Below are 143832 nucleotides of genomic sequence, written 5' to 3' on the forward strand. Positions count from 1 at the left end.
AGCCTGGGACTGGGAGTAGCCCGAGGTCGGGTAACTTGGGATCAACTTATTATTTTAACACCCACGTCAGAACATGCCAGTCCCTTGCTCCCAGGGCCCCATGGCTGCCCCAGTCACTCAGGAGACAATCCAAGGTCCTTACCATGTGGCCTGGCCCCTGCACTCTGTCCCCACCTGTCCTTGCTGCTTCTTAAATACACCAAACAGTTTCCCTCCAAAGGTCTCTGCACTTGCTGTTCCTTTTCTGAGGATCCACTCCTTGAGAGACATGCCTGGCCTTTCCCCTCCTTTCTTCATGTCTCTGCTCAAATGTCACCTCTTAGGAAACGCCTCCCATGACCACCTCACCTAAGGCAGGCCCCCATCAGTCACCTCCCACTCACCCGCTGCACTTACCTTCCCCACACCCATCTATCTGACATTACATCTGCTCCCCAGTCACTCACTGCTTCCTCTGGCTTTTGCCTGACTCCCCCTGTATATATGCTCCATGACTGCAGAAACTGTATTGTGTTTACCACCATGTCATCAAAGTCTGGCATGTAATAGGTGGATGTTGAAACAGGAAACAGCTGTTGAGTGGATGACAGAATGAAGTATTCCAACCACCTTATTCACAGTGAGGAACCCAGGGCCCAGAGCAGGAAGAACTTGTCCAAGGTCATATGTGCTGGCTCGTGTGTGGCAGATCCTGAGTCAGCCGTGTCTCCTGGCCCCCAGATGGAGGCCACTGTGATCTGGGGAATGGCCCCCTCACTCACACACACACCCAGAGTGGACTCTGAAAGGGAGACTTAGCCCCAGACAGCCCGGTGCTCAAGGGTGCTTTCTGGCTGCACTTGAGTCTCTTCACATCTCTTACGCCAAGTAGGTTCTGACTCCAAACAAAAAGGTGCTTTAAAAAACCAGGTCGTGGGGCTTCCCTGGTGGGGCAGTGGTTGAGAGTCTGCCTGCCGATGCAACGGACACGGGTTCGTGCCCCGGTCCAGGAGGATCCCACATGCCGCAGAGTGGCTGGGCCCGTGAGCCATGGCCGCTGAGCCTGAGCGTCTGGAGCCTGTGCTCCGCAACAGAAGAGGCCACAGCAGTGAGAGGCCCATGTACCGCAAAAAAAAAAAAAAAAAAAAAAAACAGGTCAAGGGACTTCCCTGGTGGTCCACAAGGTAAGACTACGTGCTCCCAATGCCCAGGTTCGATTCCTGGTCAGGGAACTAGATCCCACATGCATGCCACAACTAAGAAGTCCACATGCTGCAACTAAAAGATCCCACATGCCGCAATGAAGATCCCATGTGTCACAACTAAGAACCGGCGCAGCCAAACTAAATAAATAAATATTATTAAAAAAAAGAAAAGTAAAGAAAAGAAAGATGACCCTACTATGAAAAACAAAACAAAACAAAACCAGGTCCTGATGATTACAGGCTGGGGGTGACCAGTCCTGGATTATGTCCACAGAAGGCAAGACAAGAGTCCACTGGGTTTGGTTAGAGTGTGGTTAGAGGGCAGAAGGAAGCCAGAAGGAGAACAGTTGTAACCAGAATGGGTGTCCAGGACAGGGTGAAACATTGTGAGAACCCTGGAGAGACAGGAGAAAGCCACAGCTATCCATTGATCCATTTATGTGACATTCATGCAATCATTCAGCAGACAGTCACTGAGTGCCCACTGCAGTAACTCAGGATATCTAAGGACTCTGCATGGGTGGGACAACCTGTGAGTCCTCACAAGCCCATGGAACCTGATCCTCTATGAGTTGTCCCCAAAGAGTCTCTTTGTAGAGCAGCTCAGGGAATGAGAAGTCCCCAGCAAAGAACTTGACACCATCTTCCTCCTCTTTGCTCTGGTTCAGTGACTCAGATGACAATGACATCCACAACAGATTCATGGATGCTGGACTATCTGGACCCTCCATGGCTCATTTTGTCCATCGCCCTGCCCCTAAAAATAAACAGTACTTTCTTAGACTCAGGCAAGGATGGATCATTCTTAGAGATTCCCCAGCAGAATTAATCCCACACCTCCTTTGTTCAACATTGTGTAACTACTCTCAGACTTTCCATCATAAAGCTTCTTCTGGAATCTGCCCTCATACCTTTCTGCCAGAGCTTTTTAAGTTCTTGTTTTAAAGTCAGTCTCAGTCATCACAGATGATTCTCCAGACACCAGACTGCTTTTTGCACCATTTACTAAAGAATGCGTTACAAAATTGATCAAACAGCCAACAAATATGCATTGAGTATCAATGATACGCAAAAATCTCTGGTAGGTTTAGGGAAAGGCACAAAAGGAAGGCAGAGGAAAGAGCAGTGGGTCTGGAGACAGAGATTAAGTTGGAATCACAGCTCTGATACTTGTCCCCATGAGGACAAATCCTCTTCCCCCTGTGAGGTTTATCATCTGTGAAATGGGGTGAGCAGTTTCTGCTCTCTCTATAACCCTGGGTTGTTGTGGAACTCAATAAAGATTATCATAGGCAGGGGTTTTATAAACTGTAAAATTCTATAGAAATGTGAGTCAGATGCAATACTGTATAGTGGAAAAACACTGAACTTACAGCCACAGGGCTGTGTGGGCCTGACTCTATCAGGACTGATTCCATCACTTACTTCCCCTGGGATTTTGGGCAGTTCATTTCACCTGATTCCTTCTCTGTAAAACCGGCTTGTTGTGCAAATAGAGACACTGCACATAAAGAACATCCCTCATTGGCTCCTAGTATCTCCCAGATCCTCAGTCTGGATTTGTTCATTCCTTTGCAACTGATGCGGGGAGAGCAGTACAAGCCAGTAACCAAGAAGAGATTGTAGCAGTGAACACTTTGGTCCAACCAGGCCTGAAGGGGCAGCCTGAGGATCGATGAAAAATGAGACCAGAAGGGCTGTGATATAAGGGAGATGGGGAGTCGAAATGCCAGACTAAGGAGTTTAGGCTTGAGAGAACCATTTATGGGCATTAGGGAGCCATGGGTGGTTTTAGAGCAGTAGGATAATAGATGAACACTCTTTCTGCTCTTTTTGGGAAGTGGCTCAGGAATGGGGAATATCCTGGAATTGTTGGGTTCTTCACTCCAGGACTAGGCGCTAACCAGCTGGAATGGAACACAAGCTTCAGAGGGTCAAGGTCTGACCAGCACCTCCTTTGCATAGCTAGAGCTCAGAGCAAAACGTGCCCATCTTTCTAGAACTTGGACCTTGTATTGGTCATCAATACCTGTGTAACAGATTTCTTCAAGAAGTAGTGGCTAAAAAAAAAAGTTTATTTTCTCATAGTTTCTGAGAGTATCCTAGCTGGGAGGTTTGAACTCTGAGTCTCTCATGAAGTTGCAGTCAAGATGTCAGCTGGGGCTGCGGTCATCTGAGGGCCTGATAGGGGCTGGGGGTTCCACTTCCAAGGTGGCTCAAGCATGTGGCAGCCAATTTGGTGCAGGCTGGTGGCAGGGGGCCTCAGTTACTCACCATATGGACCTCTTCACGGGGCTGCTTGAGAGGACTCGTGGCATGATGTCTAGTTCCCCAGCGTGAGTGTCCAAGAGAGAACATGGCTACAATGACTTTGATGCCCTAACCTCAGAAGACACACACTCTCACTTTCATGGTGGTCTCTTTCATCCCGGTACAATGTGGGAGGGGCCTACATAAGGGAACGAGCAAGGACCAATGGGGGCTTTCTTAGGGGCCTGGCTCCCATACCCAGGAGAGTGGGATGTGGAAGAGAATGATCTTGGAACCAAACGGACCTGAGTACAAATCTCAGGTCCTTGATTTACTCTCTGTGTGACCTCGTGCAAGTCACTGAAATCTCAGGCTTTAGTTTCATCACTGTAAAATGAGAATAAAAATAATAGCACCAGCATCAGAAAGGGTTATGAGGGGTTAGCAAGGTGCTCCTCACAGAGCTTTTGGTCCAGCTCCAAGCCCAGAGTCCGTGTTGGGTAAGTGGGAGTTTTGTTTACTGGTATAATGCACAGGCAGGTAGGAGGACTGTTCTAGAAGCACAAACCATCCGTGTGGTAGACTGAATAATGCCCCCCCCAGGGATGTCCATGTCCTTATCCCTGCATCCTGTGAATACATTCCCTTATATGGCAAAGGGGATTTTATAGATGGAAGCCAATAATCTTTAGATACAGAGATTGTCCTGGCTTATCTGAGAGGACCCAAAATGCAATCACAAGGGTCCTGAAAAGAGGCAGACTGCACTAGCCACTCTTGGACCCTGGCCACCCCCCCTCCTCCTCCGCTGCTCCCCCTCAAGACCTTTGCAAAGTCAGCCCCCAAATCACTGTGGAGAGAAACCTGCTTCAACCAAGTTCTTGCCAGCATCTCCAGACCAGCCCTGAGGAAAAGGCTTCTTGGCCAGGACACTAGAAAGTTTCCAACCCTTCACAAACGCCCTCCAGGCAGGGAATTAAAATAAAAAGACAGACAGAGAAGGAGGAGGAACCATCTGAGAATTAAGCTTTCCCCAAACACTTGAGCAAGTCTTAAACAAAGAGAGTGGCGTGGACATATATACACTACCAAACATAAAATAGACAGCTAGTGGGAAGCAGCCACATAGCACAGGGAGATCAGCTTGGTGCTTTATGACCACCTAGAGAGCTGGGATAGGGAGGGTGAGAGGGAGACGCAAGAGGGAAGAGATATGGGAACATATGTATAACTGATTCACTTTGTTATAAAGCAGAAACTAACACATCATTGTAAAGAAATTATACTCCAATAAAGATGTTAAAAAAAAAAAAAGTCCTGAGGACTGGGGCCCAACAAGTTCTAACTCACCGAGAGCTCTTCCCCTCCAGCTGCACCAACTAATTACAAGGGAAAGGTTGAAAGGGAAGTTTTGAGCTTTTTGTGACAGTGCAGTTTTCTCTTTCTACTCTCCTGTCTTTCTCCTCCTTATCTCCCTTCCCCATTCTCTCTCCCTTGCTTCCTCTGTCTCTCTTTCCTGGCAACAGGTTCCTGCAGGTAGGTAAGAGCTGGCTGGGTCCACTGAGCACAGACTCAGGTGTTGGAAGGAACTACCAGAGGTCACAGAATAAGATCCGAGCATCTACACAAAATCACTGCTCCCCCATCAGCATCCTCCAGAAAAAGGTTAGCAAACAGCCTGGACCTCTCCTTCTCAAGACAGCATTTAAAGGTAATAATTTATCCTTGTACAAGTAATGCATACTCACACAAAAGGTACAAAGAAGACACGAGATCATCTATTAGCCCAACAACCAGAGATAACACACTATCAATATTCTGATGTACAGTAAATCCTTGACATTCCCAAGGACTGTATCTTAAGATCTTCGTGAATCTCCAAAGTTAAGAAAGTGGAAATGTTAGGGGCAACCAACCTCTAGGGGCTTTACAAAGAGATTATAACTCCATGGAAGAAACCTAAGTGTCCATCAATAGATGACTGAATAAAGAAGATATGGTATATATATATATATATGTATATATATATATACATATATATATATATATATGAATACTACTCAGCCATAAAAAAGAATGAAATTTTGCCATTTGCAATAAAATGGATGGACTTGGAGGGTATTATGCTTATTGAAATACATCAGAAAAAGACAAATACCATACAATATCATTTATATGTGGAATCTAAAAAACACAACAAACTAGTGAATATAACAAAAGAGAAGCAAACTCACAGAGAGAACAAACTAGTGGTTACCAGTGGAGAGAAGGCAGAGGGGAGGGGCAGAATAGGGGTAGGGAATTAAGAGGTGCAAATTATTATGTATAAAATTAGCTACAAGGATATATTGTACAACACAGGGAATATGGCCAATATTTTCTAAAACTATAAATGGAGTATAAGCTTTAAAAATTGTGAATCACTAGGTTGTACACCTGTAACTTACATAGTATTCTACATTAACTATACTTCAATTTTAAAAAAAAGAAAAGAGAAAAAATGTATTTAAAATAAAGATCTAACAATAGTTCTAAAAAAGAGAGGGACTTCCCTGGTGGTGCAGTGGTTAAGAATCCACCTGCCAATGCAGGGAACATGGGTCCGAGCCCTGGTCCAGGAAGATCCCACATGCTGCAGAGCAACTAAGCCCGTGCGCCACAACTACTGAAGCCCGCGCACCTAGAGCCCGTGCTCCACAACGAGAAGCCACCGCAATGAGAAGCCTACACACCGCAACAAAGAGTAACCCCCGATTGTCGCAACTAGAGAGAGCCTGCACGCAACAACGAAGACCCAACACAGCCAATAAATAAATAAATAAATAAATAAATAAATAAATAACATCCAAAAAAAAAAGAGAGAGGGAGATTCTAACTCCATATCTAATCTATAGCATCATAAGCTTAAGGAAGGAATGTCCTAGTTTGAAGCTGAGGGATGGATGAAGTGCCACCCACTTTACAGATGAGGAAATTGAGGCCAAAGGGATATATCAGTTTGTCTGTGACCCTTAGCTAAATGGGAGTCAAAGATGCGGCACAGAAGGGAAATGCTTTGCCAGTGTCTGCAGAGAACGGGCTGGTGCACACGTTGGCCAAGAACGTGAAGGCGCAGGGAAGCCAGCAGGAATCCTGATTTCCCACTTGCGCTAACAGGTTGAGTCTCCAGCTTCATCAAACCCAAGTTTTCCAGGATCTGCAGCCAGGCGTATTGTCTAGAACTGGAGAATGAGATACCAGCGAGGCTGAACATCCTCCTAATTGGCCGATGGCCGCTCACTGAGACAAGGTGTGTGTGTGCTCCCAGGTATCAGACCTGGGACTAGTTTATCCCCAGAGAAGGTTGCCAAGAAGGAGAGAAGCTCACCTGGATGTCACAGAACACTTGGTTGGAAAGTGTGTGTCCTACCCAGGCAAGCAGGGGGAGCTTTCCAGAGCTGGAAACTTAGGACCAGCCTGCCTCTCACCCCTGCCCTGCACTTAACGCTGCTTAACCCTGGTCAAGTCCTCTGACAACTAACATCAAGTAGTGTCACATCTGCCTTGAACAAAAAGATCCAGACACCCCAGACTGGCAGTTGAGCTTACACCTCCATTCCAGGGCAACCAGAGAACTCTGGGCAAGGCTTTGGAGTTTGTTACAACCTGTAAAGCTGCCTGTCCCTCCCGTCCTCCTCCAGGATTTAGCCTGGGGATAAAAGCCCTCACTTGCCACTCCCTTTTCACCACCGGGAGCCAGCTGTGTAGAGTCCTCCATTGCTAGACCTGCCGGGGACTGATTCATCTGCTGCCAGATTTCCCTGAGTCCCAGCCCAGAACCTGTTCTCCCCGCACCCACAGAGCCCTCTCTGGATGCCCCTCTCTTTTGCACAGGAACCTCTAAGAGTCGATTTATTTTTCCCCAACCACACCTAAACTCCTACAGCTTCTGTCTTCATATTTTATCTCCTCAATGGTCATCAAAGAGAAGAAAGAGGAGTGTAATGAAAAAAATCCTAAATAATGATTTTAAAAACTAATAATAAAAAGAAGGGGGAAAGTTCTACATTATACTCTTAGAATGTTAGCTAGCTCATTCTTCCAAATGACTTAATGGGACTATTTAATTTAGGAAGATCAATCGCTCAGATTTTAGTAGGGCCTTTGGAATTCTCCAAGGATCTCTAAGGTCTTGGGAAATGTTTGGAAATAAAAAATAATTTTGGAATCAATATCTCTGACCCAGATATTGTTTCCTCCTAAGATACAGACACACTTTTACACATACACCGTTCCTATTTGCTTTGGTACCCATGCCTCCTATATGCAAACATATGCACATATTACCTTCTCACAAACTTGGAGTCACTAGGGACTGTGCTCACCCCAGGCAGAGTTGTCAGATAAATATAAAAATATAGGGCACCCAGTTAAATTTGAATTTCAGATAAACAACAGATAAATTTTAAGTATGTCTCAAATATTGCATGGAATATACTTATACTGAATGTATTCACTGTTATTTAAATTCCAATTTAACTGGCCGTTCTATACTCTGTCTGGCATCCCTAACCCTAAGGCATCCACCACTAGATGCCCCACAGAAGTACTCTCACCTAGCCCCACATAGACACTCTACCGTGAACATGAACATTGATCCATTGTGAATTTTCAGACAGTCATCTGAAAATAACCAGGGCTGAGGATCTAGAGAGAAGCAGGCTATTTTCAAGCCCTTCACCCATTTGTCTTACTCCTGATCTCACTCAGGAATCTGGTCAGTAATTAAAGGTGGGGGGGTAGGGGTGCACAAACTCACCAAACGTCAAAGACCTTTGGTATCCCAAGAGGTTATTAGCTCACTCACTCTAATTTTTCCCTCCATGACAGTGCTAGTTTGGACTAAGAAAAGGCTGAAAGTATTAGCTCATATGAAGAGTTTAATTCCCAGGTACTAGAGAAAATCAAAGAAGCAGCTTAGCTGGTTTCTAAGGTAACATCCCAGAGACATCCATGACAGCAATGGTGCTGTCTTAGCAGATCTGGTGTTAAAGGACTAGAGGTGTGCTTTGTGCCTGTTATGCATGTGCCCCAACCCTGTGCTCCATGAGACTACCACGGCCATGGAGACAGAGTCTCGGGACATCTCTAAGTCCCTTCCCTGCTCACTCCGTGGAGAGCTGTGTATCCTCCAAGTTGGTGAGCTCTCTCCAAGTGGATAAAAGCAAAGATCTCCCAAGTCCCTGGTAGGGTTCCTTGAAACATCTTATCTTATCTGTTGGAGATAAGTCTCCTTTATTGGGCACATATAGACAGAATCCCTCATGTTTTTGATTCCCCCTAAAATGAGCTCTACCCAAGGCTCAGTATTGTAGCTGGAAGTTTGGCAGTGAGCCTGAGATAGTGGGGAAGGAGGCATTCTACCCAGGTTTCCAAAGCTGATGTGCTTCAAAGACCCCTACTGTCAACCAGACTTCCTCTGAGCTTCTATGTCCAGGTTGGTAGAATAGGTTCACTTAACCAGCCAAGTATTGTCAGGAGGATCAAAAAAATGCTATCTGTGAATATACGATGAATTTTCAGAGGCACAGCATCAAGATCTGAAATAGCAAGCAGCTTTCAAGGGTAATATATGGTTTAAGACTTTCAAAACAGATTTTGTATCTCCAGGATCTCTCTGCTGAGAAACTCCAACTCTTTTGGATGCAGAAAAGAAGATCTCCAGTGTCCTGGCACCCAAATAATTTGGAGAAAAATAGGTAGCGCTACAAGGATCCCAGAGGGAATAAAAAGAATTATGAAAGAAGAGTTCAAACTTCAGCAAAAGAACCAATGTTTAGCACATCAAGAGTTTCCTAAGAGTGAAAATTTTCTATGTATGAAAATTGACAGGATAATGAACTCATATCACACAAACTCTTGTAGAGTCAACAGTCCATAAAGACACACAATCCCAACAGTCTTCAAGGTTGGAAAAGAAGAGGACTTCCGTGACAGCCTAGCACCACCCCAAATCAGAAAATCCATGAAGATGTTTTAATAAAAGCTCTTTGGGGACATATATACACGACCAAATGTAAAACCAATAGCTAGTGGGAAGCAGCCGCATAGCACAGGGAGATCAGCTCGGTGCTTTGTGACCGCCTGGAGGGGTGGGATAGGGAGGCTGGGAGGGAGACACAAGAGGGAGGGGATATGGGGATATATGTATATGTATGGCTGATTCACTTTGTTATACAGCAGAAACTAACACAACATTGTAAAGCAATTATACTCCAATAAAGATATTAAAAAAATAAAAATTAAAAATAAATAAAATATTTTTTAAAAAGCTCTTTTGGTTGCAAAAAGCCAAAACCCTCTTCAACTAGTCAAGGGAAGAAAGTGGTTGTTGAAAGGGTAGAAGGAATGTCATGGGATTGTGAGGACAATCATAAGACCGTGGAACAAGAAAGCCAAAAGCCTTTGTGAATCAGGGCCATTTGCTGCTGAGTATGTGTTCATTCCTCTTGTTGTCCTATTACCTCAGTCTCCTAAGACTTCTCAGCTCCCATGACCACCACCAACTGGTCCTTCCTTCTGTGCTTTTCATTCACATTTATGAAAGGGAGAATCTAATTGGCCCAGCCTCACCCATGGGTGAGCTGTGACAGGGTCAGGTGTCTTCCCTGGAGCCAATCACTCTGATTGGCAGAGAGGGTTCAAGACACTGAGCTTGGCTATGAGCAGGGGCAGGGCAATCGTCATTAAGCCTAATAAAAAGGGAAAGAGGAATACATTGAGAAGGGAAGGCATCTTTAAAAGATGTATGCACTACTGTGTGTCCACTACCCACAATGAGTATGAAGGTCAAAGCCCATCCATTTAGTGGACACAGTGCTAAGAATTTTACATATGTTTTCCTTTTAGTATTCCCATCCTGCACAGTGGGCTTATTTCCATTTTATAGGTTAGGAAAACTAAAGCAGAGCTACAGAAAAGTCACTCACCAGGGTCACTCAGCTAAATGCTTCAACTCAGGTCTGTATGACTCCTAACCAGTATGTTTTCAGATGCAGCAGCCACCAAACAAGGTTCTCCCTCTCTAAATGGAGTCAAATTAAATGCACACGGTAAAAGGCAATCTACTCCCCAAAGCACCCTAAATGAAGAAGAATGAGAAGGGAGGAAGGAAAAATTGATTTGCTTTTCCTGACTAAATGGGAAGGATGAAATGGTAGAAATGTGGAAGAAGTCTGGCCCATCTGAGGACTCTGGGCAGGGGTAGGGGGCAGAGGAAATGAAATCTAAGGCCATAGAAAAGTGTTCACTTTAAAGGAGTGATTTTTTTGTTTTTGTTTTTCTTTGTCCCTGTACCAGAAGTGCCTATTAAAAAAAAAAAAAAAAATCTCTGCCGTTGCTCCAGCAACAGACAGAACCAGGGCCCTGCAAGGCTTTTGCCGGGTCAAGAGCTTTTTCTACTACCCCGATCCTCAACATTTCCATTGTCAAGATGAGGGGCAGAGGCTTGCCAAGACATGCCACTCAGAAGATGCAGCAGAAACGCAGACCTCACTTGAGCCAGAAAGGAAGCTAAAGAGAGGCGTAGGGGGGTGAGGGGCACTGTGGCTCAGCCCAGTCATACTTGAAGACAGTGACAGAAGTGGAACCCAAAATCACATCCTGAAGCTGGTCCACAGAGAAAGTAAGAGGACAGGGAACAGAGAGAAATGATCACAGCTAAAACACACACACACACACACACACACACACACACATCCCTAAAGACCCAGAAATAGACACAATCACACACTCACACAGAAACAGAGACCAGAGAGGGAGAAACACTGCCTTGTTTATTCTTGTGAAAGGCATCTGGATTTCTCAGTGAAATCCCGACTTGGGTCTTTTCCTCATTTTCCAGCTGGACTGAATGGTGAAATGCCTGGCATGAGAGGTGGTGTGAGCCAGCCGCAGATCCAAGCTCCATCCCCCTGCCCCTTGCTCTGCTCTTTGCCAGACCACACAGCCTCCCGCCCCCTCCTGCCAAGCATGGCTTAGCTCACCGTCCAGGTAACACACTTCAAAGACTCGGGGGTGAGATGGGTCAGACTCAGGAAGGAAGCAGATTCCACTCCCAGCCCAAACACTCCTCGTCAGTTTGCTTGAATGTCTTCCCTTCCTCTCGTATCCCTGACACTTTGAATAACCCCTGGACGTTAGAACTGGAAAACCCAATTTTTCACCAGGGCTGTCATCCTCTTTTGCACTGAGGAGCTGTGCAGCTTTATTATTGTGGGGTTGACCAGATGTCAGCCAATGCTGACGCACAGCCTGGCAATAACAGAGTTTGTATGTTCTTCCCTGGAGTTGGTCATGCTCCCTATGGCAATCAGAAATAAAAGGAGGTACTTAAGTGACCAGAAGCCATAGGACATCTATCAAGGTGTGTGTATTGTAGGGATACCCCTGAGTATGGGTCTTATGGCTCCCAGGCTGGCTGCCTACATCTCATAAGATATTTCCTTTAGGCTACTTTGTATTCAGTAGATGTGTCTGATCTCATAGAAAACTGTAAAGATTTCTGCAATCAAGAAACACACTCAGGGCCTCCCTGGTGGCGCAGTGGTTGAGAGTCCGCCTGCCGATGCAGGGGATACGGGTTCGTGCCCCGGTCTGGGAGGATCCCATATGCCGCGGAGCGGCTGGGCCCGTGAGCCATGGCCGCTGAGCCTGTGCGTCCGGAGCCTGTGCTCCGCAACGGGAGAGGCCACAACAGTGAGAGGCCCGCGTACAGCAAAAAAAAAAAAAAAAAAAAAAAACACACTCATCTTTGTGTCCCTGGTAACACAAAATGAAAGAGAGTGCCTGGTGCTAAAGTACTCTCATTAAATGTCTGTTGACTTGAGTTCATATGCTGGTATCCTCTTCTGACTTTTTTGAAACACTACAGAACTTGAGAAGCTTGAAGACAACTTAATATTTCTTCCTCTCTTAAATCCATTCTCTCTTGACAATTAGATCTATACATGAGATTTAGCACTGCTCCGAGGACTCAGAGTCCTATTATTGTACTGGTGGGGAACCTGAGGACAAAAAATGACATTGACCTGTCAAGCACTGGGGTAGGCAGTATTCAAGAATGACCCCCAGTGACCCACACTCTTCTATAATCCCTTTCCCTTGAATGTTGGTGGGACATGTAACTTGCTTTTAACCACTAGAACATCGTGATAGAATATCAACTCCTGTGATTATGTTACCTTATATGGCAAAGGTGAAGAGACTTTGCAGATTCAATTAATTTGCAGTTGACTTTGAGTCAATCAAAAGGTAGATTTTCCTGGGTGGGCCAGACCTAATGATATGGCTTTTAAAAGAGGCTCTAGATGTTCCCTGAAGTTTGAAACTCAAACCAGCAGAGGTTCCCGATCTCTCTCTCTCTCTCTCTCTCTCTCTCTCTCTCTCTCTCTCTCAATCTCTCTCTCTCTCTCTCTCTCTCTCTCTCTCTCTCTCTCTCTCTCTCTCTTTCTCTCTCTCTCCTGGAACAGATAACTTTTGGTGTGGGTAGAGAGGTTTCCCTTCTGGGTAAGCAGGCAGTCACTTCCTCCTATGAGTTTCCCAGGCGTCCTCTCTCCCACCCACTCCATCCCAGCTGTTTCAAATGCTCATGTCTCTCCACATGTCCCAATCTCCTCCCACCTTCACATGATGACCAGTGCCCTCCTTGGTGATTTCCTTCACCAAGTTCAAGTCAAACAGATGCCCTCCATCACTTCTCCCTCCCAGCACCACCTCTCTGCCTTCCCGGGAAACAGTAATAACTGGGTTCCTGGCAATAACTTGAGTTCTCCTCCTAAGCTCAGAACGAGGTGCTCTTTTCTGCCCAGTGCTTTCCTCTCTGGGCATTCATGTTCATACTGCCACATTTTTGTGGATGACCTCCAGGTCTCTCTCACCAGCTCTGCTCTTTCCAGACCTGCTGTCTTCTCTGTGCTCAGGGCAGCTTCACTGGATGTACCCTCTCCACCTCATTCTCCACCTTTATTCAGTGCTTCCTCTGCCCAGATCATCTGCTTCCCCCACCATCCTCTCAGATGTCCAAACTCTGGAACCTCAAAGTCATTTATCCTCCACTGACCCACTTTCCTCAAACATTATTTTATTGGGCATCGATTTCCTCCTCTATAATATAGAAGGAAATCATTTATCTCCCTACTTATTACTTGGAAATGTTTGGGTGAATTTTCAGGGTGCAAGAAGAAAGAAGCTCCAGGACTTCCCTGGTGGTGCAGTGGTTAAGAATCCTCCTGCCAGTGCAGGGGACATGGGTCCAGGAAGATCCCACGTGCCGCGAAGCAACTAAGCCTGTGCACCACAACTACTGAGCTTGAGCTCTAGAGCTCGCGAACCACAACTACGGAGCCCACGTGCCACAACTACTGAATCCTGCATGCCTAGAGCTCGTGCTCTACAACAAAGAGAAGCCACCACAATGGGAAGCCCACACACCAAAACAAAGAGTAGCCCCCGCTCACCACAACTAGAGAAAGCCTGCGCACATCAACGAAGACCCAATGCAGCCAAAAATAAATAAATAAAAAAATTTATTTATTTAAAAAAAAAAAGAAAGAGGCTCCATAAACATAATTGTGAACATGAAGCTGAAGAGTTATGTTTTCCATATGTTTTAAAATTCAGTCAGTGGAAGTGGACGAAGTGAAGAGAGCTGTGTATAGGGGGCAGGATTGCCATGGAATAATGGTTGTTTCCGGCTGAAGGATGGACTCGTGGGGATTTGTTATACTATTCTCTCTACTTTTATGTATGCTTGAGAGTCTCCACAATAAAAATAAAAAGGGTTTTGTAATAAAGTTAAATATCCAATTAAATCTTTGGGGAGAAAAAAAAAGGTCAGAGTAGGGTGGGGCAATGCTGTTTTCATAGTCCCAAATGGTAACAATAGTCTGAAAGTGAATTGTAACATCCCCTGTTGAACCCATGTTTCTCCCCAGTCCCCACCCAGCCTGCATCCTGTGACTTACCAGGGCTATGTACATTTGTGACATCTGTTCTACAGCTGTGAGAAAATAGCTAAGTAGATGGATAGATACGTATACGCATAGATGGTGCCAGTCAATCAGTAAATTATTAGTGTGTTTTTAGTTTTCAGTCACTTCTTTTTAGCCCATGACAACTCACCTCTGGGTCTCTAGAATAGAGAGCATTGTCTCCCTGTACTTGACACACCAGCTCCTGCCTGAGTTCAAGATTTATAGAACTCCTGGTTTTTAGACCAGGGAACCATCTGACATGGGTGGTCACATCTTTGGGGCCTGAGCTGGTGGTTTGTGGACCAGGGAGTCATTGCACCAGACAAAGGGAGTATGCATCTTTCTGAAGACCAAGTAAAGCCCCTGTACCTTTCTGGCCTGTAGCTCCTGGTGTAGACATTGACTTTCAACCTCTAGAGCCAATATTGACCTCACTGGTTCCTTCCCAGACTCTCAGGGTAGAGTTGGGTCCCCTTCATTCCCAAGTCTTAGACCTGGCCAACGTCAAGTCCCAGGAAATGCTCCGAGTGGACTCTAGCTGGCTCCAACACAGGCGCCTGCACCCCTCCCCCACCAGCACCCCAACTGCCCTTTGCCATCTGGCTGGGTTTCTAACTGGCTGCAGAGAGCAAGTGATTAGGGAGGATTTAATAACTATCAACAAAAAGGAAATTAAAATTTGTTTGGTTTCATTTCTTTTGCCTTTAATACTTTGGCAATCGAGAAAAGATAACTACAGAGAGAGTCTGGGCTAACTGAGAAATCAAAAAAAGAAAAAAATGGGAAAGAAACAGACATTATTTATTTATCCACAAACCTTCACTGAGTGGCTGCTATGCGCCCATCGCTGTTCTAGGCACCCGGCAACACGATGGTGAACACAACAGCCCAATCGCCTGCTCTTGGGGTGCTTTCTAGACATAAACAGGCCAGGAAAGACAATGAGAATAAAAATGAAGATCTGAAAATTCTGACTATAAAACTACACCATGGAAAGGTGACTGAAGAAGGCATTGTGAATAATAATAACTACCACTGGAGTGTTTAGTATGTGTTGTAGATGGAATTATGTCCCCACAAAATTCACATGTTGAAGTCCTCACCCCCAGAATGTGCCCTTATTTGGAAGTAGGGTCTCTGCAGACATAATTAGTTAAGATGAGGTCATACTGCAGTAGAATGGGCCCCTAATCGACTATAACTGTTGTCCTTATAAAAAGGGAAATTTTGAACAAAGACACACACTCAGGGAAATGGCATGTGAAGATCAGAGTTATGCCGCCATAAACCGAGGAACTCCCAGAAGCTAAGAGAGAGACTTGGAACAGATCCTTCCCTGGAGTTTTCCAGATAGCATGGCCCTGCCAACACCTTGATCTCAGACTTCTAGCCTCTCCAAACTTGAGACATGAAATTTCTGTTGTTTAAGCCTCTCGGTTTGTGGTACTTTGTAACAGCAGCCCTAGAAAATTAATACACAATGTAATAGGTGCTGCGCTAAGCGATTTACATAGATTATCTCATGTAACCCTCACAACAACCACTGATAGGTACTATAGCCCATTTCACAAAATAAATGGAACCAGAGTAAGGTTAGGTAACTTGCCCAAGGTTGAGCTGCTTTAATGTAAAAGGACAGAAGTATTCAAAGCTTGGGGCTCAGGGAAACCTGCCCTCCATACCCAACCTACCCTAATTCGGTAAATCCCACCTCTCCACTCAGCCTTTCAATCCTTGCTCCAAACACGTGTTGTCTCTTCGGTTGGCTTATGGTTAAGATGCCTCCACTTCATGTTTGGTGGTCAAATTGGTGCCTTTACCTGTTCTAAGGCTATATAAGCAGAATGACCTAGTGAGTCATGATGTTTACGCTGTATGTAGTGACTCATTTACCAACAAACTGGTAGTCAAACCCCCTGACTTCAGGCCCTCTCTGTGTGCAACCTCCAATATATACCACACACACACACACACACACACACACACACTCAGACCAGCCATAATAGTACAGGTTGTTCATGTTGGGTTTTTTTATTTGTTTTTCTCCAAAGCTCATCACCCAGTTGTGTAAGTTCCTTACCTCAGCCTTGCATCCAGCACCAGAAGACATTTTCGATTTTCAAAGGTATAGGATTCATGTAATTTCATTGTGATTGTCATTTGCTAATGAGCTAAAAAGCAGATGTGGATTTGATCCCGAGACAATGCATAAGAGCTGATTGAAGGCTGGGTGTCCTGATGCTATGTTATAAAAGTGAAGGTTTTGCAGTACTGTTTTGTTTTTCAAGTGACTTAAGGGGTTTTCATGGGTAATTTTGACTATCCTCAGTTTTTGTACATCAAGCTGACTTTAACCACTGTATAGGCCATGACTCCACTATAGCTTAAAAACAAAAGTAGTGGGAGAGTTAAATCATCAAATAGGACTTTGAGCCTGTGTATGCCAAGCTCAAAAACCCTGCACTGTAACAGTTAAACCATAATCATAACGTGAGTAGTGATTTATTTCCAGCAAAACATCAACCAAACATCAAACAACACACTAAATTAATGTTGTCATTTTGGATTTTGTTGGGTTTGTAGTTTTGACTGAGTTTACTTACATATTTGTTGGATTTTACAGTGAGATAAGCGTATGGCGGTTATACCTTTATATGTTTGTACATGTTTAGGTTACACTACAATTAACATATTTTAAGTCTAACAATAGGAGTATACTGGAATTTACTGTAATTTTTAAAGAGTTCATAAATTACTCACATCTGAGACACAAAGGGTTGACCAGACTAGAATATAAAGGTACAAAGTAGAAACACATCAACATGGAGAGTAAAATAATCAGAATGATGAAGAGATAAAACTCATTGTTTAGGAAGATGTTGGAATAATTAGGGAGTGGTAAATGATTTTCATTCAAAAATAATTTATTCAGTGCCCTCTGTGCTAGGAACTGTACTAGGGGCTTATGGCTAAGAGGTAGGAAAGAAGAAGGAAAGGCGGAAATAAGATATCAAGATGAGGGACTTCCCTGGTGGCGCAGTGGTTAAGAATCCACCTGCCAATGCAGGGAACATGGGTTCGATCCCTGGTCCAAGAAAATCCCACATGCTGCAGAGCCACTAAGCCCATGCGCCACAATGACTGAGACCGTGCACCACAACTACTGAAGCCCGCGTGCATAGAGCCCGTGCTCCACAACAAGAAGCCACCACAATGAGAAGCCCGTGCACCACAACAAAAAGTATCCCCCGCTCGCCACAACTAGAGAAAGCCCACATGCAGCAATGAAGACCCTGTGCAGCCAAAAATAAAATAAATAAATTTATTTATACATTTATTCAAAAGATGTCAAGATGAGTAAGACCTCAGGTCCTTCAAGACATTCAGTCTAATGGGAAGATAGGGCTACAACAGGTAATATTAATTAAGCACTAGTGAGGTTCATATAAACTGTCTCATTCAAGGCTCACAACAATCCTAGGGGATAAGCAATATTATTCCTCCATTTTACTGATGAGGACACAGAGGACCTCATGGGATAAATGGTGCTACTCAGATAGATGCCCTTAGGAAATTACACATGGGAGTCAGGGAAACCTTCCAAAAGAGGTGTGATTTCATCCGGGTCTTTAATGATGACTGGGATTTCACCAGTCAGCACAGAGGGGGAAAGCCATTCTTGTCAGAATAGACAGTTTGGAGGGGCTTCTCTGGTGGCGCAGCGGTTGAGAGTCCGCCTGCCGATGCAGGGGACACGGTTCGTGCCCCGGTCTGGGAAGATCCCACATGCCGCGGAGCGGCTGGGCCCGTGAGCCATGGCCGCTGAGCCTGCGCGTCCGGAGCCTGTGCTCTGCAACGGGAGAGGCCACAAGAGTGAGAGGCCCGTGTACCGTAAACAAAAACAAAAACAAACAAACAAACAAAAAAAAGAATAGACAGTTTGGGGACTTCCCTGGTGGCACAGTGGTTAAGAATCTGCCTGCCAATGCAGGGGACATGGGTTCAATCCCTGGTCCGGGAAGATCCCACATGCCGTGAAGCAGCTAAGCCCATGCACCACAACTACTGAGCCCACGTACCACAGCTACTGAGCCCACGTGCCACAACTACTGAAGCCCACGCACATAGAGCCCGTGCTCTGCAACAAGAGAAGCCACTGCAATGAGAAGTCTGTGCACCATGATGAAGAGTAGCCCCTGCTCACCATAACTAGAGAAAACCTGCGTGCAGCAACGAAGACCTAACGCAGCTAAAATTTAATTATTTTTTTTTTAAAAGAACAGACAATTTGTGCAAAGCCATGGGGACATGGAAAAGAATGATTTCTCTAAGTAATGAAACAAAGGTGTAGATTGGCCCAGCTGAGAACACGGCCAGAGTCAGCTGCCCTGAAGGGGTTCACGCCCATCCTTCAACCCTGGTAATGGATCAAGCCATGTCACTGGACCGATCCTTCCCACACTAGTAGAAATGCAGTGCTTCCTGAAGGTTTGGAAACCAGGTTCAACTCTTCCAAACAGGGCCACCGCATACAGCTGTGCATATTGGGCACTGCATGATAAGAGCCCCATCTAAGTGGCACAAGCCACACAGCAGACATCACAGATATATACACTCATTAGGACGGTTTCCTGGAAGGGGTAGTAAAGTGTCTTTTTTCTAATACAATCTGTATGTTATAACAATTTTCTGACAAATAGAAGCAAGGTATCTTAGGGAGGGGCATCTTTTCCTAATTCACATAAATGTGTCCTATGAGCTAACGGTGGTAAGCTAGCTCTTACTGCTTTTCCCTCTTGCACTGTGCTGAAACCTATTCCAACTGCACACCATGATCTTATTTGGCCTTTTCATGACTCAAATGCGTTACATCAAACCTGCTTCAAGCAGGTAACGCTTTCTATTTCCTCCTATCCCATGTGATTCCAGCTTCCCTACCTGGTCCATCGCTATCCCTCCTAGATTTGGATCTATCCACACTGTCTTCTGACCCACAACAGATCACTTTTCCTGGTTAATCTCATTTTTTCCAGAACTCAAACACAGCCCTGGGCCTGCCTGTTGTCAGGACATAAGAGGTCCCGTGACCCAAAAAGACAGGAGGCCTCCAACCAGAAACTGTATTAATGGAGCCCTCCTATTCTGCCATATATTTCTGGAATGGCTCCAGAAGCCTCCCAAACATGAATTCTTAAAACTATCAATGTATATATTGCTCACATAGAAATATAAATCATTCTGAGCTGTAGTTGGCTCCAACTCCTTCAAAAGTCAGCCTTAGTTCTATTTAGACGCTAGTTAACTGGCCACCATAGCAAGCCCTGCTACAAAATGAGCTTTAAAGGGGCACATGGGTTCACCTCAAAATCGTTCTAACTCTGTTCTATAAGAAACTTCCTAAAAAGCCTAGAAAAACATTGTGCAGAAAAGATACAAAGCTATTTCAGGAGGATGGCTACCTCTGAGGAGGGAAGACAGTCATGGGCTGCAGCAGGAGGTGAGCTTCTCTCTGTAACATTGTTATTTCTTTTTAACAAAACCTCAAACAAGATGGTGAAATCTTAGTGTGGTAAATGTGTGAGGTGGGTAGAGGATATCTGTTGCATTATCTTCTGCTTTTAATGTTGGAAATATACCATAATTAACATTTTAAAATGTAAAAACAAAAAGGACATTTTTATGCACTTTGGCTGAAGACCATATTATAATCATTCACCAGAGAAGCTTTAGGGCATCCTTTGATGAACCCCAAGTAATCAAGTTCTGACCTGGCCCTTGCTAGGCTCCGAGGGAAAGGATCGTGCATATAGCCGCAGGGGGGACTTGGGGGGTCTCCCACCTCCAGCTGGATTGGTGCTGCCACAGCAAAGGGCAGTGCCAAGGCCGGGACGGTGCACAGTGCACCCAGTGGGCGTCGAAGTGTCCGTCCGTCCGTGCTTTTGCTTCCCACGTCCCCCCACCCCCATTGTCAGACTTTCACCAGTGTCAGCTTCTTTTCCCTTCTCTAAAGGAGGCGTGTTTTAAATGATGTATCTATTCTGCCACCTAGCCTTCAGCCGCGTCACTACAACAAAGCTGCCTTAAAAGGCTCTTCTGCACAGACCTCAATCTTGCTGGATTTCTCTAATCTTGGCTGGGGGACCTGAGCGATTGGGTACTTTATTTCTTAAGGGTCACCGTACCTTAGATTTGGGCCAGGGTGAAATGGTAGCATTAGAATGCTCAATGTGAAAGGGTATTGGTCAATCTCAAAAGGGCTTTATAATGGAATAATAACTCACTGTGGGGAACAGTTTAGGCAAATCTGTCTAGGACAGTGGGGATAGCCATTCATAGGAGTGAATGAAGGCAAGACCCTTAGCTGACATTCTTCCTCTCCAACCAGAGGAATCCATGATATCTTATGTCTCATTAAAAGCCTCGCTTTCTCACATCAGGCATCATCCTGGCCTCAAAAACCACTTAGAAACTCATGGAAAATGACCAGAGGAAAGGACTCACACTTTATAAAACACAAATGCTATGTACCCTTGGAAAAGTTGTCCATATAAAAGCACAAATCTTTCACTGGGTTGCATTTCTTGAAATATGCAGTTAATCTTTTAAAGGAATGGAAGAGGGTGATCTCTGGGGAACTGGACACAAGTGGATGATATTTAACTTCTTACTTCTCCAAGAAAGATGTGGTTGAAAGGCATCAAAGCTGGAATATGCCAGAGTTAGGAAGCAGAGTTGGGAAACTTGTGGCAGAGAAAGAGGGAAGGGACCCCAGCCTCTGACGTTTGAATCTGGCAGGCATAAATGAGCCACCCCCAGCTCCAAACTAAATTCACTGATGTAAAGTACTTTTTTTCCAGAAGCAATCTTCTAAAGGTGATTGTGAACAGATCTAGGGCTTCAGAACAGAGGGGAGGGGGAAATGGAATAAAGAAATGCTCCTAGGCATCCTCCATAATCCAACATCCCGGAACAGACCTTCCCACTCTGCTGTCAGACGTTAATTATGGGCTCTCAGGGGCAAACCCATCCAGCCAGGAGCCCATCTTTGGACCAAATTACCATAGACAATCCCAGGTTACTGAGCGTTCTTTCTCTCTTAAGCCCTCCCAGGGAGCCTACCTGAGGGTCCCTTGGACAGCAGCTTCTGTCCCATCAGCCAACTCTCAACCCCTCACGACATAAGCCCGTCTCTAAGTGGAAATACAGACGGTCACTTAATGTCTACAGACTTACAGAGTACCCCCTCTCCCTGGCTCCCTGCCGCTAGACTCCATGGACCAGCTCTGGCTTCCTTTCTCTCTACCCTTTTCGTCTTCTCTATGAATCATCCCCCTCTCCCTTTTACCCGTCTTCACACATTTTATTTTCCAGCCACTGGAAGTCGGCTAGACAAAAAGACGTGTCACTGAGGCCGTCTCCCTCAGAATAGAGGGTGGCTGGAACTAGGCAACTCATGTTTCTCTGGAAGGAGCACCACAATCTCCCCATTCATCTGAAATGCTACCACTGTGCCTTAGCCGGCTCTGCTGCGGAGTCGCTGCAGAAATAGGAGCAGGGGCCGGAACACACACACCACACTGTCCGAACTTGACACAAAGGGGAAGGTAATACGTGATTTCCCTCACTCTTCAAATATTCCAACCAGAGTTTTGAATATTAATTTTGCCCCTACCTTACCAAGCCCCCAGACACAGAGGAGAAGCCATGTTAACGAGCCTTGCTTTTTTTTTTTTTTTTTTTTTTTTATCATTACACACAGCTCCTCCTCTCTCAGCCAACACCTAAAGCCCCTCTGGCAATACGAACAAAAGCACAACTTTAAACTTTTGCCTTGACTTTAAAACGTGCCTTTCGGCAAGTAGATAAGTGGGAAGAGAGATCAGGATCTGGGGGTGTTAACAGCACAGAGCGAGATGCTTCTGAACCAAACTGGCAAGAGAAATATTTTCTTCAAAGCAGCCCTACAGAAGGAATTCTTATCATAGATGAGGGTGCAGTCTAGTGGCAAACTTCATGAAATGCAGCCCCTTCTCCAAAGGGAAGTTAGAGCACTTCCAGAGGGACGAAGAGAAATGTAAAGGGGTGACAGTCTCACCGCAAGTTCCCCCAAATGGGGCAGCAAGAGCTGCCCAGCTCTCTCTGATCTGGCTCTGAAGTCTACAACCCACCCATGCCAAGTGCAGGAGAAAACGACAAGCCCCACCTTCATTCTTGGAAGACTTCAGCTGTCTTTCATTTTACTTAGGAAAGAAGGGTCCTTAGGGTCCCCATAGATCACATGAGGTTCCAAAAGGGATAACAGTGTTCCTGGTCAGGGTCAGCAAGTCCTGTGGTGACGTCAGCTCTGATTCCTGGGCTGTGCCTGCTGGCACCAGTGTCCCTCATAACAGGGGGTCCCTCTGGTCTGTCACCCAGTCCCTCCAGGGATGCGGCCCTGCCCAATGGAAATACCTCTTTCAAAGAACCTGGAGGGGAAGGATGACTCCACTCTGCCTATCTTCCCTCTGACAGCCCCACACCAGGACACTTCAGGCCTCCAGGCAAGATTTTCAGACCTAGCGTTCTTCCACAGTGCCAGGCTCTGTAACTCACTGCTGCCTACAATGCTGCTGCTATGAATGTCCCTTCGAGCAAGTACACACACACACACACACACACACACACACAGCTTCCCTGGGCTAACAGTGTAACTGAAGGAAAGTGGCCACTTCTTCACCCTATGACCAAAGACAGTCACTCCACCAGCAACAGAAACACTACATTAAATCCCCTTCCCCAGATTTTTAGGGGGGAAATTCAGTTTTTCTTTTCTTTCTTTTTCTTTTCAGTCACCACCCATCACTGGCCACCCTACACTAACGCCCACCCCAACACATACATGCGCGAGAGAGAGAGAGAGAGACAGAGAGAGAGACAGAGAGACAGAGAGACAGAGAGACAGAGACAGAGAGACAGAGACAGAGACAAAGAGACAGAGGCAGAGACAGACAGACACACACACACACACACACACACACACACACACACACACACACACCTTACTTGGTCACTCAAAAACCAGCAGACGGCCATTTCCCAAAGCTAAGGAAGAATTTCTTGCACACTGTATATATCCAGTTGGCTAATAAGAAAATACTTCTCCCTCCAGCCTGGGCCTTGGCTAGTTAAGGGGTAGGAGGGAGCGGGAGACGAGTTACTCCGTATTGTATCCACCGTGCTGCGAAGAACTCTCCTTCACTCGCCCCCCCCCCCACCCGCCTCCTCCCCGCTCTGGGCAGCCCGAGCCCCGTCCCCCACGGCCCTTTCCCCACTCCGGGAGAGGAGGGCGCTGTTCGGGCGGCGAAGGGGAGCCCCCGTGTGTCTAGAAGGCCTCTCCCCACCCCCACCCCGTGTGAGTTTGTACTCCTTGGCATCCTTGCCTGGGTTGGGTGTTGGGGAGCTCAAATTGCAGCTACAAACTGGCTGGCAGCCAGGGGCCGTCTATTTAAAAGCGCCTGCTCGACCGGAGCCCGTAGTCTCTTTGGAAACTTCTGCCGGGGAAAAAGAGCTAGGAAAGAGCTGCAAAGCGGTGTGGGGTTTTTCCTTTTTTTTTTTTTCTTTTCTTTTTTTCCTCCTTTTCATCACCCCCTCCTCCGTTTGCACCCTGCTTCGGGCTTCACGCAGAACCTGCGAATTTCGAAGAGGTGCTGGCAGAGTGGGAGAAAAGAGGTGTTAGGGGCTTGGATTTGGTCTTTTTTTTTTTTTTTTTTTCTCTATTTCCACATTTTCCCCCCACCCTCGCGGCTGCAGCCGCCGCCTTTTACCTGTTCCGGGGCAGCCCCGCGCCGCTGGCAGCTGAGGGTTAGAAAGGAGCCGGGTGTACTTTGAGATTTTAAACAAAAATTTTGAAGACGAATCTATTTTTCTCCCCCCGCACCCCTTCCTCCACAGCCTCCGATCTCATTATTCCGGTGGTGATTTGGGGGTGAATAATTTTTGGCCCCCGCCCCGCAATTCTGACCAGGTCAGGCTTGGGGAGGGGTTGTTTCTCCCGCCCCCGATCCCTCTGCGTGCACCTGGCGCTGCTCTTTTTTCCCCTACCTGTTGCAAGTCCGTAATCTTTGCAGCCGAGACTTGCTTTCAGGCACCCCAGCCCTCCATCGCTCCCTACATTTTGCTGTTGTCTGGGGGAGGCCACCTGCTCTACCAGCCAGAAATTTTTAAAAGAAAAACCAATTCTCCGCGCGCCCTCTTGGCCCCCTTCTCCCTTCATTCTCGCGCTCCTGCCCCGCCCCAGGTAAAGGGGGAGACTCGGAGAAGATGGTGCTCACCGCGGTCCTCCTGCTTCTGGCCGCCTGTGCGGGACCGGCCCAGGCCCTGGGCTCCTTCGTGCACTGTGAGCCCTGCGACGAGAAAGCCCTCTCCATGTGCCCCCCCAGCCCCCTGGGCTGTGAGCTGGTCAAGGAGCCGGGCTGCGGCTGCTGCATGACCTGCGCCCTGGCCGAGGGGCAGTCGTGCGGCGTCTATACTGAGCGCTGCGCCCAGGGGCTGCGCTGCCTCCCCCGGCAGGACGAGGAGAAGCCGCTGCATGCCCTGCTGCACGGCCGCGGGGTTTGCCTCAACGAAAAGAGCTACCGCGAGCAAGCCAAGATCGGTGAGCACGCTCAGTGTGCCAGGCAGCTACGCTGCGCACGGGCGGGGGACACGGGGGACACGGCACAGGCTGGCCCGGCGCGCTCTGCCCAGCAAGTGGCTTAGAGCCTGGGTGCAGCCCGGGAGGAGGGCGGGGAGGGTCCTTGCCCCTCGGGATTGGAACCCTGGCCGATCCTGCTACCCGGGTTACTGTCTAGCCGAGGCTCTCCCTGTTTTCGCTTCTTTTCCTCGCTCCTGCCCACACCTCCTCCGCCCCGCCCCTCCCCCCTCGACTAAACACTGACTCTAAGATCCTATTCAGTCTCCAGGTCCAAATCCCCAGGTACTCAATCTCCAGTCCGAAAATGTACACCTTACATTATTAACTCCCTCTCCACCACCCCCATCTACCCAATATGTTGTGGGGTGGGTTTGTTGTGGGTTTTTTTCCCTGAACTTGAAAAAAAGTAATGTCTTTTGTTAAAATATTGCTTTAACTGGGGACCTGGAGAGAGAGAGGCGTCACCGGTCTTCTGTGGTAATTCCACCTTTGTCCTTCCCAGCCCCCTACCCCCGCCCCAGGCCCTCCTTGACGTTTCTATTCTCCTACCCCACCAGACACACACGCACACTCACATGCACACATAACACACGCACGCACGCACCCTTGGTAGCTAATGCCTTTTGGGTGGGGACTTCGATGCCCCTCCCACGTGCACACCCATTGCTCTTGACTTGATCGGATTGACTGTGGTCAATTATACAACATACTGAAATGCAAAATACCGGTTTTCCTCCCTGGAAGGGAACGATTACTTTAGCCAAGCTCAGAGGCGGCGGGAAGGTGGGGAGGCGGTAAGTGGGGGAGGGCGGGAGTCATGGAAAGGGATAAGAAGGAAGGGTTTGGTGTTCCAGGGCTGGTGTTTGTCCCCGAATCTAACTCCTTTTCCCGTGCCCCAATTCAGATTTTACCTAGGAAGAAAGGTGGATACAGGGTTGGGAAGCCAGAAGAGACATGAAATTCAGACATCACAGCTCCCCCGCCAGGGCTAATCGCCCGCTCTCCCGCGTTGCCCCTCAAGCTCTCAAACCAGATCACAAGTGGGCGTGGTGTAAATGGAAGAGGGGCCCTGGAAACGCAGAATGCAAAATCAAGGGGGCGGAGACGGAAAAGCCACGCTCCCGGAGCCTCCCCTCCGCCTCCAAGTAGCCCCGCCTCCGGGTTGGCCCGCCCCCAAAGTCTCAGTGCCAGGAGTCCAGGGTTTAAAAGGTTGACAGAGCTAATTGTTCAATCAGAACAGTTCTGCGCCCCTTAGACTGGGTTTCCTTTTGGAAAGTTACTTGATCTTAAATTTTTAGCAAAAGTTTAATGAACTCTACACAAGAGTCTGGGTTCTGAGACGTCGTTAGCGGTCCTCTCCCAAAGGGGTTCAGACTTGGCTAAATAATGTTATTCTGTGTGGTATTTTATTACTGGGACAATGCTCTTCTTACCTCCTATCCCCTTCCATTACGAGCACCCCAACATGAGTTTTCTTAACTGCACACTACAGATACTGCCATGTAGGAAAGGAGTGCTTTGGCGCTTGAGGAGAGGCAGGAGACCTTTCCTGGGTTCGACCTGGATGCCCACAAACCCTGCAGGTTTTGCCTGTCGCAGGAGGCCGTCCCTCCAGCTTTGCAAGAGGTAGTCTTTCTCCAGATTGCAGCCTGCAAAAAGGGAGAGAGAGCAACGTGCAGGCCCCGGAGGCCCCAGAGGCCGGTTTGTGAAGTTATTTTTATTAAGAGCCACTTTTCAAAGGCGGTCCCCCTCGCCTTCATCTTGTGGGATGTGGATTTGGAAAAGCTTAGTACGGGGGGTTGGTGGGGGGGTATGAATCGATTTCCTGGCTTGGAAGCGAGCGCTCTGGGTAACAATCCGGTCACATCGAAAGCATGCAAGCTATCGCTAAGCTGCATTCTGGCCCCATTTTTATTTGCCCAACCGTGTGGTCGGTGTGATGTGGTTGGTGTGGAGGGTGCCCGCGCGCGCAGTTGCTGGGAGAGCAAATGGGCGCATCCAACTTTCCAGTTCAACCCAACACACGCACACACACACATACACACACACACACACACACACACACACTTTTGTCCCAAGCAAGATGCCTTTTAGACTTCTCTGCAGTCCCTTCCTCAGCCCCCACCTTCAAGGTGCCTCTGGATCAACACGGAGCAGCCTTCCTCCCTCTCCCCTCCCCCATCCCCATCCCCATCCCCATCCCCATCCCTCTGGAAGACTCCACCCGCCTAAAGCAGGTGCCTGACCCACTGTAGTCGCTGGATGGCTGCCCTTGACCGGTGGCCGGAGTTGACGCCTTCCTCCCGTACGGATGGGATGGGAATGGGCTCTCCTGGCTAGAGCTTCTCAGCCCGAAAACCACTGGGTGGGTCCCTCAAAAGTTGGAGATGGTGCAGCGACGGTACTTAAAGAGAGCTCAACGAACAGAGAGAGGGAGGAGAGTGTCAGCTCCTTTAGCCAAGATTACTGCCCCCCGACACTCCACCACCACTCCTCCCTACCGAAACCAACAGTGCGAACTTGGATTTGCCCCAGATTTAGATACAGACATAGATGATAATATACATATTCACATATATCAAAAAATATATGGAGCGAGAGAGAGAAAGAGAGATTTAGGGGTTTTTCCAACCAAAAAAAAGTGCATTTCTAGAATCAGAAATGGGGAGCTGAGGAGAGCGAGATGGCAGGCAGCCAAAGCTTCTGGGAGGAAGAGCGGAGGGCGGGAGGGGACTGGTGTTTTGCTAGGCGCGTTGCTGAGCAACGGGAGAGGGTGTCCGCCCGCGAGCCTGGTGCCGGGAGCGCTCCGGGCCCTGCATTTTATTCTGGCCAGTTCAGGGGCAAAGATAGATATAGAAACAGAGGGCAATGTGCGTGAGGGCTAGAGGGAGGCGGGAGACAGGAGTTATTTATTGGACCGAGCTCAATAAATATGGGTGAGCTGGGTCGAGGCAAGGAAGGACGGAGCTTTGCTCTGGGCATTGTTTGGAGAAGAAGCCTTGTGGCTTTACTGGCGCACATACTTGCCCGGGTCTGGAAGATCTCTCTTGTGCCTGTGAGATATTAAGTTTGGGATACAGGGAGAAGTGGCTTCTGGGTTTCAGTTCTGTCATTTAGAAACAAGAGAGGAAGAACAGAAAATATGCTTCTGGGAAAGAAAGAAAAAGTACCTAAATAAAAATGAATTCAGCCTTTGCTTCTTTGAGGGGTTTGGCCCTCCATCACCCTGGCTTCCATTCCCAGCCTGGTCCAAATGCCATGTTGAAATCAAGTTCCAGAGTTAGGTTTATTGGCCAAATTTTTGTCTGAGTTGAACAAGATCATGAAAAACTGAAGGAGATAGATTCCTTTCCCACCCGTATCCCCTCCCTTTGAAACAAGTCTTTAAGAGGCTGGCTGTGCCCTGAGCCAACCAAAATGGGAGCTGGGAAGACAAGAGAGGGTGCTTTTAACTTGACTTTTCTTGCCTTCCCCCTCCCCTCCCTTCCCCCTCTTTCTGCTTTGTCAGCTCAGACTGGAAGAGCAAGCACAGTTGGCCACAGTGAGAGCTCATTTTCTTTCCACTTCTCCCCCTACCCTCCCCACCTCCACCCTGACCCCTTTCTTATCCCTCCCTCCCATCTCACCCCCTTCTCCATCCCCCAACTCCAAGGCCTTCCCCTGAGGGCTTGAGTTTTAACTTGGAGCAGCTGTGCGTTAGTCCTGGGGCTTGGATTGGATTTGAGCAGGCAGGTGGGCTTGCAGCTGCAGCGGGAGGACCAGGCTGACCTAGGAGCCAGAGGTCACCATGAGGGTTACAGCAAAGGGCATGGGAGCAGGAATCCCAGCAGAAACCCTGGTCCCCTTAATGGGGAAAGGGGGGGTGGTGAGGGGGAAGGTGCTAACAGGAAAAGAAGGTGATTTTTGTTATCTAACGTTTTTACTTTGTACCTGAGCCGTGTCTTTGAAACTGAGTTATTTAATGTATGGAAAATAAAATTTTGGAGAAGGGACCACCACACTCCAGGTCTATTGCCTCCAGAAATTGGAAGAACACCGTAAACAGACCAGGTACCAATGAGGTCCCACTGGAAGCAGAAGTGAAGAGGGCAGAGGCTGTTTGGTGAGGTTTTGTTTGAGATTTTGTTTTGCATTTTTACTATGGTAGCTCCAAAATTTGCAATCCCCAGAGACCATCCTTCAAGTGTAATCTGGACATATGTTTTCCAAAACAATAAGATTTATTACATATCTGCAGGAAGAAATAAGCAAATAAAAAAAGCCAGTTCTAAGCTTCTGGTCCCCTCCCCATATCCACAGAATTCCCCTTTCTTGTTTCAAGCTCCAATTCTTGCCATGATATCTGTTATGATGTCTTTTTTTTCTTCTTCTTCTTAAATATAAATCCAGAGAAGTGACTGGAAATCTCTATGAGAGGCAAAGTAACCTTTCCTGCCTGGCCACTCAGCTTAGCTAGGTCCGAGAGTCTCTCCAGGAATTGTCTGGGTGTTGGCCAAAGAATGCTACAGCTGGAAGGAACCCGCAGTGATCATGGCATCATGGCAGTCAAGGCCCTCACTTTACAGATGAGGACGCTGAGGCCCTAAGTGCAAGTCACTAGCCCAGAATTAGGTGCAGGGTTAGAGGCAGAGCCAGGGCTAGAACTCAGCCTTAGAATCCTGTTGAGCCTAGGCCTCCGTCCCGCTCTCCCTGGCTTTCTTCCTTAAGTCACTAGGGCTCTGGCCTGAGTCTGGTCTAACCTGCAATGAGGTCTTTGGCAAATATCACCTGAGGCTGTCATCCCATAGCTTTGCGGGGGGGGGGGGGGGGGGCGGGGCTCGGGGGGCGGGGCGGGTTGTGAAGATGAAATAGGAGCTCAGAACTGGGAGTGCTCCATTTGAGGGGAAGAAGTGAAGTGGCCCCAAAGTGGAGAAGGCAGTACCCCTTTATTTTCAATCCCTCTCCGTTCCGTCCCTTTTTCTGCACGGTCTTGCAAGCAAGGCTGGCTTAAGCCAGTGGTTTCGGATGGGGGCAAGGAGGGTAGTGTGTTCAGCCCAGACTTCAGGTCCATGTGCCAAACCTCATTTCCTGAATGACAGGGAGCTGTCCTGATGCGGGCAGGCAGGCAGGCAGGCCCTCGCTGCTCCTTGGCTATGCAGCGGTCCACAGTCTTTAAGGAGGCCACGGCACAGAAGTGGCCGGCTTCCCATGGCAACCAGCTTCCACCAGCATGGGCTTCCATGGAGCCGGGCAGCAAGATGATGAGATCTGAGCTCGGGTGGGGTGGGATGAGGGTGAGGGAGTGACTGGGGGATTTGCGCATCAGAAGAAAAAGAGAGAAAACCATATGCCACAAAAGTTGATAAGGAAGAGAGAGAGAAGGTCACCGGGTTTTTGAACATAGTCAGGTATGTGGGAGCTCTTTCAGAAAGAGAGGAGAGGAAGCCCTCCAGATTACAACTGGGGGCCTCACGTTGATCTGAGGAATTGCTGAGAGCCATCCTCATACATCCTGGATGCTGGTGCAGCTCCTCCTTTGGGGGTTTCTTAAGAAGGAGGCAGATAAGGCTGTCTTCCCAATAGGTTAGACCAGCTGTCCCCAACAGTTTTGGCACCAGGGACCGGTTTCGTGGAAGACAATTTTTCTACGGGCCGGAAGCAGGGGTGAGGGGGAATGGTCCAGGCGGTAATGCCAGTGATGGGGAGTGGCAGATGAAGCTTTGCTTGCTCACTGCTCACCTCCTGCTGTGTGACCCGGTTCCTAACAGGCCACGGACCAATATCGGTCTGCGGCCTGGGGGCTGGGGACCCCTGGCTTAGACCACCTGGTGAGCCCTGGGGGGTGTTTTAAAGTAAATAGGTTATCTTATTTTTGATCCCTCACCTAAACCATCAGAGATCAGCCCTTCTCTTACCAAATCCTGAAGCAAAACCCAGATTGAATTTGCACTCAGAACCTAGCCTCCTATGACCTCTGCTGGTTTGCAGAGATGTTTTACATGGGCCCCTATTATCCCGAACTGGGTAGATTGTACCATTACAGCTGTACTGGGCATGCTGCTCCCAGTCTCCCTGTCACCTCAGTGAAGATGGCTCTCCTTCCAGACCCTTTAGAACAACACTGTCTGATTGAAATATAAGCCACACACATATGTAATTTCAAACTTTCTAAGAGTCACTTAAAAAAAAAAGGTAAAAAGAAACAGGTGAAATTAATTTTAACTGTATGTTTTAACTCAATGTACCCAAAATATTATAATTTCCACATATACTCAAAATAAGCAATTATAATGAGATATTTTGCGTTCTTTCATATTAAGTCTTTGAAATCTGAAGTGTATTTTACATTTACAGCACATCTCAATTCAAACACCAAATTTTCATTGGAAATACTTGATCTGTATTTTTAGTTTTCATAAGATTTACAGTTGGAAAAGTAGATTCATATACCTGAGTTGCCCTAAATATTCTCAAAAGTTTTCCAATAAGCAAGGATAATTTTTTAATTTAAATTAATTTAAATGAAATAAATCTTAAAATTCAGTCCCACTAGCCACATTTCAAGTGCCAAAAGCCACATATAGCTAGTGGCCACCGAACTGGACAGGGCAGAGACCACCAGCAAGCCCCTCCCATACCTGTCTCTACTCTCCTCCTGCCCCAAAAAAAGTCAAAAAGGAAAAGAGTCTGAGCTTTAATTGCCAAACAGGACAGACTCCCTTGTTTGACCCCTAGCAAGTCTCTCTTCTTAGGGGAACCAGGGTTGGGAGGGAAAAAAAAAAAGAAGTGTTCAAACCATCTGCTCCCTACCGCCCCCTTCTGGTCATACAGGACTTTTCAGGGAATTTGGCTACTTAATTGTGCTATTCTGAATGGGCCGTGATGAGTCACCAGTGGGAGTGTGGCCAGGTCAGAGAAATGGTCCCTCACTTCCTCCCTCTCCTCATCTCCCCTTCCCCCATTCAAAGGCTGCTCCCCACCTCACCCCTCCATTACCTTCTGGTTTGGGGTGTATATAGGGAAGAGATAGAGACGTCTCTACTGAGCATGCTCTACCTTCCCCAAGTCTAGAGAGATACTGGATGGCTGGATATACTCATCTTCGGAGTTGTGCATAAGTGTGTATCTCTTATGTGTAAATTTATCACCAGCTGCCGCCCAGGGATCAAGAAATGTGTGCCAGAGTCACGGCCCTGAATCCTTGTTTGTCCCTAGGGGGAATAAATGAGGAAGATCCTTCCTTTACAGTGGAGGGTGTGTGAGTGGGACCCCAGCCTTTCATTCTGGGGAAGTGCCACCAACTTGACACCTGCCATATCTACACTGTGGAAAGGTGGTGGGTCACCTTTTCTCTCTCCATCTTTAGGGGAAAAGACCTAGTGCCTTAATGCAGCATGAAGGAATGGGATTAGACAAAGGACAGACTCCCAGGCTGAGTTCTCTAAGTGGCAACCAGTTCTCAGAAGTGCTTGGGCACAGCCCCTCTCACCTGAGGTTGGCGATCAGACTCCCCAGAGACGAAGGTAGATCCATCACTTCCCAGCAGACCTTTCTTCAGTCCAAGGCGCCTGAGATCTTGTGATCTACAAGTAGACACCTGTCAGCCACATATCACAGCAACCAGATTTTTAGTTGATGATGGGAACAAGGGAGGTGGGAGGCAACAAATACCTACCAAGGCAGAGACCTACACTGAGAGTTCACTAGCACGTAGCAGCTCACAGAATCCTCACAGCCCTTTGGAGAAGGGGCTGTTGTCATCCTCCCCATATCTCAGATGAGAAAACTAAGGCAAGGAGAGGAGAGGAGGCAACTAAGAGAGGTCAAAGTACACCTGCACCAGGATTTATTGAACCACGGTTAGCAGCCCCATCTTCCTCCCAAGAAGGGTGGCTGAAGGTCAAGTGCTGGTAGTCTGGCTCCTGACTCTGTTTCTTTGCTTTGCTCTATGGTGTCTTTATTTCTGTGCTCAGGATAGAGATGTTACATACCCAAGTTGGTTTTCCTGGCCTGAAATGGCGGGGGGCTGTAAAGGAGCTCAGGGGGCTAAGCCTGTTGCTCTCACTGTCCAGTCACTAACGCTCTGAATCTGCTCCCCGCCTCTGCCATGTACCCCAGGTCAGCAAGACTCCCCTCCAGTGTCTTTTTGCAACTCCTCCCTTCTTGCAACTGGTTCCTTAGGATAACAGTCGTTTGGGTTTCTTTTCCTCTTGGGAAGTCAGTGCTCCTTCCTTTCTCAGCCCATAATTCAGGTGAAGAGGAGTCCAGAACATGCATGTCTGTTACTAACCACAGAGGAAAAGAAAACAGAGTCTTCCAAGAGAGACTGGGGCAAGGCAGGCACTGGTCAGGGATGTTATGGGTAGGAGCCGGGACGGTGCAGCTCCCCTGGAAGGCTCTGCGGCCCTGCCTACTGCCCCGTCCCCTTTTTCTTTATGCAAAGGCACACACAGTGTAATTGAGTCTCTTGGCATCTGCAGCTGGGAAATGGTCAAACTTCAGGAGACTGAGACATGTCTCACATTTTTTTAAACAGCGAGCAAGCTGATCCAGCATTTTCACAGAAGTCTTATGTGTAGCAAAGAGCAGGAGGCTGCAGGTTGGCTAGGAAACAAGGCCAAGTGGAGAGGAGGCACGGAGAGTCCAGCCATACCCAGGCATGGATTAGTGCCCTCGGACCAGCTGTCCAGGGGAATTTTCTGCAGTGACGGAAGTGTCGTCGATCTGCGCTGTCCAACCCAGTAGCCACTGGCCACATGTGACTATTGAGCACCAGAAATGTGGTTGGAGCAACTGAGAAGCTGAGTTTGTAATCTGATTTAATATTTATTCATGTCAACTGTATCGGACGGCACAGTCTTAGATCAAAGAAGCCCAGTAAATCCAGGGGACCCTTCTTCTTCCCGCTCCTGTGAGGCTCACCTCCCTGCCGCCTTGTTCCCTCTGCAGCAGTTCCTGTGTTTAAAGGCAGGTGCATGGGTGACGTGACCCCTCAGGGTATCCACTGAGCTCTAACATGCCGCAGCAGCTGGCATTACAGAACTGCTCCTAGACCTCCTGCACTCTGTCTCGTGAGCAGATTCACGCATCTCTCCATTTAAAGATTATTTACTGAAGACCATATGCTGGAGAGACCAAGATAAATGACAAAGTTCTCCCCTTAAGAAGTTTACTGTTTGAGTTCCACAGAGGGAGCTAGAATGAGAGGCAGTGGAAACCCAGCTCCCCTTTTCGTTCCTTGTAGAGAGATTCTGGGTGAACCCCTCTTGTCTTCTGGCCAGGAAAAGAGACTGGTCCCAGGTCCAAGTGGCCTGGCAAAGCCCCACATCCTTCCTGAGCTGCGAGTTCCAAGTACACCTCAGCTTCTTCAATTTCCGTAGGCAAAGTCACAATATCTGGTCCACCCGCTTTCTCTAAGTTTGATTATGAGGTCAAGATAGTGTGAGAAACAAACACCAGGCTGGGCCCAGGCTGTTAATGGTGCCACGGTAGGACTAAGAGCCCTAGGGTGGAAGGTTCGATTGCAGGAAGCAGAAGGTCCCCAACTGAACCTGCCCTATCGCTGGGCTCGGGGAGCAGGTGGGATGAGAAGGCTTCTTAAGAGCAAGGGCCTGGTCCTGCTGCTAAAGCATCCTGCCCCTGCAGGAGAACTACTGTGAGAGGGCGGGTTGGAGACCGTGGTGGGGCTTGGGGAGGGAGCCTGCATTGGCACTTGTGATGTGAGGAGCAGTGCCCACCCTGGGATGCCTCTGGGTCCACACTGGCTGGGCCTGCACCCAGACACACTCAAGGTTCACTGGGGGAATTCCCTGGCGGTCCAGTGGTTAAGACTCGGCACTTTCACTGCCGGGGCCCTGGTTCAATCCCTGGTTGGGGAACTAAGATCCCACAAGCTTCAGGGCGTGGCCAAAAAAAAAAAGGTTCACTGGGACATGAGGATGGCACAGTCCTCGAGCAGGTTTTCGTGTTGCCCTGGGGAGTGCCTCAGTGGTTGTTGCTGCATCAGTGTGAATGCACAGCGCCTTATGAAGGAAGGAGAAACTGAGCTGCCCACCCTAACACGGCAGGGGCTGGGAGCATCAGAGAGCCCGGGTGGCAGGACTGGGGGCAGAACAGAGCAGAGAATCAGATAGTTATCCAAAGATAAATATCGGGACAATATGAGAACCCTCGCTTCCTTAGTCGTTGGATAGATCATGGAGTTAAAGGGCCTTGCCTCAACAGCTTCCCAGAGGAAGGAACAATAGTGAACATTCCCTTGCCCACTCTCTGCAGAACCCTTTCAAAATAACATCTAGAGATAGGAAGGGAGGTCCTAGATCTGCTTCCCTTCTTTTCCTGACCATGTTTCAGGTGAGATTAAAGAAACAGCAGGGGGTTACACACTGATAGCATTGCCCCCGCCCCGCACCTGCCTTCTCCACCCTGGCCCCCCGTGGGTCCTGCCCAGTCCGTGCATGTCCATCTCCCTGACTCTTTCCATGCATGCTGCAGACACACAAAGAGGGGAGGATTGGGGTGTTTGTCAGAGAAGTAGGAGAGGGAGGCACACAAATTCCAGATTTTAAAATTGTTTACAGTCCCTACAAGGAAGCGCCACGGACGTGTACTGCGGCCATCGGTCTCCTCCGCCACCTACCGGCCATATGGAGGTATTGACATGCTGGTCGACTGGGTTCCAGAACCTTCTGCATTGCTAAGTTCCCTAGATTGCTATTCACGTGCAGGGCAACTTCACCAGGAAGTCCTCCCTTATATCCCACCTAAATCCCTTCTGCAGCCTTGCTCCATTTTCTTTGGATGAAACAGCTCAGGAGCTGCCAGTCTACTTGTGCCTTCTTGTTTTATCTAAAACTTAAACCCTTCCAAAATTGCAAGGCTATTTATGACTCAGCTACAAAGCAGCTGAGTAGGGCTAGTTGGCTCCGGCATCCCAGCTCCAGTCTTACTTTCCAGCCCTTTAATCTTCATGGCTCTGCCCTGGCTCCGCTCCAAGTTTCCGCTGTCTCTCTGGAGCCTACAGGTGACCACAAGACCCTGATTAGTATCTTTGATACTCGACTCTCCCGCTGCCTAAGTAATAGGTCCCATGGGGTTAAGTGGCACCGAAACCCGGGAGGCACATCAAAACTTTAAGTCTGCCCTTCAGAAACAGCCAAAGAGACTGCAAACTGGGGAGGGTATGCCCTCAGGAACCCAGCCTTGGTGAGGCCAGGGGAAGGACAGAGGGTTTGCAAAAGTACTCTGAGTTCCTTAACGAAGGCACAGGAATCTACATTTCGTTCCCCAGTATCATCCTTGCTTAGTCTCAAAGCTAACACTTTTGGACAAAAGACCAAGAGAGGTCAAAGTAAATTGCCCCAGCGTTTCTTGAACCATTGTTAACAGCCCTATCCTCCTCCCAGGAAGGGTGATTCAAGGTTAAGGGCAGCCACAGCACTTCTCAAAGATCCTAAAATATGAAGAGTCTTGAGAAGGGCTGCTGATGTTGGGGGAGGGTGGGCATTAGCCAAGGTACTTCCACGACCACCAAAGCCAGAGGGAGAAGCTCCGTGAGAGAAGGTGAAACGGCATCTGGAGGATCTCACCCTCTGACCAAAAGGACAGGGGGCCCCCAAAACAGGTGACCAGAAGAAGATGGGTGGCACTCCCACCCCAGATATCTTTAAGAGCCAGAAAGAGCACCACTGGGATGGGTGCGTGTACTTGTGGACACAGGGATGGTCTATTAGAGGGATTCGGGGAGCTGGAACAGCCAGCCACTGGGAGTAAGCAGCCCCGGCGACCTCTCCCAGTGAAGGGCCTAGATCCACAGGTGCCCCTGAGGACAGTCTGCTGGCCCTCTGGGCCAGGCCAGAGCAGCCCCCAAAGGAGATGCTCATCCTTCCTGCATGCATCCCACACCCAGCCTTCTCACCCTCCTCCCCTCCCTTCACCTGGTTACAATCTTGATTGGGGAAGGTGTGTGGCCATGCACACCCAGAATGCTCCCAGCCTTTCAATGGCAACCATCTCTTGCCCTCTCCCCTCCCCCACTGCTCAAGTGAGGATCAGAATGCTTGGGGACGCCCAGAGAGTCTGAGTGGAGTGTCAAGTCACTCAGTAAGATGTGACCGGGCAATGGTTCGCTTTTCCTCTCCTCACCCCCCCCTCAAGACCTGGGCCTCAGGTTTGGGCCTGAATTACTAGATAACAGAGCCCTCATCTTTCACTTTGCACAGAGTCCCCCAAATCAGCTTGCTCCACCCTGCATCCCACCCCCATCCTAGCTAATCCCACAACCAGGAAAAGTTGGTTTACGCCAAAAAACATCACTCTGTTAGCTAATCTCCAGAAGGCTTCATTCCACCTGCCAGGTGCATCACCTTGTTGATTTATCATCCCAGTGGGTTTTGATAGAGTCAGAGCCCAGGGCAGGACATGGTGGGAAGAGGGACTGAAAGGCCAGAAGGGGACAGGGATCCTGGTACTGAATTTTGCTCAGGGAGAGCCTGCCCACTGCTTTGTCATTTGCTTTCTCACACCTTCTTCTCCAGAAACTACTTCCCTTCCTCTCCTGTGGGTAAATACCCAAATCAGCCGCCACCCAGAACACTGCAAACCTCTGGAGGCTTCTTTAGGGTGGGGAACTTCCCTGCCAGGGCCTTAAGGACTGGATTACCTATTTGATTAAATCTGACAAATCCCGAGCCAAGAGACAAACAGGTGCCTGGGTGCTTCCTGCCACCTGCCATCCTGACCAGGTTAGGTCAGGCCTCCAAATACCTCTCTTAACACACACCTGGAACTTCCCCTGGGCTGAAATCTCCTGCCCCGGGGACACCAAAGAGTATCTTCTCACAGAACTGCTCCCTCCCTGCGCCTCTCCTTGTCCCCACGTCCTCAGATTCCTCTCCTATTTCCCAACCCATGCCTTGCCATCTCGGCTCCTGGGCAGCCCAGTGAGAGTGGCGAGGGTGGACAATAGGATTTTTCTTCAGTCTATTTGAGTTATTCAGGGTCACCCCAAAGCCCTATTTTCTTTTTCTAGAATTTGAAAAGAAAAGAGGGCAGCGAAGACAGGGTCCCCTGCCGGCACCCACCCTGCCCTACACCTGCTCTCACCCTGGGCATCCTGCCCACGCTCTGCCCACCTGGGAAGAGCAATCGAAGACCTCCTGCCCTGGTCTGCCTAGGCTGGTGGGATCAGGGGGCTGAGAGGAGGGACCCAGAGAAGGGCACCTGTGAGATGAGAATTTCATGGAAATCTGTGAACCAAGAAAAGGCCAGGGGCTGGAATTAACAGATCGACAAATAAATGAACAAAGTCCTAGTTCTTTAAAGGTCATAAGTCAGCTAAATATAGACTGTCACCAAGTCACTGCTATATATAACTGCTCCACCCGCAGCCAGCAGTCTGCCTCTCTTGGCCTGGAGCTGAGTTATGTCCCAGGCTTCCAGGGCACAGAGCACAGAGCCAGCTCTGAGCAGGAAGCAAGGCCCCGGGCTTCCACGTCCCCCACCCCCAGCCGCCGGCACTGATCCCCTCCAGACCCCACATTTCTGGCTCTCCCGGCTCCCCTCTTCCTGTTCCTCCTGGTGGTCCCCACCCCCCTGCCCATCCAGACACCCCAGGACCCTCCTGCCCTTGGTTTCCCAGCTCCAGATATATCTCAACTCCAGCAGCTCTGAAAACACCAAAAGGATGGACTTGACCTCTTGTCCACGTTCTGGCCATCGCCTATTTCCCCCGACAGCCTAGATCTCCAGATTGTGTTCTTACATCGCAGCCCCACCTGCGGCCACCACCCCATCTACTTAGCCAGCCCTCCAACAAGCAAGCCCCTCCCCATAGCCCTCGCCCTCCCCGTCCCCAGAATATCCTCTCCCTCCTGTCCGACGTCCCCTCCTGTATCAGCCTGACTTTGCCAACACTCTCCTACCCCATGAAGTCGCCCAGGATTTCCCACCACTTACACGAGTGTCGACTCGTGCCCTGGTTCTCATTTCCCTGCTTTCCCCAGTTTGGACGATTCCAGGAGGGCAGAGAGCCCGTCTCTTCACCCCAATCCTTCGAGCCTCGGGCTCTATCTACACGGTTGAGCCTCAGCCCTCGGAGGCTGATCCTCCGCCCCCTTCTCCCTGCAGAAAGAGACTCCCGAGAGCACGAGGAACCGACCACCTCCGAGATGGCGGAGGAGACCTACTCGCCCAAGATTTTCCGACCCAAGCACACCCGCATCTCCGAGCTGAAGGCCGAGGCCGTGAAGAAGGACCGCAGAAAGAAGCTGACCCAGTCCAAGTTCGTGGGGGGAGCTGAGAACACCGCCCACCCCCGGGTCATCTCTGCACCTGAGATGAGACAGGAGTCTGAGCAGGTGAGTCTCAAGGATTCTCTTCCCATTCCCCTCTGCATCCACACCCCGCAGCCTCCGCCACCGCCCCAGCTTTCCACCTTAGCCCGCGTGTAAATGAGCGTGCGTGACAGCACTTTATACGCCCAGGGGGCGCGGCAGGTGAGGCGGAGGGAGACCTTGGGTGGCAGCTATTGGGGACAGAAGGTGGTGACTCTCCATACAGACCCTTTACCACGCCCCCATGCCCCAGCCACGCTTTCTGCACGTCCTGGAGGTTCCCGCGGCTCCTGGCACGCCTCTCACGCCTCCTGTCCGCACACAGGGTCCCTGCCGCAGGCACATGGAGGCCTCCCTTCAGGAGCTCAAAGCCAGCCCGCGCATGGTGCCCCGCGCCGTGTACCTGCCCAACTGTGACCGCAAAGGATTCTACAAGAGAAAGCAGGTACGCCCCGTGCCAAGCCCCAAGTTCAGGGTGCTTGCCAGAAACCTCCGCCTCTAAATGCCTGGATTTCTGTCATTACCAACACTTTGTCCCAAACTTCCAAAATCCTTGCACCCGTCACACTCGTGATTGTCCCCATTCCCTCCTACACTATAATCTACTGACATTTTAATGATTCACCTTACGTACATGAATTCATCCAAAAAGGAAACTTTCTATCACTGCGTCACATCACACGTTGGATGTGTTATTTTCTGATAGGCACACATAAATATATACATGACTCTAAAACATGTTTTAACCACATACCACTTGAAATCATTTAGTGTCCCATTCGCAGCCAGGCTACCCTTTGGGCAACCCTACTGCTGGTTAAGCAGTCATCTGAGCCCGTTAAGGAGTGCACATTACCTTAGGGTAGTGATCTCAGACTTCCTAGGGCATCAGTATCACCCCGAGGTCTTGTTAAAACACTGATTGCTGGTCCCACCCCAGAGTTTCTGATGGTAGGTCTCGGGCGGACTCTGAGAATTTGCGTTTCTAACAAATGCCCTCCCAGATGACTCTGATGAGGGCACCCCTCCTCTAGGTTAGGAGTCAAGAACCAGACAGCGTTGGGTGAGTGCTTAGCTCTCCTGTTTACTAGCTGTGTCCTCTTACCCCAGTTAGTCAATGTCTCTGCCTCCAGTTTCTCATGTAAGATGGAGAATAATTGTACCTATTATTCTCACATGATTATGAGGAATAATGGACTCATCTTTATAAAGTACTTAGAACAGTACCTACAATATAGTAAATGTTAAGCGGTGCCTTGTATGTGATACAGCTATACAAGTGATGCCTATTTTTACTATTATTTAAAATTTTAATTTATCATCATTTTCATCATCATGATCATTATCAGGTGATATCATTCTCTGGAAAATACCAAGTTGGAGGACCCTGAATGGGTGACATAAAACAAAGTCGTAGGAGCTAGCCAAGGGCAGACTGCCTATTATTACTATTATTTAACAATTTAATTTATCATCACTTTCATCATCATGATCATTATCAGGTTATATCATTCTCTGGAGGACCCTGAGTGGGTAACATAAAACAAAGTCGTAGGAGCTAGCCAAGGGCAGACTGCCTAAATCAGCACTTTTCCCCCCGTCCGCCCATGCGGTGTGGACACCAGAACCCCCAGGGTTGGGTACAGCTCCCTCAACTCTCCGGGGGTGAGGATCTGTCCTGAGGCAGGGAGGCTGAAGGGCCAGGCAGGAACAGAGCCTCAGGCTACAGCCATCCTCACTGCCTGTCACTCTCCCACCCCAGTGCAAGCCTTCCCGTGGCCGCAAACGTGGCATCTGCTGGTGCGTGGACAAGTACGGGATGAAGCTGCCAGGCATGGAGTATGTGGATGGGGACTTTCAGTGCCACACCTTCGACAGCAGCAATGTTGAGTGACGCGTCCCCTCCCCATCTTCCCCTCACCCCATCCCACCCCCCAGCCCCGACTCCAGCCAGTGCCTCCCTCCACCCCAGGACGCCACTCATTTCATCTCATTTAAGGGAAGAAAATACATATATCTATCTATTTGAAGAAACTGAGGACCTCGGAATCTCTGGCAAGGTCTCAACTTTGAAAACGGCAACAACGGAGATGCACAAAGCTAAGGAGACACCCCCCCCTTTTAAAAAGTTTTTCTTTTTGAGGCAAGTTGAATGAACAGGGAGGGCAAGAGAGGAAGAACAAGAGAAAGAAAAGGGAGGGAAGCAGATGTGTGTGAGAGAAGGGAGGATGAGTAGTCATGAGAAGGAAAAGCAGAGCGTGGGCCGGAAGCAGCCACCTTTATGTCCAGCCCTGGCCCGAGGTGGGGAGCCGTTTGGGCAGGAGCAGGTACAGCCCCAGGTGTGGCCTTTGATGACACACTTGGAATTTGCCCAGTTTGGATGGGTCGCAGGGGGAGAAAGGAAAAGACAACAGGCGTCACTGCCTCTCCTGGATCAATCTCCCCCTGCAGCCAGTAGCTTGCACGGCTCGACACTGTGTTCTCTCTCCCTCAAATTTACAAAACCTAAAATGCATTCCATTCCTCTCAACACAAAGCAAATTCATAACTGAGTGATATTAGATAGGTAGGTGTTCCTAAGTGGATCCATGAATATGAAGTATGTGTGCATATTTCACTCCCCCTGCAGACTTTGAGAAATCAATCCACACCCCGATAGTGGGAAGATGGGTTCTTCCAGGGTGGCTAAAACTCTGCGCTGAATGAAGCCTGTAGTTTCAGCCCTTCATTGCATCCAATTCGCAGCTAGCACAGCCTTTGTGGGGGAGGATAGGCTGGAAAAACAAAAAGTGGGCTTGTATTTATCTACAAGGCTCCGTATAGTATTATATAGGCATATAAATCTATTTTCTTGATTTTTTTCTTTCTTCCTTCCTTTCTGTCAAAGGTTTGCATTAACTTTTCCAAGTAGTTCCTCTGGGGGCATTGAAGAGCGTCCTTATTCTGGGAAAACCAAGGAAACCCATCTTCCTGTAATACTACCCATAATGCCTGCCTCCCATGAGCAGCGGCAAACTCAACCCTTTGTGGGACACAGTGTTGGATTTTTTTCGTGATTTCCCGTGTGTGTGTGTTCATGTACCACCAAGCCAGGTGGATGAGCACACCCAGCGGTGCACCCACCAAGCTCCCCAGGACATCCCATTCACCTTTAGACCCTTGGGAAGTCACTGTCTCTGAACTCCCACACTCAGTCCACAGCAGGTCCAAGTTTGACCCCCTGGTTCTGCCCAGCCTTTTTGTTTCATCTGGACAGAGCCTGCCTTTGGAAAGCCTCTTTCAGCCTTCATACTGGCAGAGCAGGAGAGAGACTGAAACGAGAGACGGCCAAGAGGGAGATGGAGGTGAAAGGTTTAAGTATGGGGAAACAGTAAAAGTGATTGTTCAGGCCAGAGTAGATGAAGTGAGGGGCAGAGAGCTGGAGAGAGAGGGGGCTGACTGTCCCGTTCTAGCTTTGGACCGAAGCAACAGAAAAGGGAACAAAGCCAAGAGACACTTCCCTGGGTCCCCACCTGATAATCCCTCTGGAATTTAAGGGGAAGGAGAGAGGAAGATGGAGGAACAGGTTGTAAGAGAGAAATGTGCTTAATCCAGGCCTTGGAGCCGGGGAAGGTGGGTAACTTTCAATGGGTTCTAGACTGTGGCAGCTGGACAGGAACAAGGATCGGTAGAGACCAGCCGTAGTTTGGAAGGGACAAGCCTATGTGCTCACCTGCCCACCTTCACCCTGCAATAAGGGACTGAGGCCAGAGAGGGTTTCAATCTCTTCATCCACTCTGGCCAGTTCTGGTTTCCATCCTGGGGTGGAGGATGGCAGAAAGGCCCAGGACACGTGGGGAATGTGTGTTTTGGGGGTGCTGTCATTTGTCAGCCAGATTCTGAACCAAGAAAAATCCCATCCTCCACGGACTCCCCCCAACAAATGGGCGGCCCCGGGGCTGCCCTCTGAGGATGGAGATCACCAGCCAGGAGAAGGGTCTTGGACACGGCAAAGGAGACTCTTTCTCGCTGTGAACGCAGCTTTCTCCACTCTTTCCTGATGACATGACGCCGTGGAGACCACACCAGCATCTAACTTGGGGACGGTGAAGAGGGACAGCTAAGGAGCAAAAACATTTCAGCTAGTGGAAAGCCTGCAGCTCTGGAACTTGGGGGGATGTCTCCTGCTCCCCCGGCCAGGACGGTTGGCTGGGATGGAAGAGGCAGTCGATCTTCGCAGGACAAACGGCCTGATGGGGATGGCAGCCGTGAGGACTTCCTTGACCTGCTGTGTCACCGTGCCCCATCTCTCTGCGCAACTGTCCCCAAACCCCCGACTCACATTTCAATGTCTTAGGCCAGTATCATTAGCCTTTCCCACTTCACTGTTCTTTCTGCCCATTCTTTCTTTGGATCAGTCATCTACCTGGGATCTGCCGAGTGGATACTGGGGGGTCATTCCCCCTAAGAAAAGACTGAACCAGGGATTTGCAGACCTCTCCCCACCCCCCAAGGCCTGGACCTGATTCCTGGTTACTGAGAGGGGCTGTCTTTTCCTCCCGCCGTTTACTGGACTTTGAAGGGGCCTGTGCTCCTTCCATGGGCTCTTTGCCGTCAGCCGTAAGGTGGGGCATTGGGACCTGCTTTAATGCCACCCGTCTCTTCAGGCCTCCAAAGCTCACGCTGACTAACCCAAACCTGTGAGTCTCTCTCTAGTGCTTGCAGGGAGGACGGGGCAGGGGGAGCATTCTGGTCAGCTGGCCACTCCCTAGAGGATGCTGGACCTTCAGATAGAGGGAGGTCTGGCCTGAGCCCAGGGTGGGAGCCCATGGGGAGGGAGATATGGAGGAAGGTGAGCCCTCCCCTGGGCGAGGTGGTGGGAAAGCAGGTGTGGTGAGCTGCCAGCTGTGAAGTCCCGGAGCAGGGACCTTCTTGACCCCAGGCTGCCTGTTGGCCACTGTCTGCTCACCCAGAGGCCTTAGGCTCTGGGTTTTCTATGGCCTCAAGTCCAAGTGTTGGCCCACTGCGCCAACAGGAGGTCTCTCCCCATCCCCCTTTGACTCATGCCTCGCTCTGGCAGTGAAGACCTGTGTCCCCCTCTGCTGCCAGGTCACTTAGGGAGGCCTAGCCAGGACTGATTCCCCCTGCCCCTAGAGCTGCCCCACGCACCCGGGCAAAGCAGGGCATCTGGGACAGAAGAGACTCGAAAGTTTCTCAGACAGCCAGGCCTGGACAGAGAGGCCTGGAGACATTTAGTCCCCACACGGGGGGAGGATGGGAGGCCCTGTGTGGTCCCACTCCTTGTCCCCTCGCCCATTTTCCCATCACCACCTCTGTGGTCTCCATGGTAACCCAGCAGGGCCAACGTCCTCTGGGGAGGCAGGCCTGGACCACCACTCTCTCACTGCCCAGCTCGTCAGCAGCCACAGGGCTACCAAGCAACTGCTAAGCCCCCCTCCAACTGGGGCAGTGCCCCCCCTCCATCCGCTCAGCCCCCAAGAGGGCTCCAGCTCAGATGGGAATTGCAGAGAGGAGTGGGCCAAGGAGAAGCAACCCTCTCCTCTCGGAGAGGACAGATTTGGCTTCCAAGAGAAAGGAGGCTCTATTTTGAGAGGTAGTGGGCCAAGGGAATGGAGGTTACCAGCCAGCAACCTGGGCGTTGTACTGTCTTTATTTTTAAAACCACTAAAGTGCAAGACTTATTTTGCACTATTCTCTACTTTTTTTTCTCTCATAGGCTTTTGGTGTCTTTTTATAAACATACTTTCTTAGTTTTCTAATGGAGTATATAGTTTAGCCATTTCCACAGACTCTGGCCTCCTCTCTTTAACTTTTTTTGGATGGGAGAAAGGGGAGGTGAGGGGTGTCAGCCACCCTGCACCCATTCACCCCACCTCTCTGGTCCTCGGCCACCAGCCTGAGTCCCGGACCGTCCACCACCGGCATCACACAGTAGCCCACATGGATAGACAGTTGTCAGACAAGATTCCTTCAGATTCCGAGGTGCCTACCGGTTTGTTTGTTTTTTAGACAGCAATAACCACAACACGTATTACTGTAGTTCTTTATAATTTGACATACATACATACCATAGCGCTATTCTCTCCTCTTTTTCTGTTTTCAACTTTTTTTTAAATAAATGCTCATAATCTTTACTGGTGAAAAGGATGAAAAAGAAAAAAACCAACAAACAAAACCTGTTTGTGGAAAAAAAAAAAAAGAAAAAGAAAAAGCGGGGGGAAAAAATCACCTGAATGTGGAAGAGCTCGCCTCCTGTTTAGTGTTTTGTACGTAAGGAAATAAAAAACGAGAAAAACAAAAAAAACAAAACAAAATACCTGAGGATCTCACGTTTTATTAAAAAAGTGAAGATTGCTGTATACTATTTATTCAACTTATAATTTATGTTACTCCTTGATCTTTGTCTTTTGTCGTGACAAAGCATTTATTTAATAAAGTTATGCATTCAGTTAGCCTGCGTCACCTTCCTCCGAGGGTCCAGGGAAGGTAGGCGAAGGGAGAGAGAGGACAGAGGGAAGGACAGAGGACCAGGTGGAGGCAAAACCAGGGCCTGCTCCCTCCAGAGGGGCCCCCAGACCCAAACCCAGGTGCCCCCTTCTCCATCCCTCCAAAACCCTTTCAGTGAGTTCACTACACAAGGCGCGTAGGAGGGGGGGGGGGTCCTGCAGCTTCAGCAGCTGTTATCACTAGGACTGTTATCATTTTTACCATCTCATCTCAGCTCCTGCTGCTAAAAAAAAGTGATCTTAATCATCTCCTAAGCAAACGATGGGTCTCTGCTCCTCAGAGAGGACTTTAAGGAAGGCATTGCTAGAATGTTCCTCTCAACTCCGGGGAACCTCTGGCAGAGGTGAATCCTACCTCCTGCTCTTGCCCAGCACCCCGTTGCCATTTCCACGCGCTGAAGAGGAAAGTTATGAAATGGCTGGTAACTCTGATCTCAACCCCCCAGCGGCATAAGCACTACCCTTCCTACGCTGTTCTACCACCCACCCTCCCTTGCTCCGGCCCCTTCTCCTCATCTCCATGTCCCCTCTTTATCTGCGAGCCCACAGCAGGGCACTGCCTCTCATGTATCCCCCTGACCACCCCCAACAAGGGCCTCCGTCCATGGGCACAGCAGGTGGACGGAGTTGGGGGCATCTCCACTCTGCCCGACCCAAACCCCCCCGGTGCCCTGTCACATGGCAAGCAGAGACATTGGGAGTGTCCCTGCCTGGCAAGGGGCTGGCCTGTCATTGGGCATGTGTCCTTCGGAAGCATCACTGAAGCTCTCTTCCCCGAGACCACGGGCCCGGACACAGCTTTGCAGATGTGCAGCTGTTCAGCCAGCGCCCGGCAGTGACGGCAGAGATGGAGGGTGTGACAGCTGTGCTGGGAGGCCAGAGAGGGACCGGCCTTCCTCACTTTCCTGGGCAGGGGTGCTGATGAGTTGTGCTGGGCGGGGACAGGAAGAGTGGCTCGCAGGAAGGCCGTGTGGTCCAGGTCAGGCCATGTGGCATCACCTGCCCCGGGAGGCACTGTCTCCTAGCCTCTCCATTGGCAGCTGCTCATCCACGTACTGCCTGGGGTGGGTGGGGGGCGGGAATGGGCCAGGATTCTTCTCAGACTTGCTCCCACTTCAGGGCCTATGCCACCCCCGGGCCCACTCCACCATGCCCCCTACTCCTACAACCCTCACCTCCGGACATCCCGCTCAGCTACCCACGTCATTTGGGACCTGGTTCCGGGCTGCTGTGCACCTGGTCCCACCCCCTCCCTGTACAGTTCAACATTGGGACCCATAGCACGTTGCTGACCACATGTTCACCTGGGGGGCCTTGTGAGCTGGCAGAACTGGGCTGGGGCCTGGGGTCTGCTGTGTCCTACCCTTACCCCCAGGTTTGGCAGCTGGTCCAAGGCCACACTCTTAGAAATACTCTCAACTCCACGGTCTCACCTCCATCCACTGAAGCCCCTCTCTCAGCCTGGGTACCCTCAAGGGTTCCTCATGGAAAATCTGAAGATCTTCCTCTCCCATTCCAAGCACGGTCAGCTATTCCAGTGAGAGAAATGGAGTGAGGGCGCTGCCATGTCAGCGTGTTACTCAGTGGAGAACGAGAGCTTTTGGTCTCCCCTATTCTGCTGTTTCATTCATCAACCCTCCCCGGCTCTTCCCCAGGGATCCTGGAGCCCATGGTTCCAATGTTAGCATCTACTTGTCTGGGTGCCACCTGCCCTACAGCCCCTCGGCCCTGGATAAACCTCCCCTTGTCACTCCTGCACAGCCCCACTGAGCCCTGCTGGTGGAGGAAGTCCCAGCATCGTGTGGGCTGACACCACCACAGAATCCCCCACCTCCAAATCCTGCCTGGGGAACCTCCCACATTCCCCAACACACTCATGTTCCTCCTCATACTGCCTTCTCGCTATCAGAGAAAACCAAGACCCGCCTCTGAGAACGTCCTATCTTCTCATCCCAACCCCTATGGAGTCAACCTCTGTCATGTTCTCTCCCACCTCCCCCATCAGTCCTCCTCTGTTTCCAAGCGACAGTCCCCTTCCTTCTCTCTCCCTGCCCACTGCTTCCCCATCTCCTCCATCAACCATCCCCTCTCCTGCTGTTTAGGCAACAGAGGAGAGGGAGAGAAGGGAATGGGTAGGAAAAGTATCTTTTTTTTTTTTTTTTACACACACACACACTGTATTTTACTTTTACAAGAGATAAATAGACTGACACCAAGCATTGTAAATGGATGACCACAGCAAAAGCAACAATGACTGCAATTACCAAACACGAAACACACTCACACTGTGTCATAATATTGACATTCAGTCCAGTAATCCTCCACTGTAACAGCTCCTTTACTTTGCAGTGAAAATTGATTTGTATATTTTTTGCCTCTGAGTCCTTGTGGGATTTTTTTTTATTCAAACAGAAAGTCACAAAAATTATCATCATCCTCATCAGTTCACTCAGTCCCATGTAATTAATTTCTTTTCACCTTGATCTTTTGTTAGCACTTTTATGAATTCATCAGTTTTCCATTAGAGTTCTGAAAATGCTTATTCATTCTGTTCAGCAGTATAGTCAGTTACCAGAAACCTGTACTTGTCAGAGTCTGGAAGAGTATCTTGTGTTTAGAGCTGATGGGACTTGTTCATGAACTGGATGTTGGGATGAGGGGAAAGTCGAGGATATCTTCTCCACTCAAAGTCCCCCAGACAACTCAAGTTCAACGTGTCCAAAACTGAACTTGTACTGTGAGCTCAGGTACTTCACCTGTCTTATTTCACTTTATACCTTAAAAGCACCAGTTCAAAACCACGAACAAAATTTGAACTCATCTTCCCTCTTAAACTCTCCCCTCTTCATCTCCCCTCTCCATCTCTCTCCTCCCTTTGCTCTCTCAGAGAATGGCATCTACCCAATTGCCAAACCCAGCCCTCCTTTACCCCCAACGTCTAATAAGTCCCCAAATCTCAGGAATAAGCTACCTCGTTGACAGCTCTCCGATCTGACCGTTCTCAACACCTGCCCTGCCCGGTTCAGACCACGCTCACTTCTCACCTGGATCACTACAGTTTCTTCCTGCCGGGACCTTCCATCCCCACCTGTGTCCTCCATGCTAGACATTGCAGTCAGAGTTCACTTTCTAAAACACAGATCCAGTCACGTCATCCTCTGCCTAAATTCCTTCCTTGACTCTTGAGAGCATTCGGTCTTAAAATCCTTCATCAAGACACCCAATGTCGGGCTTCCCTGGTGGCTCAGTGGTTGAGAGTCCGCCTGCTGATTCAGAGGATGTGGGTTCGTGCCCCGGTCCGGGAAGATCCCACATGCCGCAGAGCGGCTGGGCCCGTGAGCCATGGCCACTGAGCCTGCGCGTCCGGAGCCTGTACTCCGCAACGGGAGAGGCCACAACAGTGAGAGGCCCGCGTACCACAAAAAAAAAAGACACCCAAAGTACTTCCTGGTGGGCCCTCCTCGCCCTGCACCTCCCATACCATAGGCAGCCTCAACCATCGGCAGGTCTCCACGTTCATTGTGAGCTCATGCTGGTCCCTCTGTCTGAACCCCACCACACATGCGTGCACGCACACGCACACACACACACACACACACACCACGCCTTTCCCCAAATTCCTATTTCCTCCTTACAGCTCTGTCCTTACACGCCTCCTGAGACAACAACTCTTCCTCCTAATTGCACCAGGCATACCTCCGTTATATGGCTCCCTTTACTAGAATGTCAGCCCCTTCAGGACAGGGACCATAATCTTTTTCACCTTCATATCCTAAAACCCTAACACTGAGCCCAGGATACAGTACTAACTGCCCGTAGGCAGCACTTATTATACGACAGAAATGAGTTTATATTCTCAAAGCAATTCTTTGAGAGAGAAATTATCTCAACATTTAAGGATGAAAACAAATGAGGTTCAGAGGTGAGAAATGTGTCCAGAGTCACATGTCATAAGTAGCAGCCTCCAAATTCTGTTCCAAGACTGCCTCACCTCCAAGCCCATGCTCTCAATTATCCCATCACATGTAGCTAGTATTCCAGACACACCTGACAAATGCAGGCGCTACAGCGGTGATTCTCCACATTTCGAGGGCGTAAGAACAGGCAACCTAGGATAGGTCCCGTGGTTCGCAAGTTCAACAAGCGTCCCCAGTTGACTCATTCTGGACTCCTGGGACCACCTCTGAAGCAAATGACGCTTTGAGACAGTGTAAACTCAGTTTCCCATGCTGCCACACGGTGGCAGTATAGCCGCAGTGTTTGTCAACGGCCCGTCCTAAACTAAAATTTAAACAGTTCCAGAAGGTGAGCAATCAGCTTGACATCTTCAAGATCCCTGCCCAGCCAACCATCATCCCACATGGATGCAATTAAGCTTTGCCTCAGAAGAGGTTTCTAGGTCACAGTATACATCAGTCAGTGCGGTTCCTGTAGCTAGAGCCACAGCAGAAGTGCTGCTCACATACCCATAAAATCCACCTCTTCAGAGGGTTTAGAGTACAAGGAGGCTGCAGGCAAGTGACATGGAAATGGGCAGGGAGACTGTGGCATCCTCAGGAGTACGCTGCAAAAATATTACAGAAAGGACCCAAGTGAGTTAGCAACCTTGGGGCATGGGGGCTGGCATGAGAGCTAACCCCAGCAGTGGCCCCATAATAACCCCTTTCATTTGGTACACTCCTGTAGTTCTCAAAGCACATTCACATCTATTGTCTCACATTAATAACCACCCTGTTATCAATTGGGTGATATTAGATACCAACCCTGTTGAGGCTGAAATCATCCCCATTAAACAGATGAGGAAAACTGAGGCTCAGAGAAGGGAAGTAACGTACTTCCAGGGCAATGGAATAGTAAGGGACAGAATTCAAACCCAGGTGTTCCGACTTCAGTATTCATTGCCTTACTCCTTGGCTTTGCACTAGAACATTAATTAATCAATTAATGTTAAAAAAAAAGAAAGAAAGAAAGAAAGAAAATACGCCTGCAGTCCACTCCAGACCAATCAGATAAGAATTCCTGATAGTAGGGCATCAGCGTCAGCATGAAAATTTTTTTTAGCGCCCCAGTCAATTCAAATGTTAGCCAAGTTGAAAATCACTGCCCTGGCTGGGAAAGCCAGCACGGCTGCCCCACCCAGGACAGCAGCCACCGGCTGCCGACTACAGCTGAGGGGATGGGAGAGGGGTGGTGGGATCAGCCATCAGTAGACGAAAGAAAATTCGTGTAGGGACTGGTGACCCACAGGCTGCAGATCCAACCAGCGCCCAAAGCCCTCCAGGCTCTCCCCGAGCATCCGCCCTGCTTCTGCCCACAGTGGGCAGTGTAACTCAGGGCTGAGCAGCATCCCCTCTCTGGAGTTAGGGGCCCCAGCCTTGGGTGGTGGAGGTGGGGCACTTCCAGGGACCATTTCCTCATCTGTGAAGTGGAGCTAGTAATGGCACCTCATTTGTGGATTCATGATGATTAACTGAATTAATGCACTGCCGGAGCAGCCAGCCACTAGCTACTGGCCCAGCCTAGATACTCTGAATGGGGATGTCTGCTTTGGGGGACCTGCTTTTCTTCTTCAAGGAGTGAAACTCATCTCACCCCTGATCCGGGCCCCAGGTATCCCTCTGCCTCTCCTGAGATGCTAAATGGACGGTCAGGAGGGAGGTGGATCAGGCAAAGCTGCCTCCGGTCCCCTCCTCCATGGCAGGAAGGGGTCAGATGTCACAGAAGACGGGTGGCACCGTGAAACATGGGGCCAATGCAGCCGTGTGTGGACAGTGGGTCTGAAAGCACTGTGCACTCCTTCCCCCATGCCCCCCCCCCGCAAAGTGAGGAGCCCCCTGGAATTGGCCAGGGCTGAAGGGGCCAACAGAACCAAGCGGGCAGAGCTCTCACACAGAACTGTGCTTCAGAAATAGGGCCCACATCTGTGCCTGGTTCCCTAGTGCCTCCACATTGGTCAACACGTGCTATTCTGGGGCCAGACAGCTCCTCAGGCCCATCGGCGAGCAGGCCTGGATTCTCAGAGGTCACAACAGCCCCACTCCTTTTCCTTGGGGGCTGAGTAGATGTCTGCCCCTGGGCAAGGGAGCTCTCCTTGACTTCAGGGGCCAGAGGACCCCAGTTCCACCGTTTCCCTGCTCCCTTTCTTCCTCTGCAGTGTCATCTGAATGTGAGAGAGGAAGAGACACGGGCTCCACCCCTCCTCCCCCAGGGCCCACCCAAGGGCGGGAAGGTGGCCAGAGCCTCAGCTGGGAGTCCAGACTCCTAGGGCTGCAGTGGAGGCTTCCACCTGGATGCAGGACTTTGAGTCTCCACAGCCCCTCTTCCTACCCCATCCATCTCATTGCTGTGTTATGAATGGAAAACCGAGACCATGCCTGTCCCACTTCCCCGCGAGTCCAGCCAAGGCTGGAGGGAAGGAGGCTGGTGAGCCTCGAGATCTCTTTCCCACGGGGGCCCCAAAGACTCAGGCAAAAGACACGTGCTTTATTTTTCCTTCCTTTAATCTTAAGCAAAAGAGACACAGGGGTTCAAAAATAAAAATTTCTTTTTTCCCTCTCCCAAACCTTTACCCCAGCTCCGCACTGCAACCACCCGCTTCCTGCCCAGCAGGGACTCGAGGAGGGAGGGTGCAGGCATCTCCAGCTGGGGAGGGGGAAGGCAGGGAGTGGGGGGGGCGGGGGGGGTGTGCTGAGCTCGGTGCTGGTCTCTTTCCAAATATAAATACACGTGTCAGAACTCCTGGAAAATCCTCCCTCCACCCACCACGCAAGCGCTCTCCTTGCTCTGCCAGCTTTGGAGAGGGGTGGGGGGCGGTGCCAGGCACCGGCTGGCTGTAGGTTTACTGCATCCGCTGGGTGTGTAGCCCGCGAGCCCCCTGCTGCTCGTTGTAGAAGAGATGACACTCAGGGTCCCCCCGGATGGTTGGGGCCCCCTGGATCAGCTTCCCGGTGTTGGGGTTCACACACCAGCACTCCCCACGCTGCCCGTTCAGAGACATCTTGCACTGAGGAGACAGAAGAGGAGGACATGGAGGTCTCACCAAAATGCAGGCTCCGTTCACGAGGTCTGGGTGTGCCTGCAATTCTGCACGGCTAATAAACTCCAACGTGACTCACGCTGGTGCTGCTTGCTGGCCCAGGGACCGTGCTCTGGTTATCAGCAAGGCTGCTGGGGATGCCTCGTGATGGAAAAACTCAGCCCCCATCCACAGGGAGGTCCCGTCCAGCCGGGGACCCAGTGTACTGGAGTTCACTCGTAGTGTGAGGCGGAAAACGCACATGAAAGTCAGCGTTAGCTCGGGTCCTACTATGTGCTGGGCATGGCGTAAGCAGTCATATACGCCGCTCATTTACAGTTCATATCTAACATACACTCATTTAATCCTCTCAACCACCTTGTGAAGTAGGTACCATTACTTTACCACTTTAAGGACGATCAGAAGGAAGCCCAGATGGGTTCAGTAACTTGCCCAATGTCACAGAGCTAGTAAGAGCCACAGCTGAATGCCAACACAGGCATTCCCCTCCCAGGATCCCTGACCTTACCCATAAGCCAATTCCTCTTGCAAATCCCCATTTACACATAAGGTTCAGAAGAAAAGAAGATCACTATTTCTTCTTTTGAGCTCCAAACGAAGTAGCTGGCTTACATATAGAGGGCAGGTGTACGAACAAATAGCTTTTAACGCTAGACTGCTATTTCAAAGGGCAAGATGCCTGGGCTGTGAAGGAGATGGGGAAGTGAGACCCCCACCCCCACCCCGGGGGATCAGCAGAGCCCCGTACCCCATCTTCTGGCTCTGCACACCCACCCTTTAAAAGTCAGTTCTGACTTCCCACTAGGACCACCAGGGGAGCCTTTGAAAAATCTGGTGCCCAGAAAGCACCCCAGACTCACAAAATCTGGATCTCTAGGGGTGAGGCCCGGGCATCCGTATTCTTTAAAGCTCCCTAGAGAAGCCCAGTGTGCAGCTGGGCTCAGAACCTCTGCTGGAAAACAGAACAGCCGGTGGAGTCCACACCATCTCCATCCTTCTCTCTGCCTTACGTGAAAATGCACACAGACTTTTTCTCCCTATACAAGGGATGAGCTGGGGGAAGTGAGCAGTGCACTAGGTGAAAGGACAACGGACCATGTTAAACAGCCACTAACAATCATCACTACAAACTCTATGTGGTTAGGTAAACAATATTAATAATGATAAGGGGAAATATGCATACATAGATCATTAGAAGGCATATGAACAGAACGGAAAGGGGAGGAAAAAGGGCTCTGTTTCTAGAAATATTTCAAGTGGCGTTTCTCCACCCCTGATTCTCCATTCCCTGAGATACTTGAAAACCAGAGAGGCTACTTGGTCAATGGTTTAAGTCAGTGATTCTGGAAATGCCGTCCATGGATCATCAGCATCCTCTGAGGGTTGGTTAGAAACGCAAACTCTCAGACCTCGCTCGACCGTCTGAAGGACAGTCTCTGGGGACGAGGCCCCAGAATCACCTGCAGGTGATTCTAATGCTCAATAAAATCAAGAAGCACTGGTGTGAGGCGTTATTTCTCCTCCACGAGGTTCCCTCCTATCCTGGACACCAAGCGCTGCTGGCAGGTAAGCTGGGTACATGGAGTCAGGCTCTGACAAGCCTGAAGCCAAGAAGAGAAGCCCCGCCCCCACCATCCCTGGCCTGGCAGCTGGCATCCCCTCTCCCCTTGGCTGGCATCCCCACCCGCCTCCTCACAGAACACCAGGTCTCCCGCTCAGAGGCTTACAGGTGATGGGGCAAGAAGAAGGCACACCCAGGGTCCGGGGCCAAGGAGATCCTGGCTCACCTGTTTGAGGTTGTACAGGCCATGCTTGTCACAGTTGGGGATGTGCAAGGAATAGAGGTGCTCCAGGGGCCCCCGCTCGTCGGGAAGGCGCATGGTGGAGATCCGCTCCAGCACCTGGTCCAGTTCCTGCTGGCAGGGGGTCTGTGGGCACAGGCACGCGGAGAGGATGCTTAGAGTGGGAACAGGCCCGTGCTTCTTCTGAAGGGACTTTCCCAGGGCCACACAGCTGGCTGGTGGAGCTGGGAACTTCTGACACCCAGCCCAGCAATCTACCTACCACATGATTTTGCTCCACCGCACCCCTCAAGAAAGTCACCTGCATGTGAGTATTCCCTCCTCTCCTCCATCCGTGTCCACGGCTTTCAGGGGTCAAAATGGGAGCTACTTGCAAATACTGAATTCAAGTGGCTGCCTCTAGAGTATCTCTACACCCACCCAGTGGCCCAACCTCCATTCCCTTCCATAAACCCAACCAGGGCCAGGAGAGCAAAGCCGAGCTGGAAAGAAGAAGAGGGGGAGCTGAGCGAGGGCAGCGTATTGCGACAAGAGTGGGCAAGCTCAGGTGGATCCATCTATATCTCTAGCATCCATTGTTTTGCCTGTGTCCTGAAGCCAAGCAGAAACGTGGAGATTTTAGAAGGAAGGGATTTCAAGAACCCATATGCAGAGCCCATTTCACAGCCAAAGATACTGAGGCCCCCCAAAGAGAAACTGATCAGCCTGAAGGTCACTGAATATGTCAGTGGCAGAATCAGAAAGGAAAGTGCTTTGCCCGCAGGCACACAGGACATGGATCTCATCGGGGGGGCCCACATCCCCGCTTGCTGGGACACTCCCTTTGCACATCCTCCCACCCCTCCAACCAGACCCGACCCGCTCTGACCCTGGCAGGTGGCGGCCGCAGCTTCTTGGGCTCCTCCAGGCCGAGGTGATGTTTGCCACCCTTGCCCATCTGCCGGTGCTGCTCCGTGACCTTCTCCCGGAACACGGCCAGCTCCTTCATGCCCGACTTGAGGGGCTTCCGGCCAGCACCACCTCCACCTCCCAACAAGTTCATGTTCCCGTCCACGTGGTTCTCGACCAGGCCTCCCTCAGAGTGGTCCTCGCCATTGTCTGCAGAGAGAGGGAGGGAGGAAGAGCTGCAGGTCCAGTTTCCAGAGAGGTGGGCCCTCCAGGGACGATCGGGACCCCTGATAATGACAAGGAAGGCGATGACTAACATCTAAGCAGTGGTGCTAAGTGATTTATGTGGATGATCAATGTCGGTTTCACAGCAACGATGAGCACAATTAGCAACGTCCCCCAACTTCTATAGACGGAGAAGCTGAGGCTCACGGAGGTCAATTTCTTGACCAAGATCACAATGCAGGATCCGAACACAGGCTCTCTGACTCCAGAAAAATGCCTGTGTCACCTACTCGGCTCTGCCTCCACCCCAGGAGGTCAAGGGGGAGGATGCGGGTGGGGGAGCAGACGGGCACAAACGCAGGATGGCCACGTGGGCAAGGCTCTCACCAGGGCACGGGTAATGTCCACCACTCTTCCTGAAAGACCTCTCAGATTCACCCGCCACCAACTCCCCCTGTTTAAAGTCTTCATGAGGTCTGGTCGGAAAAGGCATGGATAGGATGAGCTTTTAAAACTCATGCCACAGAGATCACTGGGCTGGGCTGTGTCTGGCGGGGAAGTGAGGTGGAGAGCCACGCTGCCGCCAGAAGAACACAGCGTCCAGCACCCCTCCGCCATCACTCTTCATCTGCCCGTCTGCTTCCTCCTCTTGTTGCCCTGACGCTCCACACCTATGGCTGCTACAGCACGATCCCGGGACCCTGATTTGTCTCCTGTCTGTCTATGCATGCTGCCCCACCCCCCATTACATCGAGAGCCCCCAGAACGGGAACGACGACCACGCTGCAGTTTCATCTTATCACAGGGCACGTAGCCTCATCCAGATGTCTGTCCAAGGACCATCCACTAAGGCTTTCGACGTTCTTAAACCTGCAGCCAGCGGGCAATAGGGAACGGCTCCTACGGTGCACACAGCTCAGGTGGAGGGGCCCTGAGAGCAGCCCTCCCCTCCCACGTTCTCATGCAGGCTTAGGCACGTCCAGCCAGGGAACAGACTGAATGGTATGGAAGGATCCTAACGAGGGAGACAATTTCTGGCAAGCTCTAGGTGGGCCGGGGCGCAAAGAGCCCCCCACAGACACAGCAGGGCCAACGGGGTCTCAGACCACGCTGCCTGGAGCGGCCCCCTGCAGGGCTCAGGGAGCAGGCAGGGGGAGTTTCCAAACAAATCTTGCACATTTTCTCTTCCCCTCTAATGCACCTCCGAAAACTTGCAGCCTGGATAACACACCCGAATGGCTTTTACAATATTTCTACACAAGGGTTTCAGGCGAGGCACCTAGTACTTGGCAGTCCTTTCAGAATTCAGGCACAGTGTGGTGGGCTCAGGGGGTCGTTGTCCTGAGCGTGCTATATGGTGGAAAGAGCTGGCCTTTACCTGTAAAAGGGGGGGCCATGATACCCCCTCTGGATTGTGAGCTTCGGTGTTCACTCCCTCACCAGCTAAGGTGTGGGACCCTCTTCCGTGCCTTGGGGAGCCAGCGCCTGCATCCTCGGAGCATGCTCCAGCAGACTCTGGGGGACCAGGCACCAACAGCGTCCCTGGAAACGGAGGAGTTCAACAGAGGTTTACTCCCATCCCTTCCCTTTGCACTAGGCCTGATGCCTGGTCAGTTCTCATTAGCTGGAGCATCCTTTAGAACCAGGCACGTTATCTCCAGACTGGCAAGCGCTGGACAGGAGGGAGGACTCGAGTTGAATTCCAGCTCTGCCACTTTTTATACCAGCTGTATTTCTCCTGCATATATATGCGCACTGTGCCTCTGTTTTTCTTAACCGTAAACTACTGGACAATAATAGTTCCTACTTTACAGAACTGCTGAGAGTATGTTATAGGTAAAGCCGTTAAGATACAGTGTGGAACGCAGAGACTCTATGCCCTGTTGGTGGTGATTACTTTGATGATGATGCTGATGATGCCGATGATGACAGCTGCCTCAGTGATCTGCTACCCCTGCCGTGTGGAACCCAATCAAGAAGCAGGAAGCAGAGGAAGATAAGCTTCTGAGCATCAGAACAGCCGTCATCACACATCCACGCATTGTAAAGCCGTGATGCTTTCCTCACAAGTCAAGGAAAGTCAGTGCATGAAGAACCTTGACGGTTCACAGTAGCACTGGTCAGATAAGCCTGGTTTCTGCATGTCTGGTTTCCAAGGCCACCGCAGAATAAAATCAACAAAATTAAAAGGAGAAAAAGGAAGGCACGTGGTCAGTGGCAAGAAGTATCAAATGGCAGAGAGGAAAGAGGACAGTAAAAAAAAACCAAACATAAGAACTCCCGGGGACATTTAGTGCACAGCAAACAACTCCACAGCCATTGATGACCCCTGAAAACTTCCATGTTGTGTGGCCTGAAACAAGACTAGTGTTGATATTACGACTTCGGGGCATCCAAAAAGGAAAGGGGTAAACACGACAAGTATTCAGTATTAAGAAAGATATCTATCCAAAATTGTTAAGCTTTAGAAAAATAAAAATTGAAACATTTAAATGAGTAAGCCCTTTGAAACCCGGAAAATTTGTCTCTAGAATGGCTATTTCTCCAGGGGCTCCGGGTAGCCCAGATTTTATCATAAATAAACCAAGCGAAGATTAGAGATCCTGTTCCAGAAGCCCCAGCGCCACCTGCAGGGGAAGGCTGATTTGAAGCATCTGCCACCAAGTTGGGTGGGAGTCCTGATGTACCGCGTTCTACAGTCACCCGCCCCAAACTTTCCTCACCTACCCTGCCCTCCCCTTTCTGTCCCTGAAGCTGAAACCCAGAGGCCCCAAGAGAAGCAGTCCTGGTTCCCTGGCTCAGCTACCGGCCCGGTTCCCCTGAATGGGGACTGGCTGCAGCTTTCCCCTGGGACTGGTCAGGCAGCTGAGGCCAACCACGAAGAGGATCCCACCTTCCCTGTTCAGATACCAGAGGCAGAGGGCAGAAGGCTGAAGGAGAGGCTTGAGAGAGTCTGAGACAGACCTGGCAGATAAATAGGATGGGCTGATTCAGGTAACCCTCCATTCTGCTTAACATTAACCTTGAAGCATAATGCAGATGTCGGCACAAATGGGGACGGGGGGACTCATCTCCATCCTCACCATCAGGTCTGCCATTTCCATTTCTACAGGCTTCTCTGTTTCCCTGCACCTGGACCTGGTGACACAATTGCAGGCTCCCTGTCCTCATCCCTGCAGGTGCTGGCCCGGGGAACACAGGAGGAAGAGGGCAAGACGCCTAGAAAAGTCCTGCTTCCCCGGCTGCATTGGGAACCATGCAGAATCAAAGGGGGAAAAAGATGGGGACCTCTGGGTGGCCCTCACCCAGCCCCTCGGACCTGAGTTCACCCTGGGCACAACAAACCCATCCTCATCGTGCCCTGCCCAGCCTGCTTCCTGCCCACAGTGACAGAGAGAATCTATGGAGACCTCAACACCACTTCTACACTCGACGCCCTGAGTTCTGCTCACAAAGTAATTAGACAAGGGCTCTGGGAATTTCCCACCATTTCTGGAACCATCCGCTCTGCTGTCACGAAGCCTGTGACTCTCAGAAGTTCACCGGGTTCCTCTCTTTTGGGGGCAGGTTTGCCCGCCTGCCCCAAGGTTTAAATTAAGACAGCCCGTCTCCACTGTGGCTGCAATTACACGTTCTCAGGTTGAAACAGAGCAGGATGGCCCACATTTAGACCTCTTCAGGAACGTCTGGGAAGGCTCCACTCACCAGAACCCAATGCCTGGAACATTCTCGGGATCAGGGTCTCCCAACCCCAACACTATTGTCTTTGGGGCCAGAAGATTCTTTGTTAGAAGCTGTCCTGTGTAAGACGCCCAGCACCATCCTGGGCCTCTACCCACCAGATGCCAGCGGCACCCTCCCCGAGTTGCAACGATCAGACACGTCTTTGAACATTGCCAAATGGTCCCCAGTTGAAAACCACTGTTCGGAGTTAGGATTGATCCAGAGGCCTGAAGTTCCCGGTCCAGTGCTGAAGACTCCCAGCCTCACATAAAGCAGATCTGAGCTTTACTGTATCCCCTTCCTCGGCTAAGACCCCTCCACCACTGTTCCATCACAAGGAACACTTCTGGCCTATGAGCCTTCCTTCTTGGTGGTGGTGGTGAGGACCCCAGAGGACTCTTAGCCTGCTGACCCCTCTTCCCTAACTCTCCCGGGCACTTGTACCACTGACAGGGGCCAAAGAAGCATCCTTTGGCTGAGCCCTAGAGGTCAACCCGCAGTTAACGCTCAGAACCAGGCCCTCTGCAAGCTCTGGAAACACTGGATGGAAGAGAGGGGAACGCAGATTAATGCACATTCAGGACTGCAGGCTCCAGGCAGGGCTGGTCTGTTCATCAGGAACAGAGGGCACAGTGCCCAGGGCCCTAGGAAATGTTTTCATTTCTTTTAAAATCAGAAGAAAAAAATAAACTTTTAGGTCAAAGCAAACGTCTTCATATAACACTGATACGTTTGCAGTTATAAAATACGATTTTATAATTCTTCTGTGTTTGCCCACAAAGGCAAACATATCTGGTGCCCCCAAAAGTCATAATGCAGCCCCACTCCAGGTCCCAGAAGACAGGGCTCAAGTGGGTAGTCCTATCCCAGAAGGAGAGAGGTGGCTTCCTGCCCTGATGGCTCTGAGCGGAAGGTCAGTTCGTCCACCCTCACGGAGGACACCTGGGTTCAAGGGTATGTTTCATTCCATTCCTTTATTGATCTCATCATTGCCAATGAAAGTGCCAATAAGATGAGGAAATCCATGGGCCTGGCCTGCTGACGCAGGTGCTGACACCCCACATCTTGAAGTGGAAGCCCAGGACAGGGAAATGCAATTGTTGACTGGGTGGAGATCAGAAAGGACTGTAGGGCTTCCCTGGTGGCACGGTGGTTGAGAGTCCGCCTGCCAATGGAGCGGACGTGGGTTCGTGCCCCGGTCCGGGAAGATCCCACGTGCCGTGGAGCAGCTGGGCCCATGAGCCATGGCCGCTGAGCCTGCGCGTCCGGAGCCTGTGCTCCGCCACGGGAGAGGCCACAACAGTGAGATGCCCGCGTACCGCAAAACAAAAAAAAAGAAAAAGAAAGGACTGTAGGCTGAGAAGAGCCTTGATTCCTTGACTGATCCTATTCCAGCCAAAGAGGTTTAGGGATTCAGCCCCCAAAGTCTGATTGCCTGGCTGAATCCTAGCTTTACCACTGAGCTGTGCAGCCCTGGACAAGTTACTTAAGCTCTCTGTGCCTTCACTGCTCATCCGTAAAACACGCACACACAGGATCCACCTCCAATGGGTGGCAGGGAGGATGCCGAGGGCTGCCGCATGCATACACAGGGCCGGCACAAGGGGCTAGCCCTCAGCTGCTGCTTCCTTTGCGTCCCACACTCAGGGAAGCACCCACACGGCACCACACCCTCACGCTCTGCTGGACAAGGACATTATCACACGTTACCAAGCTCTGCCCATACGTTCCCTTATAGGTGACAGAGTAGTCCGCAGGAGAACATTCCACACGGAGAACTCCAGCTAGAGACGGAATTTGCCCTCAGAACAAAAATACCAAGTTGCATTTTTTTTTTCTGCCTAGGAGAGTTCGGTTCAGAATAATATTTATTAAGCAACCACTTATGTATGCAGCTCCATGGGCTACAGTGCAAAGGTCACTCTAAGAGATGGTTCTTAGCAACCCAAATCACATAACTGGAAAAGCCTGCGGGCCTACAGATGACTGACAGGGACCTCCAAGATTCCTGAAGAGATGTCCCTGTAAGGATTAGTAAGCAGTAGCTGCTCTCTGCCTAGTGACCCAGGAAATGGGTCAACGCTGAAGAAGGGAGTTTCCCAATTATGTACAGAAGGTCAAGCTTTTCCAAAGACAAGTCGGGGAGATGATAGAGGGAGAGTGGAGTCTCCCTTGTGGGAGGCTTGAAGGGCGGGGAGAAGGCCCGTCCTGCCGTAGGGGCACTGCCACACCTTCCCACCTTACACACCTGGAGGAGAGCTGAATGCGAGACAGATGGACCGAGAGGACATGGACGAGGTGTCCTATTTTACAGACAGCAAACCCAAGGCCCAGAAGGACCAGCACCTGGGTCCAAGAGGAGCACGCACGACGTCTCTGCTGTCATCAGAGGTGCTCCACGACTGGCCTGGGGTCCCCGCACTGCCCTGTGACCCGGCCTTACTAAGCTAGCCAAGCAGGGCAGCCGGAGGGGGACACTCCAGGAGCAGAAAGATGCCTACTTCTGTGCACTGACACTCTGGCTTTAAATCTTAATTTTGGCACAGTCCTTTCCCCCGCAGTGCCATCTGGCTTGATTGTAGCACTGACAACCTTACTCAACGGATGAAGACCCTTTCTCTCATGAAACTTCACTTTCTCCTATTGTGATGCTCCGACCTCTGCTCTATTTGACGTTGGCAACTCCTGATCTACGGGAGACCTTAGAGCACTCTGAGGAAAACAAGCCTTAAGAATCTAACAGCAACCCCCTACCCCCTCCTGCTTACGGTGTGAGGCATTTGTCCTCATGCAGGCCTGGTGAGAAGAGGAGACCTCTTCCCAACAGCATCACACATCTTCATAAGAGGTGAATACATCTCCTTTCTTTCTTCTTTTCTTTATTCCGAAGAAACCCTAGCCATTTTCCAACCTTCTCCTCCGTCTATCTCATGATTATTTGGAAATCTAAGAGCTGAGGGCACCACAGAGATGATCTAACCCAACCCTAAATCCAACACTCCCTCCAGGGAACTCACCTCCTTCAACAGGTAATAGCATTCCAGGCCCTTTGAGAATGGATTCCAAGTAACAGGCCAGGGGAATGCTGGCTGCTTTCCTGGTTCCACCCTGGCTGGGCACAGAACTCACATGGCTCCTTCTTTGTTGATTTCTCCCAAAATGCACTTAACCTTGACATATGTTGGGCAAAAGAATAAACACTAACTACCATCTTCCTCCTCCCTCCAGGACAACTTCTCCACTAATATCCATGGCAGTGGACAATTCATTCACAAACTCGAATGGGCAAAGAACCCCAGGAGTCAAGAGCCCTGAATTCCAATCCTGGCTTTGCCACTGACAATTCACCCGTGATTTTGGCCAAACCCTTTAACCTTTCTGAGCTCTGATGTCTTACGTCCGAAAAATGAGAATACTCACCCTACTAAAGTGAAGGCTGCTACTTAAATAGGCTACAGCATTAGTACCACTCAAACTCCCAATGTGGGCAGAATCAGGCTTTGGAAGCAACGTGCAGATGATCTAGTTCTTGAAAGAGTAAATGAAAGGTGCGTTTGTTTGGTAGAGGGGAACGGTGGGTGATACCTGGTCTGCAGAACGGCCAATGCATGGGGGGGAAAATGAGTTAGAAGAGAGTTCTGCATCTACATCTTTCTACATCTTTCTTCTAAAGCTTGATTCTGTTGATTGTATAAATTCCATATGTGGCTAATCAAAGCTCTCTGCCATCTGATGAAGTCCTTGGGCAAGGGTGGATTTGCCAAAATTACTTTAACTTTGCTTATAGAATTTAGGCAGAGGAAAGATGGGAGGAAGGAAGGCAAGAAAGGGGGAGAGGAGAGGAGGAGGAGAGAGGGAGGAAAGATAGGTAGAGTCTCATAACCGCCGCGCATGCATAGGTGAGGCAGGTAAACGCACCAACACACAGGAGAAGCAGATTTTGTTGGAGAGGCTCTGAAGCCAGTCCCTTTGTATGGCTGACTGTGCTCACCTAACTTCACCTAGCATATGGCCACTGTGTTCAACAGCACAACCCACGCAGAAGCCGGGGTGGGTGATTCAGGCCTTGCTGGGAGGGGGGGGAGTGGGGGGGACGTCGTTGGGGGCAGAAGTTAGAAACAGGTGGGGTAGGAAGGGGGCCTATTGGTTAATTTTCAGCTAAGGTTAAACCTGAAGCCCTTAGTCTCTCTGGGTGAGAGACATCATGTGCCTTCCTCCACCTTTTTTTAGCCTGTCACAGGCGGGCAGGCAGCAGCGGCCTCTTACACTGGAATCCTGAGTAGTACGTGCGTGGATGTCTCACGTGGTGGCATTCCAGCCCATCTAAAGGCGTTCCTGGACGGGCCATCTACGCCCTGCTGACACCCAGCTTCACTCCAAACTCCCTTCCCATTCTCTGAGCCCCTGCTCCCTGCTAGGGAGCCAGCTAAGCAAACCTGATGTCTCTCAGATGCCACCTCGTTCTGGGAAAAATCCCTTCGGCAACAGACCAGTAGCTCCTCAGTATGGTTTTTGAACAAAAGGTCTGCTCTCTGATGACACCCGCCGCCCACCCGAACATAAGGGAATGGCTACAAACAAGCAGCCTCCTCTGATGCTCTAGACCCACAGGTCCCACAGGAGATCACATCACACAAGGGCAAGAACTGGCCTTTCTCACCTTGAGACCATCTCCCTGCACCGACAGCTACCACGAGCCCATCACCTAGCTAAGGGCTGCAGAGCTGGGTAAAGTCTGTGGACTGGGATGGCCAGTAGGCACCCAGCCCCATCCTCATACGGGGAAGGAACCGCTACTGAAGATAACGGCGATGGTGGACAACAGGAGGGCAGAGAGGGCCGACTCCCTGCCACGCCACTCTGAGCCCTTTTTGGATTTCCTCTGGAACACAGGCTCTGGAGCTCGAAGCCTTGGCCATCCGGTTCTAGTGCAGCACTGGCCGGAAAGCCAGAGGCCCAAGGTTCTGATCCTGATGTTACCGCCAGGCCTGGGATTCTGAATGATGCCAGGCTGGGTGTTTCAGATGTGCAGGCCCCGGTGTGCTCAGCTGTAAATTCAGAGAGTTAGACCAGACAAACAGTTCCCAATTGTAGCTGTTCATCAGAAATCGTCCGAAGAGCCTGCGAAAAATAAAGTCCTACCCTCCAGTCCCAGAGCTTTGGAGACAGCAAGCCTTGGGGGGGGTGGGGGGGGGTGGGCAGGAGGGGTCAAGGACTCTGTACTTTTAACAACCACCTTCCAGCTCAGGGCCCCATTCCTCTGTGATTCCTGCCTCGGTTTCCTGAAGAATTTCTTGGTGATGGGAGAAAAGGCTTCTATTCAAGAGATACGGCTTCACATGTACACTTTGCAAAGACGAAGCCTCGTAAGCTCTTTGCACCCACTGACATGCGGGTTCAGAAACAGACACATGTATATGCTTAGATGCACATACAGGGGCCCTCCTCGGCCAAGCATCATGGAGGTTTTCTAGAGCATCTCTCATCGCGAGCTCCCCCTCGAGTGACCAGAAAGTGCAGGGCCTCCCTGCCTCTGCGCTCTCCAAAGGACTGCTTCATAAAACACCAGGGTCATTCCTGGAATCGCCAAGACCTGGGGAGGGTCAGGGCTGAGGCAGACAGTTTGAGAAAACAAAAACATGCTCAAATCCAGCCACGGTCCTCTGGGGTTCTGCGAGCCAGTCTGTCCTTGAAGAGCCAGAGAAATTGATATCAAGATGGTCAACGGCACGATCAGCTTTCCCTCCTTTCCATGAATCCCCAGCATGTCTCGTCTGGTTCAGCTAAAGCCATCTGAGAACCCGGCAAGGGGACCTACCTGCTGAAGGCCCAAGTGAGCGGAGAGTGTGCTTTGCTGCAAACGTGGACCAAAGGCTTATGGGAAGAGTGTGCCTGACCCAGTAATTCTACTTCTCTCTGACATGTGCACAAAAACGCTCATTGCAGCATCACTGTACTTGCCAAAAGCTATTAGCAACGGGATCCGAAAGCCTTTCAATAGGTGAATGGATAGATAAAATCAGTAGGGTAATACAATGGAATAATATACAGCAGTTAAAAAGTATAGCTCTGGGGCTTCCCTGGTGGTGCAGTGGTTGAGAGTCCACCTGCCAATGCGGGGGACACAGGTTCGTGCCCCGGTCCGGGAAGATCCCACATGCCGCGGAGCGGCTGGGCCCGTGAGCCATGGCCACTGAGCCTGCGCGTCCGGAGCCTATGCTCCGCAATGGGAGAGGCCACAACAGTGAGAGGCCCGCGTACCGCAAAAAAAAAAAAAAAAAAAAAAAAGTATAGCTCTGACCTGTGTCTATCAACGTGCATAGATCTCAAAACCTAAAGTGGACGGAGGAAAAAGTTGCAGAATGAAACCTTTTATGTACATTTTCCATTATCTCAGAGAATGACTCTGAAATGTTGGCCATTCATTAGCAAATCTGTTTAGCTAAGAAAGAGAAACACTAAATAATACTAGTGGTTGTCTCTGGGGAGGAGGGCCAGGGAACAGGTGGCTGGTGGGGAGGGCCATCAGCGGAAGCTTAAAAAAAAAGACTTGAAGTAAATATGACAACGAAATATCAACGTTCCCAGCTGTGGGTGGTAGACTGGCATTATTATGTCATTCTTAGTATTTCTCTGCATTTTTAAAGCTTTCTTTTAAAAGGAACTCACTCCATCCACCTCTCACCCTCCTTGTCAAGCAGGGGTATCAGTAAATACGGGTGCCCCTTGAACCCCGCTGGCTGGAGGAGGACCAAATCACAGTGACATGGCCAACTTCAGTGCCACTCTCAGAGGCCAGTGTCACAAGAGCCACCTGCCTGCCAGTCGGAGACTGACCACGGGCTCCCGGCCAGGTCTGTGCAGCATGAAGAACTGGGAAATGAGTCAGAGCAAAGACTCGAAGAGAGTGGAAGCGGGTCACAGGGTCAAGGAGGGGAAGATGCAGGAATCAACACTCAAGGGTCACTCATGCCCAATGGAAGGGAAACAGCTGTTCTGGCTTCCTAAGGAGCAGGGAGGTGGCAGCCTTAAACCGAAAGGGGAGAGATCTATGTTAGAAGCCACCCGAGTTTCATAGGAAGAACTAAAATGAGTAACAAATTGCAGGTGGAAAAAAATTACACATCTTCCTCTGGTATCGTTCAAGAGGAAGGAGGATGGACAATATGGCCTCCAAGTGTCCAAAGGCCACTTGATTGAGTGGACGACGGGCATCCCTGGGCCAAGCACTCTTGTAATTGGATTCGGCTTCCTTCACAGCCCTGTAGCCTGAGTGCACTGGCACAAAGCCATGGGTCCATGCTTTTCCTTCCTCCTCCAAAGGAGGGAGCTTCTTGAAGACACAAACTTGTACTTAGCTTCCATAGAGTGTAAAACAAAGTACACATCATGAAAGGAGGGCAGGAAGGGAGACATTTTGTGTGCTCAATTTGCCTTTTTGGAAGAAAGAGATTGAGCTTTCGTCTTCCAAGACTGGAGATTCTTTTCCTTCTGTAACTTTATCCACCAGAGAGGGGTCCCATTATTTCACATCAAGATTTCCCAAGAGCCTTGGTCAAAAGGCTAAAACAGCACCCGTTTACTTACATGAAATGTATATACATCTCTACTGACTTGGTTTCTTCTTAGATAATATCCAACTTTTTCAAATGCTTTTCTTGCTCCCCTCCAGGATCAAACAGCATGTGCTGTGGGAGAGGGATAGCTTGGGAGTTTGGGACTGACATGTACACACTGCTCTATTTAAAACAGATAACCAGGACTTCCCCGGTGACTCAGTGGTTAAGAATCCACCTGCCTATGCAGGGGACACTGGTTCAGTCCCTGGTCGGGGAAGATCCCACTTGCCACGGAGCAACTAAGCCCGTGCGCCACAACTGCTGAGCCTGTGCGCTAGAGCCCGCAAGCCACAGCTACTGAGCCCACATGCCACAACTACTGAAGCTTGCGTGCCTAGAGCCCGTGCTCCACAACAAGAGAAGCCACCGCAATGAGAAGCCCGCGCACCACAACAGAGTAGCCCCCACTCGCCGCAACTAGAGAAAGCCCGCTCGCAGCAACGAAGACCCAACACAGCCAATAATTAATTAATTAATTTTTGAAAAGGCTATCTGTATTAAAAAAAAAAAAATAGATAACCAGATTTCCCTGGCGATCCAGTGGTTAAGACTCCATGTTTCCAATGCAGGGGGTGCGGGTTAGATCCCTGGTCAGGGAACTAAGCTCCCACATGCTGCATGGCACAGCCAAAAAATAGAATAAAATAAAATAGATAACCAACAAGGACCTACTGTATATGTATAGCACAGGGAACTCTGCTCAATACTCTGTAATAACCTAAATGGGAAAAACATTTGGAAAAGAATAGATACATGTATATGTATAACTGAATCACTTTGCTGTATACCTGAAACTAATACCATATTGTTAATCGACTATACTCCAATATAAAATAAAAATTTTTAAAAAAAGCACGTGCTACAGATGGTATGATAACTGTATCTGTATAGAGTCAGTCTCATAGCTTGTACCTGTGCTCAATCAGTGTTTAAACATTAGGAAAACTGACTATCCAAAGAGCATTCCACCGCTCTCTGGCCTAGAGTATCCTGTTATATTACTTCTTTTTTTCATGTTTCTGATCTCTCCCTCACCATCTAAGCCCCAGAGCAGCATGAGTGGTTAGGAGAGAAGAAAGGCACCGAGCGAACAGAAGCATGAATTGGAAGAGGAAGGCTACTTCCCTCTACCAGGACCCACATTCAAACAACTGTCCCTGCACTCAGCTCTGATGTCACCACACAGACCAGCTCCCATGGACCATAAACACTGGGTCCCACTCACCTCTCTCCTTCCACCCTCTCCTTCTGCCAATTCTTCTCCATCCCCAGACGTCTCCCAGCTATCCCAGGCCTGACAAATTGAACCCAGAGGATGCAAAAAGAAACTGAAAACCTGCAAAGATGTCCAGGATTGCCGGCCACACTCTCAAACCAGCACAAGAAGTGTCTTGAATATAAATAAGTGTCTTTAAATAGGTCACCATGCTTTCTTTTCCTTCAACTAAAAGTTCACTAATTTTGTCTGATATAAACCTGCAGCACATCAATTGTCTTCCTTGGTTATGCTCTCTTGGTTTTGAGGCAGCAAAGGAACCAGAGATAACTAGCAGGGCCTCAAGTAAGAATCCTCCCCTCAAGGGGCATGAATGGACCCTGGTCCGCGGTCAGCCATGGCAGAACCACAATGAGTAACAACGGCACCAAAGGTCATGACCGCCCCCTGGAAAACCCTCCACCACTGACTCCATTCTGGACTTTCCAAAGCAAAGGGCAGCTGTCCAGGTAAGCCACACCCTGTGGAAGCAACCACACTTCCTTGCAGGATTCTTAAGTGCCCCTTCTTAATAAACCTGGCCAATCAGCAAACAGCTAAAAAACAAGCGCCTTCTTCTGTTCTGTGTGTTGACATCAGAGGGAGAAGAGAGGGGAGAGGGGTCAGCATCAGTACGACTCACCTGATTCTCTGAGTTTCTAACCCTGTGCTAAGTAGTTTGTGTACAGAACAACATGAGGTTGATAATTTCTTATCTCCTCTCACACTTGACTAAGAAGCCACAGGGTATGAAGTCAGTGGCACAAAATCAAGCAGCAACAGCAGAGCCAAAACCAAATCCCAGGTGGTTTAACTCCATAGCTCTTAACCAACCAGAATGGCATTTGGTCATTGGTATCATGGTAAGCTCCTGACCAAGACCTTGTAACCCCAGGGCTTCCTTTCTACTGTTCCCCATCACCTTGTCTCTTCCCATCTCTACAGGACCCTCCCTCATCTTCCCAGGGAAGGAAGCCATCAGTCATAAGCCAGCGGCCCCCACCCAACCCCAAAAGCCCTTAGGATCCAGTAAACCCATTCCTCCCCACCCGCCTTTATCTCGCCTGACACACCTCCTGCCAGTGTCTCTATAGAAACCACCCAGCTTTATCAGGCAATTGCAAGGGCAGGGCCCAGGGAAACTGTCATTTTCATTTTATCTTAGCCTCAGGCACTTTAGAAAGTAAGTTCCCCATCCACAGGCAACTTGGCACCTCCATCCAGAAGTCAAGACAATAGACCTAAAAGAAACTTCCTGGGGAGTTGCATAAAGGAACATTTTTGAGAAGTTATGCCTTAATTACTACCTCCCAGGGAAAAGGAGCTTTTCCAAGCAGCAGTATATAATTCACTGCTCCTCTGCGTGTTTGAGTCTGATGGAATGGAGCTCTGGAACGAGAATCTGGAGACCCAGACTCCGTTCTGGTCCGTCCATTCTGGTCTGTACTTGCCTTGGCATTTGAACCTGAATGCGGCCTTGATTTCTTCACCTGTCAAGTGGGGAGAATCTTGAGGCTAAAACAGCTAGAAAAAGCAAAAAACCTACAGTCAGACTTCCCTGGCGGTCCAGTGGTGAAGACTCCGTGCTTCCAATGCAGGGGGGCGCAGGTTAGATCCCTGCTCAGGGAACTAAGATCCCACATGCCGCTCGGTGTGGCCAAAATATTTTAAAAAAAAAATAAAAAACAAAAAACAAAGAACTACAGGCATTTGGGTAGAAGTAAACAATATCTAGAAAAAAGCAATTTTAATTATGCTTATGTATTTTGTCATTTACCCTGTGAGGCAGACCCTTTGCTCACGGCACCCCTACAATCCAACTCAGATCACTCCAGCTAGAAGGCCCCCATCTCCTCGACCCCTATCAGGAAGGAACCCCTGAGCCTCCCCCCTCCTCCCCAACTTACCAAGGCCTCCCCGGGCCAGTGCCCCTCCCCACAGGGCTTCCTCACCCGCAGAGCTCAGTTCCTTGAATGAACACAGGCTGACACACCTACACCCGTCCACTAATTAGAAACCTCCCCAGGCTCTGCTCGGGGCCAACTTAACCAGGGCCTGTGGGCCAATTCCCCAGCCCGGCAGCTGGAGGTCTGCCAGGCCCTGCTCCCTTCTCCCCAATCTTCACTCCTGCCTTGCCTCCCAAGAGCCAGGAAGAGATGTGGGGCTGGCGGCCAGAAGGGGCCCCAAGGGCTGCCAAATGCCCCCCTCCCCCCCTACCAAAAAAAAGGGGAAAGGAAACAATTCCTCACTACAGTCGACTCTGTATTTCTTTCCGGGGGAGCCGGCTTTCTGAGCAAGGTCTCCCTCTGCGTCCTGACTGACACCCAGGAGCTGAGCCAGCCCAGATCTTCCTTGGCTTTGTTAAGGAACAGGAGTGGCCCAGGAGGGGGAGGGGAGGGTCGAGGATCAGAAGCCAAGTAGGGGGAGGGACAGAGGGAGATGGTCCATTTTGCAGTAGGAAAAAAAAATCTCCTAGAGCCCATCCACTCTATTCAGAGTCGGGGAGAGGGTAAGGGAGGGGGCAGTTACTCTGGACCCTGAAAGCCAACACATTTCTCTGGACCCACCACCCCCTCTGTAAGGAGAGCTTTGCCTCTCCTCCCCCCTCCTCCCCCCCACCACCAAGGTCCTCGGAGTTTAACAAGACCGTCCACCCCAGATGCCCAGTGGAAAACACTGTGCTTTGTCCCTATTGTCCCTGGTTTCACCACAAGCATCTGCTGACCCCTGAAGACTCAAGCATCCAGCTTCTCTGCTTCCTGGGGCCTCAACTTCATCAGATGCTTGACAACAGACACTGTGTCATGTCATCGTGGCCAGACGGGCCATTCAGAGGGCTTTCCGGGACCACAGGTGGAATCAGACATCAGGAAGAACCCCAGGGCCCAGAAAACACTCCCCCATGCCTGCTGAGAACCCCTCAGGCCCCACTCCACCGGGGAGTGAGGTCAACGCTGGAGACGGCGTAGTAAGAACACATCGCTTTTTTGGATAGAACATCCAGTTTCTTTGCCAGGATCATGTTCAACTTTCTGGCACCCTAGGCCCAGACAGGATGGACCTGAAAGCCCACTTTCCTGGGGCAGGAAACGGGCACCATGGGGTCTTCACTGGCTGCATTGACAATACGACACAGCTCACCCGGCACACGCCGTGTACCAAACGTGTTAGTACACACTGGTTCTGACACTCTTCTGCTAAAGCCTGGGTCCTAGCAGGTGACCTGTGGAGGCCATCCGTGGAGGAAGGTGCTGCCCACCCCTGAGATGTGGCCTCAGGGATTCCCCAGTCCTCTGAACTCCAGCAACTGGAGAGCTGGGTCCTAGAGGTTGGCTGGCAGCTAAAGGCAGGACTCAGCTTCTGGGTGCTGGTGTTCTTCCTAATGTCCAATTCAACCTGTCCCATTTCTGAGTAGCAAGGCCAGCAAGAGTACCCAGGGTCAAACTCTGGGGCCCGCTCTGCCCCCTACAGTCCCTCCACCCCCATTCGGGCACTACAGTGAAGCTGCCAGAAGAATGGTCAGCTCCAGATCCTAGCGCATGAGCCCTAAAGAGCACCACCTAACTTATCCATAAAACGTGCAAGCCTTGGACCTCAGGCCATCTGTTTATTGTCAACTGGGTTTATTCTGCATTGGAAATAGTTTCATTACCTTTTCCACAAACAGCTCCACTACAGTCTGTCTGTGAAAATGGGTCAGAGGTATGGATGCTTCCATTTTATAAGTGGAGAGATGGAAATCAAGTGGCTCATTACAGAAAAAAACCGAAAAACATCCAAGTGCGTAGACTTATGTATTATCTATCTGTACACACACACACACACACACACACACACACACAGATGTGACCCTATGACGTTGGTGCTATCAATTCCTCATTTACAGATAAGGAAACTGAGGCTCAGAGAGAATATATCTCTTGCCTTGGGTGGCAAGTACAGTGGTAGGAAACTGCGTTTTGAACCAAAGCCACGTCACACCAGGATGAGGCCCCTTAGCGTCTGGTACAACCTTCAGAGACAGGTGGCCTGCCTGACACAGCCAGTTCGGCCTTTGTTTTAAAGGCCGCCTAAGTGTCAGAGAGGAGACGTCGCTTGCCAAGACTAAGGCAGCTAAGAGAACCTACTACGTGCCAGGCATTTTGCATTATCATAGCTGACCTCACATGTACCCCATCTGAGAAATACAATCATCCCCATTTCACCAAAAGATAAGACCCTGGCCCGTCATCACGCAGGTTCTCAGAGACGGGCCTGCACTGGAACCCAGGTCAATCTTCCAGCAAAGGCCAGGCTGCTTCCACATCCACCCACTGCCCACCAGCTCTTCTCTCTAGAGGCCCGTCCTGGGACCCTTCTGCCTCTCCTGACTACTGCACGTGGGCCACTTCCATTTGTGAATTCCCCACGTTCTAGGACTTGGGCCTCTCCAAAGAGTCAAGGGAATGCAAATATCTGAACGGTGGCCCAAGCATCACCTGCACGTGGCAGGTGTCCAGGAACAAACCTTCTGGCTGACGGGGGTCAAAGTTTTTTTCTGCCAACAGCCCGCACTCACTTGCTTGGTCACAGAGGCAGAGGGGTACAGAGGAAAGGCGGCCAGGTTAGCCTCTCACCTCACTACTTAGCTGCTCAGGTGGCCCCTCCATTGAGCCCCCGAGTCCACACCTGCGGAATGGAGGTAAAAAGCCTCCCTTGCAGGGATGCTGTAAGACAGGAGACAAAGCAGGCAAAGAAGTAATTCATACCAGGATGAGGACAGACGGGAGGCTGCCTGCCATCTCAGCCAAATGCTGGCCAGAGACAGCAAGGAGAAGCAGAGAGGCTCCAAACATCTGCCAACCAGATCGCCAGCACCCTGGCGCATTAGAAGTATAACCTCGCTCCTCTCTGTGCCTTGGTTTTGGCAGAAGCAGCCCTAGCAGGCACCCCCGCCCACGAAGCCCAGCCCCGGCACTGCCAGCCAACCGCCCTCCTCATTTAAGGGTCAGATTTGGTTCAAACACGCCAATCCCCAATCATCTACGTGGTCTCCATCTACTTGGATCCCTGAGGAAGGCCGGGCCAATCTATTTCCCATGTCATTTTCTCGAGCCCTGTCCACCTGCTTAGCATCCAGCCAGGTGTGCTAGAATTATAGTGGGAGAAGCATGGGAGAGAGAGGAGAACGGTCCAGAGTGGGTTGTGAAGACAGGACGGAGAAAGCAGAGGAGGAAAAGGGGAGCTGGGAACACAGAGAAGAGAGAGACTAAAACTAAATGCGGTCCCTGGATAGGCAGTCTCTTTAAAAAATAATGATAATGATAACAAAGCCTTGTTTTGTTTTGTTTTGTTTTGTTTTTGGCACGGTTTTGTAGTATGTGAGGAGGACCAATAACAAAACCAAACATGGGCACAGCCTGTTCATTTTCTACTTCTCCCTCATTCCCTTTAGCAGCCCCTGCCCTGCCCACCCCTCCCCGCCTCGGGTACTCCTGTCCTGCATTTCGTTAGAACCAAGAATTTTTGGAACCTGTTCATATCAGAACTTAGCAATTGTGTGTCCCATTTTCTACAGCAGAGAATAGCTAATCTGAGAACCGAGGAGAAGCTAACCTGATAAATGGGCTAGAGAACAGTGATGCTCTCAAAGTCACCCTCAGTGTCTGACAGCTGGCGACTGAACACATCCCGACTCTCAGGCACCTTGCAGTCATTTCTGTAGGAATTCTTTCCCCCAAAGGAATGATGTGCCTGAAAAGTTTATTTTAAAGCTCACTGCTAAGGTAAGCTAATAGTGAGAACCATCTAACCCTCCCTTTTCCCTTTGCCTGCCAGGAAACTCAAGGCTCCAATTAGGCCAAGAACCACTGCATAGATAGACCCTCATGTCCACAACAGATGGGTTTTTCTTTCCCCCTCTCCTCCACCACCTATCCTAACTCAGAGACTCCTTACCTCTGGTTTTGTTTTTGTAAGATCTTTTGACACTGTTAATAGGATTTTTTTTTTTCTCAAAGCTTCCTCAAATATCTCATCAAAGGAACAGACAGGGTCATTATCACTACACATGGGGAATGATCTCCGTGAACACTCTGGATGGGAGTGGAAGGTGAGCAGGGAGACTGCGGGCAAAGACTCCAACACTGCCTGCCTCTGCCTAGTTGGTTCGGGACCTGTGGAGTCACACCCTCCAGACCAGCCCCGCTTCCAAGGCCACAGCGCACAGAGCCACACCCTGCTTAATCCCTGTAGTCAAGGAACTACAGATCTCCGGTCTCCCCAGAGGGACCCAGAAGCAGCAGCCCTCCAGTCCCCCATCTCCCCTTCCAACACACTCAGGCAGAGCAGCTTAGCAGAGCTCGTTCTGGGTATTCTGTCTAGGGTGGGGGGTGGGGAAAGGTAGTGACGCTAGCAATCAGTGACAGTAGGTCCCACTCGTTCCCCAAGACTATTTTACGACTTTGAACTCAGTATGCAAATTTATGCAAGACAAGATGCAAAGCAGCGCTCTGAGCCAGAAGTCCCGTTGCTTTTTCTCCCCCTTCTTTGAAGCTGCACTGAACCACTGTAAATCAGCCCTCGCCTCTGCCCCCCTTTATGCTCCCCCAGCAACTGCAGATGCAAAGCCTCCCCAGGCCCGCCCGCCCGCCCGCCCGCCGGCCGGCCCTGGGACTTTGAATGACTGCACATTTCTATAGCACCTTTATAAGTGCAGCGGGCCAGACGGCCACTTGGGCAGCTCCGCCCCTCGGCATAATCCCCGGCATTGTACACGGAAGGGAAGGAGGCAGGGGAGATGCTTGAGGCAGCCAGTCCGGCCCGGCCGAGGCCCTGAATTCTGAAAGGGCCCGGACTGGCCCAGGCCTGCTTCCTTTCCTTTCCCTAACGTTTCTAGGCACTTCTGCTCACGCCACCACCAAACACACCCACGCATTTCTCAGGTCCAGACTTCACGCAGATCTCAGGGTCCCCCTCCTGTTTTTCTTCCAGGCCCACCCACTCTAAGCCCCCCACCCCGCAATCTGCGCCTCCGTCCGACTTCTGGGTTTCTTTGAACCACCAAGTCCCAGCCCATCACCCCCATGGGATGCAGGCTCAGCACCCGCTGATGTGCCCACCCCCACCCCCTGCATCCCAGCCATCCCCAGGAAGCCAGCAACACAGCCCCTGAGTCCAGGGAACAAAGACAAAAGAGCTAACAGCAAAGCCGGAACTGCTGGGGTTTGCTGCCTCGAAATAAGAGGGTATGTTTAAAATTCTCAAAAGCAACCTGCTCAAAGAGGAATGCAGGCTGGGATGGGGCGGGGGGGGGGTCATTCTTCAGAGGGGGGAGGAGAAATGGGAGACTGAGAGGAGGCGGCAGCATTCAGTGCTAAGGTTTCATCGGGGCCACGTTCTTGTCGGCACACCCCACCCAACTCGGACCCCCGCAGTCCCCACGCAGCACCCCGATCCCCGCCCTGGCTCAAGACCCTCTCCTGCACAGGAGCCTCAAAACCCGCCCCTCTCTCTCTTCCCTGCACCCCAGCCAGCCCAGGTTTCTCTCCTCTTCACAGTGCCCCCTTCCCCTCAGCCCTCTTCACGCCTCAGGCACCCCGCTCTTAGCACTTCTTTCCAGGGCACCCGCTCAGCTTCCGCCCACCCCCAACCTTGGTGTCCCCTCTTCCCAGTCTGGAGCACAGGAGAAAAATGCGGAAGGCGGCTGTCTGGCCGCTGGGAGCAGGCTGTGGAGGCAGCTGGGGCTGGCTGGCGGAAAGGAGTCCCATAACCAGGCAGAAAATCCACAGTGACATTCTTCCCATGAACTCACCCCATTGTCCCCGAGCTCCCCTGGCGACTCCAGGGAGGAGTGAATGGGAGAATTCCCAGCATCTGTTCCCTTCTGAAGACCCTAACCTGCCTCTGGGGGTTGGGAGGCAGGACAGTTGGTGTTCAGGCAGAGAGTGAGAGGACTGAAGAATGACAAAATGCCCCCAAACAAGTTTTTTGAGGGACACAGCCAGGCTAGGAAGGTTAGGAAGGACATGTGCTACGCACTTGGTTAAAACAGTCAGAATCCAAACGATTCTATGAACGTGGAGGCCTTTTGAACAAAAGTTCACCCTGCTGAGGGAGATGTTTAGTTTGTCAGAGTTCAGTTCAGAAACCACAGTACCTCCCCGGTGGACCACGGGGTGCTGGGGGGCGAAGGAGGAGGAACGCGGGACTGGGGGGATGGGCACCCACAGTGAAAGGACCTTTGCTGAGTCTTTTCCCTTTTACTATTACTTTCTAAGAGAAGCTGGAGGAAAGGGTTAACTTCGAGGCAGACTAGGGAGGGAAGCAAGCCGGAGTGAGAAGAAAGGGACTTGAGGGGTTCCGCTCAGAGGAAGCCCTAACTTGCTGTGCACTCAAGGTCAAAATGCGACAAAGAAAAGATTTCAACTCTGACCCCTAATTGTATTCCCAAGGAGAACAGGGAAAAAAACAATAGCAGGCTGAAGGAAGGGGGCCGGGGGTGTCCGGGGCGGGAGGGGGCCAAGGACCGCAGAAGCTGACAAGCAAGCAAGAATTTTTCACTTTTTCTTTTCTTTCTTTCCTTCTTTTTTTTTTTTTTTCCTCTAAGTTTGAGAAACTTGCTTTTTAAACAACAGCAGCAGGCAGTGGACACATTTCACCACTGTCTCCAAGAGAAAAGAAAATAATTACAGCTTCCTCCAGACCACTGGGGCAGGAGGCTTTTGTAATTTAAAAAACAAAACCGACAACAAAAATAACAAACAACAACAAAAAAAAAACCAACACGTGAGAGGTCTTTATAGGCTGGTTGTGTCCCCCAAAAAACTTGTTTGGGGGTATGCGAGCTCCGTACAAAGAACCTCAGGGCCCCCATTCTATGGGACAGGAAGAGCTCCCTCAATTAGGATGGGGGGGCGGGGGGAGGGCAACACCTCGCTCCGGTAAGAGTAGCTGCGCCCCGGCCCAGGCATCCTCCTGCCGGACGCCCGGGGGCCCAGATGCTAAACTGAGCGGCCTGGCTGCCCCCGCCCCGGACCGCAGCCGGCGACCCGGCTTAAGTTACAGTGACTCAACGAATGGGGTCTCTTCCTCGCCTCCCAAACGTCCCTCTCTTATCGTTCCACACGACATAAAAGCAAGAGCCTTCTTCGTCCTCTCTGTAAAATAGCAGCGTTCCTTTTTAATTTTCCCCCTAGGGAGCCCAACCTACGAAGTACCAACAAGTCCTTTCTTCTCACCTCACAATCCCAGAAGGAAGGGACCTCAAGGCGCCGCTGCCTTCTCCTAGCGCCCCCTTCTCACTAGAGGTCCCTGGTGTCACCGGTACCCGCCAGCCTCAGCCCCCGGCGGCGTCCTCCACCAGGACCTCTCCAGGAACCTTCGGTCGGCGGTCACCAGCTCAAGCGGCGCCCCAAATAAGCCTCAAGCTCCTACTCACCCCGATCTGACCGACACCCTCCTCCCCAGGAAATCCCCCCTCCAAAAAAATAAGTCAGGGTACATTCCACCGGGGAAGCCTATGGTAACAGGGATGCCTTCTCTCTCCCCATTTTTCCCCACCAAATGAGTAGCCGGGGATCTTCCGCACGCTTGAACTCCAGTTCCCCTCCCCGGGCCTGACTTTCTGGTCCCCCCTCCCAACAATCGCTCAGAGCCGGTCCAGGACTCCGCTCTTCCTCCGCTAAAACGGTCTCAGAGGTTCCGCCACACATTCCTTCCCTCCAGAAGGGCCGCCAGCCAGGCTCCCCCGCTGCCCCTCCAAGTTTCTCCGAACTAGTTGTCCCAACCAGCATTACCTGCAACCTGCTCGGGGCTGGCGCTGTACTCGGCATCCCCGTGCTTTTCGCAAGTGCCCTCGCCGTGAACCAGCGCCCGCAGGGGCAGCTCGGAGCCCGGGTGGGGATAGCAGCGCAGCCCCTGGCCGCAGCGCGGGGTGTACACGCCGCACCGCTCGCCCTCCAGCCGGGCGCACACGGAGCAGCAGCCACAGCCCGGCTCCCGGACCAGCTCGCAGGGCACGCGGGCGTCGCCGGCCGGCCCGGCCTCGGCGGCGGGCTGCGCGGCGGGCGGGGGCTTGCAGGCGGCCAGGCTCTCAGACGTGCAGGGCGGGCAGCGGAACAGCACCTCGGCGCGCGCCCCGCGGCCGCCGCCGCCCGCGCCCAGCAGCAGCAGCAGCAGCGGCGGCAGCAACGGCAGCGCGGGGCCGCCCAGTCTCGGCAGCATGTTGGCGGCGGTGAGCGCGACGGCGGCGAGCGAGCGGGCAGGTGGCACGGCCCTGCGAGCGCGGGAGCCGCCTCCTCCGCTTCTTTCTCCTCCCCCGCCGCCGCAGCCGGGTCCTAAAGGGCCCTGCTTCTCCCCGCCCCCTGCCTTCTCCCCTCCCCCTTTTGGAGACCACCCCCTTCCCCCGACACTCCCGCGCGCGGGCCTCTGCGTGCGCGCACGCCCACTCGCCCATCTCCACTTCCTTGCATGCTGCCTGGGTCCCCTACACCCCCTGGCCTCTCTCCCTCCACACCCTTCTACCCCGGGCTCCCTGACTCCTGGAGGATGAGAATAACTTGGGGGTTTGGGTAAGATTGGCGCGGGAGTGGACAAGAGTGGGTGCTTTTGTCTCCTGTTTTCTGTTCAATTCGGAAGGGCTTCGTCTGCGCGCCTCCCATGTGGCCGGCGCTGGGCTCACTGCTGGAGGGAAATGCAAAGGACTTCAGACATGACCTTCAAGTAGATGTCAGTCCCCTCCCAGCAATTCCCTCCATCCTCCGGTCCCACTGCTGACGTGTTGCTTGGGACAGTGACTTAGGAGTCAGGAGGCTGTTCACTTCCTCTAGATCAGCCTACCCTGAACAGCCCCTCTTAGAGACCATTTCAGTTTCTCAACCCTGCAAGCATTTGGTAACATATAAGTACCTGAAATGCAATTTCTGGACACTAAGAAACCTCCCTTCCTCTCCGCCTACTCTGCTGTACCTCCCCCCACAAATAATCCCTTGGAGATCTGGGCCTCCACCCACAGATCTCGAGGCATTTGCTGCAGGACAGAACACCCTGCTTCAGGGGTCAGGTCAGATCAGCCTTCCAGGTGTGGGAGAATGTCCTGGGGTAAGGTCATTTAGAGCTCTCTCCAATAAATGCAGATGGACAAGAATGGCCTCCCTTCATTGTTCAGATTGATTCTTTGATCCAAGCTGTCCCCAACTCCAGGAAATTCCAGGCTGGACCCCACTTTAATTATCACCCCCCTCCTATGACCCTAACAAAGCTCCTTGTCAAAGAGATTCTCTTGGTGGGGGTTGGACCATTAAGCTACCTCCAGCCCAAGTATAATTTCTCAACACCTCCATGCCACCCTTCCCCCACCAGGGCCCTCCACTCCAGCTCTTTCTAACTTTAAAACTGAGAGCCATTTGATTCTACTGAACAGCAACTTACCAAGTGGCCACCTGGCCCTGAAGGTGAGCTAGATGCCCCAGGAAGGCAAGTTCCTGATCTTAAGGAACTAACAATGTTATGGGTGAGAGTTTGGTGAAATGAACAAATAACTGGTTGTCAGAGGCTTTGAGGAGGAGAAATATTTAGATGGTAAGGTGATGGGGATTGCAGGGGTAGATCAGAATTGAAATTGAAGCTTGGAATTCTACCAGGGGAAATGCAGGCATAGCAAGGGCATCCTGAGCAGAGGGACCAGCTAAATCAAGGACCTGGAAGTGGGAAAGCGAGGTTGGAGAGAGGAAGTCCACTTTGGCCAGCGGAGGCTTGGGGGCAGGGGGAGGACCGGCAGGAAATCCAGTTGACTTGTGTGGAGATTTGGCTTCATTTAATTGAGCAGGGGGGTGCAGCATCCATATTTGGGCAGAGGAGTGAAAGACAGAGCTGGACTTCTGGAAATCACTAGAGCTGTGTCTAGTGCAGATCTGACAGAACTGAGAGACAGGCATGAGGAGGCTGCCAGTCACACCTCCTCTGTGTGCCCTGGCATACTGTGCCAGCCCAGTAACATTTGTTTCTGTTGGTCTCACCCACTAGAGTCTGAGCATCTGCAGACTAGAGATACTCTAGCATGATGCTGTCCAATAAAAATCTATTGCAAACCACAAACGTGAGCCACATGGGAAATTTTCAATTTTCTAGTAGTCACTTTAAAATATAGTAAAAAGAAATAGATGAAACCCATTTTAATATATACTTTATTTAACTTAATTTGTTCATATATACTTTATTTAACTTAATTTGTTCAAAGTATCATTTCAAGGTGTAGTCAACATTAAAAATTATTAGTGAGAGATTTAACACTCCTTTTTTTCACACTAAATCCTCAAGCTCTGAGGTGTATTTTATGCTTACAGCACATTTCAGTTTGAACTAGCCAAAATTAAAATACTCAGTAGCCGTATGTGGCAAGTAGCTGCCAGATTGGACAGGAAACAGGTCTAAAATATAGTGCCTGGCACCTAGTAGGCACTCAATAAATGTGTTGAATGAAATAATTAATGAATGAATGAAAAGTACTATCTCTAGAAATACCCCTCACAGGGCCCCGATCTCAGTCACCATTGCAATGCCCAGCAGCTAGGGATGAAAGTTAGGGATGAATCATGAATCTACTGAGAGGATAGGAGAGGCATTCATTCATTCACTCATTCATTCATTCATTCACTCGTTCATTCATTCGTTCAGCTCCTCACTTACCTTTTGAGATGCATTCTCCTTCCGTCTCCTCTAAGGTTCTTGATCCTAAGGTTCTTCTTCTAAGCCAAGAACCCAGGAGATGAGCAGGCAAAGTAAGGCTAACTTGACAAATGCCAAGTGCTCAATGAGATTTGTCTTTCTAATGAGTCTGAAGATCCTACACCGATTCCTTTCTCTTCATTCCCTGGTTAAGAATGACCCTCCTCCCTGTGTACACACATCCACTCACCACCAACAACCCCATCTTTTTCAAGTCCTTTCCTAACCACTCTGAGGTTCATAGTTCTACTCCAGAAAGGCCAGCAGCTGCTGAGGCTTCAATCACAGAACATCCTCAATGGATTGAAGTCTCGGGAAGAGGAGGGGCTTGACCAAGACCACAGGCGGGTTACTGGCTGGCCTGAGACTCCACCGTTTTGTTCATCACTGTAGACCCAGGGCCTAGAACAGTGCCTGGTACACAGAGGTTGGATAAATCTTGAATGAACCCAGGTTCTCAGCTTTTAACCCCTGCTTTGCCCACCATTCCTGGAGCTTACTTTCCTTTACGTTTCTCATGAATTCTTCTGTGATGTCCTTCAGCCTGAGAGCCCTGTCTGTGCCGGGCACTAAGCAGTAAGGACTCGTTGAGAGATGGGGACAGGTTGAAACTGGTTTTCTCCCCTCCCCCTAATCCCTGCCTTTTTCCATTTGGAAAGTGTTTCACAGACTCCACCCTCACATGGTTTACCATAACTAAGTACCACCTGTACTATCATTTACATAATATTTTTTTAATGTAAGTCAATTTGCTTTTTTTTCCTTTTTACTTAAAGCTATTTTTTAAATTTATATCACTACCATAAATGGAAAGGCAGTATTGATGGCCATGTATAGATAGCAACCATAAAAATAAACAAAATGAAAACAAAACGTTATTGGGCTTCCCTGGTGGCGCAGTGGTTAAAAATCCACCTGCTGAGCTTCCCTCGTGGCTCAGTGGTTGAGAGTCCGCCTGCCGATGCAGGGGACACGGGATCGTGACTGGTCCGGGAGGATCCCACATGCCGTGGAGCGGCTGGGCCCGTAAGCCATGGCCGCTGAGCCTGCGCGTCCGGAGCCTGTGCTCCGCAACGGGAGAGGCCACAACAGTGAGAGGCCCGCGTACCGCAAAAAAAAAAAAAAAAAAAATCCACCTGCCAATGCAGGGGACACGGGTTCGAGCCCTGGTCTGGGAAGATCCCACATGCCGCAGAGTAACTAAGCCCATGCACCAAAACTACTGAGCCCACGTGCCACAACCACTGAAGCCCGTGCTCCTAGAGCCCGTGCTTCACAAGAGAAGCCACTGCAGTGAGAAGCCTGCACACGGCAATTAAGACCCAACACAGCCAAAAATAAATAAATTAATTTTAAAAAAACCACCAACAACGTTATTCAGTTCAAGTTGGATACTGTTGCTCATTGCAGCCTCTGAAGCTGATATACTCTTCTGGTTAACAAAAGATGAGCCAGAGAGTTTTGTTTTGTTTTTTTAATTTTTGGCTGCATTGGGTCTTCACTGCTGTGCGTGGGCTTTCTCTAGTCACAGCGAGCACAGGCTTCTCATTGCGGTGGCCTCTCTTTGCTGCGGAGCACGGGCTCTAGGCACGTGGGCTTCAGTAGTTGTGGCATGTAGGCTCAGTAGTTGTGGCGCACGGGCTTAGTTCTCTGCGGCACGTGGGATCTTCCCAGACCAGGGCTCAAACCTGTGTCCCCTGCATTGGCAGGAGGATTCTTAACCACTGTGCCACCAGGGAAGGCCCGAGCCAGAGAAGTATTAAATGCAAGCCAGACCCAAGCTGAAATTTTTCTCCATTAAGTCATCAGGAGATGGAGAAGAATATTTTTAAAACATTTTACTGAAATGTAACATACATGCAAAAAAGTACACATATCATAAATTTGAGGAATGTTCAGATTGGCCATCCCCTGTAACCAGATGAAGAAAGAGAGCATTAACAAAACTCAGAAGACTTCCTTCTGATTATCTCCCCACCAAGGGTCACCATTATCCTTACTTCTACGAGCATGGATGAATTTTGCCCGTTTTTGCATTTCACATGAATGAAAACATACAATACGTAGTCTTTTTGTCTCTGGCTTCTTTTGCTCAACATTAGGCTCGTGAAATTTGTCCATGATCTTGCATGTAGTTGTTCATTCCTTCTCCTTGTTGAGGGGTGTGCCACAGTATGACTAAACCACAGTTTATTTCTCCATTCTACTGGTGATGGCCATTTGGCTAGTTTCCACTTTTTGACTCCTATGAACACAGCTGCTTCTAGTCTCCCAGAACATGTCATTTACTGAGTGTGGGCACACAGTTCTGTGGCATCCCTACCTAGACGTGGAATTTCTGGATCATGAAGTATCCCAGTGCTTAGCTTTAGTAGATCTAGCCAGAAAGTTGTGCCAAATAAATGTATGAACCTATACTCCTATCAACAGTTTATGAGGGGACTTCCTTGTGTGCTCTAGAGCCCACGAGCCACAACTACTGAAGCCCGTGAGCCACAACTACTGAAGCCCACATGGCACAACAACTGAAGCCCGTGAGCCACAACTTCTGAAGCCTGCATGCCACAAGTACTGAAGCCCGCGAGCCACAACTACTGAAGCCCGTGAGCCACAACTACTGAAGCCTGCATGCCACAAGTACTGAAGCCCGCGAGCCACAACTGCTGGAGCCCGCATGCCACAACTACTGAAGCCCGTGCGCCTAGAGCCTGTGCTCCGCAACAAGAGAAGCCACCGCAATGAGAAGCCCATGCACCACAATGAAGAGTAGCCCCCACTCGCCGCAACTAGAGAAAGCCCACGCACAGCAACGAGGACCCAATGCAACCAAAAAATAAATAAATAAATAAATAATTTTTTTTATTAAAAAAAATAAAAAACAGTTTATGAGGGCTCCACTTGCTCCCCATCCTCCCCAACACTTGGCATTTTCTGTCGTATCTCAATGTACCCGTTCTGGTGGTACATAGTTGTATCTGATTGTGGTTTTATTTTGGAGTCCCCTGATGACTGAAGAAGCTGAGCATCTTTTTAATGATAGAATAGGGGGAATTTTCAAAAGGAATTGTGTCATATAATGTGATGTAATGTCATGCCCATGTATCATGATTAAACATCTTGAGTAGCACCTAAAATCATCTTGCATGCATGGGTTGCCACTTTTTTTTATTAGGGAGGTTTTAGTTTTAGTTGCTGTTTCAGCAGGAAGGGAAGAGAGAAAAGGTAGGAGTACTCCTTGAGCAGAGGAAGTGTCCTCTACCCTCTATCCATACCCCTGGGGGTTGCCTCAGAGCAGCGTCAGCCACCTCCTCTTCGGTATGGCCTGAAACAAAATAAACAGGCAAGAGGACCTCTGGCTTTTTTGATCCAATGGCTGGAAACTCCACCAAGCAATATGAAAACTGAAGAATGTGCTCTAAGAGGCAAAGGCTGCATGCTTTATGATGATTTCCCAAATGAGCCTCAGGTACCAGGGCAACAACTTGATCAGATCACCATCATCATCTTTGTCTTCAGAACATCTTTACCAAATCCCTCTCCCCAGAGGCTGGCTTAGGCTTTTGTGTAGCCCTGTCCTTTAGAAGTTACTGTATCAGGTTGGATGACTCTAAAGTGACCAAATGGAGAGGACACAAAGGAAAAGAATCAGATGAGAATATGAGCACTGGAGGCTGGTGGAGGAATTCAGGGAAAGGGCTCTGCAGCCAGGCTGTCTGCATTCGTGTCCAATTCCTCCCCTCCCTGGCTCCGTCATTTGGGGCAAGTTACTTCCCCTCTCTGAGCCTCAGTTTCCTCATCTCTAATAAGGAGGTGATCATAATTGTACCTGTTTCAGAGAGCTGCTGTAAGGAGTGAATGAAATAATCAAGGTGAAGTCCTTAGCACTCTGCCTGGCATGCCGCCCTCGACAACAGATAGTCGTGCTTCTATTATTACCTGCCGCTTGTGAGGCTGAGAGTTCCCCAGTATGAGGTCAGGAAAGTGCCAAGTCCCATCCACTCACACAGCTGGGAAGATGGCTGCAGGGGGAGGAATTCACCACCGGGCTTAATGGGAAGGGGTGGGGGGTGGTTCCCCGGTGTATAGTGAGGTGGGAGGGGTTAACTGGAGACACAGAGCTTCCAGGAAGTGCACTGGAGAAAAACAAGGAAGAAAGAGAAGACATCAGAGCATAGATGCCTTAGAGACCTGGAAGAAGAAGGCATAGATCCAGAACCTTCTCCCTCTTGTAAGAAGGAGGTCCAGCAGATCTGCATGGCCAAAGCAACAGGCGATGACGTGCAATGACAAGAAGAAGAAAAGAACAAAACGAAGAGCAGTAAATCTGTGCAAATACCTTCCCAGGTGTTACTTCATTTCATTCTCATAAATGTCATAGGAAGCCCAGAGAGGTTACGTGACCTCTGTATGTTCACCCAAATAGTATATAATAGAGCCAGATGTCAAACCCTTACCTCCCCACAACCCCAGGGGAGTCAAGAAACCAGAACTCAATTCAAAAGCAGCTTCTGACTTCAAGGTGTGTGGCCCCAGTTGCTCCCTCTGCCCCTCATGGCCCATGCTGCCTTTGTCCTGGACTGGTTACCTCTCACTGTGGAACGAACCATCCCAAAGCTTAAGTCTTAAAACAACTATGTGAGGGGCTTCCCTGGTGGCACAGTGGTTGAGAGTCCACCTGCCGATGCAGGGGACACGGTTCGTGACCTGGTCCGGGAAGATCCCACATGCCGTGGAGTGGCTGGGCCCGTGAGCCATGGCCACTGATCCTGCGCGTCCAGAGCCTGTGCTCCGCAACGGGAGAGGCCACAACAGTGAGAGGCCCACGTACCGCAAAAAAAAAAAAAAAAATTCTATGTGTATGATCAGTCATGGTTCTGTGAAATGGCTGGGCTCAGCTGGGTCATTGTCACATGGGCTCTTCCATGTGGATGTAGTAGACAGAGTCTGGGACTTGGGTCTGCCTGACTGAGCTGGGCATCCAAGAGCTCTACTCACTGTCCTGGACAGTAGTTGAGCCGGGTGGTCAACACCCTTCCTATGTCTTCTCCACATGGTCTGGGCTTCTCAGAGCAAACTCAGAGTGGCTCAGTTTCAAGGGGGAGGGTCCCAAGAGCACGTGTTTCAAGAGGCCAGATGGAAGTTGTGAGGCATCATAGCATCCAGCAGTCCCACAGTATTACTTCCCCTGCCTTCTACTGGTCAGACAGTCACGGGGCCAGCCCTTCGTCAAGACGGGTGAGAAACGGCATGTGGGACAGAAGATATTGTTCCGGCCCCTCTGGAAAGCATGAGGGACAGCCTCCGCCCTTCTCACTGATGAGAACATCTGTACGTAAGCCAGGCTGTTACTCCAGTATCCTCTGCTTCTCAAACTCTCGGTCATTCCCTGGGGAGTGAGGGACACTTCTGCTCTCCAGAGACGGGCTGATAGGCATAAAATGAATCGATGCCTTTCCTTCTACTGTGTTACCCACTCTATCCCAGCCTCCCAGGCTCACAGTTTTACAAAGAGCACAGCAGAGCTCCAAGCCTCAGGTAGAGGTGCTACCCATTAAACAATTCACAATTTTTTCCTCCTTTTTTGGGAGGTCGTTGAGGTCAAGGCGTTGTGGAAATCCCTGATGGGTTCGGGACCTTGAGCCCCATTGCGTATGAAGGAAGGGTGTTGAGCAGAGCCTCCCTCAGCCTTCAAATCAGTGTTCAGAAAACTTTTTTAGTAAGAAAAAAAAACGAACAACAACAACAAAAAAACCCTTCGGTAAATATTTTAGGCGTTGCGGGCTTCATATGGTCTCTGTCACAATTATTCAACTCTGCCATCCCATCCGCAAAGCAGCCAAGGATGACATTCAAACAAACAAGTACGGCTATGCTATGTTCCAATTACATTTTATTTACAAGAGCAGATGGAGGCCAGAATGGGCCTGAGGTCTGCAAGATGCTGACCCGTGCACTAGGGCCTCCTTGATTCTACAGAACAGGCTTTCAAAGGCTGTCAGGACCAGGAGATAATACAGACCCTGGAGTATTACTTCCCAGTCTGCATCCAACTGACCGCCCATTGGAACGTGCCTACGTGGGAGCAACAGGATGCCTGTTGGAAAGTCCCCTCTCCAGTGGTCCCCACTCCTTCCCAGAATCCCACAGTGAGGTGTCCAAGTCCCCAGCATCACCAGGAGACAATCTCAGTCTGGCACCTGGTCAGGCCCCGGCAGACCTGCCCTCCCCCATCACACACACACACACACACACACACGGTCATCTAGGACAAGACTCAGAGCCGGGCAGGGTGCTCCCCGAGACTTCTTGGAGGAGGAAGACGGGACAGGCGCCACCAGGAAGCAAGGCAGATGCCACGGACCCGACCGAGAGAGAACTGGCTTCCCTGAAAAGGTTTCAAGCAGGGTGCAGCATCTGTGAAAAATTTGAGCGGGGCCGCTGCCTCTATTAGATGGGCCTGCCCCCCTCCTATGGGCTGCAGCTTTTCTTTCGAGGAACAAGACTACATCTGTTTGGCGATACTCTATCTGGAATCGTTAAATAAACCTTTCAGGCCCTGGCAAACAACAGCCCATCTTATTCCGATGGGGGAGCTCCTGAAACACAGCAGACTTCTTAATCCTAAATCTGTCTGCAGGCCTCCCCTCCCCTCCCAGCAAATCCCTGCCGCCCCTACTCTCTGGCCCTCCACTGGGAGAAAGATTGCTCACCCTTGCCTCCTTTGGCCCCTCTCAATGCGAACAGATTCTTGGCTTTGAGTCTTCACGTTTACTTTTAGTATTGTTGGACTTGCTTTTCCTCTCCCTCCCCGACTCTTCCCAGGGGGTCTCTCTCCCTCGCTCGCTCAGTGGATCATAGTCACACAATCGTGTCTGAGCAAACTTGCTCAGGGCCTCACAATTATCTCATCTTCCCATTACCCCCACCCTCAGCCCCTTGGGGCCACTGAGAACCAGGCAGGGCTAAACAAATAAAGGACGGGAGGGACCCAGCCAGCCTTTCCAAGGCCCTGGCCATGGGAATTGCAGGCTCACAGGCTCAGGCTCAGCTTGCCTTCTGCTCCCCAAGGGCACCAGCCATCCCCATCATCACACACACACAAACTGAGCCCCTCCTACAGCTGAAACCCAAGTCCACCGCAAAGGCGTGTTGCAATGCGGGCTAAGGGATCTGTGTGTCCAGCTGAGCACACAGAGCTCACCCCGCCCCCCAGTCCTCTCCAGCTTCTCACCCTGTCGCACACACTTCGTTGCCCTAACTCCCCTTTCCAGGAAATCTGTTGCCTCCGCAGGGAGTGAGGGAAAGCATGAAGCTGCTGTGGGCACGTTTGGGCTCTTACAAAATTGCTGCTGGGTGGTGGTGACACATGGGTTCGAACGTGCCCTCCTGCCCGCCCTCCACCTTCCCGCCTGGGAGAGGACTGTACGGACCTGGTTTCTCCTTTGCTCTGTAATTAAAGCACAGCCTCTCCCCTCCAATCAGAAGCTGGCTGGTGAGAGGGCCACTGCTCAGCTGAGGTTGAGGGGGAAGGGAGGGAGATTTGAGTAGGGGAGGAAATGATGAAATCAGGCAGTCGGGAAACTAAGCCAGTGAGGGGGTTGGAGGTAGCAAAGAATCATTCTCTGGGGGAAGAGGAGGACCCACAATTCAGAGACTCTATACAGGCCAGCGTGAGGATGCGGGAAGTTTCCTGGGGGACGAAGCCTCTCTTCTAATATGATTCCTGCGAATATGATTCTCGCTTCACTCCTGGTAGAGCGCCTTCCTGAAGGCAAGGCCAATCCCACCTGACTTCATCCATGGCTCCGAACACCTCCATTCAGGAGTGGAGCTCTGTCCCAGCTATCCTAAGATCTGAGTTCACATTACTTTGTGTTTTTGTGTCTTGTATCCGTCTCCTCCATCTCCCCGTGACACTGAGAGCTCTGTGAGGGCAGAGGCTGGCCTTCTCTGATTCCTGGGCAGCCCTCTCCTCCCACTACATGCCCCTTCTATCCGGCTTTGCCCACAGTAGACGGAGATCATCCCACCCTCTCTACATGCCGACATGTGGGCAGCCTCAGCGAGTCCTCTTTGCATGAATGGAAGAACTGCAGCCTGAAGAAACGAAGCTTCTCCTCATTCAGGGTCATCGGACCAATCTGTGGTTTCACTCCCCACGCACTGGTCCCTTCACTTGGCACTCCTATCTCCTCGTCCTGGCTGTGGGCAGGCAGTAAAACCCCACTGACAGGACCACTGCGGACAAAACTGAGACTAAGCAGTGTTTCCTAAACATCAGTCCTTTGGGAACCTGCTTCTCATTTTTGCCCCATCTTTGAACAACCCCGATTATTATTTCTTTAATATTTATCTTTAAATCAACTCACTTATTTTTATGTAAATAAAATACTGCAAGTAATAATATTTCTGAAAACACAGGTTTCATATGCTACTTTTCCTTTACACATGAAAACAAAACACAGAACTTAAAATATGTTCCTCAAAATACACCTAGAACTAGCTTGTGTACCATACATTGGTACAAAATGTAGAAGGTATTTTAACCTTTGGGCCAGGTTAAGTATTTTAGGCAAGTCTCTGAGGTTCAGTTCCCTCCTCTATAAAATGGGAATGAAAATGCCTTACTCTGCCTTCACGAGGGCGTCAATACCTCACAAAGACAGTGGGCAGTATAAAAAGCTATCAGGTAGGAAGGGAATTTTCAATAGAAGCCATAGGCAAGAGAATGTCCCAAAATTTAATAAACATGGAAAATTTTTAAAGTTTAAGTTGCTAAAAGAAGATAGAGAGTGCTGTACAAACTCAAAAGAACAGGAGCCCTGCACCAGATCCTGTGAGGATATACAACAGAAATAGTAGAGAAATGTACAGGCTATTAAAAGAAATAATACACTCCCACACGAAAAACACAAATAAAAGAGCCTATCGAGAATTATAACCCTGATTAGAATCTGTTGAGCCACGAACGTGAAGCAAGGGGACGATGAGCCTCTGGATGGCTCATGGTGAGCCCCACAGCCTAAACAGTGGGCTGGGAGGGCTTCCTGGAGGTGGTGTTAGAAATCAGAGCTCTGGCTCCTTGGTTGTGAGGGTGGAAGCCTTTTTCCCTCCCCCCACGTCTCAACTCCACATCCCCCTTGGCTTTCTGCTATGGACAGCAGGTGCGTGTTGGAAACTACTTTTCTGGGGGCTGGTGGTTGTTGGCAGGACATCAGGGCCATCAGAGGCAGCAATGCTGTCTCCCAATGCTCAGCACCCTCTGTGGCTGAGTCCCCTCCACAACCCCCTACGCACTCCCTCACCCACCACCTCCCGAGTGCACCTGAGAGGAAATCTTTCTGGCAGCTGCCTCCAAGGAAACTTGTCTTCCTCACTTTCTGTAGTGTTTCTCTCTCCTTTATGCAACTGTCAGAGCACAACTATTTCTATCTCCTCTGCTGTTGTTCCTCTCTGCTACCCTGTAGCTTATCTTGGCGTTGGTCTCTTTCTGCATTCCCTGCCTCTTTTCCCCATCCTTGTTATCTTCATTAATATCATTTTCAGCCCCACGTCCACCCCCATCAGGAGGTCTCTTTCTATGACCCAGCCCTTTCCTTCTATAGAAAAGAGGCCCCGGTACTTCCCTGGTGGCGCAGTGGTTAAGAATCCGCCTGCCAATGCAGGGGACACGGGTTCGAACCCTGGGCCGGGAAGATCCCACATGCCACGGAGCAACTAAGCCCGTGCGCCACAACTACTGAGCCTGCACTCTGGAGCCCACGTGCCACAACTACTGAAGTCCGTGTGCCTAGAGCCCGTGCTCTGCAACAAGAGAAGCCACTGCAATGAGAAGCCCGTGCACCGCAAGGAAGAGTAGCCCCCCCTTCGCCGCATGTAGAGAAAGCCCACATGCAGCAACGAAGACCCAATGCAGCCAAGAATAAATAAATAAATAAATAAAATTTAAAAACAGAAAAGAAAAGAGGCCCCGGGGACTTTGCCCTATTGTAATGATTATCAGTGGCCGTGGGACTCTAAGGTATGGTAGTCTGGGATTTGGGCAGAAAGGAAGTTTTGGGGCTTCCCTGGTGGCACAGTGGTTAAGAATCCGCCTGCCAATGCAGGGGACACGGGTTCCAGCTCTGGTCCGGGAAGATCCCACATGCCGCGGAGCAACTAAGCCTGTGCGCCACAACTACTGAGCCCGTGAACCACAACTACTGAGCCTGCGCTCTAGAGCCCGCAAGCCACAACTACTGAGCCCACGTGCCACAACTACTGAAGCCTGTGTGCCTAGAGTCCGTGCTCCACAACAAGAGAAGCCACCGCAATGAGAAGCGCGTGCACCGCAACGAAGAGTAGCCCCTGCTTGCCACAACTACAGCAAGCCCGCGCACTGCAACAAAGACCCAACACAGCCAAAAATAAATAAATAAAATAAATTTATTAAAAAAAAAAGAAAGGAAGTTTTGGAGTCACAGTTAATCCCCTACCACCATTACACACACACACACACACACACACACACACACACAACGGAGCTGCAGTGTGGCATTGGGCATTTTGCCAATACTATCCAAATTGTGGCTCCTGCCCAAGAGCCAGAATGAAAAATCAATAGTTATTTCCATCCACATCTTTACAAAATAGTAAACAACCCGGAGGCTCAGCCAAATGACCTCAATTCCTGCTTTTGGTCCAGAATTCTGGTCTCTGGACCCTCAGTGTATAAAGGGGCATTTGAGTTGTAACACCAAGGACTTCATAGCTTGAAACAACCAGGACAAGCACACCTACTTTAGAGGCAGTTCTTTGGGGTCCCAGTGCCAGTTCTTCCCTGTAACACACCTGATGACTACAAGTCACCAAACTGCTTGGAGCCTCAGTTTCCTCATCTGCAAAATGGAGTAAGCACACCTAGCTCATGGGGCTTCTGTAAGGATTGAGTGGAATCACTCATGACAGCCTCTGGCAGGATGTCTAGTCCAAATAACAGGTCCAACCGAATGTCTGCTAAAGTGGGGTCTTAACTGTGGGTGTCTTGCTTCTTGGGACAATCCCCTGACCGTGAAAACTTTGATCCAGAACACGGGATGCCTGGTAACCTTCAAGGCCACCTGTGGGCACCTGAGCCCCCTCCCTCCTTCCCTGCTGGCTGTAACGATTCTGAAGGCTCCACCCTCCAGAGCAGCCCCCTCTGGAGACCTTCACCTTGCAGGTGTGCCATCTGCTGCTGCCTGTCCACCCTGCCCGGTCCTAGCCATTTGGAACAGAACCTTCTCTCTGGCGGAAAATATTATTGTTTTTTTGGCCACTTGTTTGATCCTCCAGAGTCAATATTTGCAGAGATAAGCACAGTGTCCTGTAGCAGTGCAGTTGTTTATGACTCTGTCCCCATCCCATTAGATTCCAGTCCCTTCTGGGCCACACTGGGAGGCGAGGGTACATTTCAACAGCAGTGGGTCCCAAACTGCCTTGGCCAGGACATGGAAGAGGGGCTGGGGTCAGGCTGACCCCGACCTTCTCCACTAGATTATGAGGTCCCGGACTGGTCTTTTCTATCCAAATGAGATTTTCTGTTTCACTTCACATAAAGATGCCTGGTGAGATTTTCTACCCAGACTGGAGAGCTTATTTCAAAGGATTTGACTTAAAATACAGGTTGTGAGGGGTATGCAAAATTCCCTTTGAAGTGTCCTGGAAGGAAGAGCACCCCCGAGGGCTGGGTGGGCAGCCGTTGTCTTGCGCGGCTACACATGAGATGCCACGGAAGGCCGGGATGACTTCTGATTAGGACAGACACGCTACACATATTAAGCCATTGGGGACACAGAAGGCAAGCATGGTTTCAAACAAAGCCCCAGAGCAAAAGGCATGAGGCCGTCAAAGTTGCAATTGAACTGTTCCTCAGGTGGGCAACTCTATATCATTATAAGAGAGTCGAAGCAGGGATTATTAATTAACCATGGTTCATGGTTTTCTGGAGAGACATGAGGGAGGCTGGCTAGCTAGTAATAGTAATAACAAAAGAAATAGGAAGGAGAAAGGAGGGGGGAGGGGGAGGGGAGGCGTAGCTGGGTGGTCTGCTCTATACCAGTCTCTTAGCAAAGCGACTTACAAAAATAGTCTCATTTAATTATCTTATTTAATTCTCACAACAACCCCACAAAGCTGTTCTTATCATCCCCATTTTTCACATAAGTAAAGTGAGACTCTGAGAGGTTAAAGTGGTCTGTTCGAGGTCATACAGCTTGCAGAAAGCAGGTACCAAATGAGATTTTGTTGACCTTGATCAAGGAACCTCCCAAAGATCCATTTTTGATAAACTCATCATTCTGTACTGAAGACAGCTGGCCCTTATTATCCTGCCTTAGCCATTTCCTTGATCATTCTTCTTTCTTCCCTTTGAGACAATGGGATCCTTTGAATCCTTGGCCTGAACCCATGCTAGGATCCAGGACAAGTTGGTCAAATGAGTCAAGATGTTTTTCTTAGCCACCCAGGGATCTGAGATTGATTTAAACCTGCCCTCAAGCACTTGCAAAGTTTGGAGACATTCAGGAATTTGGGGGCACCCGCTATGTACCAGGCATGGTTTTCGTCGTTTGGGATAAATCAGTGAACAAAGCAGACCACTCTTCCTGCCCTGGCAGAGCTTACCTGGGGAGGGAGCACAGGAGTTACCGGCAGACACAGTAGGGGATTTCTCCTTATGGCCTTCCTTTTTAAGAAAGCTTGGGCTTCCCTGGTGGCTCCGTGGTTGAGAGTCTGCCTGCCGATGCAGGGGACATGGGTTCGTGCCCCGGTCCAGGAAGATCCCACATGCCACGGAGCGGCTGGGCCCGTGAGCCATGGCCACTGAGCCTGCGCGTCCAGAGCCTGTGCTCCGCAACAGGAGAGGCCACAACAGTGAGAGGCCCGCGTACCGCAAAAAACAAAACAAAACAAAGCAAAAAAAAAAAAAGGAAGCTTGACTCAGCTTCAGTCTGCTCTCCACACTGCAGCCAGAGAGGATTCTGTTCCAAACACAACATGAGCAACTCAAATCCCTGCTCAAAAAGTGGTCTCCCTTCACTCTTAGGAGAAAGACCCAAAAAGCCTTAGACCGGCCGTCAAGGCCCTACATGGGGTCTCCACCCATCTCCTGCCTCACTGCCCCCTGAGGACCCTCCCTCTCTAACCGGTGCTTCCAGGCACTTCCCTTTTTACCAGCCAACAACTCCTTCAACTGTCTCCTCAGTCACCTCAGCCTCATGGAAGGCCTGCTCCCCACTGGTCAACCCCCTCCTTACAGACTCCCTGAGTACCCTGGACCTCTCTGTGGTGCTTCCCAGCGTTACAGCTTCACACTGAGTCCGACAAGTATCTGATGACTGTCTGTCCCCACACTGGACTGTAAGCTCCTTGCACACAGGACTGACCGTTGCACTCACCACTTTGTGCCTGGAACCTAGCCAGGGCCTGGTCCAACACAGTCTGCTGAATGAACGAGCATTCCCTGCACCCTACCCTCCTAATCATCTTCTCATCTGATCGGTGCAAACCTCCCTTTCCTAAAAAGTGAACAGGCGGGGGGTCAAGAGCTGAGGGCAGGTCGCCCATGACACTTCAACCTCTAATTGGGATCTGAGGTCTCAGAGTATAGGTGCATATATTAGGACAAAGACAGCATGTTTGACCTCAGACATTCCAGGTCATATGGTCACAGCACCTGTGATGGAAAACAGATGCCACTGTAATGTGAAATCCTGGAGAAACAACAGGGTGAAATGAGTCACTAGCCAAGCCTTATCTCTAGAAAAATGCTGAGCAGGAACCCTCCAGCCTCACGAAGCTTGGAGTTACACACCCGAGAGTTCTGTTCCGTATCACCGACTCACCTTTCATTGGAAAAGGGTAGGCCTGGATTGCAATAGTTGCCTTCTAACTGGAGAAATAAGAGGCATCCCTTCACTTATTCATTCAGTTATCATGCATTGATTAAGCCCCTACTGTGCTTTAGGGATATAAAAATAGACTAGACCCATGCAGCTCTTGTCCTCAAAGTCCTGCCACATGAACAGAGCAGGCAAGCAGGCTTTGTGGGACGAGGGGTGAGGGCAATGGGGCAAGCACCCACCTCAACATGGGAAGGGCTTCATGGAGGTGATGAGGCTCAGGAACTGAGTCTAGAGACAGATAAGAATTGGGTTGGGGGCTTCCCTGGTGGCGCAGTGGTTTGGAGTCCTCCTGCCGATGCAGGGGACACGGGTTCATGCCCCAGTCCGGGAAGATCCCACATGCCACGGAGCGGCTGGGCCTGCGAGCCATGGCCGCTGAGCCTGCGCATCTGGAGCCTGTGCTCCACAATGGGAGAGGCCGCAACAGTGAGAGGCCCGTGTACCTCAAAAAAAAAAAAAAAAAAAAAAAAAGAATTGGGTTGGATTGCAAAGGGCTTTCCAAGCCACTGGAATGGCACAGACAAAGGCAGGGAGGTGGAGACAAAGGCTTGGGGTGTGGTGGGAACTCTTAGCGGTTTGGTATTGCTGGGAAGTCAAGGGTAAGACTGGAAATGGTGGGAACGGAACTGGAGCAGGAAGGACGGGCTGGGTCTTGGAGCAACTTTTAAGTCCTATGAAGAATCTTGAAACCTTTCGTGTCCAAATAAAGAAGCATCATTGAGGGCTTTAAGCAGGAGAGTAAGACAGACAAAACTGCATTTTAGGTAGATCCCAATGTGGGGAGAAAGGGTTTGAAGGGGACCACAGAGAGGGAGAGAAGCCAGTTAGAAAACTGTGGCTGTGTCCGCAGAGACAAGAACATAGTCTCTTTTAAATTTTACTTACTTATTTATTTATTTAGGCTGTGCCGGTTCTTAGTTGTGGCACTCGGGATCTTTTAGTTGTGGCACATGGACTTCTTAGTTGTGGCATGTGGACTCTTAGTTGCAGCATGCATGTGGGATCTAGTTCCCTGACCAGGGATCGAACGCTGGCCCCCTGCATTGGGACTGTGAACTCTTACCCACTGGACCACCAGGGAAGTCCCAAGAGCGTAGCCTTGAGTCGTAGGGGAGGCATGGGGGGAGAGGTTCAAGAAAGGTTTAGGAATCTATCCTCAGAAGAACTAGGGTATAATAAAAACAATAACCACACTTCCCGGTTCCTGAGTTCTTTCTACATGTTGGCCACTCTGGAGAGCTTTTTGTACATTTTGTAAGTTTTAATACTTATCCCATTAGGTAGAGGACTCGGGATGAGTAAAGGCTTGGAGGCTCCTGGACCTGTGCAGACACAAATGCCAACTGAGCTGAGATTAGAGGAGAGGAATGAAGTAGGAGCTGGAGTATAGAGTAGGAATGAAAAAGAGCGGGTCCCAATGATTAGTTAAGAGAAGAATTTTATTGGGGACTTTGGGAGAGAATAAGTTTGGACAAAAGTTTGCAAAGTCAAATGTTTCTGTGTACCAGAAAGCTAATGTAAGTAAGTTAAATAGGCAAAAGGCCAGACAGTCTGGAGTGGTGAGGACTGCAGCAAAGGGAGAGCCCAGGTACTCTCGAAAGAGGTCAACTGCTGCACAGCTCCAAATGATGGTGGCCTTGCAGGAAGGAGGGTTCAAGGTAGCCAAACTGGCTGATTATCAAAGTGAAACCAGTTCTCCAGACTTTTGTGTGAATTCTCCCAATCTGAAAATATTGGTAATTCATTTAAAATTTGGAAAGGATAAGAAAAACATTGTACAAAGCACCCCACCCTGCCTATAAGCTGGACATGAGTCTGGGGTGGGCGATGTGAGCACGCTGGTGTTGACCATTTCATCTGGCAGTTGAGTATCCAAAGCAAAGGGGGAATCGGGGTGGTGCACAGACGGGCAACCAGGACAACAGGTGCTGCTCAGGGTCCCAGAGACTTGCCAGCTTCCTGACAAAAGACCAAATGCCATTTGGAGAAGGAGAGATCAGATGTGGTAAGGTCTCCTCCTCACCAAGTGACGGGATCTGCACAGACATCCCTTCCTGGGGTGAGTAAGATCTGTCGTGCTGTGAACAGGGATTGTCAGACATCAAGAACATCTTCAAGCTTCCGGAAGCTCAAGCAGCAAAGGTACATGCTCAGCACTTGTCAGGTAGATGTGAGTGGGCTGGACTGCCTGTTGGAAATATGCCACTGTCTCCCATTCATGTTTCCTGGGTCCATCCTCTGCTGTCCTTGCAGAGTCTCCATTTCAGTTCCTATTCTGTGGTTCAGGCCTTATGACCCTTCCCACTCCCCTCTTGATCCCTTCTCTTGGGACCCCAGTAGCTGTCCCTGGCTTCCTGCTCCACCCTGCCCTCCCCAACCATCCTCAGTTGTGAACCCACTGCTCTGGTCTGACCCGACAACCCAGGGGTCATTGTGTTGTCCTGTGATTTAAGACTGCGGGTCGGGCTGGAAACGTTTCCACGTCTAGGGAGAGAACTTGAATCAGTAATCACTGTAACGGCAAACAAAGAGTGGGAATAGAGCTACATCCTCAGAGAGCTCCATAAAGAGGGTCGGTGGAGAGTGATCTTGGTGGTTTAATCAACTCTAGTCAAGAAGCCTCCAAGAATTAGGAACGGCTAGCACATGTGCCCCTCACTCTGTGCCAGGCAGTCTTGGGTGCTCCTATGCTGAACTTGGGGAATTTGAATTCTCCCAACTATCCCACGAGGTAGGAGCCATTTTTATCCCCACTTCACAGAGGAGAAACTGAGATCCTGGGGGAGAGGTTAAGTCACGTGCCTTAGGACGCGTCGCCTCTTTCCCATCCCAGACTCAGCGCCAGAGTCTGTGCTCTGAAACAGCGCTTCTCAAATTACCTCTAAGGGAAGACCAGTTTCCCCCCCAATTCATCACAGATCTACTCCTGTAAAATACAATAATAAATGAATTACTAGAAAAACGATCATGCGCTTGGACGGAGTGGCAAGGCAAATTGCTCTAAAAGTTTCTGGTTGCTTCAGTTTCTACACCTATCACGTCGGGATGCAGCCACATGGGCTGAGGAACGCTAATCCACTTCCTATACCCTCGCTCATCCGCTGAGGATGCGAAGGAATGAGTGGGGCGCAAAAAAAAAAAGAAAAAAAAGAAAAAAAAATCACTTGTCTGGATTCCAAAGGCTGAGCTGTTAACCTCAGCGCTCACTCCAGTACTAGGGATGCACGAGAGCCTCTCACCCCGTGTTCCTGGTTTGGGTGACTTAGGGCGGTGTGCCCCGTAATTGTCCAGGGGTGAGGTTAGTTAGCTCCAAAGGGCCCTTCCAAAACCACAACGCTGGGATGCCGTCTCCTTCTGCAACAGGCCAGCTCAGCAGAAATGTTTGCAGGGCCAGCTGTTTTTGCTCCCGCATTCATTAATAAAAGTAGTGAATGCAGCCAGGGCCACCCTTTTCTTTCCTTTGTCATGTCCTGAAAGGGGGCAGGGAGGGAACAGGAGAGGCTGCAGACGCAGGGGACGTGCCAGACGTGCAACAGGAAGGGCTCGGAGATGAGGACTGAGAGGAAGGAAGGCAGGTGGGCGGATGGGGGACGGGCGGCGGGGCGGGGGGAGGGGTCGTGTGACAAAGGCGGAGAGACACGTGGAACCAGTTCCCCCAGGCAATGGGGTAGGGGTGCACCTGAGGACTGAAGAACACCTGGCAGTTTCTGGAACAGAGGAGGATTAAGAGCTGCTGAGAAAAATGGGGCTGATGATAGAGCAGGGCTGGGTGGGATGGGGGGCCCTCCGAGGAGCGCTCATCTTACTGGGGACCTTCTTTTGATCCCTTTAGTACTGGGGAGTGGATATTTCTCACAGTCCATCGGTAGGCGGGGAGCGGGGGCGGGGCACACTCTAGGTACTTTATTCAGACTTTAAAGCAGGAAATTGGTTACAGAGGTGGTAGAAAGCTCCCCTGGGCTAGCGGGAGCATCAGTTGAAGGAGCAAGGATTCTCCAGCAAGAGTTCCCACACGGAATACAAGACGCTGCTGAAGCTGAATTTCAGAGAAATAAATAACTTTTGGTATAAGAAGTTTAGTATATAATGTGTTAAATGCCACAGAATTGTACACGTTAAAATGATTAAAATGGCAAATTCTATGTTATGTGTATTTTACCATAATAAAAATTGAACATAAAATGTTATTCCATTTATCTGAAACTCAGATTTAACCAGTGTCCTGCAGCTCATTAAATCTGGCCACCCTACTCCCAGCAGGAGCTAAGACAATGCCAGGGGGCTTCCCACATGGAGCTGGGGCCACAGAAGAGAAACAGCTGCTACTGCTGGTGGAAGAGAGAGACAGGAAGTAGAGGGAAAGGAGGAAAAATGATCCGACCAGTGACCCCCAGTTCCTCCCTCCCAGCAGCCAAAGCGCCTTAGCAACCCAAGGGCAAAGGAGTCTCAGAAATGCAAGAGCAGGGAAAGATCCAAGAGCAAACTTGCAATTGTTTTAAATGACCCAGGAAGGCCACCCGGTGACCACAGTTTTATTTTCTCTGTGTCAATCAAAATAATAACAATGACAATGACGATGATGCAAGAGGCTGCAAATAAGAAAAGAACTTATTTGTGGTTTTAAAAATTGCAATTTGGAAGACACAGATCTGGGTAATTGCAAAAGAGTTCAGGGAAGAGAAAGAGTCAGGGGCTTATAAAGACAAAAAGCCGCAAGGTCCTTAAGAGTTGCCTGGCGAGAACTGTGATCGACTCTGACTCGAGCCAGAAAATATTTGTCCTTAAGGACTCATGAGTTGTTTTAGGGTGAGGGTCCAATAACTAGACAGGCTGTAGTGAGTTTCTGGCGGATGTTTTGGATGACTTAACATCAGATCAAAAGGTCAGATTCCATCCAGGCTGAGACACGCATAAGTCACACTTCCTTAATGGCCTCCCAGATCCATTTTAGAGAGCTCTCTTAGCAATACTAACTCCATTTTGATTTTCCTTTCACATTTCTCCCTTTTGGTTGAGATCTTTCTCTAGAAAGCATCAATGATCAACCACTTGGGTTTTGGGCATCAGTATGAACTCTGTCAGCACTGGGAAGGCTCGTTCCCAGAGAGCTGTGTCCCAAGGAGTGGGGAGAGAGGGGGTTTGTGGGAGAGGTCTGCTTATAGAGAGTTTACAACCATATTTGAGCAACAAGGAGCTATCCACGAAGAGAGTCTTAGGCAGTGTTCAAAATAGGCATGGATCTTCATCAGGAGGAATCTTATAGGAGGGAACAGTCACCTCCAGATGTCAAGCTATCATTATTTCTCTGGAGGGTGTCATAGCACAGCAGTGAAACACACAAAGCCTAAACAGTTTAAAAACAACAAAGAGAGAACGATTAGAACAATGATTAGTACAACTAATTGCAATTTGGATGGCACTAAGCCAACAGACCAGAGGGGAGCCAGCTGAAGGAGATTTCTAGATGTCAAGGTTGAAGCATCTTTTGGAATTTGAGACGTCTCTGATGACGTCATCGGGTGTTTAGTTTTAGGTCTTAGTGACTCCAAGTTAACATGACGGGAGAAAAACTGGAAAGGTTAGTTTGGAGAGTCATAGATACTGGAAGAAATGAGAATTTAGGATCTAATCCAGTTTACAGGTAAATACCAAACCCCCAAAGAAAATTAAAAGCACTAGACCCTAATGTCCATGAAGGCATGACATTGAAACAATTTTTCTCTCTAAAAATCACCCTTATTTACATCAAATATAGTCAAATTAAGACTAATTTGTTTGCAAAATAAGTATGGTTTCAATATGTGGCCTGATTATTTACATAAATGAAACAAGAATAGCAATTGATCTTATAGGCTCTTTTAAATTTACTTTGCTGGAGTTTTTCATAAAAATATCAGACTGAACTTTTAAAGGCCTCTTGGGGCCAGGAAAGCCAAATCAAAGGACTTACCATCAGATTTCATCTGCAATACCTATGGATTTGTGTGAATTCCTCACTTCTTGAGGTCCCCAAAATATCTTGAGGTCCCCAAAATATCTTGAGTTTCCTGCACTGGGCAGGAAGTGCCCTTCCTTACTCCCTGGTAAGGCTGCTGGGAACCTTGTAAGTAAGGTACCGGGCTGTTTTTCCATGGGTCTTCATTGGCTCCATAAAATCCATCTTAGCTCTTTAAAGCTTCTGGTAATATCTGAGCCTATGCATGTTTCTCTCAGATATGACATTCCAGTCAAAATCTTGGTAACATAACCAAAGTTTCCAATTGTGTCTTGTTATAAGGAAAACAGATTCTAACTGAATTTACACAAATTACTATATTGCCATCAAAATAAGAATACTTTGGAATAAGAGTTTCCAAATTCTGGAGGACTCAGGTAGAGAGAAAAAGATAAATGTTTCATCTTTGTTTACAAAGGTACGGGGCTTCCCTAGTGGCGCAGTGGTTGGGAGTCTGCCTGCCGATGCACGGGACACGGGTTCGTGCCTGGTCCGGGAGGATACCACATGCCGCGGAGCGGCTGGGTCCGTGAGCCATGGCCGTCCTGAGCCTGCGTGTCCGGAGCCTGTGCTCCACGGCAGGAAGAGGCCGCGAAGATGAGAGGCCCGTGTACCGCAAAAAAAAAAACAAAAAAAAACTCATTTACTTAATTAAATTCATTCCAATCTTAGCCAGTCCTGACCACAAATAAAATTCCTTTCCAAAGATTCCTTTTTTTTTCCCCATAAACCTTCTACAACTTTCTATATCCATTTTAGTTTGCCCCTTGTTCTCTTCCCATTTAGAAATAAACAGATTTAGGACAAAATCACTTTCTATTCCCTTAACAAAATGCATTTTCATTTCTTATACCTTTTCTTAAAAATTTCCACATATACAAAGGTGTTTTCCTTATTAATTTTAATTACATATATTAATTAGAATTTTAACACTTAGAAACCTTAATTTTGATTGAAAAGAAGTAATCAATTACTAACTTTTATATTAGCGTTCAATAGATTGGCAAACATAAATACATTTTATAGTCTCTAAAAACATGTGCTTTTTTATAGAAAATTTCTCAGCATGGCAACAAGCGTATCTACTAATAATCACAAATATCTTTAGCTTCCCTGTAAAAGGAAGTCTATGTTTAGTCAATGTTTCTGTATCTTATTTTATTTGGGGACGATCTAAGTATTTAATAAATTTCCATCATTTAACTTAATCTAGCAAAACTCTAAAGTTTCAAGTTACCAAAAAGGTTTGAGGAAACTTTTTTTTTTTTTTTTTTTTTTGCCCGTGCCGTGTGGCGTGTGAGATCTTAGTTCCCCAACCAGGGATTGAACTCGTGCCCCCTGCAGTGGACGCATGGAGTCCTAACCACTGGACCGCCAGGGAATTCCTGAGGAAACTATTTTTAGATAGACACATCGTAAAACATAATTATTCATAACGAGTTCACCTAAAAACTATCTCATTTACGTTTACTTACTCTACTTATGAAAATATCATACCAGGTTATTTTTCTTGATGACAAATCTGTAACAGAAATAATATGAACTTATTTGATTTTTAGTAAACCTAGGTACAATAAAAGTATTATACTTAATGTTGATAACTCTAAATACATGTCTGTATTAAGACAAAAAGCTTAAACTAGCTTTAATAGTGAATATTAGTTTAATACTAAATATTTCCCAGATTATGTGAACCTGAAATTCATTTGGATTAGTTTCTATTATATTTCTGAGAATTTGTATAAGTGCTCATTTTCTTTAAGCCAATTAAATAGAGCTTTACAAATTAATTTTGGCAATACTATCTAGAGGTAGAAACATGCTAAATATACAATGTACATACATAGACATGAATACCTACAGATAGACACAGGCAGAGGTCTTATAGTTTTCATTTTAAAACTTTAGTCATGAATTAGGTACGATACAAAACTTACTAGTTTATTTATTTGGAATAAATTAAGTCTACTCATTCAAATGGCCTAAGCCTTTCATTTTTTTTGTGGAGAAAAATTTTAAAATCTGTATTTGCCCTTGACAAGCAATTTTAAGGAGATTGGGCAAGAGAGTCCTTTTTGCAGTTTGAGTTTAAAAAAGGCCTCTTTTCCTTTTTTTTTTTTTGCTCAGTCATAAAAATTGGAGATGATATAGAAGACCAGGTAGAACACTTACATCTCAAAGGCATGGGGAGAGAAATGCAAGCTCCTCTTAGAAGGACTTTTGTTCCTTTAAGGTCAAAACTTTGAAAAACAATCTTTTTTCAAAATGGCCATAATAATCATAGACACTTTTATCAGACTATTGGTTGATTGTTGCCTTCTGTAGGAGATCACTCTTCACTGTCATAAAAAGGAAGTTCAGAGAGATGGGTAATAAATTCACTCCCAACAGTCAACCTTCAGGTCATTGCTTTTCTTTTTTTCTTTTTAAAATTAATTATTTATTTATTTTGGCTGCATGGGTCTTCGTTGCTATGTGTGGGCTTTCTCTAGTTGCAAAGATTGGGGGCTACTCTTCGTTGTGGTGCGCGGGGCTTCTCATTGCGGTGGTTTCTCTTGTAGCGGAGCACGGGCTCTAGGCGCACGGGCTTCAGTAGTTGTGGCACGCAGGCTCAGTAGCTGTGGCTCATGGGCTTAGTTGCTCTGTGGCATGTGGGATCTTCCCGGACGAGGGATCGAGCCCGTGTCCCCTGCATTGGCAGGTGGAATCTTAACCATTACGCCACCAGGGAAGTCCCCAGGTCATTTCTTTTCAATCTACGGGTTATGAACCACTAGTGGGCTGTTAAATCACTTTAATAGGTATAATATACACATTTAACATAAATATTTATTATAATTACACAACAAAAGACAGGTATGTAGGAAAAAAGGAGGAAAATAATAGAAAATATTAGTGTATCACATGTAATAGTAAGGGTAAGTATTGTTCTGTGAAACTAGGGTTTCAGTTGTGTGTGTATGTGCACATGTGTACACTGCTGCAATGTAAAATGTATCTCTTAGGCTTCCCTGGTGGCTCAGTGGTTGACAGTCCACCTGCCGATGCAGGAGACACGGGTTCATGCCCCGGTCCGGGAAGATCCCACATGCCGCCGAGCGGCTGGGCCCGTGAGCCATGGCCGCTGAGCCTGCGCGTCCGGAGACTGTGCTCTGCAACAGGAGAGGCCACAGCTGTGAGAGGCCCGCGTACCGCAAAAAAAAATGTATCTCTTATTGTGGGTCACAGTCAAAAACTTTGAAACCACTGTTTTAGGTTAAATCACCATTCCTCATAATTCTACCCTTCCTAATTGTCAACACCCTTGCTCCTTCAGACCTCCAAACAAACACCACTTACTGTCTTCCTCACACACTCACCACTTCCTTTCCCTTCCCTTCCTCCTCTGGATCCCAGAGACACGGCCTTTCTCTGTCCCTGATCCCCAAGAGGTCCCGTTCCTCCCCTCCCAGCTCTGTTCCACTGTAGGACACCAGAAAAGTGTTTTGGGTACCAAACAAGTGGAAGACAGCAGAGTTGTCCCCGAATATCAGCAGTCCCGGGACCAGGAGAAGAGGAGGGTTAGTGAGGGGAGCTTTGGCTTTGTATAATCAGAGCCCCGAGAAGAAACAGCAGGAAGCAGGCTTTGGGTTCAGGAAAGAATCTGGAAAGAATACCTGGAAGGGGAGTCACTGAGACAGTGAGGAGTCAAAGAGGTGCTGGAGAAGGGAAGTCATATACTGAGCAGGTAGAGGAAAGACCATGTCTCACGGGGAGCAGGGCTCAGCCCGCAAGGCCTGCCAGGGTCTGCAGGAAGGGGTTTCCCTGGAGGCCTGGAGACCACCTCTGGCCTTGCAGGGTCCTCCTTCTCCTCTTCCTCCCCTCCCTCCTCCTCCATCTCCCTTTCCCCTTCCCCCTCTGCTAAGTGAAATAAATAACCCAGGTTGCTCAGGATTAAGCAGACTTCGCTTCAGCCATCATTACTTTAGCCACTGGCCCCTGTGGCTTTGTTCATTCCAGCTTCCTGTCTGATAGCACTGAGGGATGCCCACTTTGCATGATAAAGCCTGATGTCCAGGCTGGGCCCCTGCAGATGACCAGGACCCTCTTTAGCACAGCCCCCTCCCCCATCCCTCTTTTCCACCTAGTGTATTTGTCAGGTTGAGAGCAGAGAAAGTTAACAGACCCTCTCCACCAGCTTGCCCAAACTCCAAGGCAAAGGGAAATGGTCTGTATCATCTAAAGTCTCATCCTTGAAAGCATCTCAGTGGCTTAACTTTGGAGTCCCGGGCTGGGCTGGCAGGATGAGGGGCTCTAGGAGGTGCTAATTCAATCAGCTGATCCCTTTGCCTCAGTTCCCCCAAGAGAAAAGGTCTGAGAGTCCTATCACCTTGTACTCGGTTTGAACTTGGCCCTACGGCCACCCATGTCACCTCCCCTCCATGAGTTCTATTTCCTCATCTGTTCAGGGTGGGGCTCCTATTGAATGGTGTCTAACACCCTTTATGGAGAAACACTTCTGTTACAGGTGTTTTACAGGGTCGAGACAGGTAAAGGGAATGAGCAAAGCTTGCTACCCTGCCACAGGGCGTAGGATTGGATGAGGCAAATGGGAGAACCCTTGCTCTGTTTCAAGGGGCAGCTACTACTCCACTCTACGATTCTACTGCCAACAGAGAAGCTGAGAAGCTGAGATTTTATGTGAAATCTCCAAAATTTTAAACATTGACACCTAGTTTCAAAATTGTTCCCCATCATTGCAGGCCAAGCATAAACATCTGTGAGCCTGACTCAGCCTGTCTGTACCAGTTATCTGCCACGTCCAAATGGTTCTCGAACTTAAGCATGCATCATAATCACCCCAAGGGCTTGTTAAAACATGGATTGTCGGGCCCCACCCAGAGTTTCCAATTCCATGAGTCTGGACTGGGGCCTGAGGAACTACATTTCTAACAAGCTCCCAGGTGACGTTGCTGCAGCTGATCCAGGGAACATACTTTGAGAACCACAGCTCTACTCTGTAGGAATAGTAACAGTATCCCATGTAATGCTTTACGTGATGCCAAAGCAGCTCTCGTGGGGCTCTGTCAATATTTGAGGTCCCTAATTTGACAAGTAGAGTAAGGATGATCATGATGATGATGAAGATAGCAGCTAACTTCTTAAAATTCATCCTACAAGTGGTAAGTATTTTACATGCATTATGGCCATTAGTCTTCACAAAGGCCTCAGAGATCGGCATTATAAATAGCCCCTAATTACAGGTGAAAATAGCTAATATGTGATGGATTTGAAGCCAGACTGTGAAACATCAGAGACCACCTTCCCTCAGTGAGGATTCACAGCCTTCTTACACACTCCATTACATATTCAGATCCTCTAGATCATACTTTTTATAGGTAGATCTCCATAAGTCAAAGCAAACTGTGTGTCACTTAATCATTCATTCACTCAATGAATGTTTCAGCTTAACGTATACCTGCAAGTCACGCTATACAAAGTGAACGTAACAAGCAAGGGAAAAGGATAGGGAGTGATGGGGGGAGGCGGGCAGGGCTATTTTAAGGTAAGCATTCAGGGAAGGCCTCTCCAAGTAGGTGACATTTGAACAGAGACTAAGTGAAAGGAGGAAAAGGGAGCAGCAAGTACAAAGGCCCTGGGGTGGAAACAAGTGTGGCACATTCTAGGACCAGTAAGAAGACCAGTGAGGCTGAGGAGAGTGAGCAGAGAAGAGGTTAGAGGACTGAGCAGGTATCCTAAAGGCCACATCAGGAGTCTGCCTGTTATTCCAAGTATGATGGGGGAGCCGTGGGAGGGTTTTGAGTCAGAGACTGACCAGCTCTGATTAGGTTTGGACCAGGATCCCTCTGTTCACAGGGTGAAGACCAGACTGTGGGCAAGCAGGGGTGGAAAAAACGGAGCTGGTGTCTAAAGGACAAGATGCTCAGATGCCTGAGCCATGAGCTGCTGCAACTTTTCTCAGCCTTGGTAGGTTGGGGAGAGAAATGGTGAGGGAAGGAAGGAAATGGATGCCAGATGCAAAATTAAAACTGATAGGGGAGTTCCCTGGTGGTCCAGTGGTTAGGACTTGGTGCTTTCACTGCCATGGCCTGGGTTGAATCCCTGGTCAGGGAACAAAGATCCCACAAGCCGTGTGGCCAGGCCAAAAAGAAAACTATCTGATAAATCATGGCATGGGAAGTTCTGCCTCCCTGATGGGGACCCAGGCAGAAAGGTGATGGGGCCACTTCTAAGGACACCAGCAACTCAGGTTTCCTGACTCCTGATCTCAGTACCTACAGTGTGACCTTGTTGGGGAGAAGAAGTGTCTGTGTGGGGTTTGGATCTATAGAAAGATGATTCCGGTCCTCAGACCCATCTCCTCTTAAGCCTGTCTAAAATGATCAAAATTTCCCTTTATGGGAGATGGAAATATTTGAAAACTGGATTGTGGTGATGGTTGCACAACTGTATAAATTTACTAAAAGTCATGGAACTTACTAGGGGGTGAACATAGTGGCATATAAATCCTACTTCAATAAGGTTGTTTTAAAAAGAAAAAACATTGGCCTACGAGGGAATCATCCTTTGAACCTTGAACTTTTGAGAGTTTGTCTATCACTAAGTAGCCCACAGCACTTTAAAAATATACATGGTAACATCCACCTAATGGAATAACAACCATGGTGATTCATACTTTTGAAGAACATTTGAAAATATAGATATAAAACTGTGCATGCTGTGCATGTAATTTCAATTTTATTATATGTGTTTGTGTGTGTGTGTGTGAGACAGAGAGAGAGAGAGAGAGAGAATCCAGACCTTAATTCTAGGCTCTGGGATTGTTTTATTTCTGTTTTTTGTTCCCAGCTTTTGATTTTCCAAATTTTCTACAATGAATATTAATAGTAAAGATGTCCTATTAAACAGGTGAATGAAAATAAAACCCATATAAAATTGAGTTAGAAAAGAAGGCCAGGGAATTCCCTGGTGGTCTAGTGGTTAGGACTCGGTCCTTTCACTGCCATGGCCTGGGTTCAATCCCTCCCTGGGAACTAAGATCCCCCAAGCCCCACGGCTCCGCCAAAAAAAAAAAAGGAAAAGAAGCCAGAAAATAGGTCATATGCAGTTATCATTGCCACACACTGTCTGAATGTAAGGTCAGCAGGGGCAGAGACAAAGCAGGAAGGAGAAGGGGAAGGAAATAAGTTAAAATGTTAATCATGGAATCATAGGCGATTTCAACATTTTTCTTTGCCTGTCTCTGTTGTCTCATTTTTCCACCACGAACATGTATTATTTGCCTAATGAAAAGGAGACATAAAATCTTCTAAATCATTGGCTCTATGATCTTACAGATTACTTTCTGCTTTTTCATGGACTATTTCATTCTTCTTTATCCACTGTGAGGATTTAATTTAGTTCAAAAATTTCACAACTATTTATGGAATGCTTATTCTGTGCCAAGCACTGTCCTAGGCACGGCAGGAAATGGAAAGATTATTAAGGAATGATCAGGTCTCTTTTCCCAAGTAGGTCATCAGACCAGTCAGGAAGACAGATACGGATGCAAAGAACTATACCGCTGCTCAGCATGGTCATGGGCGCAGAGATGGAAATATAAGGTGCAAGGAGAGATCAGCTAATTAGTCAGCAAAACTGCTTTTTTTAAAAAATTCTATTATTATTGTAAACACTTCTGTCAAAAGTGATCTCTCTTGCCTTCCTAGCTTGCCAAGTACAGATCTCTGATGGCCTGAGCTATGTGAGTAGGTGGGACTTTTGTTAGGAGCTAATGGTGATTGGCTGTGTGCAGGGCTGTTCTTCATCCTCACGACTGCCTGAGCACAACGTGGGGGCACAGAAAGAATAGTACAGTTGCTAGAAGACCAGGCTCTATAGTCAAGCTCCCTGGATTCTAATTCTGCTTCTTCTGCTCCATAGTTACAGAACCTCCAGCAAGTACCTCAGTCTTTTCTTCTGTAAAATGGACATAATAACAGTACACACCTCACCGGGTCTGTGGCAAGCACTGAAAAACTCATTACGTACTCAGAACAGAACCTGACATACAGAACACACTCTAGGATTTTATTTTATTTTATGCCATGCCATGCCATGCCACGCCACGCACGGCATGTGGGATCCTAGTTCCCCATGCAGGGATCGAACCCGTGTCCCCTGCATTGGAAGCACGGAGTCTCAGCCACTGGACCACCAGGGAAGTCCCTAGTATTTTATGATGTTATATTTATGCTCCACCAAGTAAATATTCATACTATTTGGTATTACCTTCTTCATGCACTGCTTCAAATGTACCTAAAGACCCAATTTATGACAATGATTCAGCACTTTTGATCACCTACTGTGTACCCAATACTGTTCCCCCATGCGGGGAAAGCAAAGAGGAACAGACAGGACCCCACTCTGGGGCTGCTCACAGATCAGTGCGGGAGAGAGACCCAAATACAAATAACAGAACAGGGCTGGTAATTAGGACAGTAGTTACCTAAAACGTCCTAAAGTCCCAGAAAACATTTTTGTCTCTCTGTCCCTAATAGTTAAAATGTGGTTCCCATTACCATGTTTATAGCATTTGCTTGAGAAGGGAAGAAGGAAACGAACGTTCCTTGAATGTCTAGTGAGCGCCAGACGCATTGGGACTGTCTATAACAGTGGGAGGCTCACCGTGTACCAGACACCGTGCTGAGGGCCACATAGGCTTATTCCCCTTTAATCCTATGAAGCAAGTATGATGATTATCCTCCTTTACACATAGGGAAATCAAGGTCTTTATCTCTGAGGTCAAGTAACTACCCTAGGTTATATTGCCAAGAAATGGCAGAGTCAGGATTCAAAATCAAGCCTGCACCCTTAACGACATGCTGTATCTCCTCCCAATGTGTTATTCTACACGGCATCTAATCTAATTCTCGTAGTAACCCTTTGAGGCAGATGCTATTATACCTATTTTTATACATGAGGAAACTGATGTTCCAAAAAATTAAATGCTTTGCCCAAGGTCAAAGAGTTAGTAAGTGACAGACCCAGGTGCCTCCAAAGCTGTGGTCTTTTCAAAGTTACTGTGCAGCCTCTCATTTCCCCCCATGTGGATTAAAGTTGAATTTTCACCCAGGCCCGCAGGAGCACATCCTGGATTGGGAGGTAGGAAACATGACTTCTCATCTTGACTCTGCCTATTACCAGCACTGTAGCCTGGGACAAGTTGCCTTCCCTCTTGAGGCCTTCATGCCCTCATCTATTAAAAGATAATATAGGGTTCATACTTCCCAGGAGTTCCCAGAGGAATGTTATAGAAAGTAAGCTAATACGAGGCTCGGCTGGTATAAACCTAGGGTAGGAGGCTGGGGTGATGCCCAAGGAGTGAAGAGGGGAGAGTCCCTGAAGATAAACACTTCCACACTGTGTGCAGGAAAGGGGTCTCCATCCTGCCATCTGCCAGAGAGGGAAGTGCAGCCTGGCAAGTATATGACTTCATCAGGACTAACAGATGTTCTAGTTCATCTTTGTCAACATCAGCAAACACACATGAATGCCATACATCAGAGTCTAGGGTTATACAGAGTCCCTGCCTCAATGGAGAGGCAAGGCATAAGAAAGAAAGAAAAGAAAAGAAAGAAAGAAAGAAAGAAAGAAGGAAAGAAAGAAAGGAAGGAAGGAAGGAAGACCAATGTCCATGGGAGTTTAGAGGAGGCAACAGGGATGGAAGAAAATTGGAAAGACTTTATAATGAGGATGGAATGGACCTGGATGAGGACTCAAGGAATGGCTCACATGAAAAAGAACAGGAAATGAGGGCATCTTGGACTGAGGGAATTCTGGAAGGCAAGGATGGATAAAAATGGACATATTTTGAAGCTAATTAGTAGACCAGTTGCCTGTAGTGGTTAATTTGCAAGATAAGATGGAAAGCTAGAGGCCAGTTGTGGAGGACTTGAAATGCAAGGATTAGAAAACTTTTTATCCATTATCCTCAAAGAATGTTTAGCCGGAGAGTAATGTGATCACAATAGGGCTTTACAATATTATGTAAATTTGTACGACACACAGTACGACAAACAGGTTGAAGTCCAGAAAAGATGAGCAGTTGAGGAAAATATAAGGACAAGCAAAGATCAATGGATTTGGAAAATAAGGCACAATTGATGACCCTGACATGGTGCTCCCAGAGTGACCTAGGTGAAAGCCAGGTCACAAAGGAGGGAGGACGGGGTAGCTAGCGCCAGAATGAAGATGAAGAGTATTACAATTCTATTGAGAAGCTTCCGAGTAAAGGGAAGGTCAGTAGCTTATGGGACAGGTTTGAGGAAAGTTGGGGTTTTTTTCCCCAACAGGTTAAAGACAGAAAGGAAGAAGTTAGCAGAGAGAAGGAAGAAAGGTGCTAGAAGAAGGAACAGAGTGGGGGAAAGGACCACAAGGTGGAAAGGACTCCCAAGAAAAGGTAGACAGGAGTTACCAGCTTTTCCCTCACCCTTCCCTCTCGAAGTTAAGATATATGGATATATTTGGAAGTTTTAAGGATACAGAGGTGAGTGGATGAGGTTATAGAGCTCTTCACATAAACTCAGCTGTCCTCAGTGTTCTGCACACAATAGGAGATGTTATCGGCTGTGAGGGAGAGAGATGAAGAGAGATGGTGTTTTGGTTTGGGTATCCCCAGAAGCAAACTCTGAGACAAGGATTTGAGGCAAGTAGTTTACTTGGGAGTTGATTCCGTGAAGCAGCCGGAAGGGAGCAGATAGTGAGACAGGGAAGGGAAAGTAGCCAGTAATGGATGTGCACGCTCAGGCTGGTGACGGCTGTGGGCGCTTCATCCAGTGGAGAAGTCTGGGAATCAGCAGAGAACAGTTATCCTTCAGGAGAGGTGAGGGAGCCAGGGAATTTATCTCCCAGCTCCCATCTGTCAGTGGCTTAGGGCTGCTTCCAAGGGCTACATCCTGCAGACACATTAGTGGACAGTAGCATGCACACTGGCAGAGAGGGCACCGCAGGCTCTGGCAGCCAGGTGCAGGCAATTGGAAGCATGCCTGAAAAGGATACTAGCTGAGAAGATGTGGACCCAACACCAAGAAAGTCTGCTAGATGTAAACTATTGTATATCGAATGGATAAACAACAAGGTCCTACTGGATAGCACAGGGAACTATATTCAATATCCTGTGATAAACCATAACGGAAAAGAATATGAAAAAAAAGCATGTCTATATGTGTATAAGTGAGTCACTTTGCTGTACAGCAGAGACTGGCACAGCATTGTAAATCAACTATACTTCAATTAAAAAAAAAGAACATCTGCTAAAAACGGGGGTAAGGAAAAATGTTCAAAATCGACAAAGTGAGGTGTGTAATAATGATTCTTCAGAGGTACATAAAGGGAGTTCTCAGCAACAGTAAGAGTCAGTTCCGATTAAAGGGTGTGAATCTGGTAATGATCTAACAAAGCACAACTTGGGACCCAATCAGATTCCAGAAACACTTCACCATCTGAGGGATGATGACAGGGAATGCAGATGGTCAAGATGAGCTACGGCCAAGCATAGGCAGCAAAGGGCACAAAGTCAGGGGACAAAACCATTCCTAGTGCTGAAGACCCAGAAATGGGCTGGTTGTTGCAGCATCTAGACATGGTTTAGGGATGCAAAAGTAAATGCCACCGAGGAGTTGAAGAACTGGAAATGGGAAATTATTGGTTGTGCTGCCCTCATTCAGCTGATGGAGGAGCTGAGAGGAACAGAGAGGGGAAGTGACTTGGACAATGGGGCACAGCTGGTGACTTTCAGTGCCAGAATCACAGCCCACATGCTCCACCATTGCCTTCCCTTGGGACAGATCCTAGTGATTATGAAAAGTTGAATCAGCAGATGGAGGGAAGCAATAGGGTAAAGAGAGTGTAATCAGAGCATGGCTGGAGCTGGAGCAGCTGCCTGGTCGATGACAGTGGAGCAAAGTTATGGCCTTAAGGAGAAGGAGATGGTGTGGCTTTGCAATCAGGGCAGCCCTGGCTCCAGAGCTCTCATACAGGAGGGTGGGGGCAGTCTGATGGGAAGGAGATTTTGTGGATATGTCTTGCAGCTGTGTTTGCAAAGAAAACAATGTTTTTCTTAGACTTTGGGGAGGTATTGGTGAAGATTACAGAGAATGAGCTAAAGCCCACTCCCTGCTTTCAACAAACCACCCCTGGGTGCTGTCATAGATCAAAATAATAGATCGATCATCGACACGGATGTCACAGAGATGTTGTGTGGAGGAAATGTTTGCTTTTGGCAATTTAGCTCTAGGGAATGAGCAATTCATTTGGCTAGACACAGTGAAGATAAAGGTCATACTTTTGAGAATAAGCCTAAAGCCCATAAGTCTTAAAAGCTGACCTGCTCAGTTTCACAGGACCCCAGAAGCCCACGTGTCTTTTCTACAACTTCCTGCACTGTTAAGACATGACAAGAAGACGCAAGTCTTACTCTCTAATAGGTTTGCCTCTTGCTCAGGACTTGGGGGAGGGTTCAGGGATGGGGCAGAGTGAGAAATTACCCAGGTGGGATCATGTGACAGTCATGCTTAGAAACAGTACATCCACCCAGGCTGCGGGCTGGGGGCTGAGAGCCCTGGTCCCACTCTGTTGGTCTCCTCCCTATGGCCTTTGTGACATTTAGGGGTGAGAGCAAGCTGCTAACCCAAGCTGAAAGGCTGCTGAAACCTTGTCTGGGATCTTCAGGGCCCACATTTCATACTGGAAGACACCGCTGGAGGTGATTGGGAGTTGTCTGCATCAGGAATGGCCTCTGAAGTGAACAGCTGCCAAACAGGAAGAGTCTCCTAACAGAAGAGGGACCCTGAGGTGCTGCACTGAATTGATGCTAGTGATGTGACAAGGGTTCCAAGGTGGGAAAAGTGGATGAGACAAGACTTCAAGGGAAGAGGTATTTAATATGGACAATTGGTTTTCAACAAGGGTTCTAAGACCATTCAATGTGGAAAGGACAGTCTTTTCAACAAATGGTGCTGAGGAAACTGGACATCCACATGTAAAAGAATGAAGTTGGACCCTGACTTTACACCATATACAAAAATTAACTCAAAATGAATCAAAGACCTAAGAGTAAGAGTTAAACCTGTAAATCTCTTAGAAGAAAATATAGGAGAACATCTACATAACACTGGATTTGGTGATGATTTCTTGAATATGACACTAAAAGCACAGGAAACAAAAGAACTAGATAGGGAATTCCCTGGCAATCCAGTGGTTAGGACTCCATGCTTCCACTGCTGGGGGCACGGGTTAGACCTCTGGTTGGGGAACAGTGCGGCCAAAAAAAAAAAAAAACTAGATAAATTGGATTTCATCAAAATTAAAAACTGTTCATCCAGAGAGTGAAAGGGTAACACACAGAATGGGAGAAAATATTCACAAATCATATATCTGATAAGGGATTACTCTCCAGTTTAAATAAAGAACTCCTACAACTCAGCAAAAACAACTCAATTAAAAATAGACAGAGATCTTACAAGCTCTCATCACAGGAAAAAACAATTTTTATAACTATTATGGTGACAGATGTTAACCAGACTTACTGTTGTGAGCATTTCTTAGTCTATACAAATATCGAATCATTATGATATACACCTGAAACAAATGTAATGTTATTCCTCCATTAAAAAAGGAAAGAATTAGGCAAAGCGGTAAATTTTATGTTATGTGTATTTTACCACAATAAACAACAACAAAGAAAAGGCGTTTAGTTGGTGGCAGCGGAATGATAATACAGAACTGAGAACACAGAGGAGCCATAAGTGGGCTGTCCTCCCATCTCAGGAGAGAGAGGAAGGTGTAGTCTTCAGGAGAAGAGCATCTGAGACAAGTTTGTTTGGCGTAAGCTGTAGTGTATATGGGCCTGAGCATGCTTGGAAAAGGTACCAGATGCAGGAGAGTTTTTACTTAGAAAAAAAGAAAAATCAAAACCTCAAGGTCCCATTCTTGTCTTCTGAGCTGGCCCATACTCTGTCTGTGGAGTGTGTTTCTCTCTAAATAAATCCACTTCTGGGCTTCCCTGGTGGCGCAGTGGTTGAGAGTCCGCCTGCCGATGCAGGGGACACGGGTTCGTGCCCTGGTCCGGGAAGATCCCACATGCTGCGGAGAGGCTAGGCCTGTGAGCCATGGCCGCTGAGCCTGCGCGTCCGGAGCCTGTGCTCCGCAATGGGAGAGGCCACAACAGTAAGAGGCCCGTGTACCGCAAACAAACAAACAAACAAACAAACAAAAGTGGGTGGTGGCCCAATTCCTGGAAATCCCCGCCCCTCCTTGAAATAGCTGGAATACTCCTCCCACTCATTAGCCTATGAAATTACCCACCCCTATAAAACTGATAACCCCATACCCTGGGGCCACTCTTGCCTTCTGAGATGGCCCACACTCTGTCTATGAAGTGTGTTTCTCTCTAAATAAATCCATTTCTTACCTAAAAAAAAAAAAAAAAAACTCAAGGTGGCACAGAATTGGAGAATGAACTTATGATTACCAGGGATGAAGGGTGGGGGAAAGGGATAGTTAGGGAGTTTGGGATTGACATGTACACACGGCTATATTTAAAATAGATAACCAACAAGGACCTACTGTATAGCACAGGGAACTCTGCTCAATATTATGTAACAACCTAAATGGGACAGGGTATAAATGAATCACTTTGCTGTACACCTGAAACTATCACTACATTGTTAATCAACTATACTCCAATATATTTAAAAAAAAATTACTTCAAGGTGGTGTAATGGAAGGAATTAGAGAGGGGGGAAGGACCATGCCAGGGAGCAGTGGGGGGCTGAATGGGTTGAGGTTGGCACCGGGCAGGAGCTGGCTGGGGGATATTACCAATAGATTTTTCTTTTTAAGCAAATAGTCCCCAGGCTGGAAGGGGGCATCAGGACCACAGTTAAATGTTGTCTCCACTGTGCTCCCCAGAGTGTGGCTGGAAGAAGCCTGTGGCGCCTCCCATGGGATGGTACCCATGTCTCACAGGGACAGATGCTCTCCTTCTACTTCTTTGCGGGACTTCCTGTGGCCCCGGGTTAACCTCCCCATCCTTCCCCATCCTTCCCCATCTGCCTGTGATCAACCTCCAAAGGACACGACCGCGGTTCTAACTTGGCTTTTCATGTTCTCAGCTCTGGCTTTGGAAGTCGCCCAGAGGAAGGAGCGGGATTAAGGAGAAATGTTTATATGTACTGTGTTCCCCCAGAGCCATAATCAACTCCCGTGGCCAACACTTCAACATATTTTGAGCTGTGGGATTTAGAGTAGAAGTTAATTTGGGAGATAGGAGCTTTTGTCCTTAAGGACTTTGCAGCTCAAGGAGAGAGTGTCGTATTATGCTGCCGTGACAAACTGGAACAACAACAAAAAAGTGGTCTTCCCCAAGATGGGGTTAATTTACACACCAAGCAAAAAATTGAGATGAGTGTCAGGAAAATGAAAAAAAATGAGGAAAGCCAGCCGGGGCCCAGGCAGAAGTCAAGGTAATCTCTAGAACCTGCTTTGGCTTGTCAAAAATTCTACTTCGATGTGCTCCATGTCAATTGAGGTAAAAGGAGGTGGGGAACATTCTTTCTCCTGCCATTGTGGGGACATAAAAGCCCTGCTAACCAATGAGCTTCCCCCAGACAGAAAACGTCGTGTTCCACCCTCTGGGGACCCCCAAGATGTCTGGCCTTCAGCAGGGTATCACCCACTATGAGTAGAATGAATGATGGAGCCAATAAAAGAATAAGCTGAAAGAATGACTGGAGAAGCCACATTCCAGCCCACGCTTCACTGATAACGGTCATAAAATGAGGGACAAAGTGGCCTGGATTGTTATAGCATTTTGACTTTGTTTAACTTTGTGCAAACACTTTCTGTTTAGCTGGGATAATGGGAGTACTTGGACTGGTAATAAACAAAGAAATGAGCAAAGAAATGATGTCTTACATTTGAAGTGATTTACAGTGTACAAGGCTATTCACGCACACATTTTTTCCATAGAGCCTGTTAACCACCTTGGGCACAAGCATGACAAAGAATACTTTCTCCTTTGACAAAACTGCAATTTAAGCAACTTCAGTAACTGCAGTCACAGAGCTGAGAGTCAGAGGACAGATGTAAACCCAGAGCTCTGACTCTCAATGCTCCTTCTGACCTGCGGTCCTCGCTCTCAGGGGACCTACACTCTGGAAAAATCATTCCACCATGTGTTCAGCCTGGTCACCTCCTCAGGGAGCCTTCTTTTGCGATCCAGGTGTCCACGGGTAACATTTGGTTTTGTTTTGTGCAGGTTGTTAATTTCTTAGAAATTGTGCAACTAAGTGATGAAATGTGTAACTCAAGCATTCAGGTCTTCTCCCACACACAAATCCATCTATTTATCACATCTCTCCTGATCATCAGACATTCCCACTTTCATGTTTGCCCTTCCCGTGGTTGCCCTCTTCCCCACTGCATGCGTCACTTCTCTGCGCGTTTCCCCTGACGCTGGTCTTCCTTTCTGAATTGAAGCATTTTGGCTTGCCCTTTGCTGCCTCGCTCACTTCAGATGTCTGCCCCCCTCCTCCCTCTTTACTATTCCCCAAGGCCCTGGAGTGGCCTACCCATTCTTCCTTTCCACAGCTTTGGCCAGCTGGCCCCAGAAATCAATCAGTGGCCCATCAGAGACCAGGCTAGCAGCTGTCACTCCCACCACGGAATTTAGGTAAGTTCCCCAGAGGCCGGTTAGTGCAAACGTCATGAGTCACCTCTGCTTCACGGAATGCTCCCGTTTCCTACAGTCTCCTGAAGCCTGGTCCATGTCTTTATCTGCTAAGCCATCTATTTCTACTCCATGAGTATGAATGTTCTTAGTTTTCTTTCCTTTTTTTTTTTTGTCATTTAAAAAACTCACTGCGTGGTTTCCCAGGAAGCTTTTATAGCCTCCACACACCCTGCCATCTTCTTCACCCTGCCCTTTCACAGATGTCTTTTGACCATTTTTAATGTTTTTCTTCTCACTGTCATTTGAAGCTTTAACATTTCAGCCAGCTGCCCACGCCCTTAGCCTTCTTAGGTGATGTGCCCCTTACTGCCTAGTTTGGAGGCTGAAAGGAACTTCAGAGAACTTTCAGTCCAGAAATTCCTAACCCAGTGTCCTCGTGGGCCATCCATGGGGTCCTTGGGAAGCTGTGATGCTCTGAAGTTTCATGCAAAATGTCGAGGGTCTGGGCACTTTTCTGGGGAGAGAGTCCATAGATTCCCATGCTATCCTCAGAGATGGGATCATGGCTCAGGCCCCACCCCTGGTCCAGCCTCCTCATTTTACAGATGCATAAACAGATGCCCATTGTGAGTTCATGGCTGTGAGACAGGAGTTAGGTTTTGGGCCTCTCTCATCTGTGCTCTGCCATATCTGTGTGGACTTTCCTGCCCCTTGAGGCTTTCCTAAACACTGTTCCTCCCTCCTAGATTTTTCTCCTTGGGTTTTTGCTTTTCTTCATGGGCACACACATTGAGTACTCCCTTGTACTTATTCAGTACTCAAGGCTGGCTATTTAATTTGTGGGACCCAGAGCAAAATGAAGAATGGGGCCTGGCAGGGAGTAGGGAAGCCGATACCCCCTTCTTTTGGGCCAGCTGTCCCAGGGATTTTGACCTTGGTGCCAGGGTACCCTGTGTCCTGGAGGCAGGGTGGGCAAGATGCCCATGCTCAGGCATACACGAACAAGTCCAGGCATTGCAAGCCAGGGAGGGCAGCCACACCTCCCCCCGTACGAGACACCACGGAGCCCAGGCCTGCCAGACTCCGACTGTCCCTGTACCCACACCCAGGCCAGGGCGGATCAACAGTGGAGCTTGGCCGTCCAACATGCTCGGCAGAAGGTGGCAGTCGTACGGGGTGAGGGTGGGGAGGGGAGGCTAGACAGGGCCCAGGGGCCAGGACTCAGCCTCCTGTGTATGCTCCACTGTCCCACTGGCCTTCACTTCAAAGATGAAAGTGTTAAGAATCTCAAGATGGTAGCAGCAGAGCATTAAACCAAGCGTGGGTCCCTCTGCACCAGCCACAGCCCATGAAGCACCTGGACAGCATTTCACAGGTTGCCAAGCACATTCACATCCTTGCCTTTATTCTGACCTCTCAGTAGCCCTTTGAATTAATCAGATCAGGGGTCTTTCAGCCTCATTTTATAGGCAAAGACAAGACTCTAAGGTAATAGACAGAGCTTACACACATGAATGCTGGTGTCAGTTCAGCTTCATCCCTCTGGGCCTTAGTTTCCTAATATGCAAAGGGAGCTCATCACCCCTTTTTCAGGGTTGTTGTAGGATTACAACAAATATTGTATAAAATGCATTCCATAGTACCAGATGCAGTCAGTGCTCAATAAGTGGAAATATCCGTGTGCCCATGGTCCTATCTGGCTTTTCCCAAAATCTTGTTCATGAACACTTTTCACTAATTTTCAATATGCACAAGCTATCTGTACCATTATTGGCATAATATTTTTATTTAAATCTACCTATGATTTGATACTTTATTTTACTAGTTAGTTTTATTCTAGTGTCATAAGTGAAAGACCGATAACACTCACCTTAAATAGAAGGTAGTCATAAAAATAAATGTATGGAAAATGATAATGGTATGAGACTCTCACTTGATACCTTTGCTTGCTGAAAACTTAGAGCCCATATTCTCTCTTTGTTAAAAAGGGAAATTAGCAAGTATTAAAGATTTAGCCCCACCCTGAGACTTCTCTTTCACCTAATCTGCAGGGAATAATTTTGTCACTATTCCATTCAATGCTATTACGTGCCCTGCACATGGTAGAAAGAGGTGGAGCCAAGGGTCACCAGACATGTAGCACGATTGCAAAGATGAAAATCCCACACAAACCAATTCCAAATGTTTTTTATGGACACATGGATTGAAAGAATTCACATCAGTTCCTTAATAGTGGTTGCCTCTGAGGAGGGAGAGGAGAGGAAAAGGTTGTGGTCAAAGGGACTTTAACCATATTTATGATGTTTTAATTATTTTATCAAAAATGCTTGAAACAAATAGGAAGATGTTTTTACAGTTGCCAATTCTGCATAATGAGAGCATGAATATTTAGTATTCTTCAGACTTTTATTTATTTTTTAAATTTCCCTAAAATTTAAAAGAAAAAAAAAAGAGAAAATGAAGAAAAAAATGTTTGATCAGGCAAAATGCTCCCAGATAAGGTTGCTAGAAAGGATTGAAAATTCTTTAGTAAGTAAGGGACTGTATTAATTTGCTAGGCTGCCGTAATCAAATACCACACACTGGGTGTCTTACACAACAGAAATTCATTTTCTTACAGTTCTGGAGGCTGGAGGTTCAAGATCAAAGTGCCAGCAGGTTCGGTTTCCTCTGAGGGCTCTCTCCTTGGCATGGAGATGGCTGCCTTCTCACTGTGTCTTCACATGGACTTCCCTCCATGCATGTCTGAGTCCTAATCTCTTCTTCTTATAATGACAGAGGCAGATTGGATTAGGGCTCACTCTAATGACCTCATTTTAACTTAATTACCTCTTTAAAGACTCTTTCAAAATACAGTCACATTCTGAGGTACTGTGGGTTAGGACTTCAACATATGAATTTAGAGGATACAGTTCAACCCATATCAGGGACCCTTAACTGATGACCCCTGCCAACCTACCTTATCATCCAGGAGTCTCTTAACACCTCCCTTCACTGACTCTGCTGCCTTCCCCTCCTCTTTCCAATGTCCTGGACATCCACCCAGGGTTTCCTGACTGCCCCACTGCCTGTACCTTATTTTTTTTTTAATTGAGGTATAGTTGATGTACAATATTATGTAAGTTTCAAGTGTACAACAAAGTGATTCACAGTTTTTAGGGTTATATTCCATTTATAGTTGTTATAAAATATTGGCTATACCTGCACTTTCTTGAGCCTTCCTGTCGTTGACTCCTCTTCCACCAGGCAGCCTACTGAGGACCACCTGTCCTCCTCACCCTAGCTCAGCCCCTTTGAGTCCACACCCATCTTTGGATTCTCCACTCAAGAGCCCAGTGGTATGGCATCCCAGACTGAAACTCTGCAGCTTCATCCAGCTCAAACTAACTACTCATGGACAATGCATGCAAGACATTTTCCCCACCTCAGCTCTAGCCACTGAATGCCCACACCCCTCGTCCTGTCTGCCTTCTTGAGGTGTGTCTGCAGTGAGTATGTCTGTGGCATTCCCTTGCCCATTCCTGTCTCTGTTGTTCTTATCATTTTTATTTATTTATTTATTTTTGGATGCATTGGGTCTTCATTGCTACGCACAAGCGGGGGCTACTCTTCATTGCTGTGCACGGGCTTCTCGTTGCAGTGGCTTCTCTTATGGTGAAGCACAGGCTCTAGGTGTGCGGGCTTCAGTGGTTGTGTCACGTGGGCTCAGTAGTTGTGGTGCACGTGCTTAGTTGCTCCATGGCATGTGGGATCTTCCCGGACCAGGGCTCAAACCCGTGTCCCCTGCATTGGCAGGCGGATTCTTAACCACTGCGAGACCATGGAAGCCCTCTTATCATTTTCAAGTCACAGATTATATCAATAAGCATCCAATCAAGAGAACAGAAACCTCCCTAGACACTTAGCCAGAGGGAATTTAATATAGGGAATTGTCTACACAGGGGTTGGGAGAGCTGAGTATCTGGATGGGGCATGGGTGAGGGACATGAACGTGGCGGCCCTTGTGAGTAAGGGTGACACCCTAGTGATAGTGGAGCAGAAAGATAGAAAGCACTTGGGTCCAATGCTCCATGGAGCCACCACACTAGCTCTGAACTATGTGAGCCCAGGCTGTTAAGTGGAAGAAAAACAACCTTCTATTATGTTGAAGCCACTGTTGCTTGGAATCTCTGTTAGGGTAGCCAAGCTCATATCCAGCAAATGCATCTCTTTTTATGTTGCCTCTTTGGGGGCAGTTTGCAGAGCCCTTTTCCTTCCCTGAGGAGACAGAGCTGTAGCCTTGGCCTTGCCACCTGAAATACATTTAGACACACTCTTTTTTTTTTTTTTTTTTTTTAATGCGGGCCTCTCACTGTTGTGGCCTCTCCCGTTGCAGAGCACAGGCTCAGCAGCCATGGCTCACGGGCCCAGCCATTCTGCGGCACGTGGGATCCTCCTGGACCGGGGCACGAACCCATGTCCCCCACATTGGCAGGTGGACTCTCAACCACTGCGCCACCAGTGAAGCCCCTAGACACACTCTTTATACTCAAATGACTGCTGGAACTTGGGTGACCAGCTGTCTATGGTTGCCCAGGAATAAGGAATTTTGTAGAGATGGAACTTTCAAGTGGGGAGAGTCCCAGGCAAACCGGGGTGAGTGGGTCACCCTACCTTCTCCTTGTACTTGTAGCACCTGCCAGAGTCCCAACTGCATCCTCCTCTCCCAGGTCCAAACCACAGTGCAGGCTGCCACCCTCACTGGGTCTGGTTGCCTCCCAGTGTCTCTTTGAACAAGACCCAGCAAGTATTTCTGTGTCCACTGCTTCATTCCCGAAGAGAATAAACACCTCTCCAACCTCAGCCTGCCGAGCAGAATCACCGGAGTTCTTCCAACAGCCTTGGCCCTTTGCACCTGAGGCTTTTTTCCAAAATAAATTCAGTTTCTCTGGATCCGAGGCTCATGTTGCATTCCTTGCTTCTAGGAATTTCCCTGACCATAAGTCAAGTCTCTGGTCTCACCTCAAGTCATTGAGAGTGAGGTTCTCCCACCACACAGTCCTTGCTGAGCTCTTCTGCACAACCTCTCTGAAGGGGGACCTCCCGGTGAGGGCATCCTCCTCAGCAGGGCCCTTCTCTCATCCTGCTTTCATCTGGGGCACAGCTGACTGGACTGGAAAGAGCAGTAGACTGAGTTCAGATCCCTGTGTTTGGAAGCCTGCCTCTGTCTCTGTTCTCTCTATAATATTGGGTAGGTTGCCTCGCCTTGAAGGGCCTCACTTTCCCATCTGTATAATAAGGTGCGATCACAGGCTGAAAAATTACCCCCCAAAAGATATCCACATCCTAATCCCTGGAACCTGTAAATGTTACTGTATTTGGAAAAAGGATTTCTGCAGATGTGATTAAGGATTTTAAAATGAGGAAATTATCCTGGATTATCCAAGTGGGCCATAAATGCCATTACAAAGGTCCATAGGAGAGGGAGGTAGAGGGAAATTTCACAGACAGAAGAAGCAGCGGCATTGTGACCACGGAGGCAAAGATTAGAGTGATGCAGCCACAGGTCCAAGAATGCTGGAAGCCACTGGAGTCTGAAAAAGTCAAGAAACAGATTCTCCCCTAGGGCTCCTGAGGGAGCACACCCTGCTGTTATGGGCTGAACTGTGTCCCCTCAAAATTCATGTGTTCAAGTCTCAACCCCAGTACCTCAGAATATAACCATATTTGGAAATAAGGTTTTTAAAGAGGTGGCTGAGTTAAAATGAGGCTGTTAGGATGGGGCCCTGATCCAATACAACTGGTGTCCTTATTAGAAGAGAAAAGGACACCAGGGACTCACACACGCACAGAGGGAGGACCATGCGAGGATCCAGCAAGAGGGCCACCATCTCCAAGTCAAAGAGAGAGGCCTCAGCAGAAGCTAACCTTTCTAGCATCTTGAGCTGGACTTCCAGTCTCCAGATTGTAAAAAAGTAAATTTCTGTCATCTTAAGCTACTGGCTTTGTGGTACTTTATCATGGCAGCCCCAGGAAGTTAACCCAGTTAGGTGGTGACACCTAACTCATAGGCTTGTTCTAAGATCAAGGAGATCACGAGGTGTGCCTGCTGAGTTGTAGGTGAGTACTCACTCCGTCTTAGTGACGTCCGAGTTCTCCTCTCATGGAGACTTGTCTTCATGTTCACTCCTCTGCCCAAGCAGAAGTCAGAGGGGGAAAAAAAAATAACAGCCATAGTGGCTGTTTTTTTTTCTTCTTTCTTTTTGTGGGTGCCTGTTTCCCGCCTTACCATTCCATCTTCCTTCAGTGAACCCCATCACCCACCAGGACTCCACAAACAGCTGATAATTGCCTGTATACATATCTGTCTTGCCACCACTTAATAGCAATGAAAATAGCTAACATTTATGGGCTTCTGTATATAGTCAGGCACTGTGCTAAGTGCTTTTACTAAATTACATCATTTAAGGCTTTCAGTGTCCCTTTAATATGGGACACTACTATTGTTCCAACTTGACAGATAGGGAAACCAAGACACAGAATAGTTAAAGAGTTTGCCCAAGGATGTGGCAGAGCTGGGAGGCAAGCCCAGGTGGTCAGTGCTCAAGCCTACACCCTCACCCCTGTTAAACCACAGGAGGGCAGGGATCCACCCTATCTTAGTTAACGTTAACTCTCCACCCTGCACTTGACACAGAATTCGGACTCAGAGAAGGCTGCCTGGCTAGCTGGCTGAATGAATGAATGAATGAATGAATGAATGAATTACACTTGCCATATGCCAAGAAGATGCTCTCCAGGGCTCTGCTCTGTCCAGTTTCTCTTTAGCTTGACTCTGTCGCTATTGCTGCTGCAGCCCCGACCATCAACTGTCCTGTGTGGCCCATGCCCACATCACCCTCTCTCTGCACTCAGCCTCTTTCACCCCGAAGCTTAGAGAACCTGAGCTGAAGCATCAGCCCCTGCTGCCCCTCCCTCCCCATCACTCAGTAGTGTCCTTGTCTCCTCCTCCCAGTGACCTCTACTCACCTATGTGGACAGAGAGACTGGAATTCCCAAAAGCCTAGTGAGAGAGGTCTGAATTCAAAAGGATTACAGAAATTGCAGGGGCCCATTATACTCGCCCAAAGCCACAGAAAACTGGGTGTTATTTTTGACTTCAAATCTGGTTTTCCTTCCAACATACCAAGTCAGTAAGAAAAAAGAGACAAGATGGGGTGTCAGAGCCTGGTTTCAATTCTTGCCAGCTGTGTATTGTTAGGTAAGTTATATAAATTCCCTAAACTTGAGTTCCTTGGCCTATAAACTGGGAGATAAGACTGTTTACTCTCTGCCTTACAGTTTGTGCCCATTACAGGACTCACCTAGCCAGGCTCTCCTGGGCCTATGTCACTGAGACAATCCTGGGAGAGAGGACGCAATTCCAGAACCGCATATTTCAGTAATTAACCAGTCTAGACTTTGATCAGTCTCACTCCAACTGCTGATCCAGGCCCTTTGGGGGAACAGGCTAGTTTCCTATGAATAATGGGGAGGGGCCTCAAAAACCTTGATTCTACATCAGTGGTTGCTGCATCTGCCCCTGGATGAGAATCAGAAAAATGCAGGGAATGTAGCAGTTCACCTGAATAATTCCATCCCTGAGTAAAACTCCAGAACTCTGGAGTTCTCCAGAACTTTCCTGACCTTGGAGTCAGGAAAATATTTACCTGGCAATTGTATTCTAACTCATTCAGTTGTCTCTGATGTGTACCTAATCACTATGGAAAATAATCTCTTCTCTAAACTATGTATTTCATAATTTAACCCATACCAGAAATGTGCTCCCGTGTCTCATCTTTTCTAAATATTTTAAAACACATTTGAATGAAAGAAAACAATGCTTTCAACAGAGATCTGCAATAATGTTTTCATTGAACGCAAGACAAGCCAGCCCTGATGTCATCATTGTAAACCCCTAGAGCAGAGTTTCTCAACAGCAGCACTATTGACATTTTGGTCCAGATAATTCTTTGTTTGGGGGGCTGTCCTGTGTATCATAGAATATTTGGCAGCATCCCTGGCCTCTACCCACTAGACGCTAGTAGCACCTCTCTTCCATAATGACCATAAAAAAGGCTGCAGATGTTGACAAATGTGCTCTCAGGGACAAAATTATCCCCAGTTGAGAACCGCTGTCCTAGAGAAAGAGACCAGGCCTGGGGACTCTCTTTGCCCTACCCTACCTGAAATTAAGTACTTTATAAGAATGCTTTTTGAAAACACTGATAAATTAAATGTAGGAATAAGAGTTGGGTGAGCAGTGCAGAAGACCTAAATAGACATTTCTCCAAAGAAGACATACAGATGGCCAACAGACACCTGAAAAAATGCCCAATATAGCCAATTATTAGAGAAGGCAAATCAAAACTCCAGTGAGGTATCACCTCACACTGGTCAGAATGGCCATTATCAAAAAGTCTACAAATAATAAGTGCTAGAGAGAGTGTGGAGGAAAAGTAACCCTCCTACACTGTTGGTGGGAATGTAAAATGGTACAGCCACTGTGGAGAACAGTATGGAGTTTCCTTAAAAACTAAAAATAGAGTTACCTATGATCCTGCAGTCCCACTCCTGGGTATATATCCAGAGAAAACTATAATTCAAAAAGACACATGCGCCCCAATGTTCAGTGAAGCACTATTTACAATAACCAAGACATGCAAGCAACCTAAATGTCCACTGACAGATGAATGGATAAAGCAGATGTGGTATATATATATATAATGGATTATTACTTAATCATAAAAAAGAATGAAATAATGCCATTTGCAGCAACATGGATGGACCTAGAGATTATCTTACTAAGTGAAGTAAGACAGAAAGAGAAAGACAAATATCATATGATATCGCTTATATATGGAATCTAAAAAATAGCACAAGTAAACTTATATATAAAACAGAAATAGACCCAGACATAGAAAACAAACTTATGGTTACCAAAGGGGATGGCAGAGTGGGGGGAAAGATAAATTAGGAGGTTGGGATTAACAGATACACACTACTATATATAAAATGGATAACCAGCAAGAACCTACTGTATTGCATGGGGAACTATACTTACTATTTTGTGATAACTTATAAGGGAAAAGAATCTGAAAAAGAATATATATATATATGTATATAACTGGATCACTGTGCTGTACACCTGAAACTAATACGTCATTGTAAATCAACTATACTTCATTTAAAAAATGGAAAAAGATTTTAAAATTTTAAAAAAGATTTGGGTGAGCAGGGAAGGAAATATATATTATACTCTTCGAATATACAAAATGTGCACATCTTAAAAGACCATTTACAAAGTTGGTTTCTGGAACATGATGCATAGTAGATTATTCCTGGGATTCCAATATTTAGTTAGACACGTATGGCAATACTGAAAAGTGGATGGTTTGTGAGTTCATGTACTTCTTTAAAAATGGCAGCATTCCCAGATGTGTCCTCCCCCAATAAGTGTTTGTTCTTACTCAGTTTCTCTGCAAAAAAAGAAAAGTTTCCACTGTAGAAAGTCCTCCGCAACTTGTTAAAATTTATAGAGAATATGCTGAAGCTACAATGTGTATAAAAATGGTGTGCAAAGCTTGGGGAAGGGCGGGAGGACCTCCACGCTTGATATGCTGGCACTAGGAGCCACATTTGGCACCATGATATGCTTGAATCTCCTGGCAGTTGAAAGTGATTCCTTGGAATAACTGATTCAGTGGGAAGAAGTTTGGACTCCCTGTTTTGGTCCCTCTTGGCTCCAATATCCTAGGATCTGACAATTGCCTTATGTGGTCGATTGTTACCATATGGCTCCTAAGGAGTCATGCCTCCCTGGGGCCCACTTCTCTTTTGCTGGGTCACTTTACAGGGTCTTCTATCGGGAAGTAGAGTCTATTTTCCCACTCCTTGAACTGGGATTGGCCTCATAACTTGCATTGACCAATAGAATACAGGGGAAGTAATATTATGAGACCTTCTGGGTTAGTCCTTAAGAGACCTTGCAGGTTTTGCTTTCACTCTCTTGGGTCACTGCCATGGGCATGTAAGAACACAGACTAGTCTCTTTGAGAATTAAAGACCATATGGAGAGAGAGGCCCAGCCTTTTCTGTTACTGCAGCCAAGCCCAGGGGTTTGCAAACATGCTATCCCTGGGAGCTCCCTGTGAAGACCCACCCAGTAAACCCACAGAACTGTGAGAACTAGTAAATGGTACTAGTTTTAAGCCACTGAATTTTAGAGCAGTTTGTCCACAGCAGTAGATAACTGAACATCTTCTCAAAACATTGTTTTTAAGAAGCAACTTGTGAACTATCTCCTACGTGTACATCATTATCAGCAAGACACTCCTAATGTTGGAGCTTTTCTCTCAAACTAGAACAGACTTTTAGGCTTTTTTCCTTTTTCTCTGTTTCAGGAGCCATGCCTTCACGTCTGTATTCATTCACTCTCTTCTGTCGTTAGCCTGGGTCCTGAAGGGATACAAGGAAGACATGAGACAAAGTTCCCTTTAACCTCTAGTCTGGGAGGAGCAACTCTCATGTGAAAAAGCAGGGCTTTCATCTCTGGAGAAACTAAAGCTTGCTTAGGCTGCTAAGGCAAAACAAGTAGTATTCCATTGTATATAGGTACCACTTCTTCTTTATCCATTCATCTGTCGATGGACACTTAGGTTGTTTCCACATCTTGGCTATTATGAATATGAATAATGCTGCTATGGACATAGGGGTCCATGTATCTTTTTGGATTAGAGTTTTATCTGGATATACACCCAGGAGTGGGATTGTTGGATCATACAATAATTCTATTTTTAGTTTTCTGAGGAACCTCTATACTGTTTTCCATAGTGGCTGTACTAACTTACATTCCTACCAACAATGTAGGAGGGTTCCCTTTTCTCCACACCCTCTCCAGCATTTATTGTTTGCAGACTTCTTTGATGATAGCCTTTCTGACTGGTGTGAGGTTGTACCTCATTGTAGTTTTGATTTGCATTTCTCTAATAATTAGCGACATTGAGCATCTTTTCATGTGCCTGTTGGCCATCTGTATGTCTTCTTTGGAGAAATGCCTATTTAGGTCTTCTGCCCATTTTTCAATCGAGTTGTTTGGTTTTTTGTTTTGAGTTGTATGAGCTGTTTGTATACTTTGGAAATTAAGCCTTTGTCAGTTGCATCATTTGCAAATATTTTCTCCCATTCCATAGGTTGTCTTGTTGGGTTTTTTTTTTATGGTTTCCTTTGCTACTTCAAAAATAAAAAATAATTGCAGGGAAAGAAAAAGAAAACATCTTCAGGAAGAAAGATGCCCTCTCTGACAGCACGATCAACAGTGTGTAGATGCAGGACAACAACACGTATAATCAGTCATCACTAAGAATCCACGGTAGCTTGGTCTTTCTCTGCTTCATGTTTTTTTTCTTCTTTGCTTTATCTCTAATTTCTATTCAAAGAAGTTTAGAATAGAATTGTTCTAACACATCCTATTATTTCCTAAGTATCAACAAAAGGAAACAGATAAATGTCACAGAGACTTTCTGAGTTATTCACCAACTGATGGCTCATCTTCAGTCCAAAAGACAGAAGGTCAGAGGGCCAACATGTATCAATACAACCTTGGCATATTTCCTGATTGTATTACTTTTTCTTCATAGAGCATAATAGAACTCAACCACAAGAATCAGAGAAGGAGAGATTATCTTATGAGAAACACAATCTCTAATTCCAAAGATACTTGAAAGGACTGCATATTGGGGGGCCCTCCCTACTGAATTACCTGAACAAGTTGGAGTGTCTGTTAAGGACAATGGGTGGATAGTTTCTTGCCATAGCAAATTGGAGGGCTCACTCAATCCCATTGCCATCGACCTGGTTTTATTTTCCTGGACTTGGTACAGTCCTAGGAAGAAGTTGAATTTGTTGATTAGTTTTGCTGCAGGGAGAAGCTTAGCATCAGTGAATGTCACTGATATTTGGTAGGTGCCCACTTGATCTCTAATCAGTTGTGTGTAATTCTCCCACTTAGGGATGCATTTTGCAATTCTTTCACATAGGCAATTTCAAAAGGATAAAGTCCCGTTTAAGATCAGAAAGAAAAAAAAGAGCACTGTAGTGGCACACAAACCTTCTTTTGCCCAATGTAATCTATTAACATCACAAGTATTAGCTACAACAGTGTTTCTAACTAATACACAGCTAATGTGTGATGAGTACTTGCTCCTCATCCCCTGACATCACGCACACACACTCACACACATCCAAACTGCTCCAAGCTCAGTTTTGAACACATTGAGATGTCCATTACTCATCCAAGTGGCGATGTTGAGTAGGAGGTGGGATTTACAGGTCAGGAGTTCTGGAGAGAAGACTGAGCTAGAGGTGAAACTCAAGGGATGTAAAGAGAATAATGTAGTAGAATTTAACACATTACCATACCTCCCAATTTTTGCTGCATCACTAAACATGCTCTCTTATTCAGCTAACATTTTTTTTCTCACAACAAGACTTTCTTGATGAATAAAGTAGTGTGTTTCAGGGAACTGTATTCAATATCCTGTAAAAAACCATAATGGAAAAGAATATGAAAAAGAATATATATGTAAAATGTATAACTGCATCACTTTGCTGTACAGCAGAAATTAACACAACACTGTAAATCAACTAGACATCAATAAAATAATTTTTTTAAAAAATCGAGGGATGGGTCATCCACATATTGAGCACCTACTGAGTGCTCAGGGCAACAACACAGCATGGTGTAGTAGTCAGAAGACGAAGCTCCAGAGCTGGCTGTGTCTATGTAACTGGTGACCATGAACATGACCCTTCCCCTGTCTGAGACCCCACCTCCCCATTGGTAGAATAAAGGGGTGAGATGAGATGATCTCTAAGGTTCCTTCTAGCAAAATATGTTTGTGATTTTAGGATTCTAATCGCTAAAGTGTTCCCTACCCTTAAAGAGTGTACTCTCCTGCCAAGATGAGCTGATCGACAAGCTGAACAGTCATGGAAGCACAAGGACAACAGAGCAGCAACCTTCTGCCCAGAAGTCAGCCTAGCAGTGGGAACAATAGCATTATTGTGCATGGGAATAGTCAGGAAGACTTCTTGGAGGATGGGGTGGCGGCTTGGGAAGCTCTGGATTGGAGGAAAGGGAGGAGACTCGGTTGCATATTTTGGAAATGGAATGAATGAAGCACAGAGAAGGAGAAGGGCATGCTATTCAAAAGGGTTTAACTGAAGAGCATTGTATAAAAGAACCATTTACAACAGATATGGGCAAAGATCAGGGAACCATGAAGGGATGGTGAAGCACCCAGGGCTTAGCAACGGTGAGGAAGCAGTGTCACGCTGTTGGGGTCGGGGAGAGAATCCTGCTTCCAGAGCCTGGGCAGAGCTAGACTGCTGGAAGAGGGGCCCTCTGACAAGAGCAACAGCCGTGGAAGATTCTAAGGCAGAAAGGGAGCAGGGAAATAAATGCTCCATCTTCTCCCTCTCCTTCTGCTTTTGGATCTCCAACCAGTGCCTCCCGAACATTGGAAAACCCAAACAGAAGGCCAGGGCAACGGAGTCTGGGTGAGGTAGTTCACAGAGGTCAGTATCCCAGGGCATGGAGCAGAACAGTTAGAGGCAGATGATGAATCTAGTGGGGGGATGGGGGCAAACGAAGAATAATGAGCACACAAGATATCTAGAGAAGAAGAGTACAGTGTGAATTCTTTCCAAGGAGGCTTGCTTTTCCTCTGTCCAAACATGAAATTTGCTCCGAGTCTCAGTATTCCTGATTGTGAAATGGGCCATGCCTATGTCCTAGGGTGGTAATGAGGAGTCTATGGTACGCCACATGGAAGGGCCAAGCACAGGGCCTGGTCCACATGGGAGGCTCCATGTATGTTAGTTACTTTCCTCTTTGCTGCACATGCCTACGTGGTCCTTTGACCAGATTACCTCTCCAGGTCTGATTCTCCAAGTGATTTAATAAGTGGCATATGTCTCCCTCCACCGATCTATTTATTTATTCATTCACTCAGTAAGCGTATGTTTACTGAGCATCAGGTGTGATTGCTGTAGATGCTACGGTGGACAAAGCGGATGTGTCCCTGCCCCTTTTCCTCCCTTCCTCTCAGAACTGTCCCCGTCTCTTTGATTTGGGTCCCTAGGTCTTCTCTCCTGATTCTCACTGATTTTATATCTTCAACATCTCTCTATCACATACTCTAACAGAATTGTGAGAACAGCCCTAGGAGGAAAACTCCCTTGTTTTTACCTGGAGAAGCTGCTACTTAACTTTTCCAGGGACACTGAGCCCAACGAGCACAAGAAGACAGAAGAGTAGTTGGCTTAGTTCTGACCATGAGTCTGTGCCAGAATCAGCTGCACAGCCATGCATGCAAGAAAGAAGGGTCCACCAAGAGAAACAGAGATGAAAAGACACTGATAGCCCAGAGACTTTCTGAACTGTCATAAGAACACCATGAGTCTGGGGGCATGTCCAGAGGTCACAAGATCCAGAGAATCTCTCAACTTAGTCTCATTCCCGGCCCTCTGTGTTGCTGTTTATTGCCTTGCGATTCTAGCAATCTGTGACTCTATTCAAAGTACCACCCTCTCTCCAAGGCTCAGTGTTTTGATCTGTAACATGAAGAGGTTGGACCAGATGACTTCTAAGTTCCCATAGAAGAGTCTAGCTCAGATATTTTGAGTCTATAGTTGTGGAAAGCTAATGAGAACTTTAGAGCTGATGTTATGTTTTTGGATATTCTGGAAACTTCAATCATTTTCAAGAAGGTTGAAGATTCTGCAGTCTGGGTAACTGTCCTTCTGAGCTCCCACCCAGTCTATCCTGGAAAAGAGCCTACACAATTATCTTTCCCCCAGGGGGCTTTAGGTAGGCCTCCAGATATGCAAACACTGCAAAGAGAGTGTGAATCAGAGAGCAAGTGCTAATTGGTGCACTGGCGTCTGAGCCCAAGGACTGGCTTGGTCCCTAAAGGGTGTGGCTGAACTGGAGGTTTAGTCACTTTGGCTATCAAACGAATCAAACTGAGCTCGATGAGAAGCTGAACCTGGAGAATACTGATAAATAATCACAGTACTAATAACTCTTTACTGAATGCTTACAATATGCCAGACACTGCGTTAAGTACTCAGCAAGAACCTCATTTAATCTTTACAACCCTCTGGGGTAGTTATTATTATTATTCCCAGGATACAGATGGCAAACTGAAGTTTAAAGGCTTAAGTAACTTGCCCCAAGTCCCTCAGTTATTGAGTGAAGGATCTGGATCTGGGATTGAAACCCAGGTCTGTCTGACTCTGAGATCCCCGAGTAAGTACCCGCTATGCTCTCTGAGCCCCAGTGTATTTGGAAAAGTTTTAGTTCATCATGTCTGCCTCTGAGGGACGGCTCAGTAGGACCACAATGTTCCTGATTTAAAGACCTTTGGGACAAACTTTGCAGATTTTCGGTATTCATTACCCCATCTCTGGCTGTGTTAATGTCTCAGCCACCCCTCCTTCCCCTGTTTCCAGAGGTCTCTGGGCCATGTTAACATGGCTATTTACAAAGTCACTGGCTCCACACTCTCTAGCTGTTTCATTTGGTGTCGTGTCTAAATTCTCTGGGAGGCTGCAGGAGGCGGAGACAGCCAGTTGGGCTGAAGGGCAAAGACCAGGCAGAGGAATAGCCAAAAATGTGATACACAAGCTCTTTTTGCTACCCATGGGATGCTTCGAAACGCATCTTGATACAGAGGTGATGGACATGGGTTTTGGAGTCAGCTAGACCTGGGTTCTGGTGGTAGTTCTAAAGCTTCTTCCAAGTTATATCCTCTCTCTGAGCCTCAGCTCCCTCATCTGCGCAATGAGGTAGGAAGAAGTCCATCCAAGGTTATTTTTGGCACTCCTGGAGATCATGCATCTGCAGGGTTTAGCACAGTGCCTACCACTCACAATAAATGCTCCAAAGTGGTAGCTGCTATTTGGAGAATGCTCTCATTGGCTGCCAGCTAGTTCCTTCTCACTTACGCCATGCTGGATGAATGGTGCCATGTCTTTTCTGACAGGTTCAAAAGTGTGCTGTTTTTGGAACTCTCTTCAGACGTTCCTCCCTTTCCCATTTTGTGAGCAGACATAGGTCCAATGGCTTTGAGCAGTATGATTGATTAAGCACCAACAATGCTTTGATATCTACAGAGCACCAAACCAAGCATGGGGGAACACACTAAGTACGGGTAGAGCATCTAGCTGAAGAGATAAGACCAATACCCATGAAAGAACTAGGCTGTAAGAATACAGGACTGCATAGCTCGACACTCTGCTGGCACAGAGAACAAACGCTGAAGTTGCTGAAGACTCAACGAATGGCTCATCCAAATCTGACAGATCTTTATCAGAGGCTCTAGGGAGCTCAGGAATCTCGTGCTCAGTTAAAACACAAATAACCTGTGAGAGCCAGGATCCTACTGCTGGTACTCAGTGTGGGTGTCCTTGCACCGGCAGTGGCAATGATTTGTGCGTGGGCTGCTCTTTCCATTTCCAGAGGGCAGAGCTCATGTTTGGGCTAGTAGGGTGTTTCCCACTCAATAAACAAAATGTGGCCACAACAGGACTGGGGCAAAACGGTAAAGGGAAAGATCACTGAACTAGAGGTCAGGGGACCTGGGTCCTAATTCCATCATGACCACTAACTCCTGTATGACCTTGAACAGGTCCCTTGCCCTTCTATTTATAACTTATGAGAGAGGTAGTCAGATACGGATTTTGAATTGAATCCCCTGTTACCCTAGGTTTTCTAGAAATGCTGGAGCTTCAAGGGCACCAGTGGGACAAGAGGACAAGGGAGAGGTAATTTGGGATTCTATGCAATCCCCCACTTATCTTTCCCTACCTTCAACCAGAACAGCCCCCACTTTTTACACACCGAGTTTCTACAGTAGCTTTCTTTTTTTTCTTTTTTTTAAGAAGATGTTGGGGGTAGGAGTTTATTAATTAATTTATGTATTTTTGCTGTGTTGGGTCTTCGTTTCTGTGCGAGGGCTTTCTCTAGTTGTGGCAAGTGGGGGCCACTCTTCATCGCAGTGTGCGGGCCTCTCACTATCGTGGCCTCTCTTGTTGTGGAGCACAGGCTCCAGACGCGCAGGCTCAGTAGTTGTGACTCATGGGCCTAGTTGCTCCGCGGCATGTGGGATCCTCCCAGATCAGGGCTCGAACCCGTGTCCCCTGCCTTAGCAGGCAGATTCTCAACCACTGCGCCACCAGGGAAGCCCCTACAGTAGTTCTCTTGGAAAATCATCTAACTTGTCTCCCTCCACCAATTTCCTTCTCCATACAGGTCAGCTGAGTCCCAGAGAAGTAAAGCAACTTGACCAAGGTCATCCAGTAAGTGGCAGAGATGGTACTAAAGTCTCTTTTCTGATAACACTGACAATTATTTGGCTGTCCAGGGATAAATGTCACTACCCATATCCTGTAGATTTGGAAGATATATGGCTCCTAAATTCTGAAAAGGGGCAAGCTGAAGGTAAGGCAGTGAGTAGGGGTTGGGAATCCATAGGCAAAGACACCTGAGTGCCAGCTCTGGCAAAGTCCACCTGAAGTCTGGGCAACGTCCAATGGAGAAGCTGACACAGGATTGGGTCCTTGATGACTCCACTCCCTGTTGACAAAGAAGGGGACCCAAGCCAAAGCAAAGAGACCCATTGGTCACTCTGAGGTCTTTCTAGAGTGCTTGTCAGTTTCTTCACCCTGTACCTCCTTAGCCCCTGTCCCAGAAGTCAATATGGCAACAATCAAAGTTTCTTTACCCTTATTTTTTTTTAATTAATAGACATTAATTTTTAGAAAAAAATGAGCGGAAAGTACAGAGAGCTCCCATATACCCCTTTTCTACTCTTGGATTTGTGTGGTACATTTGTTATAATTGAGGAACCAATATTGACACATCATTATTTGCATTAGAGGTCACTCTTTGATTTGTACAGTCTCTGAGTTTTGACAAATGCATAATGTCATATATCCATCATTACAGTATCATACAGAATAGTTTCACTGCCCTAAAAATCCCCTGTACTACACTGATTGATCCCTCTTCTCTCTCTCTAACTTCTGGCAACCACTGGTCTTTTTACTGACTCTATAGTTTTGCCTTTTCCAGGAGTCATATAGTTGGAATCATACAGTATGTAGCCTTTTCAGACTGGCTTCTTTCACTAAACAATATGCATTTAAGTTTCTCTGTCAACCAAATAATAATAATAACGCAAGAGGCTGCAAGTAAAATAGTTTATTAAATAATAATAATAATGCAAGAGGCTGCAAGTAAAATAGTTTATTTGGGGGTCTTGAGAATTGCAATTTGGGAGACACAGATTCAGGTAACTCTAAAAGAGTGTTCCAGGGAAGAGAAAGAGTCAGGGGCTTATAAAGACAAAAAGCCATGAGGTTGTTAAAATTTGCCTGGTGAGAATTGTGATTGACTCTGATGAGTCAGAAAGTATTTGTCCTTAAGGACTCATGAGGTGTTTTAGGGTGGGGGGTCTGATAAATAGACAGAGTGTCACAAGTTTTTTTAGAGTAAGTGTCCGATAAGTATCTTGAGTTTCTGGCAGATGTTCTGGATGACTCTGTCAGGTCAAAACATCAGATTCCATTCAGACTGAGACGTGCGTAAGTCACACTTCCTTACTGGCTTGCCAGCTCCATTTTAGAGAGCTCTCTTAGCAATACCAAATCCATTTTGACTCTCCTTCCACACCTCCATGTCTTTGCGTGGTTTGATACGTCATTTTCTTTTTAACACTGAATAATATTCCAGTGTATGGGTGTACGATGTGACACAGTTTATTTATCTATTTACCTATTGAAGGACATCTTGTTCACTTTAAATTTTGGCAATATGAATAAAGTTGTTATAACCATTCGTGTGCAGGTTTTTGTGTGGGCATAACTTTTCTACTCATGTGGGTAAATACCTAGGAGTGTGACTGCTGGATCATATGCTTAGAGACTGTTTATTTTTATAAGACGTTACCAAACTCTCTTCCAAAATGGCTGTCCCATTTCGCATTCCCGCTGTCATAGTATTTTAATTGACTATTAAATGTTGTTCCAAGTAAAGAAAAAATTTTAAACTCTAAATTATTAGCATGAATTTTACTGTTCATTTTTATATTGTACAATGCCAGTTTTAAATGAAACTATGAAAACATTCACTTGTATGCACAATCACCGAAATTACACAATTTGTATTTTGTAGCTTGTACGTGCATATGTATTTCATTCTCACCAAAAGTGTGGAAACACTGCACAAAACTAACTCAAATGGTTTTGATATGTGCACATTCTACCGAAATTCTCTACCTTCAACTTAATACACAAGAAAGGACTCAAAAGACAAGGAACTATTCATTGCCCTGTCCTTTTCCTTCTGTCATCATTACAGCATAAATGATTGACAAATATAGGGAAGTAACAGGGGTAAGAAAGATTCCTCCATTGTCCTGTTCCTTAGAATTACCATTGCCTTCTTTCTGCCTTTAAAGCAAGTTGATTGGAATGGAAAGCATAGTTTTTCAGGGCAGTCAGCCCTGTATGGAATTCTGATGTTCAGTGAGACTCAAAGCACCCAGCTTTCGTAGCACACTTATACTCATTTTGAGTGGCACTGAACTGCCACACATGGTGTCCACTGGAATTCAGTGTTCCTGGGGCATCCCAAATGAAAGGGGTGGCGAGGAATGGAGGACACACATGTTGCACAGATCTGCTCTGCTCATGAGCAGCCTCCATTGTCCTATCCATCTTCACTCACAAAATCTAAGTTCATGGAAAAAATCATTGTAAATTTCAAGATGGCTAGCAGAGCACTGAACCAAGCACAGAGCCCTTCAGTGCGTGGGGCTTGGTGAGACTGCACAGGTTGAGCATCCGTGAAGCTGGCCCTGAGTTTTCTTGAGAATGTTCTGCTCCATTCAGGTCATAGCTCTGTCCTGATACTCTGTTGTATCACCCCTTTCCCTCCTTTGTTTCCAGGAGGTCATAGGAACAGAGCTCTTCCTCCTATCAGCTGCCTAATCTTCAAACCAGAAACCTGAACATCATTCCACATGCTCTCTCTCCCTCAAAGTCCACATTCCATCACCAACTCCTATCAGTGCTCCTGTGGAAGCATCTTGTGACTCCTCACATCTCCCGTCTCCACTGCTGCCACCAGGTTCTGCCTACAACCACTGCAATAGCTGCCTGATGGATTTTCTGGCTCCCACTTCTTCCTTCAGGTGGAACCCCAGAGAGCAGCCAGAGTGAGCTTGCTAAGAATAAAATCGAATCAGGTTGCTTTCCTGCATAAAATCCTTTGACGGCCCCCCAGAGTCCTCAGGATCAGACCTTATTCTGACCATGGCTTCTGGACCCTCTCTGGTCTGGCTCCTGCTTGTCTTTCCAGCAACACTTCTCACTGTTCACCTCTCGGTTTTGGCGCTCCAAAAAGTTGAACAATGCACAAATCTTTGAATATATCTTGTTTTTTCCTTCCTTCAGCTATTCTTATCATTCCTCTCAAGCCTCAGTTATGTCTCCCCCTACCATGTCTATTATCACCCCCATCATATAACACTTTCAGAGCCACATCACAATGACTTATCTGCATCTCTCACTAGACTCTAAGCTCCCGAGAGCACAGGGATCTTGTCTGAATCACTATAGTGTCCCTAGCACATTGAGTGCAGTGACTTTCACAGAGTCATCACTCCATAAAAATGTGTCAAAAGAATAAGCTCTCCCTGGGCCAGCTGTGGCCTCCTGTCACAAGTGAGATAAAAGCTCCTGAGTGGGTGATGGGGTGAGTCAAGTGGTACCCAGCCCATCTCCTCATTTCCCTGGGGCCAGCCTTGGCTAATTCATACACATTCCTTGAAAGGCTGTGTGTGATTCTTTATGGGGGTTTCCTGGGCAAATGCTTAGCGACTTTCCATTTGTTAACAGCAAGCCAAGAAGCTAAAGACCAGAGGGAATTACTAACCTGTATGTGAAATCAAGATTTTCAGGGACATCCCCTTGTTTGGCCCAATCCAGAGTTTTTCCAAGCAGGGCACACCTAATCTGACACAGCAACAGAGAGGGAAAGGAAGGAGGGTAATTTATGTCATTTCCATCAGAAAATGTCAACACTGCACACAGAATGGTTAATCCAGAATGAAATAGCAAACATTTGCTCAAAATTGATTTAACGCTTTTCTCAAAGCACCTCAGACTGTTGCAAAACCTCTCTGGGCTATTTAAAAAAAAGAAAAGAAAGAAAGAAAAAACAAAACAAAAAACCCAGCAGTTTGGAGTTGGGAACAAAGAGTCCCAGAATAGTTGTGTTTCCACACCACAGTCACAGCAAAACAATCCTTTTGAAAATGCTTTTTAATTAACAAGTCTATTTACTTGTCTCACTGGGTCCTTGTAACAATGCAAGAGTTCCTTGCAGCCTTTGATACCAAGTCCAAATCCTCTGCCTGCTTTTTTTTGTGTGTGTGCGGTATGCGGGCCTCTCACTGTTGTGGCCTCTCCCGTTGCGGAGCACAGGCTCCGGATGCGCAGGCTCAGCGGCCATGGCTCACGGGCCCAGCCGCTCCACGGCATATGGGATCCTCCCGGACTGGGGCACGAACCCGTATCCCCTGCATCGGCAGGCGGACTCTCAACCACTGCGCCACCAGGGAGGCCCTCCTCTGCCTGCTTTTGAGGTCATCCTTGATCTCAGTCTCTGACTCTACCCACTCTCTGTCTCACGTTCGTGGGGCCCTGCGTTATGCAGGCTCCACTCCTAGGATACATGTTCTAGGAACACCCATGCTCACGTGGTCTTCATGGCTTCTCACGGGCACTCTCTACTACAATGGATCTCACCTGGTCTTTTCTCTCTGGTTTCTTTTAGAAAATTTGCCTTTGGTGTTTTGCAGTTTTGCTGTGGTGTATTTGTTTTTGTTTTTATAGAAATTTTATTTATTTATTTATTTAGTATTCATTCATTCATTTATTTACTTTGAGCTGCATTGGGTCTTCGTTGCTGTGCATGGGCTTTCTCTGTGGTGCTCGGGCTTCTCATTGCGGTGGCTTCTCTTGTTGCAGAGCACAGGCTCTAGGCACGTGGGCTTCAGTGGTTGTGGCATGCGGGCTCAGTAGTTGTGGCTCGTGGGCTCTAGAGCTCAGGCTCAGCAGTTGTGGCACACGGGCTTTGTCGCTCCGTGGCATGTGGGATCTTCCTGGACCAAGGATCTAACCCGTGTCCCCTGCATTGGCAGGCAGATTCTTAACCACTGCACCACCAGGGAAGTCCCCAGAATATTTGGTTTTATTTCTCTACTTTGGGGTTTGGCGTGATTCCTGAATCTAAACATTCTTATCTTTCATCAATTCTCAGGCATCTTCCCTTCAAACATGGCCTCACCACATCCTCTCAGTTTTCTGGAACTTCTATTATATATATGGGAGACTTTCTCATTTTCTCCTCTGTGTCGCCTGATATCTATTTCATAGTTTCTGTCTCTGGGCTCCCTCTGGATAATTTCCTAGATTTACCTCCAAGTTCAATCCTTCTTTCTTCAGCTCTGTCTAATCTACTGTTTAGTTTTTTCACTGAGTTTTAAATTTTAATGAGTATTTTTTTTATATCAAAGTACTCTTTGTTTTATTTTTTAAGTCTGCCTTATTTTGTTCACTTTCTAGATATGTATTATATTTTTGAAGGCTTACGTTATGCTATTAGTCATTTTAACATACTTAGTTTGTGGTCTCCTAGAATGGTTCCATAATCTAAGGTTCTGGGAAGTCGAGTCTTGTTGTTCGTTGGATCTGTGGACTCCAGCTCATGGTTTTCCCTTGTGTGTTATGTGATTTCTGATTGTGAGCTCATCTTCAGCACGGCTTTAATCTGGAGAAACCAGTGTCATCAAAGTGTTTGCTTGTAACAGAGTATCTTTGGCCCAGACCAAATTTTATGTCATTTCTTAGCCCAGGGGTTTCTAGGTTGTACAGGAACTATTTATTCAAACCCCAAACCCACTAAAGGCTCATGCCAGTGGTTTTGAATTCTTAAGGGAGATATTTTCTCCTCCTGACCTAGAGCTCAGTTCAATATAAACAAGCTTTCTTCCCATTTTTTTTTAATGCTAGAGATTGACTATTTCTGGTCTACAATTGTTTAAAGGATGTTGTCCTTCCACGGTCTTGGCTTTATGTGGAAGCCTCAGTGCCAACACTCCACCTCCCAGAGGCTCAAGATCTTGTTTCTTGTCCCTGAACAGTATGAAAACCCAAACCTCTGTGTAAATAAAACCAGCTCTCACACCAGCACCACTCCTCCACCCCCTGGTAACTGCAAAGGACAGCCCACGTGCTTACTTTTCTAACTTTCAGTTCCCTCTTGGTATCTGGCTTCTGGAGGCTTTCTGTACACTCAGCCTTGTTAATAACAGGTAGTATTTCTTGTATGTAAGCACCACACACCATGCTAAGTTCTTACACATATTAGCTTATTTAACTCCAGTAATACCTCTTGAGGTAGGTACTGTTATTATCAGTCTCATTTTCGTATAAGAAAATCGAGGCATAGAGAAGCAGAGTAACTTGCCCAAGGTCTTATGGCTAGTAAGTGAAGAAGCTCAGATCGAAACTTAAGCAACCTGGCTTCAGAGCCTGTGTTCTTCGTCACTACTCTACCCTGCTTTCTTATTTAGGATATGTAGGTGTTTTTGTATTGGGAAACTATTTTGACTTCATATTGCATTTTCACACTGTTTTTCCCCAAACTAAGTGAAGAGTAACTGCGTGAATTGACGTGATTTCTGTCAAACAGACAGGCAGCCTGGCGATTTCTACCAGCTAGTCTCATAAAGTTGAAGCCTGTATCTTGGGGGAGAAGCTAAAATCCAAGCTCTGTCATGCGTACTTATGCTCACTCAATGTAAATGACTTGGATTTGGGGAAATTTTAGTCCATCAGGGTCATCAGGGACTTTGGAGACAGGCTTTTCCAAGGCTTGAGCCATGGACCATCTGCATCAGAATAAATCCAAGATACTTCTTAAAAATGCAGATTTTGAGACCCTACCATAAACCTATTGAGTCAGAATTCCTAGGGTTGGGCCCAGGAATATGCCTTCTAAAAATAATCTCTCCATCAGGTTCTCATTCTAATGATCACTGGAGTTTGAGAACCACTGTTCAGCATTTGCTTTGGAGGCTGACCTGGGTCTACATTCCTTCTCAAGACATGACCATGACAAGAACATCAAAGCCCCTTTACCTTCCTTTTATGATCTGGGACCACACATTTAGTGCACAGATGAGAAAGCAAGCCCACAGAAGATGGCCCTCTGTTAGGCTCCATTGCACCTGGGTTCCTCCCGGCACACCAAGCACCACCCTGTGGTATAATTAATTGTTGTGATGGCTGGTCTTTCTTCCCATATAATCTGTACAGGTAGGAAATATTCCTCAGTCAGCTTTATGTTCCCAGTGCAAACCATGGTACCTGACATGTGGCCATCACTCAGTGTTTGTGGAATGGATGGGTAAGTTGATTTGAATTGCTCAAGAGCCACCTGTTAATCAATGATAATTTGACAGCTAGAGCCCACGTGTTACTTCTCCCAGGAAGGCTTTAAATCTTCCACCCCTGCCATCCCAGCAGCAATTTTTCTTCCATTCTTTTAGAGGAAGATGGGATTTCCCTTTTTTTTTTTTTTTTGGCCAAAAGCAGGTCAGAGGTATGGGACAGCCACTCATTCCTTCCACCCGACTGAATCTCACTGTGACACAAGGATTGCTGTCCAGGTACCTCACTGGCAGGGGAGTGAGGGCAGACCTTTTAAAGGCTGTGATGTGGGAATCATTCAGAAGTGTTGTAGCCCAGACAATGATGTAAAGGGCTCAGCAGCCTCCAGACAAAACATTCATGCTTGCTGGTGCTGGAAGGTAGGGACACTGGGCTGAGATGCCGGTAAGCTCCCACCATCTTCCTCCTCCAGACATGACCCTTTGATTTGCAGGCTTGCTCCCTTATGTCTGCAGTTCTAGTGAAGGCTGGCAAGGAGGCCCTGTGTCTGTCAGGGGAACTAACCCTTTTCCCTGTCAACACTCCCAGCGCACTGATGTCTCTCTGAGGGACCTCAATCCACACACCTTTCCTTACACCAGGGTTTGCCCCAAAAACTCACTCCTGAGTTTAGCCAGCTTGCTTAGGCTTGCTCTTCTGGGAAGAGGAGAAGGAGTTCGCTGAAGTCTCCCAGTTTGTTTTTGTGTGAAAAGTTCTGTTCTAGCTCTTTCTATGTGCCAGGCACTGTCACTGTCTGGGTTCCTCTGCAAGTTACTGAGATAAACCGAACTTGGACCACACCCTGACTGTTCAGATGGAAGACAGACGTTCACACACACTTAACACACCCTTTGCCAGCTCATCATTCAGGGGACATTTCAGGCCTCACCTTCTCCTGCCTGAACAACTTTCACCATTTGATGTCTCTCTGAGGGAGTCACATCCTGGGTGGTGCTGTTTTAGTGCTCACAGGGCCTACGTGACAAGAGGCACTGAAGCTCTGGAGGTGACCTGCATGCTTCAGGGCCATAGAATCCCAGGCCTCCCCACAGAGCATCCCTGCACAGGAATCTAGAAACAGCAAGAACACTCCCAACTCCCTCACAAGGCTCCCTTCTGTCACCTCTGACTCACACTTGACTGTATGTCTCAGTTTTCACTAATCAGGAAGCCTCTTGCGATGCTGTTACTGGGCTGTTGGCAGGAATGGAGAATTCTCAGTGGTTATCAATTTCCCTCCCCCCATCCCCACAAAATCTCCAGGGGATTAAGGAGGGTGGTGGGTCCCAAGTCACTGGGACACCAAACATCAAGGGGTCTACCTAGCAGTTTCCTGTCCTCTGTCCACGGACACTGTGTTTATTTGTCTGTTCATATGTATTCATTTAAGACAAAAGGGAAGGTACTGGCTAAGATGTGAGCTGAAA

General features: G+C 48.3%; 2 protein-coding genes across 2 annotated transcripts; one reads left to right on the forward strand and one right to left on the reverse strand.

Moving 5' to 3' along the window:
- Positions 1-23877: 23877 nt before the first annotated feature.
- On the forward strand, positions 23878-45882 carry IGFBP5 (insulin like growth factor binding protein 5). Its single transcript, XM_082629836.1, has 4 exons — positions 23878-25079; positions 39225-39454; positions 39756-39875; positions 41193-45882. The coding sequence occupies exons 1-4, from the start codon at positions 24746-24748 to the stop codon at positions 41322-41324; spliced, it is 816 nt and encodes a 271-aa protein (XP_082485962.1). The 5' UTR covers positions 23878-24745; the 3' UTR covers positions 41325-45882.
- Positions 45883-52418: 6536 nt separating this feature from the next.
- Positions 52419-78786, reverse strand: IGFBP2 (insulin like growth factor binding protein 2). The gene is made up of 4 exons (XM_082629837.1): positions 78261-78786; positions 55643-55872; positions 54760-54900; positions 52419-52939 (listed from the first exon to the last, which is right to left on the reverse strand). Exons 1-4 carry the CDS (start codon positions 78685-78687, stop codon positions 52775-52777), a joined length of 963 nt encoding a protein of 320 aa, XP_082485963.1. The 5' UTR covers positions 78688-78786; the 3' UTR covers positions 52419-52774.
- Positions 78787-143832: the final 65046 nt, after the last annotated feature.

Source organism: Mesoplodon mirus (genome assembly GCF_964341445.2).
Source record: "Mesoplodon mirus genome assembly, chromosome: 8".
In the NCBI taxonomy this organism is placed as follows: domain Eukaryota; kingdom Metazoa; phylum Chordata; class Mammalia; order Artiodactyla; family Ziphiidae; genus Mesoplodon; species Mesoplodon mirus.

What these genes read in the sequence shown, in the direction of transcription:
- IGFBP5 (XM_082629836.1), top strand. Translation starts at nt 24,746, where the DNA reads ATGGTGCTCACCGCGGTCCTCCTGCTTCTGGCCGCCTGTGCGGGACCG. An exon ending in TGAGACAGGAGTCTGAGCAG is followed by an intron (nt 39,455 to 39,755) that starts GTGAGTCTCAAG and finishes GTCCGCACACAG; the next exon opens with GGTCCCTGCCGCAGGCACAT. An exon ending in GATTCTACAAGAGAAAGCAG is followed by an intron (nt 39,876 to 41,192) that starts GTACGCCCCGTG and finishes CTCCCACCCCAG; the next exon opens with TGCAAGCCTTCCCGTGGCCG.
- IGFBP2 (XM_082629837.1), bottom strand. Translation starts at nt 78,687, where the DNA reads ATGCTGCCGAGACTGGGCGGCCCCGCGCTGCCGTTGCTGCCGCCGCTG. An exon ending in TGCGGCCGCCACCTGCCAGG is followed by an intron (nt 54,901 to 55,642) that starts GTCAGAGCGGGT and finishes CTGTGCCCACAG; the next exon opens with ACCCCCTGCCAGCAGGAACT. An exon ending in GCCTGTACAACCTCAAACAG is followed by an intron (nt 52,940 to 54,759) that starts GTGAGCCAGGAT and finishes CTGTCTCCTCAG; the next exon opens with TGCAAGATGTCTCTGAACGG.